Here is a 144,179-nt window from a genome sequence, read left to right as displayed (position 1 = left end):
ATTGGAGCCCAACTGGATTCCTTTAAAGAAACAATGGTCTTCTGTGCCCCTGCAGGACATGTGTTTAGCTGAAAGATGAATAATTATCTGTGGGCTACTGATGCCTCACAAACTTCACAACTCCCACCCAATGTTTTCTAGGAAATTTAGTGACACCATTCTCAATTCACTCTTTAAGTGAATCTGCTCATTGAACAAGCTTGTTAAAGCTCCTTATTTGACCGGCTAGGGACCTCCCATGGGGGGAATCCCTGATGGCAATAAGTATTTTCTTTTGGCTACATTTTATTACCCTGGTGGGGAGGTGGGGCCCATGATTGGATCCTCTGAAATCTGTCCAAAACTTTGATCATTCTGGCCAATGAACAACCTTGTCCCTTTCAAATTCACAAGCCTCTCTGAACGCTTTGGCCAAAGTAGTTTTGGATAACAGAATGGCTTTAGACCATCTGTTAGCAGAGCAAAGGAGAGTTTGTGCTAAGGCTAACAGATCCTGCTTTGTTTATATTAACACCACTTCACAAGAGACTAGTATTGAAAAGATCAGGCAACAAGCAACCTGGCTGCAAAAAAACCCTTGACCACCACACATCCCTTTTGGCTGGGATGAAATTAGGCATATCTGATTGGTTCTCTGACCTCTTTTCCTGGATACCAAGAGGGATTAAGTCTATTTTACTAGGCCTCCTCCACCTCAGTGCCTCTGTGTACTAGCTTTCTGTTTATTTTTTTGTTGTGGCTCCTCCCTTTGCAACTATGCCACCAAAGACAGAAGAAAGAGTGACAACAACAAGTAAAAACCTTCCATTATAAAGACCCCTCTGGTTGCCCATTCTCAGCAGGAAGTACCTTGAAGATGTCCTCACCCACTTTTCTGTAGAACTGGAGGATAGAAATTAACAGTGGGGAAATGTAACAGTGGTCTCTTCATCTTCTGATGGTAGCCCTCATTGCTCTAAGGCTTATTTTTCAAAAGAACATGTTTTTTTGTTGTTGTTGTTGTTCTCTTTTCTCCACTCTCCTCCTCCCTAACAAGATTAAGGAGACAGTGTTTACTTTTTCTTCCCCTAGTTAATTGCCTTTGAACATACCTACTACAGAAAGGAGATGCCTGCCGAGGATCTGGGAAGTGAATTATCTCCCAAATTAACATGAACTGGGACCCCTTATCAGAGCACACCTGGAATGTAACCCTTCAAGAGTTCCTCTAAAAACCCCCTGTCTCTCCGGATGAGGAAAATCACATCCTTTGGGACAGGAGTCCCCTGTTTCTCCTTTGCTAACAAAGCAATAGACCTTCTTTTTCCTTTTTTCTTAAAACCAAGTCCTCATTATTGGATTGGTATTGGGGACAAGGACCGAGCTTTCGTTTACAATTGTAACATATTTTTATTTTCATTCAATCTTGGGATTGAACCCAAGGCCTTGTGCATGTGAGGCAAGCACTCTACCAATCTGCATCATGACATTTGTTAAGGAAGGCAGTATAAATACATATATGTTTTTAAATATTATTATTATTTTGGTACCAGGAACTGAACCCAGGGGTGCTCAACCACTGAGCCACATCCCCAGCCCTCTTTATTTTTATTTTGAGACAGGATTGTTGCTTAGGGCCTTGCTAAATTGCTAGGGCTGGCTTTGAATTCATGATCCTCCTGCTTCGGCCTCCTGAGTCGCTGGGAATATAGGTGTGCACCACTAAGCCAGGTTTCATGAAACCTGTGTGTGTGTGTGTGTATTTTTTTTTTTTTTTGGTGATGCTGGGGATTGAACCCAAGGCCTTGTGCATGTGAGGCAAGCACTCTGCCAACCGAGCTATATCCCCAACCTGGAAACCAGTATATTTTGACATAAAAAAAAATTAAGGTTGGCAAAAGGGAAGATGATTTTACCCAACAAAAGAGTTCTTGGGTGTTCCTTTCAGAGATAATGTTAGTTTGAATGGGATGTGTGTATAGTATTGACACTAATAGTATCTTAAGTTTCTCTAATGTTTTCAGGGTATAAAATATTTTGCATACATTTTGATTACTTTTTCTTCTTCTTAACAACCTGATGGCAAATGTAGGTTAGTTACCATCTTACAGATTAGGAAACCTAAGTGTCCATGTGATCTGTTTAGTCAGAGGTGGAATGGCCTCAGTTCGAGGTCATCTGGCTCTTTTTGCCAATATTTTATTTACTCTATCAATAATTCCTTATGAGGGGGGCATGGTAGCGCACTCCTGTAATCCCAGTGGCTAGGTAGGCTGAAACAGAAGGATTGCAAATTCAAAGCCAGTCTCAGCAAAAGCGAGGCGCTGAGCAACTCAGTGAGACCTTATCTCTAAATAAAATACAAAATAGGGCTGGGGATGTGGCTCAGGGGTCTAGTGCCCGGGTTCAATTCCAAGTACAAAAAAAATTCTTTATGAATATGAATATCACTTCATGCTTTTTTGTTTGTTTCATCTGTACATTCAGAAACACTAATTTATTTCCAGGTGGGCATCACAATTCTGCATAAACTAGGAGAAAGTTTTATTTAGGCTCCTGGTTAAGAAGCAAAGGAAGCTTTTTGAACCTACCTAGTTATCTTTTGTTTTTCATTCTGAAGTTTATTAGTGAAGGTTGGAAACCAGGACACAGGCTTTGTAAACAGACTGCATATTTTCAGTTATGGATCAAGGTAAAAGAACTTAATGGGTCTGGGGATATGAAGCTCAGTGTAGAGAACTTGCCTAGGATGGGGCCCTAGGTTCCATTCCCAGCACTCAAAAAAAGAAAACAGGAAGGAAAGAGGGAAAAGAGAGAGGGGGAGGGAGGGAGGGAAGAAGAGAAAGAAGGAAGCTAGGAAGGTTGGTTAGCTAGTTTTGTGTTTTTTTGTGGTGGCCTGTGGGCATCCCAAGTCTTTGTAAGCCTAAAGTTCACTGGTTCAAGTCCTAATATGACAAATGTGCTTTGGAGCTTGTGTACTTATTTTCCTTTCAAATGACGTTTATTTAAAGCTCATATAAAGTTACAAAAACCTTCCCAGCATTCTCAGAATTGGGTTCAAGAATGAGACCTGTGTGTTCACAAACAAGTGGCAATGTTCACAAACAAGTGGCAACGTGAGCCATCAGGGCTGGCGTGTGGGATAGGACCATCAGAGTCTGTTTGCAAACCAGTAAGGGGATAGTGAGATAAACATGTTATCAGCTTACGCTCAGCCTCCGCAGGAGCCCAGGGGAACACACTTCTACATTTCCTGGTTACCCCATTCCAGCGTCTTACAGGTCTTCTACTTACAGAATTTAATTTGATTCTGGAATCTCAAACTGAGCATTCTGTGTACTTTAAAAAGTCAGTTTTGAGATTGTCTTGGCATATGAGTGGGAGAGGAAGGGATGTCCTGCCCTCAACAACATTTCAAGGTAAGCGCTTCCAGTTGGTTTGAATATTAACTTGGCTATCGCTGGTAGTTTCATGAAATTCTTATTTTGAGAAAAGAATATATATTGTTTTTCTTTTGACCAGAATGCATATCCAGAAGGTGTTTCCAAGCAAAATGTGTTTAAGGAGCTCAATTTTACTACCTCTCCACCCCCACCCCGCGAATGCACAGGGAGGTGGCAGCTCCGCATCTTCCGGTCAGCGTCAGCAGTCCGAGGGCTGTGGGAGCCGGTGTTACAGTTCAGAAAACGACTAACTTTCCCATCTTAGACCTGCCATAATTGAAGGAAGGTCTCCGCAGCGCAGACACCGAATCCAACCCTGCGGAGTAGGGTGGGCGCGTCCTCCTCCGGCTCGGGGTAGACTGGAGTCGAACACCAGGGAACCTCCGCGGGGCGGCGGGGGCGGGGAGCCCCCGGCGCGGCCTTCCCAGAGTGCCCCGCGCAGAGGGGACTCTTAACTTGAAGCGCCCGGTGACTCAGCCGCGTGGCCGCGCCGGCCAGGGCGGGGGGCGCGCGCCGCTGCGGCACTGCCGGTCCCGGCGGCAGCTGGTGGAGGCGCGGCCTGCGCGCGCCTCCCGGGCGGATTCCGGCCCCGAGCGCGGGAGCGCGGCGTGGAGCGACGAGTGAGTGGCTGGCGGGCAGGACGGGTCGGGCGTGGCCCAGGGTTGCCTTTGTGTCGGGGGCCCTCTCCTCTGGACGCTGCGCGGGTCGACTCCAGCGGCGGCCCTGACCCTGGACGGCAAGGCCGCGGACTCGGCCGGCGCCGAGAAGCGTCGAAGATGGGTGACGGGCGCTGTCGCGGTCCGCGGGGTAAAGTCTGAGGGTCGGGCGTCGTCGGGGGTTCGCATTGGGGCCAGGAGGTCCACACCGTCCGGGGACGGCCGAAGTACAACTTGCCTGCCGCAGGCCTCGGTGGGTTATCCCGCCCGAGGAAAGACGGGGACCCCGGAGTGTTCACGGACAGCGCGTATGCAGGCGCGATTAATTTGCCTTGGCAATTAATTGAGCCATTAAAAATAATGTAGTTGGTCAGACTTCCCCCTGCACTCTGCCTGGAGTGGAGTGCATTTTGCTCGGTCCTTTCACCCCTGCTCCGAAGTCTCTTTTCCTGCCACACAAATGACTCGCCGTCTTCCGAGGCTCTTCGGGTTGAAGAACTGGAGAGCGCGTTAACCTGTAATTTTCTTTTAAACGAAATCCCACTTTTTATAGCACACACTGTTTTCGGGTTTACGAGCCCATTTAGGCGTTATCAGAAAACCTCTTCTGTTTTGGAATTTGTGATTCTTTGTGAAAATTCTTGGATTAGATCGATTTTAAAAGAAGGATCCAGTAAACAAACTAACAAGATCATCCTTTGAAGGAAATGTAAAGCTTAGGGAAATACATTTCCAAGTCCTTTAATTTTGTCCTTGTTCGTGTTAAACCATTAGCTGCATCTGGTACCTGGGAAATGGAGTTTTTAACGGTCCCTCAAACAGTGTTGGAATATCAATCAGATATGATGAATTCTGAAGCCGAATTTCACCTTCAGTACCCACCCCCACCCCCCATTACCCCACTCTTAAAATCCAGGCAGTCGTTCTGAAAACAAGGTTGCTCTCTGTTAAGGTTACAGTACCCTAGCACCACTCTCAGAAGTTTGATTTTAGAGTTCTGTTATAGGTGTCTGAGTCTGCATTTGAAGCAGACACTTTCTCTTGGTCTGTTGTTGGTGATCTAGGGACCACACCTTGAAAAACCACCATTGAATTGGGCTGGGCATATTAAAAACATTATTATTTTTATTATTATTATTATATTATTGTACTTAGGATTGAACTTGGGGGCACTTGACCACTGAGCCACATCCCCAGCCCTATTTTGTATTTTATTTTAGAGACAGGGTCTCACTAAGTTGCTCAGTGTCTTGCTTTTGCGGAGGCTGGCTTTGAACACGAAAGTGATCCTCCTGCCTCAGCCTCCCAAGCCGCATGGATTCCAGGCATGTGCCACCAGGTCTAGCAAACTTTATCCTTTTATTGACTTACTCCTCTCCTGACTCTGTGGAAGGCAGTTTGAGAAAAGATAGGGCTTTTTTTGGATCCTGTTGTTAGAGCAGGAAATGACTTTTACATTCTCATTGTTTTGGTGGTGTAAAGATTCCCTGTACCTAGTTAATATGTCCTTTTCCTTCTGGGGACTGCATATGTTATCCTCAGAGTTTAAGCTATACTTGAAGGCCAAATCTCCCTGCTCCCAGCTTGCTCAGTCTTCCTCCCCATAGAACCAGGGCAGCCAATGCCGTGTACTTTCCATAGTCTTGAGTGCTCACCTTCTCTGGTATATAGGAGTACCAGTAGCATTCATAAAGTCTTTCAGTACAGCTGGATATTAATCCAGTCACAGAATATCCAGGTAATGCCAGTTTTGTGCACCGCACTGTAGTAGATCATTTCATCATAATGTTGCATATGTGGCACAGAGTTGCATCCCTCTGTTAAGTCAGAATTTAGGCCTGGATGACCTGTACTCTGCTAAAAGCTTTTTCTGTTTCTTACTGCCCTTTTGAATCTTTGTAAGGAGAAGAGGTTAAAGTTAGGCTATGCGCTTCTGACTTTTTCCCTGTCTTTGGCATCTTTTTGGGTGTTTGATTTCTCTTATCAATCCATCTTTTTTCTGGTGATTCACAAAATGTCATGCTTTTCCTTTGTTAGCCTTAAACATTATGACTCCTTTGGCTAACTGACAGTAAAAGTTTAGGGGAATTATTGGGTTATTGAATGATTCATTCTATTCTATTCTTTTCTTTCCTTAGTACTGGAATTGGACCCAGAGACACTTTACCACTGAGCTAATAAATGTCCCAGCCCTTTATACATTTTTAAAAATTTTTGAGACAGGGTCTTGAACTTGGGATCTTCCTGCCTCAAACTCCTCAGTTGCTGGGATTGTATGCATGTACCACCATGCATGGTAAGATTACTGAATGATTTCTAGATATTTGGAAGACCAGGGAAATATGAGGCTTATGGATAAAAGGGACCCTATTACAAACTTATCTAGTGCAGTCTTCTCATCTTTCAGATGAAGGATCTAAGAGATGAGATGTTAGTGAGGACTCTTGGCTCATCTCAAAAAAAAAAAAACAAAGCTTCAAAAGTGAAAAAGAGCCGGCGTGGTGGTGTATGCCTGTAATCCCAGCAGTTCAGGAGACTCAGGCAGGTTCAAGCCAGCCTCAGCAAAAGTGAGGTTCTAAGCAACTCAGTGAGACCCTGTATCTAAACAAAATACAGAATAGGGCTAGGGATGTGGCTCAGTGGTCAAGTGCCCCATATTCAATCTCCAACACCAAAAAATTAGTGAGAAAGATCCAGAGAAATTAGAAGTAGATGAAAATAGAACTGACTTTCTTATGATTACAAAAGAAGTATTATCTGGAAAATGGAGACTGAAGGAAAATATGATCAAATCAGAAATCAGGAAGAGTGAGAATAATAAAAAAAATCTTTAAAGATTGAAATAAGGGGTAAAATGATAAATAAGCAAGAAGATGACCATCTTGTAAAATCCCAGAGAAGTTATGAACTTAGTTTTTTTAAAAGATTCAATAAAAGTTAAATATTTTGGTGATTTTTTTAGATGTTAGATGCTTAAGCTATGTCCAGAATCTTTTTTTCCCCTAAATATTTTATTTTTTAGTTGTAGTTGGACACAATATCTTTATTTTATTTATTTTTATGTGGTGCTGAGGATCGAACCCAGGGCCTCACACTGCTAGGTGAGCACTCTACTGCTGAGCCACAACCCAGCCCTGGTCCAGAATCTCTTGAAGTCTTAATTATACTATGTCCATTCCAAAGTTATTAGGCATTTCTGTTAATTAAGACTTATAGAACTTTGAATCTGATTTATTGTTTCCTAACTCCTTATGGGAAATGAGATTATTGGAATCATATGTGCACTTCTAGAATAATAAGAAGTAAAGAAATTCAATGAAAGGAGGACATTTTGACATTTTTTGCTTGGAATTCCCAAATTAAACAATGTATTGTTTTTGTATATCTTTCAAAGTAATAGCAATAGTAACAGTGAGGGCTTAACAATTAGTATACCTTAAGTACCAGATACTGTACTAATTAATGGTTTTACATCATTGTTCCACTTAATTATCTCTATTTTTAAATGAGAAATCTGAGAGAGATTAGGCTTGTCTAGATAACACTTAGGAAGTGGCTGAGCCTGTGTTAAATTTAAGCCCATCTGACTTCAAAACTATGAAAACTTATGCTCGCTAGTGTCCTGGTTCACTTTGTGGTGTGGTTAAGATCATGGGCTCTGGAGTCAGTCTTTCCTGGGTTCAAATCCTGGCTTCTCCATTTACTAGCTTGGATAAAGTACTCATCAGTTTCTGTGTCTTAGAAATACAGTTAGTACCTACCTCAAGGTTTGAGGGATTGAATTAATTCATGTAACTTGCCTTAAAACTGTGCCTGACAAATTGTAAGTTCTTAGAAAATAATGGCTGTTTATTTTTTAAAAATTAATTTATTTCAAGGTACTATTTTATTTAGATTAAGCATGTCTTTTCCATTATTTGAAATACTAGTTTTTTTGTAAGTATAGATACAAAGTAAATTTTATTTCTGTTTTTACTGAAATGGGGCACCTTACTAAAATTTTGGAAAGCATTGGGATTTAATGGAAAGCTCCATGACCCAGGCCATGGGATTTGTTTCTTGTTGTCTCTGCCTTTCATAGAAAAGATGAGGGGATCAGATGAACTAGCAAATATGAATGAAATTTGAATTTGATGTACTATACAAATGTAAAATCCAGTTATTAAAATTGTGAGGGCAGGGCATGGTGTGGCGCATGCCTGTAATCCCACTGATTTGGGAGACTGAGGAAGGAAGATTGCAAGTTCAAAGCCAGCCTCAGTAACTTAGTGAAGCCCTAAGCAACTTAGTGAGAGGATGGGGGATGTGGACTGGGGATGTGGCTCAGTGGTAAAGCACCCCTGAGTTCAGTCCCCAGTATGGAAAAAAAAAATCATGGAGGGATGTTACAATGAATAATTGTTAGGTGAAAGTTCAACTTTCTTAGAATAAAAACTGCTAGTGATTTACACCTATATATGAAGATCACACAAATATGTTTATCTCAAATAGGGGTTTTTTTTGGTGGAAGAAAAATTTAATTTTTGCAGTTATATCTTTGTATTAATTTGCTTGGGCTGCCAAAATAAAGGACCACAGATTGTGACTCAAACATTGGAAATTTATTTCCTTGAAGTCCTGGGGAATAGAAGTCCAAGATCAAGGTGTCAGCAGGGTCGTTTTCTTCTGAGGCCTATTCTTGGATTGTAGAAGATCATCTCCTCCCTGTGTTTTCACATGGTTGCTTCTCTGTATCTTTATCCTTATCTCTTCTCTTTTTTGGGGGGGGAGGCACGGGGTGGTAACCAGGGATTGAACTCAGGGGCACTCGACCACTGAGCCACATCTCTAGCCCTGTTTTGTATTTTATTAGAGACAGGGTCTCACTGAGTTGCTTAGTGCCTCCCTAAATTGCTGAGGCTGGCTTTGAACTCTCATCCCTCTGCCTCCACCTCCCAAACCCCTGGGATTACAGGTGTGCACCGTGAACCCGCCTCCTTATCTCTTTTTAAAAGGACACTAATCATAGTGAATTAGGGCTTGCCTTAATACTTCATTTTACTTTAATTACCTCTCCAAATATAGTCACATTCTGAGGTATTGGGGGTGAGGACTTCAACAAATAAATTCTGCAGGGGACATAACCTTCAATTCTGATACTAACTACCTGGACATAGTATCTGGCCCCACAGGTTGAGGGCTCAGTCTCACAGCCCTCCTTAACTGTCTACATGCTGGGTAATCTGAATGCTCCATTCCCTTATGAGGGAGCACCCTCTGCACTGGGCCCTGGGCAGCCAGCATCCTTTTTCATGTGCCTGCCAATTATCCTATCTGTACCTGTTATTTAGAACCTCCTTGCTATTGAGTATCCTAAGAAGCACATCATACCTCTACATAAATCACTGTGTTATACTTAAAGATATCAAAATTATCCTTTTATCCTACTGAATAATCTGCTTTAGAATCAATTTCATATATATAACCTAAATTCCTAATTCATCTCTTAAGCATATTTCTTCTTTAGATTGAAAAAATGTCAGACTTCCTTATGTGATAATGTATTGTTTTCTATTTCAGCTCATAAAATTGTCTCTTAAACTGTTCTATTAAGCATTTTTTAAAAAAAATTCATTATGGTGATTCCACCATTTTCTTGGGGGATTCCCTATTTTTAGAGATACAGTTTCCTTATTTAAAAATAGTAACATTCATTTTAAAAAAATATTTATTTATTTATTTATTTTAGCTTTCGGTGGACACAACATTTTTGTTTGTACTTGGTGCTGAGGATCGAACCAGGGCCGCATGCATGCCAGGCGAGCGCAGGCGAGCGTGCTACCGCTTGAGCCACATCCCTAGCCCAATAACATTCATTTTAAATAAAGTTCCATCAACAATTCAAAAAAAAATTTTTTAATTATATGGGGCTGGGTTTGTGGCTCACTTAGCACACGGGAGGCCCTGGGTTTGATCTTCAGCACCACATAAAAATAAATAAGTAAAATAAAGGTATTGTGTCTAGCGACAACTAAAAATTAAATATAAAAAAATTCTATGGCCCTAAATTAAGGGAGAATAATTAATATTTTCAATCTTTTTTCTATAAATATATTTATAATTTCATCCTGCTTGAAAACCCTAACGTATCAATACCATTTGCATGTTTTGGTTATTATTCTAAAACATACTTTGCATTTTTTTTATTTTTTAATATTTTTTAGTTGTAGATGGACACAGTATCTTTATTTATTTTTATGAGGTGCTGAGAATCCAACCCCGTGCCTCACGTGTGCGAAGCAAGCGCTCTACCACTGAGCCACAACCCCAGCCCCTTTTTATTTTTTTAATTGGTGACTTATATTGATTTTTGAATGCTAAACCAACCTTTGTCATTATGTATTATCCTTTTTTATGTATCAGATTTGATTTTCTAATCCTGTATTTATTTTTTAAGGTGGTACTGGGAATCAAACTCAATGATAGAGTGAGCTCTATCGCTGGGCTATATCCCCAGCCCGCCCTTTAGGATTTTTGTGTTTATGTTTATGAGAGTGGCCTGCCTTGGAATGTCCTTGCTATGGATTGGATCAGGAATGTCCCCAAATGCTCATGTGTTGAAGGCTTGGTCCATAATGCCGCAGTATATTGATGAGAAGGTCATTGTTTTTCATTCTTTTCTAGTATAGTCTTTAAAGCTATAGATTTCCCTTTGCTTGACTCAGCAAGTTCTGATATATTGTATTTTAATTGTTATTCAGTTAAAATGACTTTCTATAAGCCAGACACACTGACACACTCCTGTAATCTCAGTGGCTGGAGAGGCTGAGGCAGGAAGATCACAAGCTCAAAGCCAGCTTCAGCAAAAGTGAGGCACTAAATAACTCAGTGAGACCCTGTCTGTAAATAAAATACAAAATGGGACTGGGGATGTGGCTCGGTGGTCAAGTGCCCTGAGTTCAATCCCCGGTACAAAAAAAACAAAACAAAACAAAAAAAAAAACAACTTTCCATATCGCATTGTCTTTCCCCCATGCCGCAGTCTGGCTGGGCACAATCAGGAGCCACTTGTCAAAAGAAACTAACTTTATTTTTAGAACCACACACGCCAAACAAAACAGCCTCTCAGGAAAAACCCTCAGAGCCTCAACTGCCACCACCGGCTTTCCACAAGCCTCTCTCCCTCACACGCTTCTCCCCACCTCCAACTATCCTCCTGCTCTTGAGGCCGACTGGCTGGGTCACGTGGGCGGAGCCAAAAAAGTCCCCCAATGAGCAGCTCCGTGGTCTGAAAGGGCAGGGAAACAGCCCAATGAGCATCACCGCAGAGGAGCCAATCAGCTAGATGTTGCTGGGGCCGCTGTGAGCCAATCATCAGCCGGCAGCTGGAAGTTTGCTGGCAGCTGGAAGTTTGCTGGGGCCCCTTCGGCTGTGGCTCTCAACACCCCCATGTCCCTCCAGTACTGGGAATTTAAAGTTCCAGCGGTGCTTTACCATATAGCCGCATCCCCAGCCCTTTCTATGTTTTGTTTTGAGACAGGGTCTCACTAAGTTTCGAAGGATGGCCTTGAATTTGGAATATTTATTTTTTAAAAAAATATTTATTTTTTAGTTATAGGTGGACACAATATTTTTATTTTACATTTATATGGTGCTGAGGATTGAACCCAATGCCTCATGCATGCTAGGTGAGCATGCTACCACTGAGCCACAACCCCAGCCCCCCCGAACTTGAAATATTTCTGACTCAGCCCCTGAGTTGCTGGGATTACAGGTGTGCTCCACCACACCTGGTGTGATTTCTTCTTTTCAAAAGTGTGTTCCTCAATTTTCCACCTCTCAGTAATATTCTTAATTTGTTATTGATTTCTAAGTTTATTCCATTGTGTTCAGAGAACAGAACTGTGTAATTTCAGTCTTTTTAAAGGTATTGAAAGTTCATTGCCAGAATATGGTCATTTCTGTCTCATTTTCCAGGTATACTTGGAGAAGAATGCTATCCTACAATTGTTGGGTGCCGATTAGGTCAAATTTATGAATGGTGTTATTCAACTCTATATCAGGAGTTTCCAAATACTACTGACTGCCTGTTTTTATAAAGTTTTATTAGAACCCAGCTACACTTACTCAGTTATGACTAACACTGACTGCTTTTACACTATAATAGTGTTACCCACAATACTGAAATATTTACTGTCAACTTTTTGCCAGAAAAGTTCACCAGTCTTGTTCTAAATTTTTACTGTCAGGCTCCCAACCAAAGATATTTTGTTGGCTCCTCCTGCTTGGTCGTAAGCTTTTTCTGGTTTTTGCCTCCTCAACAGAAGCCCCGCTTACCTCAACTTTAACTGCTGTTTAAGCTGCTCGGCTTTACAGCCTCTTGGTAGCTGCTTCCAAATTGACAAATCTGTGGAAGGGGGAAAGTTTCAGGCTTACCTTAGTTTACTTCCCTTCCCTACCAGTCAGGTTTCTGTCTGGAGACGCAGAACTGTGGATGTGTGTGTGTGTCACATCCATCCATGCACATTGAGATGTTCATTGAGGGCAGTTGGCTTACTCAGTCTCAGAAACTGGCTAGTCTGAAATCTACTGGCTAGTCTGAAATCTATCGGGCAGGTTACCATCACAAGGGGCAGGCTAGAACTCTTGGGCAGGAGCAGAAGCCACAGTCCAGAAGTGGAATTTCTCATTCAGCAGAGAAGTTTTATCTCTGTCCTTCAGACCTTTCCATTGATTGCTTCAGGCCCACTTAGATTATCTACAATAATCCTTACTTAAAGTGATTACAGACTCAATCATATCTACCAAGTACCATAACACCTAGGTACTAATCTAGTACCTAGTTTGAGTAACTGGGAACTGTAGCCTAGCCAAGGTGACATGTAAAACTGCCCAACACACTTCCTCTCTAGGAACTGACCACCTTACTAATTTCTGATGCCTTCAAACATGTTTTTTTTTTCCATTTTGCCTAAATTTTTTTTTAAGTTGGACACAATATTTTGTTTTATTTATTTTTATGTGGTGCTGAGGATCAAACCCAGCGCCTCGCATATACTAGTGATAAACCCAGCCTAATTCCCTCTTAAGATTGGGGGCCATATCGCCACAAAGGCATGACAAGCTAATTTCAGCTTTACTATAAATTACTGCGATTTCAAACTTGCTTGGAATGCCTGCCCGTGCCTTGAACTCACCCATGCCCGGCTTTCCCTGACAAGGTAGCAGCCTTCTCTGAAACTTTAGTGACGCCTCATAAATCTTGGCCTTCCCTGGCCAGATAACGACCCTCTCTGAGGCTCTAATGACCTTCATAAATTCTGATGTCGGGACCAGCAAAAATATGAACCTGCCTTTGTGTTGTGCTTGTCAGAGTTTTGTTATCTGTAAGTTCTCAAACCCCCCTTTGTGTAACTTTCTGGGCTATAAAGCTGCACTGTTCCCACAGGGAGAGGCAGCCTGGCCAGTCGGAATTATAAGCTTGCTTTAATTTGATTTCATCTGGAGTCGGTGGTCTTTTCTTTGCATCGTTGGTCTAATACTAGGCGAACACTCTATTGCTGAGCCACAACCCCAGCCAGTTTGCCTAGATTTTGTGATTGTTCTTAGCAGATAGTCTGATAGAAACTTGTAAGTCATAACAAGAAACACAAGTCCCAGTGTTTTATAAGAATGTTCTAAAACATTTTTAATAGTTGCATAGAAATTCAACAATTGGGCTTTACATAATTTAGTTTTATTCCATTTCCCCATGTAGAGCTACAGAGACAGAAAAAATCCCTAAGTGTTCTTCCTGATTTCTACACACTAAGACACAGTCTACACTTCTGTGACCAAAATGTGTGTGCATTGTCCCCACACACCAACAAGCAGTTCTTCAGTGGAGGACCCCACTAGGTACCCTCTCATTCAGTTCAGTTCTAATGTAGTCTGTCTGGACATAGTATTTGGCCTTTAGGTGGAGGGCTCAGTCTCTAGCACTTTCCCATGGAAGAGGCTAATTACAGCCCACCTGTGGTTCTACCTGTGCTTCTGACCAACTAGCTACCTGTCAGGGTTCCAGCAACCCCCTCCTTGGGTTTGATTAATTTCCTAGAGTGGTTCACAGAATTCTGGCAAACACATTGATTTGTTATAAAGGATATTTCAAAGGATACATTTGATGAGATTCATACAGTGAGGTATGGGGCAGAGTTGAGGAGGGGCCTTGCTTCCCTGGGTGTGCTACCCTCTAAAAACCTCCAGGAGTTCATCTCCCTAGAGCTCATCTGTACTTTTTTTTTTTTTTTTTTTTGTACTTTATGGCAGTTGCATTATATAGACGTGCTGTGGTTCAAATATGGTTGAAATGTGGCCCCCAGAGGTTTGCATGTTGGAAACTTGGTTCTCGGTGTGGAGATGAAAGTGGCATCTTTAAGAGGTGGGGACTGTGGGAGGTCCTTAGGTTGTTGGGGGCATGCCCTCAGAAGGGACTGTGGGCCATAGCCACATTGACTTCCAGTGTGATCTCTCCCTCTTGTGCTTGCTCCTTCCATCTGCCGTAAGTCTTCACCACAGCTGAGCGGATACCAGCATCATCTTTCTTGAACCTTCAGAATTGTGATCTAAATAAATTTCTCAGCTGGTAGCGTATCTTAGTAGTAGAACTCTTGCCTAGCGTACACAAGGCCTTAGGTTCAATCCCCAGCAACCCCCGCCCCGCAAAAAAAAAAAAAAAAAAAAAATTTGGTAGACAATTGAAATACTAAAACAAGAAAACAGAACATTAAAATTATTAATGTAGTTTTATTTTTTTCAAGAGTTATTGTATTGTTTCTGGATGTGGTGGTACGTTGATACACATGTATAATCTCAACATCTCAAGAGGCTGAGGCAGGAGGATTACAAGTTTTAGGCCAGCCTGGTAACTTAACAAGACACTCAGTAACTTAGCGAGACTCTATCTCAAACATAAAAAATAAAAAGAACTGGGGGCCACCTGTATGTGTACCTATAATATGGTACCAGTTTATAAAAAGAACAGATGGGGGAAGGCCAGTGAGGTGGAGCAGGGGAGATGGGGGAGGGGAAAGAAGGAGGAGGTTCTGGAGACTGGAATGGAACAAATTATATTCCATGTATGTGTGATTATGTCAAAATGAACCTCACTGCTGTGCGTGGCTATATGAACTAATAGGAACATTTTAAGAAAAATAATAAAGTACTGGGGGTGTAGCTCAGTGGTAGAGCACCCATGTTCAGTCCCCAGTACTACCAAATAAAACAAAACATATACACATATTTGTTTATTACAGCAAAGAGAACCATGAAGGATAAGGAGAAACGAATAATCCAATGCTGTGATTTGATTGTGGTCTCTCCAAAATTCATGCATTGGAATTGCAACCTTAGGGTGGTGGTGTTAGGAGGTGGGCCTATGGGAGGTGATTAAGCAATAAGGGCTGTACTCTTGGACCTTATAAAATAAAATCAAAGGGAACTAGGTAGCTTTTCTGTTTTTTCCATCGTATGAGAACACATAGATGGCACCATCTTTGAGGGACAGACCGTCATCAGATACCCAATCATGCCTTGATCTTGAACTTCTCAGACTCCAAAACTGAGAAAATAAATTTCTGTTCTCTATAAATTATACAGCGTTAGGTATTTGTTATAGCAATACAAGTATACTAAGATAGCTGGTTATCTTAGGGAATGTGTGGGAACAGATTGGAGGGAAATGGGAAGGAGAGAGGCTCCTGAGCATTCCTTTTTTAATGTGACTTTAATTTTGGTTGTTCTTTTTTGGAGGAGGTGGGGTAGATTGAACCCAGGGGTACTCAACCACCCAGCCACATCCCCAGCCCTTTTTAATATTTTATTTAAGAGACAGAGTCTTGGTGAGTTGCTTAGGGCCTTGCTAAGTTGCTGAGGCTGGCTTTGAATTTGTGATCCTCCTGCCTCAGCCTCCCAAGCTGCTGGGGATTACAGGCATGTACCGCTATGCCCAGCTTGTTCTTTTTGATAACTTTTTTTTATTTCATTAGTTTTCAAAAGCATGTAAATGTTTTATATATTAAAAAATAAATTTTAAAACTAATAAAAATATGCTATAATTGAATATAAAGAGAAACAATGAACCTAACTTATAGAACATACATAGAAAAAAATAAAATAACTGATACACAGCACATTGCCTGTACATCCTTAGCAGGATATACTTTAAGGACAAAAAGACCCAGTGCCCCACACATGCTAGGCAAGCGTTCTGCCATTGAGCTACAGCCCCAGCCCTCTAATATGAATTTATTTAAAAAAAAAATTATTTTATAGTTTTCGGTGGACACAACATCTTTATTTTATTTTTATGAGGTGCTGAGGATTGAACCCAGCACCCCGCGCATGCCAGGCGAGCGCACTACTGCTTGAGCCACATCCCCAGCCCCCTCTAATATGAATTTTAAGAACTTATTTTTGGAGCGGATGCTGGTATGTAGCTCAGTGGCATAGTGCTTGCATGAAATCCTGGGTTCGATTACTGGCACTGCCAGAAAAAAAGGGGGTTTGGGGGGTTTTGTTATTTTTGCAGTACTAGGGATTGAACCCAGATGTTCTACCACTGAGCTACATTTCTAGCCCTTTTTATTTTTTTACTTTGAAACAGGGTCTCACTAAGTTATCCTAGCTGGCCTTGATTTTGCCATCTTCCTGCCTCAGCCTTCAAAGTAGCTGGGATTACAAGTGTGTGCCGCTCTGCTTGGCTAAAACAAATTGCTAAGGCAGTTCTTGTACACAATAATGGATCTGGAAACTATTTTTACACTTAAAAAAAAAAAAGTCTGACTAAAACATCCACCTGCAGGGGGTATACACCCTTGCTGTTATGTTTAAACTGGCCACTCAGGTGTGTATTGAAGTCATTTGTCAATGAATTTACCTCTTAGGTCTCATACGTCAAGGGATTTTTTTGTTCTGTCATTCTGGGATTATAGAGGAGTTAGAGATTATAAGGAATTTTTGGAAGTGCTGGATTAGGTGATTTTTTTTTTTTTTTTTTGTACCAGGGATTGAATGCAGTGGCACTTAACCAGGCTACATCTCCAGTCTTTTCTGTTTTTATTTTGAGACAGGGTCTCACTAAGTTGCTTAAGGCCTCACTAAATTGTGAGGCTGATTTTTGAATTTGTGATCATCTTGCCTCAGCCTCTTCAGCCACTGGAATTACAGGTGTGTGCCACCACACCAGGCAGGTGATTTCTTAAAAGATGTGCAGTTAAACATTAATCCTGATGGGTTTCTTGAAAAAAGGAGTGCTGAGACCATATCCATTTGGGAAAACTTTGCAAACTAGACCTTCTCTTGGAGTTTATGGTATGATCTGATCTTGTTCATTGAATTGTTTGTAGTAGTTAGAAACAATTTAAATGTTCATAGTAAAGTAGAATCGTAGAATATTACATAGCAGTTAAAAAGGTAGGAGCTAGATCTCCATTTTCTAATGTGAGTGTTTCTCAGAATGAGAATGATGCAGAATAGTACTATATGGTTTGTGGTTGGTATTTTTTAATAACTATATCTGTGTAGTAAAATGCATTCTTATGAAGCCTGAAAGGATTCCTACCAAGCAAGTAGTGACATTTACTTAGAGAATTAACTGGATTTGGGGATGATGATCAAAGAGTTATTTTATCTTATTAGTGCTGAATTTTCTTAGAAGGGAATATATTCATGTATTATTTATAATGAAAATTAAATGCAAATGGCTTTTACATGCCTAGAAGTTTACTTTCTTTTCCTTTATTGGATATACTTTCTCTGCTAAATTACAGCTGTTTATTGACTGGCTATATACAGATTAAACTGAGTTCTGAGCCCTGATACTATAAATTAGTAAAGAAATGTTTTCACTATATTCCATTATGACAAAATTCTTTTTTCTACAGCCAGGTGCAGTGGCATATGCCTATAATTCCAATGACTTGGGAGGCTGAGGCAGGAGGATTGCAAGTTTGAGGCCAGCCTCAGCAGCTTAGTGAGGCCTTATCTCAAAATAAAGAATAAAAAGGGCTAGGGATGTAGCTTAGTGGTAAAGTACCCCTGGATTCAATCCAAAAAACACACACAAAACCTATTATTTTCCTTACATTGTAAGATTACGTAAAGTAATTTAATCTTTGAGATGATCTTATTTTCAAATTGTTTGGTTCATTTTTTAAATATTTTATTTAGTTGTTGAAAGGCCTTTATTTTATTTATTTATACGTGGTGCTGAGAATTGAACCCAGTGCCTTATACATGCCAGGCAAGTGCACTACCACTGAGCCACAGCCCAACCCCTCTTGAAGTAATTTATATAGTCTGGTTCATGCAAGTCCTCAATAAATAGGCTTAGCTAAAGCTTATTGGAGTGGTTCAAGAGATCTTTTGGAGAGCAACAAAGAGAAAGTTGAACTTGGTTCTTGAAGAGCTAATGAAGATTGGAGGGGAGCAGCCACAGGTAGAGTGGAACATCACGGTTCAAAGCTGCTTAAGTGTCAAGCAGCAGACCCACTTTGTGTTGGCACTGTTCTTTAAAAGTTCACGAGCCTCCTCTTCCTCCCTTTTTCTTTTGCAGTGCTGGGGATGGAACCCAGGGCCTCACCTATGCTAGAGAAGCGCTTCACCACTGAGCTATCTCTCCAGCCCTGCTTTTTTACATTGTTCTCTAGACCTGATTTTGACATCTTTTAAAGAATAATTCTGAAAAAGCTGTAGCCGCATATTAATGTGTTTTTTTATCAGTGCATTTACTTTATTTCTTCAATTTGCTATATAAGAGCCATTGTCTGAGAATGAAGAATACCTCAAATGAAAATAACTCTTCTTTAAAATGACTTATTTTTCAGGCACATGCATTGATTCATCTATTCAAGGTGGTCATTTATATTTCATCCAAGTTAAAACAGGAACTTAACTGATCAACTTTATGCTCAAATTATTTTAATACAGATTATGAAGGGATTCAAAATTTAATTTAAATTACAGGTGTTTATTGGCACCTACTACATGCTTGGTCTGTCTGGAAATTCAGAGTATTAAAACATGATACTGTCCTTGGTGGGCTTCCTCCTTCCTGAAATATTAAGCATGTGATCCATGTGCATACAAATTGCTGGATATTTTTAAATGATTCTCCCACCAGAAAGTCAAGTGGAAATTAAGTGTCGAATCAGGTGTGAAAGTGCTGAGTAGAATGAACTGCAGGGATATGTTCAGTAGTTGGGCAGCCATGGCGCATGGAAGTGTTGCAGGGCGCAGTTAACCAGCAGAGGCCTGACGCCCAGGTGTGGCTCCTGCGCTCCTTTCTCTGCATGTGACAGTCACTCAATATGTGTTGTTCGTTGGAATTGTGGGCTGCAGGGGGAGAGGTGGTATGGTTAGCTTTATAGCAGTGATTTTGAGATGGCATTTGGGATTGAGCATAATGTATGGAATTTACAAAGAGAAAATGAAAAGGAGAATTTGAGTACTGCAAATCAAAATTCACTTTTTGTTTGTTTGCTTGCTTGTTTAGCTCCGGTGAGTTTTCATTCCAGCTTTTCTACCTCATTATGGTTGTGATTGTTAATTTCCTCGTTATGGTTTGTAATTGTAATTTTCCTTATTACAAGAGTATATATGTCATTTTTTAAAAACAGGTTTTCTTTAAACAATTGGACCCTTCCCTCCACCCTCTGTGTTTATGGTATAAGCAATACCAAATTACTGTTGTACCATTTAATATGCAGAATTGATCATGTATATACCAAAGTCAGTTGATTCGATGTGCATTTATGGATAAAGCTTAAAATTATCCCCTGGTAACAAGTTTATCATTGCTTTTAGTGATTTGGTAAAAAACAGCAAATCATTTAAATCAGTTTGATTCCTCATAACATAAAATCACAAACATGTTTAGATGCCCCTGTCTCCTAAGAACAAGAATTGGAGCTGTCTGTCCTTTAGTTTGGCTTTCATACCTTGGAAGCCTGTTTTGTGAGTTCTAAATCATGCATATTCTTGTCTTCTAGGATTCCTCTCTGATTAAGCAGGCATTTGAGGATACAGGGTCTGAGAATGAATGTTCATCGTGGTAGTGACGGCGACAGGTTGTTGCGTCCAGAGGCCAGCTGCCTAGTGGATGATACCTCAGATGCAGCTCAGGAAAAAGAAACAAATAGCCTGGCTTCACCTGGTCTTCACAATCTTACTTATCCCCTAGGTCCCAGGAATGAAGGTACAGTGATTAGTTCTTGGCTTAATTTGTGGGATGGGGGAGTTTTCTGACCCTTCAGCATCTTATTCTGCCAAGAAGGCCTGAATATCCTTATATAAATGTTATCTACTTAATCAACTTAGCTTGCCTATTATAATTCTATCATGCTGTCACAGAAAATGTCCACTTATGTAATTAGTCTAGCACATCTAACTTGAAGATAATGGTGTAAGTCAAACAGCTGCAAGTTTGGAGTCAGAAGTCAGATTGAAATTCTAGCTCAGCAGTGCATTAGCTATAACCATGGATGAGAGAATTAATCTCTCTGATTCCTGCTTTCTTAATCTAGAACACAGGGATATTAATATGCCTCCTTCCTCATAAGTCTGGTGGATTAATGTTAATGATGTGAAAGCTCTTGATAACCTGTTAGGTTCTTTACTTTTACTTTTATTTTTTTAACACATTTTAAAAATAATCTTAATTTTTTAAAAAAGTAATATGTGCATTATAGGAAGTAGAAGAGCACAAGACTCCAAGCAAAATCATTTACAATCACAAGAGTCCAGTTAGATGTGTCCTCCCAGGTCCTGCATGTGTGTGTGTATGTGTGTGTGTGTGTGTGTGTATGTATGTGTGTATATATAAAACATCTCATTTTATATGATTGAGATCATGGTGTATATTGTGCTTTTTCACATATTGTAAATATTTACCAATTCAAAATCTCAAAGTATATGAGCATTTTGATACCAAGGATATACTACACAAATTTGATTTAGAAAAAAAAAATCTAATCTTGACTTTCTTGGCGACAAAAATTTTATAAAAGACAAAAATGGCAACAGGTTTCTGTGTAAAAGTATTAGCAGAATTATGATTAAAATGCTGCATTCCCTTAATGCTCAGTATAAAATGAGACAAGGCAACAGAGCACCTTAGGTATAATATTTCTAAGATAATTTATTATCAGTTCTCTACTGTTAAAATATTAGCAAGAAGGTTTGTTTTCGTTGAACTACTTAATGTGTTCCTGTAGTACAGAAAAGGACGCTCGTGTGTCAGTGACTATCGTCAGATAGCAGTGGGAACACATCTGCAGATGTCTCTTCCTTTAAGCTTTCTTCCTTCCCTCTGTTGCCATCGTAATGATCAAGTTCTGATATATACTATTCAAAGGTAGTTTAACAATTCCATGCCCAAGATGCATCTTTTTTATCAATTATAACAAAAAGATATTCACACATTGGCTCATTTACTAGCTGTACTTTTTTTTTTTTTTTTTTTAAAGAGAGAGAGAGAGAGAGAGAATTTTTTTTTTAAATATTTATTTTTTAGTTCTCGGCAGACACAACATCTTTGTTGGTATGTGGTGCTGAGGATCGAACCCGGGCCGCATGCACGCGAGGCGAGCGCGCTACCAGTTGAGCCACATCCCCAGCCCAACTAGCTGTACTTTTTAAGCATACTTTTTTAAAAAATACATTTTGGTTGTAGATAGACACAATATTTTTATTTATCTTTATGTGGTGCTGAGTATCAAACCCAGTGCCTTACACATGCTAGGCGAGTGCTCTACCACTGAGCCAAAACCCCAGCACTTAAGCATACTTTTTAAACTTGCAATAAAATTAACAATAATAGCAACTGCCATTTATGGAGCACACACTGTACTAGGAATTGTACATACAGTACATTCTTTAGATCAGGGGTGACAAACTGGTTAAATCTGGCTGCTGCTTGTTTTTGTAAATAAAATTTTGATACACATACTCAAGTCCATTTGTTTACATCACATCTGTGGCAACCTTCCTGCTTCAGTGGCAGAAACTTTGCTCTGCACAGCCCAGAATACTTCTGTACTTTATAGAAAGTTTGCCCACACCTTTTCTAGATTAATCTTTACAATTATTATCCTTGTTTTGCAAATGAGAAAACAGCCTTAGAAAGCTTAGCTAACTTTCCCAGGTTCACACTACTAGGAGGCAGGGAACTGGGATTTGATTCTCTTTCTGACCAGGTTCTGCTACATGTATCAGCTGACAGAACAGTGTGTGACTGCACCCTACAGAAGGCCATTAGGGGAATTTGTGCAATGAGTCTTTTCCTACCCTCCCATTTAAGTAGGGCAGAAGTTGAGGCTTCTTCCTTGGGTTCAGGAATCAACACAATTTAATTGCTTCATTGTTGTGAAATCAAGCGTTCTAAAGAACTGAATTAGCAATTCAGGTATCCATTTCTTTTTTTTTTTTAATTTTTAATATTTTTTAGTTGTTAATGGACCTTTATTTTATTTAGGTATATGCGGCACTGAGAATTGAACCCAGTGTCTCACACACGTTCCCAGTACTGCCAACACACAAACACACACACACACACACACACACAAATCCTACCACTGAGCCACAACCCCATCCCCTCCGTATTTCTTTTTTTTTTTTTTTTAATATTTATTTTTTAGGTGTAGATGGACACAACACAATGCCTTTATTTTTTTTTTATGTGGTGCTGAGGATCGAACCCGGGTCCTGCCCGTGCTAGGCGAGCGCTCTACTGCTGAGCCACAATCCCAGCCCCACTCCGTATTTCATTTTTAAGAACAGCACTTCAAGTGTGAAAATCTGTCTTGGTGACCAAGTGTTCTTCCTATGAGGTAGCCTGTGCATCATGTGGCTCCTTAGCTCTTGGTGTGCAAACATGGGGCCATATTGAAGATTGTTGACGCTGTAGGATGGAACTTTAAATAGGTTTTTGGTCTATGTATTGATTTTTCTTTGTCTTCAAACAAGTAGTTAAAAATATATATGGTTATAAGTGCAAGAAATCAGAGAGGTCATGGGCAGTAAACCAGGTTCATGAATAATTGTACATATGTTTACAATATATGAGAGGGTGGAAGTGAGACGATTCACTTGTATCTGAAACATTTTATTTCTTGTTTTCAAAAAAAAGTTTGTAAAAAGGTAGGAAAATATTAAAAACTAAGCTTGTTAAATATAGGTGATTGGATATATGTGGTTTTTTTTAAGTCTGTGCTTCTGTGTATTTGAAATTTTTCTTTTAAAAATATTTCTTTTAAGTTAGAAAAAAATACACAAGGAGAGTGCCTATTTAAAAAAATTGTCTTGATAATGTGTCTGTATATACTTCTGATTCTCTTCTATATAATCCATATTTCATATATTTATTTTTAAGCCTGTTGTGAATCATGTGGTATTGTATGTTTTTAAGTATTCTCATACTTCCAGTTCATAATCAAATGGAGTGAATATTATTATCCTCATTTTACAGATAGACCAGGTTTAGAAATATTAAATAACTTTTTAAAATGGCTTTTTTATGATACTAGGATGAAAAACAAAGTTCCATGAATGAATTCTAGTGCTATTTGCCCTAGAACTGTTCCATTGAGAGCAAGACCTACTTATTTAATAAATGGTATAGATGATGTTAGGAATCTCCTGTATATAGTGAAATATATTTTTCTATGAATTTCCAGGAAAAGTGATATATTAGAAAAATCATCCTTTCTGGAAAATGATTTTTTTTGGTGGGGGGGGGGGCATACTAGGGATTGAACCCAGGGCTTCATGCATGCTAAAAAGCACTCTACCACTGAGCAATACCCCCTGCCCTTTTTAAATTTTATTTTGAGACATGGTCTTGCCAAGTTGCCATCCCTGGCCTTGAGCTTGTGATCCTCCTGCTTCAGCCCCTTGGGTAGTTGGGATTACAGGTGTGCACCACCATTCCCAACTGGAAAATAAAATTAAAAATAAAAAAAATGAAGAGTGTGAAAATTGTTTTAACACACAGGAGTTAAGGGTTTCCTAAATAAAACATGGGAAGTGTAAGAGTATTATTTTAACATAGACACAGTTCACATTTTTTAAATCATTCTACTTTTCAATGTGAGCGTTTCTGCTTTCATTCCCTGCCAATCCCCACCCCACCTGTATATGGAAAAATAAGTTCAAGGAGATATTCAATATGGTCTCTAGTTTTGTTTTTAACACTCTAGCGAGCTTTTGCCTGTGATCACCTAAGAATTTGGGGTTTTGTTTATTTAACTGTTGTTAGTTTAAAGAAGACAGGCTTTATTTTTCTCCCAAGGCTTTTGTTCTCAAATTATTTGGTTTGTTTGTATGATCTTTTAGACCTTTCACTTGATTATGCCTCTCAGCCAGCAAATCTTCCTTTTCCTCACATAATGCCGCTTCCCGAAGACATTAAAGGCTCTTGCTTCCAAAGTGGGAATAAACGGAACCATGAACCCTTTATTGCTCCAGAAAGATTTGGAAACAGCAGTATGGGCTTTGGCAGTAACCCTCATTCCCAGGCACCAGAGAAAGTGACCCTTCTTGTAGATGGCACACGTTTTGTTGTGAATCCACAAATTTTCACTGCTCATCCGGATACCATGTTGGGAAGGTAACTGATGATCATTTCCTTCCAGATTCACTCTTCTCTACAAATAGAAATACATGGTATTTATCTTGCATCCAGAGACTAAAAAGCATTGCATTCTTAATTTTGTACATTCTTACTTTTGTGAAAAAGGAGGGCAAGCTGGTACAAAGTTTGTGTGTTGGTGATATGAAAGGGGTGATGTAGTTCATTTACAAAGCCAGTTCAGGAAGATTGAGGATGGAGCTCAGTGGAACACTGAGCATGAACAAGGCCCCCTGGGTTCCGTTCCCAATACTGCCAAAACACACACACACACACACACACACACATACACACACACATCCAGCAGCAGGGAAGCTTTACAAAAGGGAGTAAAATCTAATAGGAACCACAGAAAATAACTTGATGAACCTCATTCCCTGTAAACTCATTCCATGTAAACTCAACATAAAATTAAGTTCTCTGAGTTACATAGGTCAAAGATGTTTGTTAAATTGAAACCTAAGCTGTTTTTTCCCCCTAAGAAAAAATACATTGACAAAAGAATAAAGCTATTTTATTGAAAAAATTTGACTTCCCATTTATGGACAGTTTCGTTGTTGTTACATATGCTGTGCTGTTATGTTCTAGGCCTTCATTACTATTCACAGTTTTTTGAAATGGAGTCTTTATACCTAGTCGTTTTGTTCTTCCATGATCGCTGTCTTTAGTCTCCATGTTCTGCTCCCTGTGCTGCTGCATTCAGACTTTGTCAAGTCCTCCTTACACCATCTCCTGCCCTGGCTCTTCAGAGCTGTAGGGAATGAAGGAAGTACTCTTGGAACCTGGCCATGGAGGTGGGAGATCATCTTTTTAGCTAACCGTAGTATATTAAGGAAGAACAAATTTGCATAAGAATGAGACTGTGGAAGTATATGTAGATTTGACTTTGGGTGATTTTTATCTACTCAGAAGTAGATTTTATTTTGTTTAAAGATATAGCCTCATTCAATACTTGGAACGAATTTGAGCTCAACTAGGAATCAGAATGGATTTTACTCATATGCTGAATTCTTATGCCACATGGAATCCAGTTATTCAAATGTGTATATTTGAACATAAAAATTCACAGTGAACTACTATTTTAAACAAGAGCCAAATCTATCTCTGTATTTTGAATTAAGATGAAATTAAAACTTCTCCAACTTGGCAACATGTTAATCAGATTTGACTTCCTGTTCTCAGTTTAGTATCACCACTATTGTTCTCTCCCTCACAAAAGTATTCATCAGTGCAGGCTGACTGTTTTAGATATATTGCCTCTGAAAGTAGTTATCAAAAGAAAGAAGGCAAGCATTTTCTGGGTAATAGATTCTTGGTTCTTTGAATCTGGGGATAGCTTAGTTTCCCCGTGGACAGGAGAGTTTGGCTCTGTACTTAGGTGGTCCATTCAGCTGAGTAGCTAGGGTCAGGAATTCTGTGAGTTACCCAGTTTTGTTCTGTCTTAGGGCTCTCTGTCCTTGGCTGCGCACATACTTATACCTCTCCAGCCAGCCTACAGATGCAAACCCCTTGTCATAGGGAATGAACTGTGAGAATGAGAATGAACTAAAGCAGATCCACACCCCCAGCGTGAGGTGAAAAACACTGCACTTCAGTCCCGCTGAGGACAGAGGCAGGGATCATAGTCGCAGCATGTTGTTCACTATTTTGATTCAAAGTTCTCTCAGCTAGACTTCAGCCAGAATGTGCCAGGCAAATATCAGTGTTCTTTGGAAATGACATTTATCAAGATAGATTTCTTATTCATGGTGCTGTGATTTGGAAAGGGTGTAACATGGAATCATTTTCAGATCTTTGAAAAGCAGCCAATTCAGATTAGAACAGTTGTGAACAGTTAGTTCACCGCAGCTCTTGCCACAGGCTAAGGAAGGAAATGGCAGCAAATCCCCACTGGGAAATCAAATCAGGCTGGCCGAAGCTGGAGCCTGCCTGTCCAGCCCTTTGTGCTGCCTTCCATTCCCCCTTAGAAACAGGCGTGCAGCAGGAGAAGCCAGGGGTCCATGACTGGAGGGACCTGAGAGAAGGCAGGCAGGCTGGGGAAGATGGGTAAAAAAAGCGAGCCTTCTCCCTATACCCCCATAATTTCTGAGATGCCGGGAGCAGGCCTGCCTCTGAAATATGCCAAACTGCTGCTGAGCCTCATACCTGCCCTCCTTTTATACTTCACCTCGGACTTCCATCAGAGAGCAGCTCCTTGGGTTGTAAGGGCGCTTTTTCCAGAGCTCCACTCTTAAGATGTACCAGGAAAGGGAAAGCACTAAGTTAACATAGCTGCACCTGCTAACATGCCTGCTAACAGCAGACTCCATGTTGAAAGCAAAACCTAGAAATATTGAGGAGTGCATGCTGGATAGGTTAAGGCTGATAAAGGAGGGCAAAGGAAGAGGGAAGGTGGGGAGTGGAGAAGCTGTCTTTCTGAGCTTTCAAAACATATAGACAGGTTCTTAGGCACTGGGGAGGATATGAAAGGCAACCATCACACGCTTCAGAGATTTCCTAAGGGCCATGTTTGTGGTTGATATTTTATTGCACTTGTTGCTAAAGAAGCTCACTATAGATGAACCTTGAGGATTTGGTGCTTCATTCTATCTTACACACCCATTTGTGAAGCAATTGCTCTCTTCCTGTCTGAAGGGAGTTTCCTAAGACATGAGTGCTTCTAGGCCTTGGGACCCAGGGCTGTGTTTTTAACTTACACTGTGGGAGAAGCAGTAGTCTTACAAAATGAGAAATAAAGGAGAAGTCTCATCTGAAGAGAAAGAGTCCTGCTGGAGAAGGTAACATTGCCTGGGTGTCTTGCAGGATGTTTGGACCAGGAAGAGAGTACAACTTCACTCGGCCCAATGAGAAGGGAGAGTATGAGATTGCTGAAGGAATCAGTGCAACTGTATTTCGCACAGTACTGGTATGTGGTAACTTTGTTTTTTTTTTTTTTTATAAATATTCTCTTCCCTGGGAAATACATGTGCCCCTAAGAATTCCATTAATTATTCAGGAGGCTGAAACAAGAGGGCACGAGTGTGAGGCCAGCCTGGGCAACCTAGGGAGACTCTGTCTCAAATTTTAAAAAATTGTTAAAAGGGCCAAGGATGTAGCTCAGTGATAAGAGTGCTAGCCCCGCATCTAAAAGGCTCTGGGTTAAATCCTCACTGCTACAGGAAAAGAAAGAGAGTTCCATCAACCATGTTCTTGACTTTACGGTTTGTTTCCCAGTTGTTGCCTTTTCTTTTTTTCTATTCTTGTCCGTCTTAATTATCTGAGCTCAGCTAAACATAGACAGGATAGCCAGGAGCCACTCTATCATTTAATGAATCAACCAGCTTGATGATAATGCCAAGAACCCATTACTTTAGCGAAAGTAATGCATGAGTGAATGAATGAATAGGGTTGCAGAAGGCATCTTCATGTTGTTCTTTGCCACATTTCTTCTTTCTAATGTATTTACAGGATTATTATAAAACTGGCATCATCAATTGTCCTGATGGCATCTCTATTCCAGACCTTAGAGATACATGCGATTATCTCTGTATTAACTTTGATTTCAACACTATTCGATGTCAAGATCTGAGTAAGTACAGGAACACCTGCCAGTTGTATTGAGCAGCTGAACTCTAGGGCAGAGGAGTTTCCATTGTAGGTTGAAATCATCTCTAGAGGCACAGTGTCCTACTAACTTGTTCCCTTCTGCTTTGAAGTATTTTGAGGAAGTAAACAAAAAAAATCAAATCACTCACACAGTGGGTTTAAGTCTAGCTTGACTTCGGAGTCACAAAGCTAATTGCTTCCCTCTTGGGAAGGACCTTGGTGTCAACTCTTTTCTTTGTTTGCTTATTTATCTATTCTGATTAGTTATACATGAAACTTCTTATTCTTCCAGTTGTACATACTGTACAATTTCTTTTTTTAATATATTTTTTAATATCTTTATTTATTTTTATGTGGTGCTGAGGATCGAACCAAGGACCTCACATGTGCTAGGTGAGCGCTCTACCGCTGAGCCACAATCCCAGCCCCAAAATGTACAATTTTATTGGTCATGTAATAATACAGGCACACAGAAAAGTAATATCCAAGTCATTCTATTATCTTTCCTATCCCCATCCCCTGCCTCCCTTCATTCCCCTTTGCTAATCCAATGAACTTCTGTGTGCACCCCCCCCACCCAATGTGAGTTAGCATTCACATATCAGAGAGAACAGTTCGCCTTTGGATTTTGGGGGACTAGCTTATTTCACATAGCATGATCGTCTCCAATAACAAAGAAAATGATTGTCTATTAGGAAAGGCTCACTAATAAGGCCAAACGGCAAAAATTGGCTGCATTCTTCTTAACATTATTTTAGTCATTCTTAACCTACCGTTTGCTTAATGCTTTGTAGATATAGACTTGCAAAATCTTAAAACAGGGCTGGGGCTGTAGCTCAGTGGTACAGCACTTGCCTAGCATGTGTGAGGCACTGGGTTCGATCCTTAGCACCACATAAGAACATAAAATGAAGACATTTAACTACAAAAAAACTTTTTTAAAAAAATCTTAAAACAACTCTAAAAGATGGGTGCTAACTAAATTTTAACAAATGATGAAACTGAAAACTCTGCTTGTTCAAAGTTCTAATCATTAAATCTGTGATTAGAATTCATATTGCTCTTATTACCTAGGCTTCCTGAATTATTTAAAGAATTATTCTTTGAACTTCATAATACATTTCCCTGCCGTTTGCATGAAAGGCTTTAAACTTGTGGTTTCTCTACTGAGTCTAATACACGCATAGAGTAAGTCTTTCAGTGTCACCAAACATCAGATTATCACTCTACTCTGGTACTCCAACTCCATGAAATCAGGGTCCAGAGCATCTTCAGAAGGGGTACTACAAAGAATCATCCCAACAGGATGGGTTCCATTTCTTGTAAAATTAATGTTCCTGGTGACACTGTGAGTCCAGCAAAACCTCAGTTGTTCAGGATGATCAGGGATTATTAAACATGAGCAAATCAAAGCATGGCAGACTCTGAAGCACATCTAACAAAGTCAGCTTAATTATCATCTTGGAGCAGGAAAACAGTCTCTTTGCTTTGAAATGTAAGACTTCTCTGAACCTGATCAGTGATAACAGCTGCAACCGAGTAGTCTTTTTCATTCCAGGTTTAAGTGCATTTAGACAGAAAGCATGTTCAGCTGTGTTTTCTCTCCCCAGGTGCTTTGCTGCATGAACTGTCTAATGATGGTGCTCACAAGCAGTTTGATCACTACCTCGAAGAATTGATTCTGCCCATCATGGTGGGCTGTGCCAAGAAAGGGGAGCGGGAGTGCCACATTGTTGTGCTGACTGATGAAGATTCTGTGGACTGGGATGAGGACCACCCCCCACCCATGGGGGAAGAATATTCCCAAAGTAGGAGCCCCTGCAGGGTGTAAATGATTTCAGCAAGAAAAATACTGTTCAGAGCAGCTCAATCCCAGAGCCAGTGTAGCTGTCATGGTCGAGTCAGTGGTGCACACTCTCACCTGCACAGTGAACCTCTAGTGCTGCAGGTCTGAGCTTGGTGTTGGGAATACAGTGAATGTCATTCCTCTCACTCCTGTTCTTGCTGTCTGGTACTGTGTCAGATCTGAGGCCACAGATTGCATAGTGGTGTCATTGTTCTTTCACTTATTTTTTATCTTTTTGGGTGAGGGGTACCAGGGATTGAACTCAGGGGCACTTGACCACTGAGCCACATCCCCAGCCCTATTTTATTTAGAGACAGGGTCTCACTGAGTTGCTTGGCTCCTCACCATTGCTGATCATGACATTTTTAAGTCCTTTTGAATTGGTAATAATTTAAAACTTAGGTATAAAAAGATCTACCTTTAAAAGTCTTATTCCATTCTGCCTCATCTACCCAGTTTTCTTATTTCTTTTATATCTGTCCAAGTATATTTAGTACACATAAACAATTATATACTTGTTTTCCTCCTTTATTTCTTACCCCCCTTTCTTACACACTGTTTTCTACCATGTCTAACATAAAAAGCTTCACATTCTTTATGGTTGCATAATATGCCATTAAATGAATGTACCGTGATTGACTAGGCTATAAATGATGAATTATGTGCAGTGATTATCCTTCTAAGTAGTCTTTTCATATATTCATGTCACCATAGAATATTTCCAGAAATGGAAATTCAAAAGCTTATGCTTTTATAATCCTAATATTGCCAAATTATCCCTCATAAAATGGGGGATGCCAATTTACAATTACAGAACATATGATAGATTGGTTTCCCACACCCTGACAAAAATGCTACTTTTAAAACTTTTATCTTTGCCACTTTCTTAATAGGTTTTTTTAAAAAAAGGCATCTCGTAATCAGCATGAGTTTTAATTTGCATTTCTTATTTCATGAGTGAGGCTTTTTAATTTTTAAGTCAATTCTAATTTCCTTTTCTGTTTAACAACTTCCAGTCCTTCACTTGTTACATGATTGGATTTATTCTTTCACTTAGTGGTTTGTGAATACTCTATATATGGCAGCTGTGTATTAAGGAAGTTGGTTGTGATATGAATTACAAATATTTTCCCCATTTGGTTATCATTTGAGCTTTGTTAATGGTGATTTTGGCTATGCAGAAATGTTGTATTGTTTCCTTTTATGGCTTCTAGGAGCCACTCAGAAAGACCTTCCCTACCCTGAGAATATAAAAATTTGTCTTATGATTCATGTGTTGTTTAACCTTTGACCTATCTGGTTTCTTTTGGTATCAGTGGTCAAGTACACAGTTCATAGTTTGTTACCTCATCTACTTCCTCTTATAGAGAGCTTCATTTCCATGACTAACCCCAGGGGTTTTGTTGTTTTGTTTCAGTTCTTTATAGCTCCAAGCTCTACAGATTCTTCAAATATATTGAGAATCGAGATGTTGCTAAGACAGTGTTGAAGGAACGGGGCCTGAAAAACATTCGCATTGGGATTGAAGGTAAGAAAAATCCCAGTTAGCATTCGGGTTGTTACTTAGGGAGGAGATTGGATCTGGGGGAGGCACACATGAAAGCGGCATTTGTATTTCAGTATGAAGGTCTCCTGTAGGGGGTTTTGTTTGTCCTTATGTTTCCTTTCCACTTTTTCTCCATTGAAGATGCTTTAAAACAGCTACAGGAATAGGTCTGAAGATCAGTAAGGGCAAAGGACACTGGTGGGGACTACAGCAGGACTGTGGGCTCCCCACGGAGAGGATTGTTCAGCAGTATTTTTTTGCGGGGGTGGGGTACCAGGGATTGAACTGGGGGGGGGGGGCACTTGACCACTGAGCCAAATCCCAGCCCTATTTTGCATTTTATTTAGAGACAGGGTCTCACTGAGTTGCTTAGTGCCTGGCGTTTGCTGAGGCTGGCTTTGAACTCTCAATCCTCCTGCCTCAGCCTCTTGAGCTGCTGGGATTACAGGTGTGTGCCACTGCGCCCTGCTCATTAGTAGTCTTGGTGAAGATGTTTGTGGGAACTGGAAGGGTCCTTCTGAAAAATACAGTTTGGGCATTCAGAATTTATGACTATTCCATACCTCTGAGGAATGTCTGGATATATTGACAGAACTACTTTAAATGATCTGGAGCAGTGGCTCCATCCTTGTCCCTCTTGGAAAGGTCTCAGACACTGCTTCTTGTAGTATGCTGAAGCCATCCTGGTCTCCCTGTCATGGATCTTTGACTTACATGCTTGGCTGCTTTTCCCGCCTCAATTTTGCCCTCAGGACCCATCAAGCCTTCGTTGTATCTGATCTTGGAATTTAAAATTGGAAGAAATTTTGAGATTTATCTATTAAACTCTTTTCCATTGCCTTTTCCATGTCTCTTGGGAGACCCTAGGAAAAGGATAGGAACACCCTGTTTCCCAGAGCAGCCCATCAAAGCATGAGAACATTCTTCCAGGCATCTTAAGAGATGACTGCCTCCCTTTCCTGCCTGCCTGCTAGTTGTGGCCTCTGAAGTTGCTTGGACTTTTTCCATTTCCATGTGAAAGCCTTTTGGGTATTTTAAGCAGCATTCCTGTTTGTCCATTAGGCTAAGCAGTCTGCGTCTCCTTTGCCGGTCCTCATGTATTCTGCACTCTAAGCAACAGAATAAGAGACATAAGTACCCAGGCCCTAGCAGGGTTTTTCTTCTGTGGTATTGTTGCCAGCAGTTAAAGTCTCCTGGAATTAATAAGAGGTTCTCTTCCCCTTTCATTAGAAGAGGTAGAATTCTAGTTACTTCTCTTAAATTAGTCCCTTTCTAGGGACAAGTCCTACTAACCAAAGAGCAAGAAGGGCATGAGGCGCAGGGACTGGTCATTTCCCATGTAGTTTTTCTTGCTGTCTGGATTTGGGAGGAAGGAGGAAATATGGACACAGGCTACACATAATTTGCCAGAATCAATGAGAAGGACTTTTTTTCTATTTCAGGGTACCCTACCTGTAAAGAAAAAATTAAGAGAAGACCTGGTGGTCGGTCTGAAGTTATCTATAATTATGTGCAGCGCCCCTTTATACAGATGTCCTGGGAAAAGGAAGAAGGAAAGAGTCGTCATGTGGATTTCCAGTGTGTTCGAAGCAAATCTCTCACTAATCTGGTAGCTGCTGGGGAGGATGTCTTGGAGGACCAGGAGATATTAATGCACCACCCACCCCAAGTGGATGAACTTGACCGGCTAAATGCCCCACTTTCTCAGATGGCTTCTAATGACTTTCAAGATTAGGGTCTGCTGTGAGCCCACCCCTCACCAGAGCTCTTCTCTGTCTGGAATGCCCTCAGCTAGGCCTCCCTGTCCTCCCCGTCATCTGTCTCATCCTGAATAGGAGACATGCTTCTCCCCCATTATTTCCTTTCCCCCATAATTAACGTGTCCTCTGCAGTAAGTCTGTGCTTCTGGCAAGGAATGAAGAAGCACGCTTTGGTAATTAGGCTACCAGTTTTGCAGCAGCCCTGGTAACTTGAAAAATTTTGGTCTGGTGCTGTTCACTGAGTTTCTGCACAACTGCAAAAGCAGGAAAGGAAGACAAGACCTGTTGCCTCATATTAAGCAAAGAAGTCCTCGTCCTTTGTGCTCTGTGGTTTTTGTTTTGTTTTATATTAGGTAAATTGCTTAGCAGCAAAGGGACCAAACCTAAATGAGACAATCTCTTATCTTGTAAATATGGGCACTAGTGAGATGCTCACTAGAGGTTAATGAAATGCCATTCCTGGGGCCCTCTACACCCAGATTGCAACTAGGAAAGCTAGGCTCACTCAGAATGTCTAAAAGAAATTCTTAAGAGCTAAAGTTAATTTTTGTGTCTTACTAATGCAATGAACAATCCAAAGCCACACAAGACAGGTTCTTTGGCAGAAAGAATAATAATGACAGGGGTATAAGAAACCTTTTTAGCTTCAGCATTTATGAACCTAGATAAATGGATAATTCATTTGGAATGAAACTCAAAAATCAAGTAGAAGCTCCTCTCCAAATCAGGCCAGTCAGATTATCCTGGAGCGGATTCTATGTGAAGTCACAGGTCTTGGTGCCCTAGGGCAGCCCTTTGCTGTGGGTGTGCCAGGGGAACCTGAGCTATGGCTTAAAGTCCTTCATGATGAGGCCAGAAATTTCTCTAAGTGCTCGGTATCTTGTGTGTGTGTGTGTGATACTGGGGACCGAACTCAGAGGCCCTCCACCACTAAGCTGTATCTCTAGTCCTTTCTTTTTAAGTTTTACTTTGAGACAAGGTCTCACTGAATTGCCGAAGCTGGCCATGAATTTGGAGTCCTCCTGCCTCAGCCTCCCAGGTCACTGGGATTATAGGTGTGTGCCTCTTCTCCCGGCAGTGCTCAGTATCATAATAGAAAGATTTATAAGAGCTCCAGAGAGAAGGCATTTGTGATAAAGCGGGTGGGAAAACTCACGTGCAGGATTTTCCAAATTTGTTCTTGTCCCATGGAATTTTGGTGTATCAGTAAAGTTCAGTTTCTGAAATAGCCCGTTAGTTGCTCACACACTGGGTAAGAAAACGATACTAATGTTCCCAGTGGAAGGCAAGTCAGGCCTGGCTGCTTTGTTGGATTTCTCAGCTCTATTAACAGTGGATTGCTCTCCCCAGCCCCCACCTGCCTCTGGCACCCTGTGGCTAGTAACAGCAGGGCTGAATTCAAGAGTCCAGCACCAGCTGGAAGTGTTTGGGAATTATCTTCCATTTTCTGTTAGAAGTTGACTTTCCATTTCCCGCCCTGGGCATTTACCCATCACTTATTTTGCACAGGCAGGTTCCTTCAAGTTGTTTAAGGTAAGAACATGACTCGTTAAATTCCATTCCCATGCAGCTCTATAGAGCAGGCTCCTCGATTCCATTTGACTACCCAAGTCACAGTCCTCCACACACCAAGTCGGGTGTTGAGCTTCCCTGTCTCCAGGATTGAAGAACAAGAATGTTCTGAGGCAACCAGCTTCATGGGGGAATGAGTGCTGTTTCTCATTTGGAAAAAGCAGTAGTGAGGGGTTAAACTGAGCTGTCCCTCACCTGGAGTTCTGATAACCATTGGTGTCTATTTTTGTAAGACGGAATGGTCAGGGATAAGGGAAGGGTTAGGGTTCTTTGTAGCCAGAAATTAGTGTTTCTGTGAAACTAATTGGCTCATATTTGAAGTCACCTTACTGGCACCACATTCACATCCACTAGCAGCTGAGCAGCTCAGGGAAGTGTTGAAGGGTGCTTCCCAGCAGATTTACATGCCATTACAAAGCAGATATGAATTTTCTGACATTTGTGTATTTGTGATGTAACTTCTCCTGTTACAGTTCATGTGTTGTTATCTGAGTGTAAACACGCCCCAGCTAACACCTAATTAGTTCATGCTTAGGTGAAAAAGGTGATCAGAGTACAACATGTACTTGGTACTTTGTTCTGTGTTGTTCATTCCCTCAAGCTTTTGAGAGGCAGATCGCTCCACTCCCAGAATTGCAGGTTAACATGCATTTGGCCCCAACCAGTGGGGTTGAGGAAGTGGAAATCTGCGAGGATTAATCTGTTAATGTCACCAGGTGGTGGTCACTAAGGGAAAAACTGGAACCACAGATCCCTGCTGGTAAAGGGGGAGGTTTTTTCCTGCATCCCTCCCAACCCCAACTTAGACCACAGCATCATTGTCATTTGGTGGCTCCCTTTAGCTGTGCCTGTCCCAGGGTTGGGACATTCCGCAACAGCAGGACTTCTCAGTCCTCTTGGGAACAAAGGCTGGGTTGCCATCATCCCCTTGAGTCAGTTACTGGCCAGTCAGGTAAGAGGTGTTTCTCCCTAATAGAAAAGGTGGAAGTTGGGTTTGGTGTCTTTTCTAAGTGCCTAAATAAGTAAGCCAGGCTGTTTATACAGAAAGATTTTCATAAGCAAAATGGTTTGACCCACAGTTTCAGAGCATCTCAGCAAGCCAAGGTGAACCTGGGTCTGAGTTTAAACTCCTGGGTTCGTGTCTGCATCATACCTTGTGTAGCTGGTGAGAAAGAGCCACTGAGGAGCTGGAGAGGGAGCCAAGAGCTGATGTTAAAATGTGTTAGAGGAGTTCATGGTTTCTCCAAAATAGAAAAGTGTTGAAGGAGTGACAGCAAAAAGGGTAAGGAAGACAAGTAGCTGGATTTATAGCACAGTATCCAGTGGCTAGAATTATTTAAAATTAAATCTCAAGAGGACAGCATGATATCTAATTAATTCAGGTCTATGAAAATACTGTGGAGTAGGCCCAGGGGGAGAGAGATCTATTTTCAAATAGTGTAACAAAGTGTCTGTCATCAAAATAAATATTCAGAGCACCGGCTTTAACTCAAACTGTCATAAAGTGTGATGTGGAGTCCTTGAAAATCAAGTATTTGTAAGTAACGCATTCAATGCCACTTCTTGCCATCACTTTGAAACTTAAAATGGGCAGAGTGAGCTCGAAGCAAATCTGATGCTTTCATGGGAGATGGAGCCACGTTTGTGTTCTGGAAGGGATCACCTCTGGGGAGAATCACACTTTCTCCTAATGGCAAAATGCTTGTAGGTTTTGCCTCTTTACTTTGTATTTACTTCTGAAGTTGCACTTGTTCACCTACCAGTGTTTACGAAATCCTATATTTGGGATGCTTTTTCTATAATAAAATATTATCATTTGTGTGCCTGGTTTTTTTTTGGAAAAAATAAAATCACAAAGCAAGACACCAGCAGGATAGGAAAGGGTGGCACTGGGATGAGCGAGCAGAGCCTGCTTTCCTCCGACCCGGGCCTCCCCTGGACCTCCGTGAGCCCTCTTGATCTGCCTCTCTTTGCTGGTTAATTTGCACTCAAGACCTCTGGGCACTCAAATCCTGACCCTCTATTTCTTTCTGTGATTTGGCCCCACTCTAGTCAAAAGTGCTCACTCAGCCCTACTTGGCCCGGAGCTTATTGGCACTAATAACCTAAAGGTTGAAAAGCAAGCTGTGCACCCCGAAGCAGGCTACTATTTTACCAGATGGCCCAGGAGTTTAAAAATATGCCCTCCTGGGCTCAGTGGTTCACACTTGTAATGCCAGCTCCTCAGGAGGCTGAGGCAGGAGGGTTGCAAGGACAAGGTCAGCCTGAGCAATTTAGAGATCATATCCCAAAATAAAATTTTTTTAAAAAAGCGTTGGGGGTGTAGCTCAGTGGTAGAGTGTCCCTGGGTTCAACCCCCATAGTCACATTAACAAAAGAATGCACCTTGAAGGCAGCCGATTGAATGTTTTGTGCCTGACCGCAGCCATACACCAACTGGACACAGTTTCTCCCTTCAAGGGGCTTTTATTGTCATGTGGAGCAGACCTGCAAATAGTTCAGGTCACTTAAGAAGTCCAAAAGAATGGAGGTGTCAGTTTTTACTTAGAGAAATATAAAAAAGACTTCCGGAAGTCACTTGTGAACCAAATTGTGGAGAACTGCATGAGGGGAGGAAGTATTCTAGGCTAGCTCAGATACATGCTCGGAGGTAAAAGCTTGTCATCAGGGAAAAGGATGGGATGGTACAGAGATGTGGGCAGAGTAAGGAGAGACTCTAGCTCGAAGTTGGACTCCATTAATAGGAGCCCTAAAGGGTTTTTAGGCAGAATGATGAGCCAGACTTGGAATCTAGAATTTCTTTGGCAGCAGGGAGAACACATTAGAGAGGGGAGGACCAGACACAAGGAGGCCTGTGATGAACCACATAAGGAACAAGGAGAGGCACTGGCAGAATGGATGGCCATGCCCTGAACTCAGGCGCTTACTGAAAACAGCCTTATTTGGAGGCTCCAAACTTTCTGGCTTGGACATCTGGGTAGACGAAACTAGAATTTTCTGAGCCTTGCAGGGGCTGTTTCTGGCAGAGTTCTGAGAAGGGACCTAGGTAAGTTGGGTTAGAAGATAAGACCTCAATTAAAAAGTGGTAGCTAAAGCCACAGCAAGGAGAGAGCACACATTTAAGTGGTGGGGAAATGGACTAGAGAAGGAAGGGTGGGGAGGAAAACTGAAAAAAAAATTCAACAGTGTAAGTGCAGCAGGACAGAGGAGAACATGGGGGGGGGCATTGTAAGTGAACACCAAGGACCAGGGGAATTATAAACCTTAATGCTAGGGATGGCTAACGTTTCACACATGGGACAGAAACCAGACTGTGAGCTGGCATGATAACACATGCCTATAATCCCAGCAACCTGGGAAACTGAGGCAGGTAGATAGCAAGTTTGAGACCATCCTAGGCAACTTAGCAAGACCCTGTCTCAGGAGAAAAGAAATCCAACTGAAATGAGCTGAGTGGGAGAGGGAAATGAGGAAGTGAACAGAAGTGCCTCGACCACAGGGAGCCATGCTGCCAGGCCCCAGAATCCTGGACTGTGAACTTCTTTCCCATCAAATCACGACTACTTAGAATAAAACATCTCTGGGAAGCTTCCCTATGCCACTCAACTGAATTGGCTTTATCGGCACTGTCACCTCGACACCAATTTAATAACTTCACTGTTGATGCTACAGCTGGTGAAGCCCTTTAGTGTGGGAATCCTCACCTCCCACAGATCTGCAGTTCAAAAACATGATGAGCTCCCTATTGTGTCCCCAGAGCGCCCTGTACATCATGGACCTTAAACATTGTTTGAGCAAGATGTTTCTCTTCGGAAATAGAAATTTTAAAAAGTATCAAGGAGTCTGGGTTTTTTTTTTTTTTTTTTTGAGACAGGGTCTTTCTAAGTTGTCAGGGGTCTTGTTAGGTTGTTGTCAAACACGATCCGCCTGCTTCAGCTTCTCAAGTCACTGGGATTACAGGTGTGCCCCACCTTGCCCACTAAGAAGCCTGTTTTTCAAGTCAGTGGTTTTGATAGATCATTTTGGGAAATGTATGCTAAGTAGGATATGAAAAGTACCACTCTGAATCCTTTGAGTTCAATTAAAAGTACCATTTGAGGGGCTGGGATTGTGGCTCAGCGGTAGAGCGCTCACCTAGCATATGTGAGGCACTGGGTTCGAGCCTCTGAACGACAAAAAAAAAAAGGTGTGTCCAACTACAATCAACCAACAAATAAATAAATAAATAGATAAAATACCATTTGGGTTACACACCTAGGTCCCAGAGAGAAAAAGAATGAAGTGATCCAGGAAATGTGCCTTCCAAGCAAATGAGTCTTAAGAAAAAGCACCAACAATCAATGGCAGGGGTCTCCTGTTATGAGTTTTGAAATCAGCAATGTGCTGATTAATCCTGAGTGAATTCATCTGAATTTTATTTTTGAAACTAATTCTAAAAAGAAACAGGTATTAAAACTTCTGATGCATTCCTGAATCAAAGACAGACTCAGGACCATCAATATTGTTTCATTTTAGTATGCACTAAAGCTTTACTAGTGTAACAATTTTATTTTACAACTTCCCCAATGAAAGTAAGAAAGAGAATTAACTGTGAACAAGATCAACTGAACCAGCATTTCCTAAGTTGTTTCTTGGGACCCAAAAGCCTTGGAAAAACTACTAATTCTGGCTACTAAGTCTTTGCCCCTTCTTACCTATTTCTGAGGTTCCTTTACCCAGAAAGGGTCTAAGGAGTGAAACAGAACAGCACTGCTACAGCACACAGCCTCTCAGAGGCTGACCCTGCTCTAATGGAAATGGAAGGCTAAGTCCCATCCTGTAATCTTGGGAGGGGAAAACAAAGGGTTGGGTTGTAAACAGCTGTGGAAAGGGCTCACTTGTTTTGTTTTTGTGGCGCTGGGGGTTGAACCCAGGCCTTTGTGCATGGGAGGAGAGCACTCAACCAGCTGAGCTGTATTCCCAGCCCCAAGGCCCCACTTTTGCACAGGTGCAGCACTTTCGCCAGCAGGTGTCTGTGACCTTGTTGCAAGGGGAGGGCCCACTCCCCGTAACCTTGAATGAGGGTAGAAAGAATATGTGCAGGGGCTGACACAAGTCTTTAGAGGGACACCAATTCAGAAGGCTGGCTCCCTGGAAACCAAATCTGGCCCTAGCTTCCCTGAGACAGGACCGCACTTTGCATAGAGGACCACATCGTACTGTTGTGATGTTCAACAACTAAGGGCTTAAAAGAAGCCACCAGTACTGTTCTGAATTATAAGACACTTTTGCTTTAAAACACATCACAGATTTCCACTACTGTTTTCACACAGTTTATTCAGAAGTTTAAATATTAAAACGTGGGTATTTCCCCCTAAAACAAATCACCCCCTGCCACTCCCCAGCACACATATGCTACTGGTACTCCTGCTACTTCTCCTTACCCTGCTTCCCAAACACTCTTGCAAAACACACTGTGGGTCAGGACCCCAACTATTTGGTAATACAAAGAACTACAATGTTACACAAAAGAATCTCATTTTCTTCCTTTCACAAACAGGCTATGAATGAAAGATTAAGGGTGAACACACTACCTCCATCCGGAGTAAAGACTTCTAGCATTCTTTTTTTTCTTCATCTAAGATGTTAAACCCAGGCGGTTTCACTTAAAACTGTAACTCTGATCCTCTACTCTTCTCTTCTCTTCTGAATGTCTAAGCTGGGCACTTCCCTTTCAAAGCTGACCTTCTCAACCTTGAGACTGAAGAAAGCAGTTTCCAGCTGCAGCTTAGCCATGATGCTCCACAACAGGCAAAGTTACCACACAGGTGCAAATGATGCTTTAATAGTTATCAAAACTTAAAACCAGAAATGAGTAATGCATTAATATGGAACCTCCACATTTTTCTGACACAGCAAAAGTCCTCTGAAGGTGGCAGCGCTGTGACAGAGAAGGCACTTGGTGCTAAAATTCAGAGGGTCTCTTGTGAGAGAATGCCACAGCAGAGGCCCAGTCAGCCTGAGCTGCAGGCGACCCTTTAGGGTGTGGGGGGAATATCCCCCAGAAAGGCATCTGCAAAGGAAAAATTTGTAATCATGATTCCAAGGCAAAATGGCTACTTAAAGTTAGGAGAGGAAAAGACCAAGAGAGAAGACAAAACGATTGCACCAGGGATCGAGGAGTGAACCTTACAAGGACTTGTCAGCCAGCTGTGCACTTGTATTGAGCTGGTATCTTCAGCACTTCCAGGAGGTTCTGCAGACTTCACAGGAGCAGAACCTTTTAGCCAAGAGCTAAGCGCCCTCCTTGCTGTGATCCCAGAATACACTGAGTCCCTGCTGGCAGCATTTACAGGTATTGCTGGTTCATAGCAACATCCGTCTTAGGGATTTTCTGATACAGCCTGAAGACAATGTGAGGGTTTCCACTTGATCCAGAACTCCTTGGCAATGCCCAATGGCTTTTGGGGCCTTCTATGAGCAACAATGGATCAAGCTGTTGTTCTCCCATCAACACTCAGAAGAGCAGCATGAATCTTTTAGATGGGTGGGAAAAGGGAGATAAATCAGTGGTCTGAGGGTCTTTATCCTAGTACCATAAAGTGCACCATGAATGGAGGCTATGAAAAGCCACTTGTCCGAGGCTGAAGTATGGAGAGAAACTACCATCGCTGTCCAGTGGAATGGTGGGTCATTTCCCTCAGCCAAAATGTTGGCTGCTGAGACTGTCATTATTGCTTTATTTTCTTAGTACTACAGAACTTTTTACTGTAAAGAAAAAGAAATACTTGGTGGTCTTGGCAGATGGTGTGTCACCATATCACAGCAATTGGCTGATATTTAGGGAGTGTCCATAAGAATCTCAATAATGTTGGATGATGGCTGTTTTTCCCCTTCATTCTGATGAATTCAGGAAAATACAAAATTCTTTTTAAAACTTCTATCAAATTGGCTCATGATGCTTCTCAAGAAGCAAGACAACTGTTTATGGCCAATGTAGTAGAAATGGCTGTCACTGTTCTTTCAGATTTCAGATGCATTATGGAAGAAAATCCACTTACTATCACATTTCAGGAAATTTGACTATGACATATTGTAGGCTTCCATAAACTCTTTGGAAGCTCTTTCAAAAAAGTGTAAGAAGAAAACTCTGATGTTGTACAAAGAACCCTGCTCCACTCAGGATTCCATGACTAGGATCCTATTTTGCTGCTTTCATATAGGAAGGTATCGCCCCCCTTGCAGTCAGGCCTTCGAAGCGCTTGTAGGTGTAATTGATGAAGACCCAGTCTTTGTTCTTGTAGTCAGTCTCAGGGTGATTACTCGTGGCCACTGGGAAAGAAACAGAGGTGAGAGTTGAATCAGTCTTACCCCAATAGACTATTCAGTACTGAAGGTGTGTCATCCTGAACACACTGCAATTTCTACTTGGAAAATGTTGTTTTTCACTCTGCAAATGTTCTACATTTACTTATATGTTCTTTGAACCCCATATTTCTGCAGAAATATTTTTGAAGATTTATTTTCCCATTTCTGTCATATTAATCTACCTAATCTTTAATAAATAACAAAAGAATGGTTTATGACTTGCCCGCCAACTTGAGCAGTCTAGACATGGGAATTTTGTATTCATTTCCTTTTAACAAGGTCTCACCACTACCCAGCATTAGTATTGGAAAAATACTTACAAAGGATCTGAAGCACTGAAGTTCCTGTCCACGTTTTCTACCCTGATTTATAAACATTGTCCCAAAATTGGGGATGGGGAGGATAATGTGATTTTAAGGCTGCAGAGGTAATGCTGGTGGAATTACCTGTTGGCTTAAGAATATCAGATTCTGGAAACTCATCAAAGTTTGAGGTATCATCAATGCTTTTGATTTCAATAGATATCGCAGCCGGTCTCTCCCTGCCAGGAACAGACAAGCCAAAAGTTACTACGGTTAGTGTTCACATGGATATTGATCAAACCTTTCCCCCCAAAGACTCATGGTCTGACAGGGAAGACTATTCACTGTCAGAAAGCATTTATTTTCTCTGAAAAGCTCATGAATGCTGACCAAATGACTGCATTCAAACAAAATCATTATTTTTATTTTTTGGGTTCTGGGGATTGAACCCAGGGGCGCTTAACCACTGAGCCACATCTGCAGCACTTTTTAAATATCTTATTTAGAGACAGGTTCTAAGTTGCTTAGGGCCTCACTAAATTGCAGAGACTGGCTTTGTACTTGTGATCCCCATGCCTGTCATACCAGCCTCATCTCCCGAGCGGCTGGGATGACAGGCATGTGCCACTACAGCCAGCAACAAGGTAACTTTAATAATGGTGCCAACCAGTGAGTGGGTTAAAAGATATGGCAAAAGAAAGGCAAAATGAAAATCACAAGAATGCAACCAGAACACATGTATTAAATAAAATGACAAGTTCCTCACCTTCTGTTTAGCAAGCTGCAAGTGCTGAGTGAGAAGGTCTGTGGCTACTGCAGGCCAGTGTTCTCACGGCCACTGGCAGCACCCTGCCCTCCACAGCCTCCCTCTCCTTCCCACTGGCACACCCCCCCGCTCTGCTTTTGCCTCTATTTCCTTTCTCCATCTCCCAGGATTAGCCACTAGCCTGTGGGCAGGGACAGTCTTGCTGGTGACCCTTAACACCAGAGAGGTTACATAAGAGCAAAGACAACATATTTCAAAATGGCTCCCTTCACCAAGGGACACAAAGTTCACTGGGCTTTATAAATAATTCTGGATTCAATATATTCCACAGCATATGGCTGATGAGGCCCAACTCCCCATCTCCACAATGAATAAAAATCCAGAAAAGACTACGTTTCTAAGCAGCTCTCTTCCTTTACATAGCTTGCCAAAGATGATTCTTCCTAATCAATACTAAGCAAATTATGAACTTTCAAAAATAATCCTGAATATGAGTATACCTGATATGTTCCCAGTCAACACCTTCAAAAAAAGAATTACTTTTGATTTCCTCAACTCCGGGGGCTCCAATTCTATGTTCCCATTCACAGCAGAACCTGGAAAAGATAGAGGACTTTCAGCACACCTCAAGGAGTTTCTTCAGGCAAAGAAAAAAATAAACTCTCCTCTTCCTTTTTTTTTTTGTTTGTTTTCAAGAGAAGAATGGGGAAAAGCAGGGATCAGACCCAAAGATAATGAAAAAAAGCCTGAGGAGGTGGAGGTGGGGGAATGTTCTCTGATACCTCAAAATTAGATCCTTGGCTTTCTCAGAGATGGGAACTTCTGGAGGAAAAGTCAGAGTTTCTTTCCAGTTCATCACCTTCTTGTATGTCTCCTGAGGGGTCTCAGAACAGAAAGGTGGGTAGCCTGTAATAAAAAGGGAACTTTGGAGCTTTTACATCCCAGAACTTGGAATCTGACTGAAATTATCCTCCTTGACACAGTTCCACATATCGTTGAGGACCTGTGACACCTCTGTACGTCCATTCCTCTATAATAGTCAGGGTTTCCACTTATCCCAGAGACCAATTTTTCATCCTCCCCTCCCCCCACAAAAACTTCACTAAGTCTGAAGTGAAGTTATACTTTTGGTACCACTAGGAAGCCAGTAAATAGTTGCTAGGAAAAGAAAAAAGTGGGAATCACCCTGCTGACAGGATGAAATATCACCATTAAAAAATTACCCATTCTAGGAATACACTTGTATGGGTACAGTGCCAAAACAGCTGAATAGGAAAAAAGCATGGGCTTCAAAAGTGACCACCACGCCTCTTTTTTTGAGAAGTGTGGGCAAGAAGATAAACACTCACATACCCTGTGCCCCACTGGCCCTCCTTGATGTACAGGGTACCTTCCCCTGCACAGGCATCCCTCCATGTCCCACAGACAATGCAGCCCGATGACTCCACACCCAGCTATCCACACACTCACTCTCCTATGTTCAATGGCACATGGCCATCCCCACAGATGTGTCCCCTCTATACAGATATATATCCAAAGAAGTAGAGAGGTCAGAGGCCTCCCTGCTCGAAGGCTTTGAGAGAGGAAGGGGACATAGCAAATTCCAAGTGAAGAGTGAGGCAGTGCCCAGTTAGAACTCTGCACACACTAAGTGTTTAATAAATACAGTGCTAGAGATGCTAGACGGAGAGGATGAAAGCACAGAAGAAAAAAATAAATGATCAGCAAAGCAACCACAGGATGACAGGAAGTCTAAGAACATAGTAGAACACATTTGACTAAGAGTTCTCTATCTAGGAAACTTCACTTTGAAAGAAAAACGGGTCGAGGGGGGCACCTAGATCACCCCCAAATAAAACAGAATCTAATATCAAACTAGAAGTGTTTTCTGGATGCACAGAAAATGTTCTCTGGAAGCATGCAACTTACCAATGAGCATCTCATACATGATCACCCCAAGAGACCACCAATCACACAGCTTGTTGTACCCGGTCTGCATGAACACCTCAGGAGCAATGTAGTCAGGAGTGCCTACTGTGGAGAAAGCCTGAAATACGTACCACACATCAGGGAGGCCAAGCCAGGGAAGGGGTTATGCAGAGTTCTGCTCTAGAGACCAAAGGCTACAAAAGCACCAATAGGAGCTGCCCTGAAACTAAATAAGCAGGAGAGTCTAGGAGCTTAAAGCAAGCTTGAGTTGCTAGGGTGCTTCCCATGATGAATAATAAAGCTTTGTTAATGAGGCAAAAGACCCTTCCTAAATATATCCAAAGCCTGTAATTCACTAGGTCACACGTATCTCTTTCATAACAATTAGTACCATAATTTACTATGATTAAATACAAAGCTCTGTACTTAATATGTGTATTCATCTATTTAAATCCTGACAAAACCTCTACAAAGAAGGACCTTATTAATGCAGTGTTGCAGATATGAACATTGAAATTCAAGATAGATTCGCCTAAGGCCTTAAACTTAAAATTAGTTATATGCTAGAGTGCTGTTCAGAAATTACATATCTTGCTCCAATTCCAATTATCCCTCTTTCTATCATACATATTGTTTGATTTGAGAAAACCATAAAGGAAAGCTTTATTATTAAAAGCTAACATTACACACTACAGATCAAAAGTTTATAAATGTCTCCTTACCAAACTTAATCATTTCTAGAAATAATTATTAGAGAAATATTTTCTTTACTTTTTTTTTTTGGGGGGGGGGGAGTACTTGGGATTAAACCTAGGAGCACTTTACCACCAAATTATATCCCTTTTTTATCTTAAGACAGGGTCTCACCAAGTTGTTGATGGTCTCACTAAATTGTTGTGGCTGGCCTCAAATTTGTGATTCTCCTGCCTCAGCCTCCGGAGTCTCTGGGATTGTAGGCATGCACCACCACACCTGGCTAGAGGAATATTTTCTAGAGTCCAGTATTCTGGTCTAATATACCAGGAATGCAAAATACTAGGAGGAAGTACAGTCAAAGTCTTCTGAAGTGCTTAGCATGTGAGTAAGGCTCAAGTCCAGGTGCTTTAAATACTATATAAGCTTTAAAATAAAAAAATAACAGCTGTGTTGTCTTTTTAAAATATTTATTATGATGGGGCTGGGGTTATGGTTCAGTGGTAGAGTGCTCACCTAGCACGTGCAAGGCCCTGGGTTCGATTCTCAGCACCACTTATAAATAAATAAAATAAAGTTATTGTGTCCAACTACAACTACAAAAACTAAATATTTTTAAAAATTTTATTATGAAATATTACAAACATACAGAAAAAAAGCAGACAATGCAACACACATCCCATAGTAGAGGTTAATAATCTACTCTATTTGTTGCAGTCATTTGTCTTTTTTAAATAAATGGAACTACAGAAACAATTAAAGCTCTGCCTTAAAAACCCATCCCTCTCTCCTCAATGAGGCAGAAACTACCCAGAAGTTGCTGTGCTGTTCTTATGTGAATGTGCTCATAAATTACACATGATTTCTTGTATAAACATTCAATAAGTGGTTTCATACTATACTGAGTTATTCTTCAGTATTACAACTTGCCTTTTTTACTCAACATTATGGTTTTGAGACCTATTCATGTAGCTCTAGTTCATTCTTTTCTCTGGGTATTATTTTCTATTACAGAAATAAATCAAAATTGTTTTTATCCATTTTTCTATACATGGACACTTACATTGTTTCTAATGTTTCACTTTGACAACACCTGAGTAAACATTCTCTCAATATCTCCTTGAGCACTGTGCAAGAATTTCTCTCTATCATATACTAGAGATTGTATATTATAGTAGTTTTGCTGGGTCTTGGGTTACAAACATTTCAACTTAAAGAGCTAACTGCCAGCTGTCCTCCAAAGTGGTTATTCCTATTGAAACTTAGGCGAGGGGATAAGTTGGTGCTATGCACCTTACCAACACTTGGCTTGGTCAAATTGTTAAAATGTTACCAATTTAATGAATATGAAATAAGACGTTTTAATTTGTATTTCCCTTATTTCTAGTAAGGCTGAGCACAGATTTATATGATAATTAACTATCTTATAGTCATTTTGTGAATTTCCTTTCATATATTTTGCCCATTAGTTTTTTTAGTAGTTCTTTTTCTTATTGATTCACAGGAATTTTTATGAATTCAGGACACTAATCCTTAATATAATCTCCTACTATGAAGCTTATTGCTTTTATAATGGCTTTATAAATGAAATAATATTTGCTACATATGAAAAATAAACATTGTCACATCCATACATATGGTACATACATGTGTAATTATTGAATTATGAGGCATAACAATGTAATGAACACCCATGAGTTCAACTAATAAACCAATGCCAGTATCATTAAAGCCAAACCTACACGCCACCCCATACCATCCTGTATCACCTCCTACCTACCTCTATTAATGTTTATCCTTCCTCTGCTTTTCAAAAGAAACTGAATTTTGTTACATCTATAAATGAGATCTTCTTTAGTTTTGGTTTTGAGCTTTATAAAAATGGTATCATTGTATATGAAGGCTTCTGCTATTTGATTTCTCCTCTGATGTTGTTTGTTTCTTTCTTTCTCTCTCTGTTTTGATGCTAGGGATTGAACTCAGGGGCACACTACCACTGAGCTACAATCTCAGCCATTTTTACATTTTATTTTAAGACAGGGTCTTGAAAAATTGCCCAAGCTGGTCTTGAACTTGCCATCCTCCTACCTCAGCCTCCTAAGCAGCTGAGATTACAGGTATGTACCACCTGCCTGACTCAATGTTGTTTTTAAAATTGATCCATGCTATCATAGGTAACAGTAGTTCAGTTATTTTCACTGCTATAAAATATTCTGTTCCAGATGTAACCATTTCCCTGGATTATTTTCAGTGTTTTGCTGTTAGAGAAAAGGCAATAAACATTCTTCTGTATGTCTCCTGGTGTACACATGCATTATCTCCAGGGCATGTGACAGTGGTAGAAGTGCAGGACTTCTGTACATCTGGCTTATCTTTTCATTTGTGTCTTTTGATATACAGAGATTTGTTTTCCTTTAAAAATAATAAAACGAATCAAAATTTTCCTATGTGATTTTTACTGCTTATATCGTTTAAAAACTCTTCCCTTGCTCTGGGAACAAAGATTTTATCTTGTATTTTCTTCTAAAGTTTTATTTTCCTTATAGAGTTGTTTTTTGCATATTGTCAAGTAGGGATCTGTTTAGATAATCATACATTATGTTTTAAAGATACAAACACTAAATAAGAAATTTTTTGGTTTTTGTTGTTTTGATTGTCTGGTTTTAGCTTTAAAGTCTGCAACATGGATTGTGTCCTCCCCCAAAATCAAAGTATTTTCATTCTAATTATAAAAGTAAGAAACTATAGATACTCTTTAAATACTAGATTTATTCTAGCAAAGATGAATGTAAGTAAATCATTTTTGATCAAAGATCATAAAACCAGAGGTCTATTGCCACAAGAAAAGAATTCCTTTAAGATACAAAGGTGTTAAAAAAAACTCTTGGAATTATAAAATATAGCTCAAACCTGTGACAGGAAGAGTGATTCTGTCCCTCTGGGAGCAGAGCCCTGCCATGGGGACTCTCTCATTTTCCTATACTTATTTCCTGCACTGTATGCATCAGATGGAGCCTTTCCAATCTGAGGACTACACCCATCCCAAATCTTTGTCTGTTTTCCATGTAGGGGTACCCTCCAACTCCAACCTCTTCAATCTATACCCTTTTTCATTTGTTGTCTGAGTATTTATAATGTCAATGAGAATGGTCATCTAGAACAGCACTATTGCTGCTTAACAGTGCTTTCAATCACACCATGTGTCCTAAACCTTATGACTTTCATTTCAGAGTTTTAGAAGTAACAAGGCAACTTCATTTCCTACTTAATCACTTCTATAAATTTCACACTAAAAATAAACTGACCAGGATTAAATATCTACATATGCATCATCTCTTACCTTGGTGGTTTAATAACTTCAAACTGATTCATACCTGTTACCTAATCAGTTACTGAGGCCTAAGGTTACTCAGGACCATGTCACAATTTAAAACATTACAGTAAGCAGCCAAGGAAGGAAGCTGAAACCTCTACTTACTAACTATCTATCTATCTATCTATCTATCTATCTATCTATCTATCTATTTATTTGGTATTGGGGGTTGAATCCAGGAATGGTTTAACACTAAGCTATATCCCCAAGTCCTTTTAACTTTTTATTTTGAGACAGGAGCTCACCAATTTGCTCAGGGCCTCTCTAAATTGCTAAGGCTGGCCTCCAATTTGTGACCCTCCTGCCTCAGGCTCCTGAGTTGCTGGGATTACAAGCATATGCCCACTATGCCCAGCACAAGCCTCTACTTTATGATTCCCAATGGACTAAAAAGCAATAGTCTTGGGGAAACAATTACACACATTAGGCTCAACCTGGAGGCAGTTTGTTTATTTAGGGAGCAGGGATTGAACCCTGGGGCCCTTAACAATTGAGCTATATCCTCAGCCTTTTTAATGTTACCTAATGTTTACTTAATCAGTTATTTTTTGAGATAAGATCTTGCTAAGTATCTGAGGCTGGCTTTGAACTTGTAATCCTCCTGTCTTACCCTCCTAAACTGCAGGGATTACAGGCGTGCACCACCACACCAGGCAAATTTATATTAAGCATTAGTTAATATCAACCTTCAGCTTGGTAATAGCTGAATAAGATCATTTAGAAATATCATTAATTAACATCTGGAAGACTGGGAGACTGGGAGAAGGCTTTATTTTAAATTATGCAAAGAGGTAATATGAGGATTACCTTAACTTATACTTTCTCATTTCTATTGTGAATAGAGTACAAATTTAAAGTTTATTCAGACTTTCAAAAATCTTTTTTTAAAATTTTTTTTTTGTAGTTGTAAATGAACAGAATGCCTTTATTTTATTTGTTTACTTTTATGTGGTGCTGAGAATCGAACCCAGTGCCTCACACAGGCTAGGCAAGTGCTCTCCCACCGAGCTGCAGTCCCAGCCCCTCAAAACTCTTTTTAAAGTGAAATTTAACTCCAAATATGGAAACTATGAAATCTCTTTCTTATGAATTTTAAGTGGTCACTAGTGAATCTGATATGACCATTTGGTATCTGTCAAGGAGCATAAAGCTTGTCTGGAATATAAGTACAGTTTAAGGCACTTCAACTTAATCACTCCCAATATAAATGTAAGCAGAGTAAACAAAGGTTAAATCCTAACCTGAAAGGACTGGGGGTAAAGCTCAGTGGGTAAAGCAGTTGCCTAACAGGCTTGAAGCCCCACGTTTTAGATATTCAGCAGTAACTAGAAAGAAAAAAAAAAAAATCATGAAGGATTCCTTACTTTTTGTTAGTTTCTAAAATATAAATATCAGTCCCCCAAAAAGGCAAAGCTATCATTTCAGATCATCTTTTCAGTGGTGGATCGCAACATTAACTACACAGCAGAATCACCCAGGGTTATACATCGCAGACCAAATGAGTCAGCATTTCTGTGGGTAGGACAACAAAGACATCAATAGGTTTTGAAGCTTCCCAAGTGACTCCTATGTATAGCCAATGTTAAGAATCACTGTTTTGAAGGTCTGAGTGGCGCACACTATATATAATCCTAGCAATTTAGGAGGTTGAGACAGAAGGATCAAAAGTCCAAGGCCAGCCAGCCTCAGTATCTTAGCAAGACCCTCAGCAACTCAGAGACCCTGTCTCAAAAAATAAAAAGAGCTGGGGGAGCTGGGGATATAGTTCAGTAGGTGGAGTGCTTGCCTCGCATACACAGGCCCTGGGTTCAATCTCCAGCATAGCACCCCCCTGCTCCCCCCCCAAAAAAATGCTGGGGATATAGCTCAGTAGTAAAGAGCCCTTGGTTCAATTCCCAGTACCAGTGGTGTGGGTGGGAGATGGTCACTGCTTTATACAGACATAATGGAAGCATTTGTCTGTATAAAGTATCTATTCCTGATATTCCCTAAACCTGAACAAACTATGGAAACAGGTTTCTACCACAGATAGAATTTAGAAGTTTAGAGTATCACAGTTTCTAAGGAAAGGAGACAGTGTTGCAACTAATTGTACTAAAGTTTCCCCAGGTTAATATTAGATAAAGACATCAAAGATTCATTTCAAGTTGGGTGGTAAAACATGCCTGTAATTCCAGCTCCTCAGGAAGCTGAGGCAGGAGGATCTTTGTTCAAGATCCTCTGTAACTTAGTGAGAGACCCTGTCTCAAAATTTAAAATTTAAAGGGCTAGCAAATGCCTATAATTTCAGCTACTCAACGAGACTAAGGCAGAAGGATTGCAAATTCCAGGCCAGCCTCAGCAAGACCCTATCTCAAACAAAATCATAAAAAAGGGCTAGGGATGTACCTTAGTGGTAAAGTGCCTCATGATTTGATTCCCAGCAAAAAAAAAAAAAAAAGAAGAAAAGAAAGGATTAATTTAAGTTACTCCATCTTCAAAGGAGTAACAAAATCATCATAGTCTAAAGCCCACTGATAAGCTTCAAAAAATCAAAATAAATGCAAGCCCTTCCTCTGATTTCTTTCTTAATCCCCCAGGCTTCCATTTTCACAAGTGACTGACATCTACTTACTAGGTGACGCACTAAGTGAGTTAATAAAGGTATTACAGAGAAATCTAAGTCAGCATTTTACTAAGTCTGGCTGAAACACAAAGTATTTGGCAAACCTGCTAAATTACTATTATATATGCAGACAAGCAGAAGTTCTACCATTTATTAGATAAAATACACATATAATCATTATCCCAAAGTACAACACATATGTTGTACTTCAAACATGAACCAATTAATTAGCTATTGTTAATAATAAATTTTGGGCTGGGGTTGTGGCTCAGTGGTAGAGCACTTGCCTAGCATGCATAAGGCACTGGGTTCAATCCCAGGACCACATAAAAACAAAACTAAATAAACAAAATAAAGGTACTGTGTCCATCTACAACTAAAAATAAATGAAATAAAATAATAATAATAAATTTTGCCTAGATAACATTTCACTGGTGAAATTAAACTATGTAAATAATTTCCAACTATTACTGTAAATGGAATAAGGTTATACCATCAAGGTAAATGCAATAAGGTTACTTATTTTTAAGCTTGTGGGGCATAATTTTACATGTGTATATACTCAAACATAAAATAATAAAAATTTCTCTTCTAGTTCTCTCCAATTTTGATTACCAAGTACTTTTTTTCCAACACAAAGTAAGAAAACATGAGGCCTATAAATTGAGGAGTCTTAACTTGCCTAAGTGAATTGAAATTTTAACAAGTTGAGAACCAATGCCTAAAAATTCAAGGTAGATATATGCACTTAACTTTCACTGTGAAATCTCCAGCTTAAATATAACCCCCTTCCCAGGGAAAAGTGGGATAGGAAGGAAAAGTATTGTCAACAACCTAAAAAGTCAGAATGAGGTGACCCATTGAAAATGTCACAATCGGGCTGGGGATGTGGCTCAAGCGGTAGTGCGCTCGCCTGGCATGTGTGCAGCCCGGGTTCAATCCTCAACACCACATACAAAACAAAGATGTTGTGTCCGCCAATAACTAAAAAATAAATATTAAAATTCTCTCTCTCTCCCTCTCTCACTCTCTCTTTAAAAAAAAAAAGAAAGAAAGAAAATATCACAATCAAAACAACCCAATATTATCTGCTCTCCTTCAAGATTCCTTTTGGTGCTACCAACATAATCATAGCACTCTATTAAGGTAATCATAAAAGCAAGGGATATTCTACAAATATTTATCATGTGAAAATCCATGTATATTTTTTAAACTTATTCACACTTGGTCTGTAGCATTTCAAAAGCCACAGCTATTACTTACTAGCTGACGTCTGTTTCTTTTCCAGGTTTCTGCTTTCCTTTTGGAATTCATGTTCTGGAAAGCTACAAATAGAAAACCAGTTCTAATCAAAGTTTATATAAAAATGGTTACTATTGGAGGGGATACTCTGGTTCAAGTCATATGAGACCTAAGTTTTGTTTTTTTCTATCTTTATATAACAACTTCAGATGACACATTTCCCAGTAGGTCTGTAAGCCCAAATCAGAGGTTCTCAAGCATTACTAACTCAAAGAATCACATAACAAAAGCTCTAAACAGCACTTATAGGTGGATCATCTAGTCAGAGAGAACACACTAGGTCTTACTCTGAATTACAGGGAACTTAGCCTCAGAAACAAAGGTCCTAAAGTAGACTTAAAACATTCACTGTTTCTCAAAATTATCATCAAATTCCCAAGAGGAGCAATTGTTATATATGCAAGAATTTCTATGTTTAGGATACATTATTTGACATAAGCTTTTCTAGGATGAATTATAATTTAACTATGTAATCTTTAATGACTTGATAGCAATCAAATGTTCAAATAGAAGTAATTCTCATTAAGGTAACTTTTTTTTCCCCTGTCATGACAGAAAGAAGACCCTAGAATAAATCCAGTCTGGAGCTATTCCCAGGACCTTTTCCTTTACTACCTTTGCTTGCCTGCTCCAAATTCATCCCCAGAACCTTCCCAGTAGAGCTCAAAGAAAACTCTTTTCAACATCTGTCTTACCGTACCTGTTAGCATCATCTTGCCTCACCAGACAATGCTCTCCTATCTTTCCTGATGAATCTGGTTGCCAGGGAAAACAGCAATTCCACAAGGAACAAAAAAACCAATATCATTGTTAACACTTACTGAAATCGCTGGGGAGGCTATGGTTCAGATTCCTATAAAATTCTGTCCTATGTGCTTTTTTTAGTCCCGTGCAAAGGCCAAAGTCTGAAAGTTTCACATGGCCCTATGGAGAGAAGAAAAAAAGTGATGGGGATGAACAATTCTTAATTATAGAACAGAACATTATCTTCTGTACCTTCCAGTATTTATTACATCTCTATGGCTAAAGTATACTGCTTTTTTTTCCCCTTTTCTATTACAAAGAAAATTCTGTAATAACACTAAAAAGAGCACCTTGAATTCTACTATATAAATTTAAAAAGTCTTTATTTTTTCATATTATCTTTGGTTTTGTCCAAATAAATATAGGTTTTTAAACAGTTGAACCCTCCATAGCATCTGGAAACATTTTTACTACTTCTTTAATGAACACAGTGGCTATTACTAATGTCTAACGTCAATTGGCACAGTGCCTAATTATTACCTAACCATCCTAATACTTAACCATCCCAATTCTTAGCTCTCAGGTAATATGGATTTTAAGTACCCTATGATAGAGAGTTCTGTATCCCCAGCCCTAACCATACATAACACAGAGCACAACCTTAACGAAACAGTTGTTAAATGAGTAAATAAACAAATATTTGTTCATATAGCTTTTTCTCCTCTTGAATTATTTCACTGGGACAAATTCTAAAAAGTAAATTACTTAAAAGATAAAGGGAATAAATATTATTGCACAGTTCTTAATAAATGTTGCCATACCATATTTTTTTAAAGAGAGAGAGAGAATTTTTTAGTATTTACTTATTTAATTTTTTTTTTTAGTTTTCGGTGGACACAACATCTTTATTTTTATGTGGTGCTGAGGATCGAACCCAGCACCCTGCACATGCCAGGCGAGCATGCTACTGCTTGAGCCACATCCCCAGCCCATATTCTTTCTTTAAATAATTTTTTTAATTGTAGATGGACACAATACCTTTCTTTTATTTATTTATTTTTATATGTGGTGCTGAGGTTCGAACCCAGTGCCTCACACATGCTGGGCAAGCACTCTATCACTGAGCCACAACCCCAGCCCAGCCATACCATATTCTAATCAGAAGCGTCTGACTTCTGATAATGCTTATCAAGGAAACTCACACTCCTATGAGTCAAACACCATGATCAGTGCTTTAATTGTGTTGTCTCATTTATAACTCTGACTCAGTCATTACATAGCTTGCTCGTACAACAGCAAAACCAAAACCAAAAATTAACTGGTGCTCTTTCCTGCCAGACCAGGATTACTTTACCTCTCCCAACACCCCTTATCTCATCTGAAAAATGGGATAATGATATCTTTCTGGCAGAAATGAGAAGTGATGTACATAAGGCTCAAAACACAACACCTGGCACACCATTAGCCCTAAGGAAAAAGCAGGTATTCCTGAGGTGGTGAATTTCTCTTCCCCCTTTACTGGGGAGTGAACTCAGAGCCTTATACGTTCTACTCAAGCACTCTACCACTGATGTATATCCCCAGTCCTTTTTATTTTTTATTTTCAAACAGGGTCTCACTAAATTGCCCAGGCTGGCCTTGAACTTGCAATCTTCTTGCCTTAGCCTCCTTTGTAGCTGGGATTACAGATATGCACCATCAGGCAACCTTTTAAAATTTTAAATAAATAAATGGGGAGGTGAAACCAAACACAGGAAAAAAAAATGCTCAGGTCCCTACTCAAGGTCACAAAATCAGAAATGGTATGGCCAAGGTTTGAGCCCCAATGACTTTAATGTCTGTGGTTTTTCCATGATACCACCTTCTTTGAGGACATTCTCAGGCTTTAACATAAAAATTTCTCAGAGGACAAAGCCACAGGAGCCCTGCTCAGATAGATCAGGTTTTATTGTTTTATTTTAAAGGGAATTCCGTGTATGTGTATGTGTGCACGCACGTGTATGTGTGCGTGTGTGTGTATAACAAGATGAACTGCCAAACAAGGACAGCTTTGAGCTTGCTAACTTGGTATTTCTTTTTACAGATCTGCAAATAACTTGTTCTACAAGCCAAGAACACAGTTTAATTTGCAGTTCTCTAAATTACATGTTTTGCCTGGACACCTCTAAGAAAGAAGATGTCTAACAAAAAGATCAGTACATGGAGCAAATGCTATTCAAGCCCATACTTTTAGAAAATGCTATAGCTATTGTGGGCACACAGCAGAAACTCAGGACTTCTGCATTTCACTCCTATAATCAATGTAGCTGAACACATAAATGAACTTGCTTATGAGAACATTTTATGACAAGTCTGAGCTAGCATAATAGGGGGCAAATCAATACCTTCCAGAATCCCCCACTTCAGCTAAATGAAGTCCCCAAGTTTTTGGCCTTCAACATGTTTGCTGGACATGACTGTGGACTAAGCATTAATGTGCCTGCAGTACAGGACCAGGACATGTGAACTCAAAACCACACGAGGTATGCCAGTGCTTTATTAAAAATATATCTTAGGAAGAGAAAAAAAAAAACAAAAAACAAACAAACAAAAAAATATATATATATATCTTGGGGGGCTGGGGCTATGGCTCAGTGTAGAGCGCTTGCCTACCATCTGTGAGGCACTGGGTTCAATTCTCAGTACCACATATAAATAAATGAATAAAATAAAGGTAGATGTTAACGGACCTTTATTTTATTCACATATACATATATGCATGTATGTATCTGGGGTTGGGGTTGTAGCTCAGTGGTAGTATACTTGCCTAGCATGTGGGTTCGATTCTCAGCACCACATATAAATAAATAAAATAAAGGTCCATTGACAACTAAAAAAATATTTTAAATTATATATATATATATATTTGTGTATGGATATCTCAACTTAATGGCATAGGAAAATATCTCCATAGCATTAATATTTTAAAAGCAGAATTCTAAGCTATTTACATGGATGCTAACTTTATATTAAGTTACACAAAGAGAAAGATATCAAAGCTATTAAAACAGTGGTAACCTTTCAGTGGCGAGATTATACATTATTTTTCTTCTTTATATTATTCAAATTTTCATTTATATGATTATTTTCATAATGAAGAAAAAAACTACTAACCAGAAGAAATTATTTGACAAGTCTCTTGATCTCTTAAAACAAAAAAACAAAGGGTTTCAAAGAAAGATAGAAATCTTCAGGACTTTCAAAGGCAAAAAAAATATAAAAAGACAGCAAGGAAGAAAAATAACACTAGGCATAAAATTTACTTTTATACTTAGAAGAAAAATTCAGTTAAGATAAAAATTCTGCATAACATAAAACAACATTCTAAAATTTTAGAGCTAAAGAGACTTTACAGCTTCTCTAGATCACTATGTTCACTATCTAGATGAAAACAGTGAGGTCCAGATAATAAGAGATTTGCTAAGGTTGGGCTGGGGTTGTAGCTCAGTGGTAGAGAATTTGCCTACTATGTGTGAAGCACTGGGTTCGATCCTCAGCACCACATAAAAATAGAATAAAGGTATTGTGTCCACCTACAACTAAAAAAAATTTATATATATATATATATATATATATATATATAGAGAGAGAGAGAGAGAGAGAGAGAGAGGGAGAGAATACATTTTTAAAAAGACAGAGATTTGCTAAGCTTATCCAAAATTCAGTTAGCAGTATAGAGAGTCTCTTCTAATTTACTGTAAGTTTAGAAACTAAGCAACTATGCTTATTTGCATATTTATATTTATCTCAAAATAAATATAAACAGGCCAGTACAATAGAAGCTGATCGGGGATATAATTAAAAACCTGCACTTGTGCCAGGTTTTTTGTTATTCCTTACTTCCTGGTTCTTGGCCTGGTTCCTCATTAACTGATGAAGCTGCCCAACACAGAGGTTTGGATAGGTAGTGTATTATCAGCATAGTTAATTATATGCTAAGAGAAAATTACTATCTTTGACTTTATTGCAAACTAACCCTCTAAATTAATTTTATTCTTGAGCATTTTCAAGGATGTCTTTTAAGAGGAATGTTCAATCAAACTGCAGAATCATGAGCCTTTCAGACAGTAGAAGTAACAGCAAACAGCTATCAAAAAAAAAAAGAGAAGAAAAACATACAAGGTCAATCACATGGCCCCTATGTCACAGGTGGTGCAGGTGTTATGGCAAAGGCCGCTCAGAGCAGCACACACCGCCTGCTGATACCCCAACACATACCTTGCTGTCCAAGAGAAGGTTGTCTGGTTTGATGTCTCTATGGATGAATCCAAGTTGGTGAATAGAGTCTATGGCTAATACTGTTTCTGCTATATAAAACTGAGTTTCCTCTTCAGTCAGAGTGTCTTTTTTCATCAACAAAGTCATCATGTCCCCTGGAGGTGGAAAAATACAAAGCCACCACCACACATCCACACACAGACACAGACACACAGACACACACACACAAGCAACACATAAGTAAGTATTAGTTTTCAAATATGTATTCTCTATCTGCCAACATAAGGCACATAAACAGAACCCTGGTGTGCACCAATATGGCTGTGCAGGGAAGACAAGTAATAGCTGATAATACTTAAAGGGAAATAAATAAATAAATAAATCACAGCCACAGAAAGCAAAACATTTTCATAATTAAGCTATGGGATACTGACCTCTTTGCTGTGATTTGCATTTTGCTTTTGAGAGGAAAGAAAATTTCTCCTAAACTTAACATTAAAAAAGCATATTTGCTTAGGACAATTATTTGGACTAAAGGGAAAACTACTTTGCTTTTATTTTGCACAAATACCTGAAAATCTCTCTGCCTCTAGAAGCAAATGGCACTTCACATAGGTTGTGCTGCTATTGTTAGAGAAACTGAAATGTCAAACAAAAATGTAAATATCTGGGAAGGCTAAAAACAAGCTTTCCATCTTCTATTCACAAAACACTGGAAGATAAACCAATAAAAAGATAGGACTTCTGCAGCCAAGCATCAGTCAACAAAAGCTGAAAATGTTGTAGACTGGAATGCATAATAACTGCCTCACAGAAGTGCACACTGAACACCTCTCGAGATCAGTGTTTTTTTTTTTTTCCTAGTGTCTTGTTATACAGGTACAACAAATGTATACCAATATCCTTTCCATCACTTTTAAAACAATATCAATTTTAGCAACCTCTTTAGTTTTCTGCAAAGTCAATATTTAGTTATTTCTGCTTAATACAAGCAACATAAAATAGCAGAAAAAAGATTCAGATCCTAAAACTCAACAGTTAGACAAAAGCAAAGAAAATATGCATAAGTAGTTTAAAGATAAAAGATTAAGATAGATTCAGTTTAAACCTTATATAAAGCCATGTAATGTTAGAAAACAAGGAAAAGAGAAAGAAGCCTTTGTTTTAATACAGCATCATGCTGCTTTTTAAATTTCATTTCATTCATAATTTTATTCTTTGTATTCTTGGGAGAAAAGTAGACATTTTTCACTCAGGCAAAAATTACATCTTCTTTTTGGTCCAAGACTTGAAAAATGCATTCCTAATTACTCATGGCAACATTCAATCAGGAGGCACACCAAAGACCAGGGAAGTGCATGCAGACCAACATTAAGCGGCCTCCACTTGTGGCACAGGACAGCAGCCAACAGCTTCACACAGCACCTGTGTGAGCCTGTCCAGGTGACCAGAGAGCTCACTCTAGATGATCTAAGGCTTTGTAGGCCAGCTCCACCAAGTGCAAAGGGCAGGGACCAGGAGGCATGAGAAGCTACAGAAGATGGTGCAGATAAGGTCTGAGGAGACACACATCAAGGAGCTGGTAACCAAGCTGGATTGTAGTTCTATTTAAATACTAGCATGTAAATATTAAAAAGTTTCTCCTCATTCTGCCAGACAGACTCTTTTCTAATCTTGATCAATTGTTAATAAAAAGTATTGGTAACCCTGTATCTAAACTAAGGGTTGTCACAAGATCATTATCATGCCACAATTGTTTGCTTTGCCAAGAACCAAAAAGGAAACAGTTATCTTTTATTTTTCCTCCACCAGAGTTTGCTCAGAATTCATCTGCTCACTGAGAAACAGACTGTGTTCCCCAAAACAGATGGTATGTTTTGTTCTGAGTTTACTTTGAGCAGCCTTAGGAGGGGCACATGCAGAGATATGTAAAACTGGAAATCTCCAAAATGAGAAATTAATTCTGGCTACTAATATAGGCAATGAGAAAGTTACTCCTTATTAATAAGTAATAGAAAATGAAATCAAAAAAGTTGAAGCAAAGAATATTATAGCTTCAATTTTTGTCACTTGAATACCTTACACATTATTCCCATTGACAGGAGGAAAGAAAGCAGAGCTGCCTAATTTATTCCTACACATATTTAAAGGAAAAGGGAAAAGAAAGAACTGTCCATCTGAAATCATGAGAATGAATGAAAAGGTTACTAAGATTATAGAAAGGCACCCCAGCACAAGACAGGCTATTGACCTCCTTTATAGACCTAAAAGAAGATACAGAAAGAATTTTGTGAGCACAATTAAAAGTAGAAAGGAGGGTTAATTGTTGATGTGAGAAAGAGAAACCACAGAACAAAAAGGAAAAAATGACCTTTCATCGTTAAGTAATTACCTCCAGGCAGGAACTCCATGATTAGGTAGAGGTTTAGCTTATCCTGAAAACTATAGAACATTTTCACAACCCACAAACTGTCTGCCTCCACTAGAATGTCACGCTCCGCACGAATGTGGCCAACCTGGAGGTATACGCATTTGATTAATGACAAGCCTTGCTCTGCTTTATTAGACTGCATATTTGCTTAAAACAATTTAAATACTGTTTTGAGTATTTAATTGTGATGATGTAAAAGATCTATTTACGCAAACCTACTAACTCAAAATTGACATTTGATTTGAAAATATTTGGTGATGAAAACTTGAGTGATGAAAGTCTTTTAAAAAAAAAAAGGCAAAATGAATGGCTACAATACAAATGGTGACTTTAACATGCTATAAATTAAACCTCTGATTAGTTAAAATTACCACTCTTTTGCACATATTTTTGTTTTCTTTTTAAATTTTTTTTGTTGTAGATGGACACACAATGTCTTTATTTGATTTTATGTGGTGCTGAGGATTCAACCCAGTGCCTCCCACATGTAAGGCAAGTGCTTTACCACTGAGCTACAGCCCCAGCCCCCATATTTTTGTTCTAATAATCCCTTATGATAAAAATAAGTCCCTAAAGTGAGACTCTCCAAACAAGTCCTCCCTCAGGTCTGCAATAATATCTAAAATGACAGTGACAATTCAAGAATACTATGATACCACAGCATTTAGTTTACCGTGGTACAAAGAATATGTGCTCAGTTAATCCTTACTACATTAAAACATGAGAACATCTGCTGGGCATGGTGGCACACACCTGTAATCCCAGCTTCTCTGGAGGCTAAGACAGGAAGAAGGCAAGTTTGAGGTTAGCCTGGGCCACTTAGTGAGACCCTGTCTCAAAATAAAAAAATTAAAAGGGCTGGGTAAAAAATAAAAGCTCAGTGGTAGGGTGCCCCTGCATTTAATTCCCAGTACTGAAAGAAAAAGAGACAGAGAGAGGGACCAACTAAGAAAAGTTATGAATTAAAATTAATGACATTTCCAGTTTTCTTTTACTAAAATATCTAGCTGAGAGCAAAAAGAGAGAATTGGTAGAATTATTTTGCTAAAATAATGTTTTATAATATGAAATTTGTCATATTGACTTTAAATATATAATAGCAAAACATTGCTACCTATTATGAAATCCCATTCTTCCCTTTTTTTTTTTTTTTTTTTGTTGTTGTTGTGCAAGATCTTGCTATGTTGTGGAGGCTGCGGGCCTCAAGCGTGAAATTCTTCTGCCTTAGCCTCCTCTCCTTAAAAAAGTCACAAGATCCAAAGTTGAGTTTTATCAAGTCTAAAAGTTTTATTTGTACACAATCCAAATCTTTAATAGAGATTTGTGTCTTAATCTATGCTATAAGTCTCTCTCTCTCTTTTTTTTTTTTTTTTTGGTAACAGGAATTGAACTCAGGGATGTTTAACCACTGAGCCACATCCTAAGCCCTTTCTATTTTCTATTTTTTGAGACAGGGTCTTGCTAAGTTGCTGAGGCTGGTTCTGAACTTGCCATCCTCCTACCTTGGCTTCCTGAGCTGCTGCGCCTAGCTTGTTACTAGTCTTTTGAGTTTTTATGTTCCAAAGTAAAAGATGCACCAAGATTCATAAACTGACACTTTCGTTGGCAAATCAGCCCAATGATTTTGTTTTGATTAATATAGTGCTTTACACACTTGTTTTACTGAGGTGCCTTCAACAAGACCAGGTACTCTTCCGTTTGAACACAGCCCAGTCTCTGTCCTATCTTAACATTTACATTTAACCTGCTTTATTTTTCCAAGCTAATTCTCAGGGCCCTGGAGGCATTTTATTTACATATTTGAGTTTTCAGTCTCTACTAAAATTGGTCTTTGGGGAACAACAGCTTCAATTTTTACATTTTTACTTCTGTATTTATGGTATGGGGTGAAAAAAATGTACAATAAGGGTGATAAGGAATAATCAAATAAAGCATCTGCATTTATTCAACCTTACTATAAAAATAAAGCTTTTGGGAAACTAATGCTGCTTGCTGACCTGCAGCCCTGCAACCACAGCTATGGCCCCATTCAGACATTAAAAACTATACAAAGTGGCCTTCGTGTGCCTGTTTCCTTTAAGGCCCCTATCTACTGCAGGGAGCAGAGAAAAGAGGGGCACTACCATTACTACACTCACCTCGGAAGTCAAAATGGTGACTTCGGCATTTCCTGTTTGTTAAGGGGAGAGCTAGTCATTGCAAGCACACCTTGCCATTCTCTCCTGAGGCTGAAATGATAGCCAGGAGTCTCGAGATCTAGAAGTAGAATCAGTTGAATAGCGGAGAAGAAGGGAAGCGCCAAAAAGTTCTCTTTCCTCCATTCTGTAAATATTTAATAGGGTGGGGTGCAAACTGCTACCTGGGGCACTAAGAAAGCAGAGATGAAACTAGGCTTTGTCCTGTCGTAACAGTACATTGGAATCACAAGTAAAGGTTTTTCTTTGCTCTAGAAACATCTGACACCAACTAAATACTAATGTCTTATCCTTTAAAATTTTTCCAAGTAGAATAAATTTCCATCTTATAGAGCAAAATAACAAGCTGAACTCTCTTAATTCATCTCAGTTCAATAAAGTCACCAAAAAATAAATAAATAAAATTTCCTCTGGATAGGCACCTGCAAATATAAAAAGTTAGGCTTTGAATCTAAACTTTGTCAGTTCTACTCAAAAATGATAATGGATTTGCACTGGGCAACTAACTTTCACCTGTGCTCCTTCGAGATGTTAGACCTACATAGAGTCTATGGTCATAGACTTTAACTGGACTATACCAAGATCAAATCAAGGTAACTGGTCCATCACTTAAGGTGAGCTAAACAATTAAGTTAATGTTCCATTTAATGCATAAATTAATGCAATGTTTAAAATCCTAATTATAATTAGATATGTCTTTTATTTTCATTGAGAAAAATCTAAGGAATTCATTTTTAAAAAGGTAGGACATTTGACAAAAGGTTTGGATCATTAGATACCATGTTGAGCACATGGCACATGCTATGTGGAATTAATAACTCTGAAAGTCATAAAATTATTACTATACTTTACAATTTTCTGCTGTTAATTATTTGATAAGTTTTAAGCCTTCATTAAAACTATAGAAAGCATGTCTTATAAAAATAAACCTTACTCATGAAATGCAAATAATAATGACTAGTCAATAATAAAAATGTTATATTTTCCTTCTCAAGATTAACTGTCAAAAAAAAAAAAAAAAGATTAACTGACATACTTTCAATACCTATGCACTCAAAACATACACTAATTTCTAGATAATACACAAACAGGGTTATACTGCATTATTTATTTATTTATTTATTTATTTTCAGTATTAGGGGTTGATCCCAGGAGCATTCTCTATTCTACTATTAAGCTCTACTCTAACCCTTTTTATTTTTTTGAGATAGAGTCTGGCTAAGTTGGCAAGGTCAGTCTGAAACTTGTGATCCTCCCATCTCAACCTGGGATTACAGGCATGTGCCACTGTGCCTGGCTTACACTGCCTTTTGCATAAGATTCACATTAGCTTAAAATACAGCATCTGAAGATTTATTGCCTGAGAATCTGAAACTCCAAAATTCCTAGGAGTCTAAAGCTTCTGGGTAACACATGAAAATTAAACAGAAAATAAAACTTCCAAATTTTGGAGGTGGCACTTGAATGAAGGCAGAGAAGACTCCATCATTATGCTACCTCTCAAGAGGTAGACAGGACTGGATGTAGGGCCCACCTCCATCCTGAACCTTGGACTCTACAGAGAAGCTCTCCCTGCCATTGGATCCTATAACACTGGACCTTTTACAGGACAGTTGAGGAATCACTCACAACAATCCATTCTTAAGAAAGCAGCTAACTAAACTAGATTTACAAAAAGTCTGTCTCACTTTTTTAAAATATACCTTTCAATATTTGTACCTCACTTATGTTGCATACAGAATTTATGTATCTCAAAGAACTATTTGCAAAGTGGATTCAGGTTTTAGAAAGCACTGAGGTTTTTGGGGGGCTGACGTGCTAGGGCCTCAGTCATGTTAAGTAAACACTCTACCACTGAGCTACATCCCCAGTCCTTAGGAAGTGTTCTCAATCATTAAAGGAAAAATTGCATTGCTCTTCCATTTGCATTATATTTTTAAAAATTTATTCAGATATTGGAAGATCAGTCTCTCTCAGGTAATGATGAGCTACCTAAAAGACCTAACTTTGGTTTAAGTGGGAATGAATGAACTTACAGAATGAAGCACATTGAGATACACCTTACAATGTCAATTCTAAACTCTCCTAGTCCTCAGTTCCAAGGTGTAAAAACACTTCCTATTTCTCAGCATTTGATAAGCATATCGCACTAAGTATGACCTCAAAAAGAGGTTCTCATGACAAGACTATCTCCTAATCAAGTGGGAGACTCATACAACAGCTGCTTCTGTAACAGGTTTTCAACATTAAAATGACTACCCATAGGCATGATTTGCAATTTTAAATATGTAACCACTTCTTTGTAAGGGTAAAAAAGTAGTTATCCTATGTATAGTTGTACGTAACAGAGCTAAAGAAAACTATAATAAAATATACATTGCAACTAAGAAAATAGTTTTAGAGACAAAAAATTCAGAGGATAACCAAAAGTACTGTTCCAACTATGCTTTACCTGCTCTTTTTCAAGCATATCTGCTTTACGGAGGATTTTCATTGCATATACATGCCCTGTATCTTTCTTCTGAACAAGCCGCACCTTAAAAAGTCAAAAGAAATGCCAAGTCAAAAGTCCATGCTACCAAGTTCATGCTTTCATGTGTTATGACAAAGACAAGGATGTTTTGTTTGTTTGGGGTTTTAGTAGGGCCCAAAAAGTTAAATTGAAACAGTATCATAATTTGAAATAAGCAAGTAGTAGTTAAAGAAGCAGAAGAAAATGCTTTCAGCATCTCAAAACTTAGTAGTACTGTCACTGTTGGTAACATTCTCAAACATCTCTATATTTGAACAGCTTTGGCTCCCCAGTTGAGCAAACCAATCTAATTTAAAACCTTCTCAATTCCAAACTTAAGGATGAGTTAAATCCCCGGCATGTTATCTCATCACATCTGAAAACTTAAGCAAATGATTATAACAACATTTACAAATAAAAGTAAAAACTCACACAGGAAAAATGTCTGGAAGTAAAATGTTAAAGTTTCATGCAGTTTTTTTTTTTCTCTTTTATATTTTCCAAGGTTTTAAAAGAGAACAGATAATTTTATGATGAAAAGAAAATTAATAGTCTACAAACCAAAAGAAAAACTTCTTGGCACATTACTGCATATCCTCCCCTTCTCTCCCAAAACAAAGTTCTCTGTCCCTTGCTTCAAGTTTTTCCTGAGTCCCATGTCCCTTTCTCCCTGAGCAGAAAACCATTCTAAGATTTTTTTTCCCTCTCTCAAGGGGTCTCAAAAGTGATTCTGAATACTAAGGGATCAATTTTATGTTTCACTCGTGCCTTTGAAATATTACATGTCCCCTGAGTACTGGTTTTTAATAATATGCTACTCCTTCTATACAAAGCTAATTTAACTATTATATGAGCAAGTCACCCACTTAGGGTGTTTCCCATTAATAAGAATGTTCTTTCAAGGGCTCAAACTCCTGCAACAGCTTGATCTAGTGATCAAACAGAATTCATTTATAAGCATAGCTGGGGAAAGGGGTTAGGAATGAATGTAGCTCAATGGTAAAGCACTTGCCTAACATGTGTGAGGCCCTGAGTCTAATCTCCAGCACCATCACACACACACACAAAAAAAAAAAAAAAAGAAAGAAAGAAAGAAAGAAAAAAGGAGTATCTGGGCCAGGGTCTGCGGACATAACTCAATGCTTGAGTACCTGCCTAGCATGAAGCCCTGAGTTCAATCCCCAGGACTATTATGTAAAATTATTAAAAAAAAAAAAAAAAAAGGAGGTGGTCCAAAGTTGCAAATGCTTCTAGTTCTCTACCACTACCTATGTAACTCCTTTCTGTAAATTCTCTATCTTAAGGCTATCTTTTAAGAGATATATGAATAAAGGGTGGAGATATATTACTAGTCTGCTCCTGGAGAAGTAGTGTGGTACTGGGAAAAACAAAAGCCGTAAGATCAGACTTAGGCCCAATTTCTGGTCCTGGTGTTCAACTGCTGTGACATTGAGTCTTTACATACCTCCTCAGGGTATTTAAAAAAAAAAAAAAAAAAAAACAAGCACTCTACTGACTAAGCTATATTCTCTGCCCTGATCTGTAATCTTTTTTTTTTTAGTATTTTATTTACATTTTAGTTTTCGGCAGACAGGACATCCTTGTTTGTATGTGGTGCTGAGGATGGAACCGGGGCCGCACCCATGCCAGGCGAGCTCTCTACTGCTTGAGCCACATCCCCAGGCCCTCCTCAGGGTATTAATTTTAAACTATAAAATGGGTTTTTGTCATGATTATAGGAGAAAAACACTGAGTAAATAACAAATTGATTTCCTTCTACCTTTCAAATCTCCCTCTTGATCAATATTTAAAATAGCAACATTATCTCTGGCAAAAAAGAAAAGAATAGAGATCGGGGTCAGTGAAGAAGGGATGAATGAGAGAAAGAGGCTAGACAGAGCAGGTAGGACATGGGCGTGCATGCCTGACCCACCAACCCCCACATATTTCATTTCAATAATGATATGTTAGAAACTTTGGAAATACTTTGGGGTTTTTGGTACTTTACAAGCAGCTATAGTTTTTACCTCACCAAATGCTCCTCTGCCTATGACTTTTAAGGACTCAAAATCTTCCAATCCAAGTCTTGTTCTCTTCAAACGAAGAAACTCTGTCTCCTTCCGAGCATGTGCTGATCTCCTGAGTCTTTTCTAGTGTTCAAGAAAGAAGAAGAAAAATAAGGAGTTGAAATTATGAAACTCTACAACTAAGTCATATGTGTGTCTTGCTCTGCTTGAGAACAGGGCCACACCAGACTAGACAATCTCACATGACAGTACAATAAAAGGATCGTTAAGAGATCATTTGTCCTTTCCCTGGCCTTCAGACACAAGAAGCAAGCCACATTGAATAGATGGCTGCCTCCTCTGAAAGCTCTAATCTACTTCAGCAATGACTATTCTAACATTTCTAATGGAGGAGAATAAACAATGCTTTCTTTTAACCTTTTTTATATATAATAAAAGTTATGTTTTTCTATTTTTCTCTGGATTTTTGTTGCTATTGTTTATTTTGTTTTGTCATAGTTGTTGTTTTGCAGTTCTGAGGATGGAACCCGGGGAGCACTTTACCCAAGTACCTCCCCTGCCCTTTTTAGTTTTAAGACAGGGTCTCACAACTAAGTCACACTGAGGCTGGCCTTCAACTTTCAATCCCGCCTCAGCCTCCTGAGTTGCTCAGATTATAAGCATGAGCCACTGTGCCCAGCTCCTCTGGGTTTGCATAAATGCTACATATGGTTTATTGTGTGCTTGAATTTTCTATTATTCTTACAAATATTGCATATTTTTCACAACCATCTTGGGTTCTGTGATTTATTTCTATTTTTGAAGGCATTCCCACTGCCATTGAGTTATTCTGCATAGTCCTTTAATAACTGTATTTTCTCCTACCGAATTTGTAGGCAGTGGGCAGAGGGCTAATTTGAGATAGGTAATTTGCCTCATTTCCATGGAGTCTTTTCACTAAACTCATAAGAATGCTGTATCTTGCTATATTTTAATTTGATCTCATTGACTTCATCCTTTTTCTTGGAATTCTAATCTAGGCACAAGGGTGCCTAAAGAAGTCTTCCTTTCCAGGGTATCTAATAATTAACTTCTCCCTCTTCATGAATACCCAAATCCAGAAGCATGCCAATCCTCAAGTTCCTTTGTAACTCAGCCCAAACCCTTCCTCCCCGGGCACCAAGGCTAACTTGAGCGACATGAAACAACTTTCCATGCTGGATTTCAAGGAAGATTTTTCCAGTATTAATTACCTCTTCATCTTTTAGGCCTTCCTCTTCCATCACTTTTTCTAACTTCTTTTGTCTAAAACAAACAATAATAACAACAAAAGATACATGAAACAATATTTGAATGATTTTCTGGAAATTCTATACAAAATAAGAAATAAAAAGGGTCACACTCAGAAGCGCATGCCTGTAATTCCAGTGACTTGGGAGACTAAGGCATAAAGATTCAAAATTCAAGGACAGCCTCAACAACTTAACAAGACCCCATCTCAAAAATAAAAATAAAAAGGGCTAAGTATGCACATCAATGTTTATAGCAGCACAATTCACAATAGCTAAACTGTGGAGCCAACCTAGATGTCCTTCAGTGGATGAATGGATAAAAAAATGTGGCATTTATACACAATGGAATATTACTCAGCAATAAAAAATAAGATCATGGCATTTGCAGGGAAATGGATGGCATTAAAGAAGATTATGCTCTGTGAAGTTAGCCAATCCCAAAAAAACAAATGCCGAATGTCTTCTCTGATATAAGGGGGGTGAATCAAAATGGGGTTGGGAGGGAGAGCAAGGGAGGAAGATTACCTCTAGATAGGGAATAGGGGTGGGAGGAAAAGGGAGGGAGAAGGGGAATAGCATGGATGGTGGAAGGAGACCCTCATCATTATACAAAATACATGTATGAACATGTGAATTTGGTGTCAACATACCTTATATACAATCAGAGACATGATAAATTGTGGTATAAAGATGTATTAAAAATTGTAATGCAAAGAAATAATAATAAAAAAGGAATAAATATATAGCTTGTGAGTAAAGCACTCCTGGGTTCAATCCCTAGTACCAATAAACAAATAAATAAAGGAAATATAGTTCAATAGTAAAATGCCCCTGGGTTGATTTAAAAAAAAAAAAAAAACTGTATAATGTGTTAATGCAATAGAGAATCTTGTTTTGAAACCAAATGTTCTTTTTTTTCTTTCTGTTATTTCCTCCTTACCAAACCACAAAACAGGTGGTATTTGATAACTTCTTGTATCAGAGTGCTTCTTTCTCTCTCTGTGACTGAAATCTACTTCCTTTATTTCACACCTTCTTCCCCCTTCCTGCCATGAGTGAAGAGTAATAAATAACAAAGGTAGGGCTGGAGTTGTAACTCAGTGGTAGAGCACTTGCCTAGCATGTGTGAGGCACTGGGTTTGATTCTTGGCCCTACATATAAATAAATAAAATAAAGGTCCATCAACAACTAGAAAAAAAATATTTTAAAAAAATAATAATAGGGCTGGGGATATAGCTCAGTTGATAGAGGGCTTGCCTCGCATGCATAAGGCCCTGGGTTCAATCCTCAGCACCACAAAAAATAAATAAATAAATAAATAGATAAATAACAAACAAAGTTAAAGGCAGAATTTAAAGATGAGGAGGGAGGGCTAATCCAAAAAGGTGATTGACACCACTATCAAAACTTTAGATTCCAAATTTTTGGAGTACTAAATAATGGGGGTGGGGAGGTAGTGCAAGAGATTGAACTCAGGGCCTCCTTCACACCCCTAGCCTCATGGGAGAATTTTGTTTTTCTTTGTGGTACTAAGGATTGAACCCAGGGCTTTGTGCACACTATATAAGCAGTTTACCACTAAGCTATATTCTGAGCCCTCAAGAATATTTTTGATCTATAGTTTCACAGTGATTTGATAAAACGCAAGAAACACATGCAAAACTTCCTTACAACCAATTCTATAGATCCAATCTTCATTTATTCAACATAATTTTTTTTAAAAAGTACAAGGGCTGGAATCTCTCCTCACCACTTATCAGCATTTCAGATAAAAAGGCAATATGAGGTGGGGACGAATAAAAGTGTAGAGTAGGTGAAGCAAAGCATGTAGCCAAGTGTGGCTGACGCACACAGCACTTCCAATGCCACGTCAGTGTTGGCTCTTACTCTGAAGACAACTAAGAGCTAACAGGTTGTATGTAAAATGTGATAAGATTTCTATCTTAGAATACTAACTGGCAGTAATGAAGATCTGATGGACTGGCAGGCAGGAACTGCAAGTGACTGAGAAAGACCTAAGGCTAACTAATTCAAATACACATTGAAGTTCTGGTACTAGGGCTGGAAAACTAGAATGAAGTGAAAGAATCTATTATAAAGATCAACTGCAGGGGCTGGGGATGTGGCTCAAGCGGTAGAGCGCTCGCCTGGCATGCGTGCGGCCCGGATTCGATCCTCAGCACCACATACAAACAAAGATGTTGTGTCCGCCGAGAACTAAAAAATAAATATTAAAAAATTCTAAAAAAAAAAAAAAGATCAACTGCAGTAGGAATCACAGAAAAAGTCTTAAAAATTTCTTGTCTGGGAGATAATGATGTCCCTGACCAAAATAGGAAACAGAGAGAAGAATATAGAAAGAAAATGATTCTAATTTTGGCCAAAGACAACTTATTATTAATAATTCTATTTAGTTAAAATGAATATTTTGTTAAAATTCATTTTACAAATCTACAAGACCAAACAATGAGTAAGAATTTTTCACCAAACTCTCAAGAAGTGTAAAGATCTACTCTGATTCTGATGGAAAAAAAGATCCCAGTACATGGCTCCCCCCTCAGTCTCACCACTCTCTTCACACAGTTCCCAGAATATTTTGGGATATGAATCTCTGTGTGCATGTGTATTTGAGGGAAAAGGCTATACTTCTAATAATTTCAGGAGTATAAATTAATTCCATTTCTGTGGTTAGATAGTTAAAATAAGGAAAAGTAAGACACAAAGCTTTGAGGCTGGGCTTGGGGCTCAGTAGTAGAGTGCTCGCCTAGCACATTCGAGGCACTGAGTTGGATCCTCAGCACCACATAAAAAACAATAAAATAAAGTTAAAAAAAAAAAGACACAAAGCTTAAATAGTAACTCAATATGGTCAGTTCTTTTTGTGCCTGGAGTACCAAACACCATCATACCTCATGACTATATTTTTGTTGAAAGACCAACCATACCAGACTGATCCATAAGTCTGGTGCATTATCCACTATGTCACAGAACAGATTCCTTCTGACTATATTTAAAATCTAAATACAAACTTGGAGGTTTTCCACAATCTTACCTCCCTCAAGTGTAATTAAGTTGATTTCAATAGAATGCCTGCCTGGGAATAAAATATCAGAATTCACTCCTTGAACACAATGAGATTATCCCATTAGAGAAAGTATCCAGGAAAAAAAAAAAAAGTATCATGGCAATGATTTATTGGTTCCTGAACCACAAAGACCCTGACAACATAAAAAATAGCAAGCATAATCTAAAAGAAGGCTTAAAAATGGCATCTTCTGGCTGGGATACAGCTCAGTTGGTAGAGTACTTGCCTCGCATGTATAAGGCCCTCAATGTAATCCCCAGCACCACAAAAAAAAAAAGGCATTTTCTGTGGGATGATACTAAGGAACTATTATTAACTTGGTTAGATTCATGATTACGCAAGACAATGACCATATTTTTTGAAGATATACATTGGAAAGAAATGATATTTAGAATTTACTTTAAAACACAATTAGAAAGCTGGGCATGGTGGCACACACCTGTAATCTCAGTGGCTCTGGAGGCTGAAGCAGGAGGATCTCGAGTTCAAAGCCAGCCTCAGCAAAAGCAAGGTGATAAGCAATTCAGTGAGACCCTGTCTCTAAATAATATATAAAATAGAGCTGGGGATGGGGCTCAGTGATTGGGTGCCACTGAGTTCAATCCCCAGTACCCAAAAAACAAAACAAAACAAAACCAACAAACAAAAACAATTAGAAAGAACCAGGCGCAGTGGCACATGCCTCCCAGTGACTTGGGAGACTGAGGCAGGAGAATCATAAATTCAAAGCTAGCCTCAGCAATTTACAAGGCCTTAAGCAACTTAGAAAGACCCCATCTCAAAATAAAAAATAAAAAGGGCTGGGGATGAGGGCTGGGGTTGTGGCTCAGTGGTAGAGTGCCTGCCTAGCACAGGTGAGGTCCTGGGTTCGATCCACAGCACCACATAAAAATAAATAAATAATTAAAGATATTGTGTCCAACTACAATTAAAAAATAAATATTAAAAAGGGGGGGGGGGGTGGGGGACTGGGGATGAGGCTCTGTGGTTAAGTGCCCCTGGGTTCAATCCCTGGTACCAAAACAAAAGATAAACAAGCGAAAAAGCACAATTAGCAAGAAAAACTGAGATAATGGACATAAATATAGCAACGTATTAATAATTATTGAACCTGAGGGATGAATATATTGCGAAGAGGCTAAGTGTATTATTCTGTGTTTGTTTTAAATTGTTCATAAAGAAAAATAAAAGTAGGACCCTCTAAAGTAGGTCCTCCTACGGGATTGCTCACTCACGGTGGCAGCACTGGCTAGCTACCACTCCGGCCTTTGGTGGAGACACTCTGCTACTCATCTCCAACATTCCAAATCAGAATCTTGGAAGAGACCCCAGGTCACTTTCACAGGGAGAGTCACATCCAACCTCACCCTAGCAATGCCTTTTATGTGCCCCATTTATTTGCATGTGTGCTCATTTCCCATATGAGATAGTTAGGTTATTTGGAGGGCAGGACCACATTTGAATCCCTGATTTCCACATGAATAGTGCTTTGTACACATCTACTTTTTTAACCATATATTTCTAATTTTTATTTTGTCACTGATTTACTGGGAGTTGAACACAGGAGGACTCTTTTTATTTTAAGATGGGGTCTCACTAAATTGCCCAGGCTGGCCTCAAATTTGTCATCCTTCCTGCCTCATCTTCTCAAGTTGCTGGAATTATAGAAATGCACCACTGCAACCAAGGTTTTGTCTTTAAATAAAGATCGGAATGTGTCAAAATGTGTGGACACATTCCTGACTACTACTTATAATGAGCTCCCTTTTCTAAACCTAATTTATTCTAATTTCTATTTATAAACACTCAAAACTAATCATACAGATTTTTAATTTTTTAGTTGTAGATGGACAGCTTGCCTTTATTTTATATGTTTAACTTTACGTGGTGCTAAGGATCGAACCCAGTGCCTCACACATGCTAGGCATGCGCTCTGACACAGAGCCAAAAGCCCAGCCCAATCATACATTTTTTTTAATATTTATTTTTTAGTTATAGGTGGACACAATATCTTTATCTTTTTTTAATGTGGTGCTGAGGATTGAACTCAGTGCCTCTCCCATGCTAGGCAAGCACTCTACCTAAGCTACAACCCCAGTTCCCAATCTATATAGATTTTTAAAATCTCAACAAGTTACAGAACTTCAACTCTATACTCTGGTACTACTGATATCTCGTCTGAATGATATTTGATTAATGAAAACCACTAGAAGGTCTGGATTTGAGATCGGGGATGCAGCCCAGTGAAAGGGTACTTGCCTAACATATATGAGGCCCTGTTACAATCCCCAGCATCACAAATCATCATCATCATCATCATCATCATCATCATCATCATCTGGATTTACCCATCTTTGGGGCTTAAATAAAACTGACACTGGGCCACTAATATTAATCACATTTCTATTCAGTATCAGATCATCCCAAACACAGGCATAGTTAAGAAATTTTGAATGAGAATATCTTTTTTCCTTACTTTTTCAGAGCTAAGGACTAAACACAGAGCCTGGTGTATGCTAGGCAGGCACTCTATCACTGAGCTACATCCCCAACCCCTGAGCAAGAATATCTAAGAGAAGTTATAGACTATGCAGGTTCTCAGAGAGTAAACTGCACAAAAGTCTTTATTTGATTGAGGGGTAGGGGAGGCATACCATTATTCTCTGTTAAGTTAGGTTTATGTTTCTGTGATTTTTAAATTAATCCACCAAAATAGTCTTCATGAAGAAAAGAAACAATCCAGGATATTTTGTCAGAAGAAATGCCTATTTCCTCAGTTTCACAGACTGCTATGCTATGTATTATATCTGTCATTATTTTTCATGAAAAACTTGGCAATTATCAATATCTATTTGGCACACAGGATCACATACCAACAAGAATAGAAGAGTTGCTGTTCCCCGAGAAGATGACAACAGAGGCTGCTGTAAAAGGCAGAATACAAGCTGAGGAAGCAGAGCTGATCTTGCACTACTGAATGCTTACAGTGTACCTGGCACTACCAGGCCATAGAGCAGCCTTCCTCAGTACTGCATGAAGGACACTACATTCAGGGAGTTAAATTTGCCATAGTGTTTCTGTAAAACTGCTCTAAGTTCTCATATTTTACTTGTATACAGGAAATGATTCCCAAATGAATTTTATTCTTTCTTCTATCTTTAGACTTTGCACATCTCCCCCATGCAAAAGTTCTTTATTTAAAATATAACCTAGTGCTCTCCTAATATGGAACAGTGCAAAAGTTACATATATGTCAAATATTACAGAGTTCTAAAAAGTACCCAGATAAGGCACAAGAAAATTTGTATTACAGCCTCATCTTAAAATATACCACCCCAATTGTGTAAGTTATGTTCAAAAGTGTGAATTTCTGAAAACAGGATTGTTAAATGTGTAAAGGTCAGGTTAGTTGAAATATTTCAATAAAATACGCTTTCTTTGGGGGGATAATTTATTTGACAGAGGAAATTCTAACTCTCAAAAATGTGTCCAGATTACTACATGATGAAATGTTTAAACAGTGCCTTTTTAGGACATCAATTATAATTGTTTTAAAATAGTATCAGAGGTCTCTTAAAAAAAGTTATGGGCATTATTATTTTTAAGTTAAATCTGAGAACTTAAATTATCAAAAGTATAATTATTAATTTGCCCATGTAACATTTTGTGCACATATTTAAAAATCTAAGCAGAATTCTTTATAAAACTGTGGATAATGGCTGGTGGTGTAGCTCAGTGCTAAGGTGCTTCTGAGGCCCTGTGTTCCCCAGCACAACCAAAAATGAAACAAGTGTTTGGATGATGGATAATACCCATTGTTGCTAAAGGGACTTTCTTCAGTAAGTTTTGTCTTTGCTTACAGCCATGTATATTAAAAAGGTGAACTACAGTTAATATAAGTGCTTGCCTCATATGCACAAGGCCCTGGGTTCAATACCCAGCACCACAAAAAAAAAAACAAAAAACAAAGATGAACTAGTCTGACTTAGACATGCATACTCTTTGATGGAAAACATTAAAATATTCAATGTATTCTTAAAAAAGGAGATGGGTAAGTGGGTTTGTCTTAGTGTTCTCAGATTATAAAGATGGCACTTTGAGTACATATAAACGTATTTGCAAACCTTTTTTAATACAGACTATGAGTTCCACTTTATTTAAATATTCATAGTATCATGTAAATTTTATGTCCACCTGAACAAATAGTGAATACTTACCATATTCAAGACTTCCTTTTCACTAGGAATGAAATCACACAGTGTGTCTTTTGTTTAGTATGTCAACTTCTTATAATATAAATCTTATTCTATTGTAATTTATCATTGAATACTGTAACCCAGTTAATTTTGCATTCAATTTTTAAAAAATGAATATATAATTTGAGTCCCATTTTTTGGAAATAAAATTCTGCCAAAACTATTTAAATATTTTTTAGAAGTGCCTAAACCAATACTAATTTCAAACCCTCATTATATATTAGCCGCATATTCTTAATAAAACGTTCTTTTATCACAACTGTTTGACATCACTACAATGATGTCTAACAAGGTTCTGTATTTCCCTATAACATCAAAAAGCTTGAAAACTCATTTCTGACAATATAACTTTGGTTTACTTACTACTGAGATAACTTTTGCTAATAGCTATTGTTGCTATTTTTTAATATTCTATCAATAAACCCAAAATTTATTAAACTGTATAAATTAACACAAATCCAACTCATGTACAAAATGAAAAGATCTACAAGGAGCATTAATTTTTTAAAGACTCAAAATATTGGTGACTGGGGATATATCTCAGTGGAAAACCTTACCTAGCACGTACCGGTCCCTGAGTTCAATCCCCAGCAACGTCAAGAAAGAAAGGAAGGCAGGAAGGAAGGAAGCAAGCAAGCATCTACTGCTTGTTAAATAAAAAATGCTTTTTCTAAATGAAAAAATGTGATTTAATAATTACAAATTATCACATTTTCTAATTCATTTAAATGTCTAACATTCTTTTCTTATCATCTCCCTCTTTCTCTCTCTCTCTCCTTTTTTTTTTTAACTAGGAATTAAATTTCCTAGTACTAAGAATTAAACTCAGGGGTGCTCTACCACTGAGCTACATCCCCAACTTTTGTTATTTTGAATTTTGAGACAAGGTCTTGCTAATTTGCCCAAGCTGGCCTCAAACTTGGAATCCTCATGCCACAGCCACCCAAACAGCTGGGAGTACACCAAGTTCAGCACCATCCTTTTGATTAATTTTGTCTTTAAAAAAAAAAAGGCAAAACCACCAAAGCTTTTGACCAGTCTTTTCATCTTAGGACTCCCCAAAAGAAAACAAATCACTGACAACTGCCCATTTTGGGGTATATTCTTAGGATAAATTACAATATAACATTTATTAATAATGTAAAAAAATAAAATATCACCTTGTTCCCAGGGAATGAGATGTATATCAAGATAAACCATAGTTAAAGTAGAGCCAATAGGATTAAAAACCAGCTGATTAAAATAAAACAGTAACTAAATCAGATTTCATAAGCATTTGCGTTATAATTATGATCCCTGAAACTCTGGTTTCAAGAGTGTTATATTCGACAGTAACTATCTCCAACAATTTTCACATACCTGAAGATATACTGTGGCAATTTATCTTTCAATAAATGTCTACGTAATTCTCCATATTAATAGAATAAAGGTTCTGGGTACAGTGGTGCATGCCTGTAATCCCAGCAACTCAAGAGGCCATTTGAGGCCAGCCTTACAATTTAGTGAGACCCTGTGGCAAAAGAAAAAAAATTAAATCTTTTATAGTAATGTTCAAAAGAATCCTAATAATATATAATTAAAAAGAACAAATAAAGGCTAGGGTTGTGGCACAGTGGTAAGTGCTTGCCTGACATGTGTGAGGCACTGAGCTCGACCCTCAGCACCACATAAAAACAAATAAATGAAATAAAGGTAAAAAAAAAAATAAAAAATTTTAAATATCCTATTTAAAATGTTGAAGGGGGAAAAAAAAAAAGAAAGAAAGAAAGGCTAGGCATGGTGGTGCACACCTGTGCACCAGCAACTTGGGAGGCTGAGGCAGGAGGATCACAAGTTCAAAGGCAGCCTCAGCAACTTACTGAGGCCTCAAGCAATTTAGCAAGACCCTATCTCAAAGTAAAAAAGGGGTATATTCTTAGGATAAATTACCATATAACATTGTTATAGACCTAAAAAAATGGAAATATATACCATGTCCATGTTCAATATTGTTAACATGTCAATCCTCCCCAAATTGATCTACAGATTCTATATTATTTTTACCACTGGGATGTGACCCAGTGGTAAAAAGCCCCTGGGTTCAATCGCTGGTACCAAAAAAATGGGGGGGAATTTTTTTTTAAACAGCTAGAGATGCAGATCAGTGATAAAGTACCCCTGAACTCCTGAGTTCAATCCACAGTACCATAATAATACTAATAATAATACAAAATAAAATTAAAATTAAATTTAAAAAGGAGAAAAACAGTATGATCATTTCAAAGATACAGAAACGACATTTGACAAAATATAACACTCACTCATGATAAAAACTCACAGCCAAATAAAAACAAGGAAACTTCCTCAACTTGTAAAGAACATCTCTGAAAAACCTACAATTAACATAACTAACAGTAAAATAGTGTGTTACCTCTTAAACTAGTAGTAGAACAAAGGTGTTCACTCCCACCATTTCTATTAAAAAATGGTTGCACTAGAAGTGCCAGTCAGTACCATAAAGCAAGAAAAAGTAAATACAGTGGGGAAAAAAAAACAATAAAACTTCTACATTTGAATATGACATGATTGTTTACACAGAAAATCCTAAGGAATCTTTAAAAAACAAAAATAAAACTAGAATAAGTAAATTAGCAACTTGCAGGATACAAGGTCAATATAAAAAACATTATATTTCTATGTACTAGCAAATTTTCTGGACAAAGAAAATTTCAAATATTTATGTACAATAGAATAAAAAGTACTAGGAGGGCTGGGGTTGTAGCTCAGTGGTAGAGTGCTTGCTTGGCACACGAGGCACTGGGTTCTATTCTCAACACTACATAAAAATAAATAAAGATGGGGCTGGGGATGTGGCTCAAGCGGTAGCGCGCTTGCCTGGCATGCGTGCAGCCCAGGTTCGATCCTCAGCACCACATACAAAAAAAAAGATATTGTGTCCATCCGTAACTAAAAATATTTTTTAAAAAAAGAAATGCTAGGGGCTGGGATTGTGGATCAGTGGTAGAGCACTCGCCTAGCATGTGTGAGGTTCAATCCTCAGCACCACAAAAAAAATAAATAAATAAAATAAAAATTAAAAAAAAAATGCTAGCAATAGGTGAATATGATCTACACATGAAAATTATAAAACACTGCTGAGAAAAATTAAGGGAGACCTGAAAAATGGAAATATATACCATGTCCATGTTCAATATTGTTAATATGTCAATCCTCCCCAAATTGATCTACAGATTCTATATTACTCCAATCACAATTCCATTAGGCTTTTCTGTAGAAACTGACAAACTGATTCTAAAATTAACATGGAAATGTGAAGAGCCTACAATGTCCAAAATCTCAGAAAAAAAGAAAAACATAAAAAGTAGGAGGACTACCTTACTTCAAAACTTACTACAAAGCTACAGTAATCAAAATGGTGTGATACTGGTATAGAGAGCCCAAGAAAGAGATTCACCCTTATATACGGTCATTTGATTTTCAAGAAAAGTGCCAAAGCAGTTTAAGAGGAAAAAATTTTTTCAACAAACATGCTAAAATAACAGGATACCCATTAGGAAAAAAAGTTAAATCTCAACTCTACACACAATTATTTAAGATGGATCATAGAACTAAATGAAAAAGCTAAATCTAAAAATGTTCAGAAGAAAACAGAACATTTTTATTACTTGGGCATAGGCAAAGGTTTTTTAAGGGATCACAGGAAACAATTACCATAAAAGAAAAAAATGCCAAATTTTATTTCATCAAAATTTTAAATGACAGGGCTGGGGTTGTGGCTCAGCGGAAGAGCGTTTGCCTAACACGTGCGAGGCCCTGGGTTCGATCCTCAGCACCACATAAAAATAAATTAATTAATTAAAGATACTGTGTCCAACTACAATTAAAAAATTAATTAATTTTAAAAAATGTTTTAAATGACAGTCAGGCATGATGGTACATGCCTATAATCCCAGCAACTCAGAAGGCTGAGGCGGGTTAACCTCACTAAATTGCTAAGGCTGGCATTGAACTTCAATCTTCTGCCTCAGCCACATGAGTTTTGACGGGATTACAGGCGTGTGCCACCACACCTGGCAATTTTTTTAAGTGGTAAAAAAAATAAAAATAAAAATCAACAGGGGCTGGGATGTGGCTCAAGCGGTAGCGCGCTCGCCTGGCATGCATGCGGCCCGGGTTCGATCCTCAGCACCACATACAAAAACAAAGATGTTGTGTCCGCCGATAACTAAAAGATAAATATTAAAATTCTCTTTCTCTCTCTCTCTCAAAAATAAATAAATAAATAAAAATAAAAATCAACAAACACTTCACTTCACATAGGAAGATATCCAAATGATCAAAAACAAAAAAAAAAAAACATAAAATTTTTTAACATCATTAATCATCAGAGAAATGCAAATTAAAATCACAGTGAAAGCCAGAGTGGTGGCTCATGCCTGTAAATCCCAGCAACTATGGAGGTTGAGGCAGAAGGATCACAAATTCAAGGCCAGTCTCAGCAACTTAGTGAGATCTGGTCTCAAAGTGAAAAATAAAAAGAGATGGAGATAAGGCTGGGGTTGTGGCTCAGTGGTACAGCATTTGCCTGGTATGTGTGAGGCACTGGATTCAATTCTCAGAACTGCATATAAATAAATAAATAAAATAAAGGTCCATCAACAACTTAAAAAAAATATTTAAAAAAAAAAAAAAAAGAGGTGGGATGAAGCTCAGTAGTAGAGCGCCCTTGGGTTCCATCCCCAGTTACACATACACACAAAAAAAAAATTATGCTGAATGAAAGATGTCTCACTTAGATGAGTACTTTGTATATGAGTTCATTTACATATTCCATTTGTATAATCACAACAGTGGCTGCCCAAGGAGCAAAAGGCATGAAATAACTTTCTAGGAGGATGGTAATGTTCTGTATCTTGGTAAGGATTTTAAGTTTCACAGGTGTATGCATTTGTAAAAACTTATCACATGGTACCCTTCGACTTATGCCTTTCCCTGCATTCACCCCCAAATATATACATATAAATATTAAACTCTAGTTAATGTTATACAAGCAGAAATATTCAGAACTAAAAAATATTGATGTTTGCAACATACTTTGAAGTACGGATAATGAATAGAGAGAGGGATGAAAAGACAGATATGTGATAAAGCAAATATAATAAATGATAATCATGGACTCTAGATGATTGATACAAATACATGTATTCATCATACAATTCTTTCAACCTTTCTGTACTTCTGAATACTTTATAATAAAACATTGCAGGAAAAAAAAAATTTATATTTATTTTTTAGTTGTAGTTGGACACAATACCTTTATTATGTTGCTGAGGATTGAACCCAGGGCCTTGCACATGCTAGGCGAGTGCTCTACTGCTGAGCCACAACCCCAGCCCCCAGAAAATATTTTTAATTATGAGTTACCACATGGATAGCATACACAGATTAGTCAATAATAACTGAAACTATTACCACTAACTAGGTGATTACTATGATGGGTATTCAAAACAACCCCACAGCAATCCTACAAGACAGGCAGTATTATTCCCATTTCTTGATGGGGAAACTGACATATAGAAAGACTAAGGAACTAGTTTCAACAGCAGATAGCTACTAAATGATATAGATTCAGGACTCTTAACTGGGGTTTGACTCCAAGAGGCTGTTCTATCCATCACATCACACTACCATAACAATGAACTCCAATGATCTGGCCTAATTATTTTTTCTTTATAATGCAACAGAATATTATGTAATTGAAATGTAGAAATAAGTGGGTTAATGGCAAATTTGGAAATCCTTTACACCATCATTCCATTATAGTGAGAGAGGCTATAAAACGGCTGTGCTAATCTGGTCTCCTTTCAACAATATCAAGTGTGTTTTATGATATTAGACATGAATGCAACAACCATGATACAATTTTTTCAAACGGAATTCTTTACCTCATTTCTCGTTCTTCATGTTGAGCGATAAGGTTGCTATAAAAATTCTCCAATGTCACTTTGGTCATTGTCACCCTTTCCTTTGTATGATTACTCATGGAAGAGCAAGGTGTTGAGCCTGTCATTGCCATGGCTTCTAGAAACAAAGAAGAGGTTTTACTTTTAGAGTTAGAATCCACTCTCCTACCTCACTGGTAAAAATGTAAATTGGTATAAGTTTTCCAGAGAACAAGCAGATAACATGTAACAAGTCAAACAAACAGAATTTTTTAAAATATTTTTTTAGTTGTAGATGGACACAATATCTTTATTTATTTATTTATTTATTTTAATGTGATGCTGAGAATCGAACCCAGGGCCTCACGCAATGCCAGGTAAGCGCGCTCTACCACTGAGCTACAATCCCAGCCCCAAACAGAATATTTGATGAAAATAAATACATATTAAGGTTCTGTGACTGAAAAACTCCATACTTAGGGTATAAGGACTAGAGAAATGACCACACAGGCTCTTGAGGGGACATACACAGGATGTGCTTTACAGAAAGGATGTTCATTATGCCATCATTTGTGTTAAGAGAGGTTGGAAGCAATTCAGTAAGGAAATAAGTAAATAAAATGCAGTGAATGCATACTAAGAAATACCATGCAACACAGAAGCAACTCTACTTGTACTTACAAGCCACATGAACATACCTTTACAACACAGTATTACATTTTCAGAAAGAAAAAGAAGATACCAATACGACATACATAAATTAAGTACATACAGTAAACCAGGTGTGGTGGTGCACTCCTGTAATGCCAGTGATTCTCTCAGGAGGCTGAGGCAGGAGGGTGGAAAGGTCAAGGCTAACCTGGGAAACCTAGTGAGACTCTGTCCCAAAATAAAATAAAAAGGGCTGGGGGGTATTGCTAAGTGGTAACAGGCCTGAGTTTAATCCCCAGGACCACAAAAGAAAAAAGACGTAAAATATATTTGTAATACCCTTTGTAATATTGTTTCATTTATAGATCTTTAACTTATAAATTCAAATAATTAACAAATATTTATCAAATACCTTAAGGCTATGTCAGAGCACATATATATGTACAAATAATCATTTTAGTCACAGATTTTGTTTTACTGTAGAAATTGGAAATCTTGAAGAAATTAAAATAGATCCATAAAGATTCACAAGTAATGGGTTTCAATGCAACATTACAATGACAAAGAAAAACCAGAAATAATGTGAATATATAACAGAACTGGAAGTATGAAAAAGCCTAAAATGAAATAATAAGACAATTAAAATATATTCTTGGGCTGAGATTCTGGCTCAGCGGTAGAAAGCTTGCCTAGCATAAGCAGGACCCAGGTTCGATTCTCAGCAACACATAAAAATAAAGGCATTGTGTTGTGTCCATCTACACCTAAAAAATAAATATAAAAAAAAAGAGTTAAAAAAAAAAAAAAATATATATATATATATATATATATATATATATATATATATATATATATATATTCTATTTTGTGGTACAAGGGATTAAATTCTAAGTTAAATCCCCAGCCTTTTTTTTTTCCCCTTAAATCTTATTTGAGACAGGGTTTCTCTAAGTTTCGAAGGTTGGCCTTGAATCTCCATCCTCCTGCCTCAGTCTCTCCTGTAGCTGGGATTAGAAGCATGAGCCACTGAGGACTCAAGGTTTTGCCTCTTAATACTTAGCGGATTTTTAAATTGTTTCATGGATTAAATTAAAGCATATAAGGATTGTGCAAACACTTGCTATTACTAAGAAAAAAGGCTTAACATTAGCAGTATTTAAACAAGATACTAAGGTGAAAATCATGTTTTAAAAAATCCCACCAGTCACAGTGACACATGCCTGCCAAGCAGCTTGGAAGACTGATACAAGATGATCACAAGTTCAAGGTCAGCCTGAGTTAACTTAACAAGACCCTCTCTCAAAAAAAAGTAAAAAATAAATAAAAGGGGCTGGGGGTTGTGGCTCATGGTAGAGTGCTCACCTAGCATGCACAAGGCCCTGGGTTCGATCCTCAGCACCATATAAATGTAAAGATACTGTGTCCACCTAAAACTTAAGAATAAATATTTTTAAAATAAATAAATAAATAAAAGTGGGGATGGGCTGGGAATGTAGCTCCTTTTTACTGAGATTGAACCCAGGGGTGCTTTACCACTGAACTATATCTCCAGCTGTTTTATTTTTATCTTGAGATAGGGTCTTGCTAAATTGCTGTGGCTGGCCTTGCACTTGTGATCCTCCTGCCACAACCTCAGGAGTCACTGGGATTATGGGTGTACACCACCACACCTGGCAGTGTCAAACATTTTGATTCATGAGGTGCAAAAATGATCAGTAAGCCAGGCATGGTGACATGGCCCTGTAATTCCAGCAACTTGGGAAGCTGCATCAGGAAGATAGTCTCAGCAACTTTTTGAAACCCTCAGCAACTTAGCAAGACCTTGTCTCAAAATAAAAAATAAAAAGGACTAGGAGTACAGTGTAGAGTGCCCTGGGTTCAATTCCCAATACTTTAAAAAAAAAAAAAAAACAGTAATAACAAATTCAAGGCATTGCAGGGAGAGAGAGAATAAAGAAGAGAATAGAGATTGGATATGATCAAAGGAAGTTATTTGCATGTAAGAATATGCCACAATGAAACTCATTATTCTAAATAATTAAAATGCACTAATATTTTTAAAAGATATTATGTTCAGAGCTACTTTACTGTATTTTTAAAATGGGAAAGTTTCTACTAATACCAGAGCAAATTCAAATGCTTTTTGAGTATCAGTAGAGGAATTTTATAAAACCTCTGGTTTATGAAGCTTGGGTGTGGTTCCTTATTTGTCAGTCTGTGAACCCTCCACCCACAATGAAAACCACATGCACTCTACAGTGCGTTTGGAAAGAAAGTTAAAACCAGATCTAAAAACGAAGTCAAAAGCAAGAGAGAGCTGAGGACTATTCCTTGTTCAAAAATTTCTGGAGACGCTTTACATAAATGTAGTTACATTTTAACAAAGGAAATTATTTCAACAGGAAAATATGACAACCTGGGAGTATTTAAGTCTAAGACAAACAATGCAATTAATAAATGTGAAATGAGCATGTAAATGATTTTTTGTTGTCAACAAAGCTAAAAGAACAAAGTATATTTACACTAATAAGTACATAAAAAAATGGAAAAAAAAGTTTTTGTTTTGTTTTAATAGATTCTTTTACTTTATTTATTTGTTTATTTATTTATATGTGGTGCTTAGGATCAAACCCAGGACCTCACACATGCCAGACAAGTGCTCTACCCCTGAGCCACTACTCCAGCCCCAAAAAGTTTTGACTCATTTAAGTCACTGTTAGTATCCTAAACTTAAAAAGATCAACAGGAGTCAGGCTTGGTGACACAAGCTTGCAATCCCAGCAACTCTGGAGGCTGAAGCAGGATGATTGCAAATTTGAGGCCAGCCTCAGCAATTTAGGAAGGCTCTGTCTCAAAAAAACAAAAACAGCTGGGGATATAACTCAGTAGTAAAGCATCTCTGGGTTCACCTCCTAGGACCACACACGTTAAAAAAAAAAAAATGGGTCAACAGGATATTAAGTGTACTCAAAGATACTCATACATCAGGCCAACAAATTCTTTAGCATACAGCCTCACATACAGTCACATTTCAATCTTCACATACAGTCTCTAATGTAAAGGTGAAAGTTGTTTCTTTTGATCTGCCTTCAAATCTTCCTCTTCCTTCTCTTCTTCCACACATATAAGATTTAGCCTAATTCCAATAACTTGTAATCAAAAATTCAATTAATATTGCCCAATAGCGATTTATAGGTTGACTAGGCCAACCAAGCACTTTTTATATGAAGGAGCTTTACCTCGTGCTTTCCATAAGTCACATCTTCCTGCCCTAACCCACAAGCCACTGGACTCCTTGTCCTATGTATTCCATTTTCCTTCAACCCTGAAGAATTAGGGAGTAATAGGAAGGTGAGAAATCCTTCAGAGTTTTTAAAAATCTGTGAAAGCATGTGATCCTCATAAAAATCAGAAGCACTCAAAAGATGGTCAAATAAAAACCACAGTTTTATTCAAACTAGACATTAGTTTGGCTGGCTGATTTTATAATGCTACTGTTACTTCCATAAATAACCTTTCTTTCACCAATACTTTACTTCTTTGTGACTAACAATTCATTATCTCTCATTTGTATAATTCAACCTTGGGGCTAAGACTTCCTTAAGAGTCACATCTATGTCTGATCTATCCTGAACCTTAAGCCATTGGAAAGCAAACACTGTGTCCTATACTCTTTTTTTTTTCTTACTTTTTTTGTTGTTGTTCTTGTTGTAGATGGACAGCATGCCTTTATTTTATTTTTTTTTTATTTTTATATGGTGTTAAGGATCGAACCCAGTGCCTCACACACGCTAGGCAAGTGCTTTGCCACTGAGTTACAGCCCCAGCCCGCCTATACTTGTTTTAATATTCTTGCCCCATCTCATACATAGTGCTGTGCACTTAATAAGCACCTTTAAAAAACATTAACTAGGAAAAATATTCATTTTTGATGTCCATTCCTAGGAGATGAGAGTATGTATGTATGATGGGGGAGGGTTGGGATAGAGCTGACTTTGTATGCAGAGTTGGAGGATGGAGCTGTCCTCATAGAAGGGGGATCTGCTACCTATGTTTGGGGTGCAGAGGGAAATCTGTTCTTGTGGTGGTGGTGGTTTTGTGTTTGGGGAACCATATGTACCAGTCAGCTAATTCACAGCCAAGTGAGCTGAAAGGAAGAGGCAGCACTAGGTCTACTTCACTCCGACCTTCCTTTGTATGTTTTACAGAAAGATAAGTTCCCTGTCATGTCTTTTAGGTATCTCAGAGTGCAAAGGGAAATCTGGTCTATTAGCCATTATGCACATTTTCCAACACAGAATTTCCTCTAACTTCTTATTGACTTTTTTCCTTTCTTTCGGCTCCGTTCCTTTTCCACCTCTTCCTTAAATGCCTTCCCTACATTTTCGGTGATTTTAAAACTATCAGAAACCCAGTATCCTAAAACTAACCAAACCACTCCAAAGTGGGCTTTCGACTTCTCTACCTGGAACAACGGTTCCCGGGTTCTTAAACCCCAGATAAAGGAAAAGGAGGTGAAAAATCGTGATGACCGAGATCCCAGGGGGAACTGATAGTTGGCAGCGAGCAGACAAAGCTGGCAACATGAAAAGGAGAGCCTGGCTCCCCGCCCCGACTGCACACAGAGAAAGAGAAAGGCCAGCCAGGGTGGGGAGCCTGAGACTGGGAAATGTGGAGAGGACCACAAGGAGTCTCGGGAGACTGACAGGAGGCTGAGGAGGGGGCCGAGGGGCTCAAAGGACAGGGCTAGAAAGAGGGCGCCAGAGGGAGGGGAGAGCCCAGAAGGAGTCGAGAAGAGGGCGAGATGAAGGGAAAGCCCGGGATGGCGCGGAGACGGCGTCAGCCAGACACTCACCAGAGCCCGGGGAGGCAGGGCTGGCGGCTGACAGCCGCAGGCGCCCGCCCGGCCAGCGGTCTCGACGCGAGAACCGGAGAAGCCTCAGTGGCAGCAGCCGGCCGGCCAGAAGAAGGGATGGGACTCTCGAGCGGCTCTGAGGTAGGCGCGGTGCAGCGGTTGCGGGAGAAGGACAACAGGAAGCGCCCCAACTGCCGGAAAAGACGGCGGCACAGAGGGGCCAAGGCAACCCGTCCCCGGCCGCTGAAAGGGGCTGCCGCGGCGGCCCGGGACCGAAACTGCGCGTGCGCGAGTCGCGGCCGCGAGGCGGGGTTGCCGAACTGCGCGTGTGCGGTTCCGCCCCACCCACCTTCACCCCTCAGCCCTCGCCAGGTTTCTCTCGCTTGCGAGGTTCTGGTGTGCGGTTTGGGGCGGTCTCGGGGTGGGCTGGGCTGGGCTGCGTTGGGCTGGACTGGGGAAGTTCCCCTTGTTTTGTTTTGGATTTTTACTTTTTGTTTTGAAATAATTGTAGGCGCACAAGAAGTTACAAAATTAATACAGAGAAGTTCCGTATACCCAACACCCACCCAGCCTCTCTCAACATCTTACATAAGGTACAGCATTATCAAATCCAGGAAATTGACATTGGCAAAATACAATTAACTGTATGACAAACATTACTCGGATTTAGCCAGTTTGGTATGTATTTCTGTGAGGGTGTGTGTGTATGTGTGTAATTCTATGAAATATAATCATCGTATAGTTTTCTCCACCCTCCTTGATTTCCTATCATTGTAGCAAGCAGTAAGTTGGCTGGAACTCTTCACCCCACCTACTCTTCCTTAAAGTAAAAGTTAATGTGCTCTACCTGGGATCAGGTGAGCTTCATAGGTTTAGGCTATGGCTGCTGGGAGAGTGTCCCACTGTGCACACACACACACACACACAAAAACTGCTTTTCAATGCTACCCGACTACTTGGACCAAGGTAGGTCCAAAGTTCACTAGCATTTAAACACTGATTCAATCCCTGTGAATTGAGCACAGTGTCAGACTTCTGGAAACAAAGATGAGTTAGACCTTGTCCCTGCAATTTAGGAAGTGACAAAGTATGTGCTCTCAGTCATTCTCCCACATTTTGTGGTATTATGGTTCCCCATTCTCCTACAACTGTGATGAGACCCTGGGACTTGGTTTTCTCCTTCGTGGATGTACAGGTCCCAGGGTTCCTCTTAATGGTGTGAAAAAGGCCTTGAGTTGACTGCTGTCTTTGTCAAAGCCCAGTTTCCTTTTCGCTAGCCTCAGAGAAAATCACTCTACCTTTCATTCTCTGCCCAGATGTATCTCTTCCTCAAAGCCACCTTTCAAAATCTTATCCATCCTTAATTAGCCACTGAATAACAGTCAAACATTTATTTAATACTTTACAGTTTAGGAATAGCTTGTACTCATTCAGTCTCAGTTGATCATCACAATTCTTAAGCAGGTCACATAGGGTGAGTTTTTACAGATAAACTATAAATAGAGAAGCTAAGTGATCTGCTTGAATTCTCATAGCTACTAAGACCAGTAGTAGCCAAGCAGGGAACCCTATTTCCTGACTGCAGATCCAATGCTCTTCTTCCCCTGTTTTTCCTTCTTCTGAAATCCAGCTCAAACCTTACCTTCTCCTTGAAGCCTTCCCAGTTTCAGAGAATTTCATTCTCTGTTCTCAGTTATCTTATATCAATTTGTCTGTACCCCAACTCTAATAAACATTAAAGTTTTCCCCAAAATAGCAAGAATATTCTTGCTGATCTCCTTTCATGAACCCAAGAGATGAAATTTTATCAAGGCTCCAAAAATTATAGTAGGTGGTGTCATTGTTGTTTTCAGTACTGGGAATTGAATCCAGGGTTACTCAGCCACTGAACTACATCCCCAGCCTTTTTTTGAAACAGAGTCTCAGCTAAACTGCAGAAGCTAAACCTGAACTTGCAATCCTCCAGCCTCAGCCTCTCGAGTTGGTGGGAATCATTTTTGTTCTTTTTGCCACCCAAGCAACTGAACTCCTTTCTTATTACCAAGGAGTTGGGATGTAGCCCAATGGTAGAATAACCCTCTTCTCATCATCAAAACTGAAAATTTGATATATCCTGTCTTCTAGTCTCCCTGGCAGATAGAGGACACGGAACCTAGATGCTACTAATTGCTTACATCCACCCCAGACAATGAGTTGGAAACTAAGATGATCTAACCTGCGCTTGCCTCTCTCTCATCCTAGTATTGTGAGATCTTGCCTTTATTTTTATTTAATACTTTTTTTAGTTGTAAGATGGACATAAAACCTTTAATTATTTTTTATATGGTGCTGAGGATTGAACCCAGTACTTTACCCTGAGCCATAACCCCAGCCCTTGCCTTTATTTTTAATTTTGATATTTTGTTCATCATAAAGTGTTTTTCATTTTTATTTTTTTAATATGGCATTGAAATATTACTTATCTTGATTACACTGAGCTTTCCAACCCCCCATCTCTTAAATCTTGTACCCAAGGAACAATGTTTTGCTTACCTGTTCATCTCATCCCTGCCCGGGTTCTGGAAAGATCACTCAGTTCATTCTGGTGAGGGTGGTGGATACTTCATATAGATTTCGAAGTTGATGTGTACCTGGCAACCAACATATCAACCGTCAGTGGTATCGGCCATATCACCTTCAAGATCTGGGCCGAGGAGAGGGGACAGCAGTTTCTTCATTAGACTAAATCGTCAGTGTGATTTTAGGCCTATTCTTTTTTTTTTTTTAATATCTTTATTTTATTTATTTATTTTTATGTGGTGCTGAGGATACCTGGCAACCAACACATCAACCCCAGCACCTTTAGGCCTGTTCTTGCATGCTTTAACAGTAGGCCTGACTCTCTGGTTGTCCCTGGAATTCTGCACACAACTCAGTACCTTTTATTTTTCCTTTTCAATGTCTTCCTTTATATATATATATATATATATATATATATATATATATAAAATCAGTACTAGAGATTGAACCGAGGGGTACTCCACCATTGAGCTATATCCCTCCCCTTTTTAATTTTATTTTTGAGATGGTCTCTGTAAGTTGCCTAGCCTGCCCACTAACTTCTTGTCCTGCCTCAGCCTCCTGAGTAGCTGGGATTATAGGGAAGGGCCACCATGCCTGGCTTCAATATCTTTGTTTAAAAGTCCTTTTTTGTATCAATTGGCCAGAGTTAGTTTGTTTAATTTGCACTTAATAACTCTAACCAATGCAATAGCCTCTTGTTATCCTTGTCCAAGGGCTTCTGAAAATAAAAATGTGTAACATTGCTGTAATTTTATTCATCGTACAGATTGTGTGGCAAAGTCACCTGCACTTCGTGACATCATTTGAAGTACCAGGGGTTAAAGCCATAGACCCAAAAGACTATAGATAGACTCTCACCATTTTAAATTTGCTGCAAAAGCCAGGTACTGTAGCCAAGCCTATAACTCAAGAGGCTGAAGCAGGAGGATAGCAAGTATGAGGCCAGTCTGGGTGACATAATGAAACCCTGTCTCAAAATAAGAAAATAAAAAGGATGGGGATGTAGCTCATTGGTAACCCCTGGGTTCAATCCCTAGTAGCACAATTAACTAATCAATATAATTGCCACAAAAGAGCTGAAGATGTAGCTCAGTGGTAGAGCACTGGATAGCATGTACAAGGCCCTGAGTAGAATCCCCAGTATGACAATACAAAAGTCTGATGCAATCACACATGCCTGGGGCCCCAGTGACTCAGGAGGCTGAGGGAGGAGGATCACAAGTTTAAGGCCAACTTGGATAACTTGGTGAGACCCTGTCTCAAAATAAATAAATAAAAAGATTAGGTATGTAGCTCAGTGGTAGACCACCCCCTGGGTTTAATCCCTAGTATCGCGAAAAAAAAAAAAAAAGATTGCCACAAAATATCAGAGAAAACCTTGGTATTATTTGAATAAATAATACCAGCACCACAAAAAAAAATAAAATAAATAAAAATAAAGTATTGTGTCCAATTACAACTAAATATATGTATATATAAAGATACACAACTTATGTATTTACAACTGGACCTTTCACTTTAATCAAGAGAATAATAACTTTCATAAAAAGTGCTTTTTTATTCTGCAATGGAGTTAGGCAAGAAGACAGAGGTTGGGAATAAAAGTTCGGTTATCCAGCTAATAATGTCTACTATGATAGTATATATTATCTTGCTCTTCTCTTTTCATATAACTAATCTATTTGAAGAATTGGCATACAGCAGAACCACCCTTATGGTTTTCTGGTTAATGAGAACGCTGACCAGAGACAGTACCTATATATTCCTATTCTATATTGTCTCTGCCTTCAATATCATTCACTTGATCAAGGCTTCTCAGGTTTTTTTTGTTTTTGTTTTTGTTTTTTTGGCACTGCTGGGGATTGAACCCAGGACCTTGTGCATACAAGACAAGCACTCTACCAATTGAGCTATATCCCCAGCCCCAGGCTTTTCTCAGTTTTATAACAGGTTTCTCAAAAACTATTGGGGGAAAAAAATACAATGTTCTAGCGTACGAAATCATTCTTCCACATGGGACTTCAGTTATTTGGTGAGAATTTTTTATCTTGCTGTTTTCCTCAGTTTCTGACCCAGTAGCCTTTCCTTTCTCTTTAAACTTTGTCCCAAATCGTTCTTTGTCCTAAGGGAATCACTTATGTGACCAGCGGTATCTCAGCCTCTTGGGAAGAACCACAGCTCTCAGATTGACAGGTTGTTTTAGCCCATTGCAGTGTGTGCCCCACCCACTGGGGGAAATGGCAGCAGTTGAATATGCATGTTCCTTCCATAGGAGGACAGGAATTGGTCTGGCTACACACTAGAAGTGCACACAAATCCCCTGAAATTTGGTGAAAATGCAGATTCTAAGACTAGGGATGTAGCTTAGCCCAGAATGCATGAGATCTTGGATTTGATCCCCAATACCACCACCACCACAACACCAAATGCAGATTCCAGTTCAAATGGTCTGGGGCAGAGCCAAGATTCTGCATTCCGAACAAGCCCTTGAGTGATGCTAATGCCACTGGTGCAAGTTCCATGCTTGGCGTAGCAAGGAACTTGAACATGTATTTTGGTGAAAAATAAGGGGAATGTGCCCATGATCCTGTAGGGTGATGCTGTGAGACTTTAGGGCACATTTAAGGAAACACTCTTCGAGGCCACCCCTGCACTCATATACAACCCTGAGAATGAGGGCATCCTTATTGTTAGGTCAGTGGTGGCGACTTAGAACAAAGCAGCCTGCAGGGGAAAGAAACATGAATCAGGTGCCTGCGGAAATGCCTGTCAATCAGCAGGACCCCCTGGCCAATCCTGGAGTTCAGCCAGATCCCCTGACCAACTCCAATGGGACAAGGGACTCTAAAAACACCTTTTCCTGTCCCAAGCCCTTCCCTTCCTGCTGTAAGCCCCATAAAAGTCCAGTCCAGTCCAGTCCAGCGCGGTTTCTTCTCAGACCCTTCTCCTGTCCACACTTGTCTGTCCACCCAGGAGTGATATCTCAATAAAGCCTCATTGGGTGGCCTTTTTAAATCTGCCTCCTCTGGTCACTGCCCACCTCGCCTGATCTGACATTTATGTTGGACATCCAAGGACCCTTGTTCGCCTACCCACTGGTAACATACCCATCAAGGAGTAACATTTTGGTGGGTATCTCTTTTCACCTGTGCTCATCCTGGGGATTGAACCCACAGCCTCATGCTTGCCAAGCACATGCTCAACCACTGAACTACATTACTAGTCTGCACCTCCAGACCACTTTCTTTGTTTTCATTTTTATGTTTGTTTTGTTTGGGTACTGGGTACTGAACCCAGGGGCACTTTACCACTGAGCTACATCCCCAGCCCTGTTTTTGTTTTTAATTGTGCTGGGGATCCAACCCAGGGCCTTGTGCATGCTAGGCAAGTACTCTACCACTGAGCCACATCCCCGCCCAGCCCTTTTTATTTTGAGACAGGGACTTACTAAATTGCTGATGCTGGTCTTGAGTTTGTAGGCCTCCTGCTTCAGCCTCCAAAGTAACTGGGATTAGAGGTGTGTGGCACCATGCATGGGTCCAGACTACTTTCTAATACAAATATCACATATGGGATTATTCTGTATATGGTTACGGTATCATACTGTTCTCACTTATTCACATACATCTAATTGTGCTGTTTTAAATCCTCAAAGTTTGACCATTTAATGTCACAAACTAATAATTCTGTTCCTCAAAAAAAATGCACACTTTCTCTGAGTATAGAGATTATGAAAAGTTATTTTCTTTCTTATACTTTTCAGATTTTCCACATGGATTCCACATGACCTTTTGATTCCATTTTTATTATTATCAGAGTAATACTTGTACAGACTTGAAGAGATCGGGTGATCTTCAAAACGTATGGTGAACAGCAATTTCCTACCCTGCTGGCTCCCACTAGATTTACTTAGCAGAAGCTTTCAGTACTTGTGGTTGTTTCTGCTACTGTTCACCTTCTTGTTTCTAATTAATACTAGAGAGCTATTTCTTAAATTTTTATTTTAGATCTTTTTAAATTTCCTTGTTGGATGTGAAGATTTAACTCATACCATAATTTCCATACAACTTCTTCTACCACTGCCACCCCTTTTAAACCAATATTCAGTTTTTACAATGGAGCCAACTTACTTTCTTGTACCATTTTTTGTTTTCCCTGGAATTAATAATTGCCTTATTTTTTTTCCTTTCCTAGTTTTTTTTTTGGGGGGGGTGGGGGTGTTTTTGTGGTAGGTACTGGGGATTGAATCCAGGGGTGCTTTACCACTAAGCTACATCCCTAGTCCTTTTTTAAGAATTTTTTTATTTTGAGACAGGGTCAAACTAAGTTGTTTAGGGCCTCACTAAATTGCTGAGGCTAGCCTTGAATTTGTAATCCTCCTGCCTCAGCCTCCCAGATCTCTGGTATTATAGGATAATGCCACCATGCCTGGCCCTAGTTTTGTTTCTAAATGGCTATCACTGATTTATCTGCAAGCTCTCTGCCAAAACTTACATTTCTAAGATTATGGTCAAACTCACAATCTGTTAGCTCCGTTTTTCTCTCTAGTGTCATCCTTCCTGGAACTCCCTGTATTCATAAGGATTCTCCAGAGAACCCCAGTAGATGCCCCAAACCATCTTTTTGGAATGCTTTACTCAATATTTTTTCCTACACATATATACCTATGACAAAAAGTTTAATTTATAAATTAGGAGCAATAAGAGATTAACAACAAGCCAGGCATGGTGGTGCACACCTGTAATGCCAGTTACTGAAGAGGCTGAGGCAGGAGGATGGAGAGTTTGAAGCCAGTTTGGGCAATTTAGTAACACTTGGTCTCAAAATTAAATTTCAAAAAGGGGCTGGGGGGGATTGGGGTTATGGCTCAGTGGTATAGCGCTTGCCTAGCATATATGAGGACCTGGGTTCGATCCTCAGCACCACATAAAGATAAATAAATAGGGCTTGAGTCGTAGCTCAGTAGTAGAGCACTTGCCTAGCACATACAAAACCCTGGGTTTGATCCTCAGCACTATATAAAAATAAATAAATAAAATGAAAGATATTGTGTCCATCTACAACTAAAAAAAAATTAAAAATAAATAAATAAATAAAGGCATTGTATCCATATACAACTAAAAAAAAATATATTTAACAAAAAGCGGGGCTGGGGCTGTTTCTCAGAGATAGAGTGCTTGTCTAGCATGCATAAGGCCCTTGGTTTATACATACGCACACACACACACAAATACAAACAGATTAACAACAATAATAAAATAGAATAACTATAATAATGTGTTAAAATTCTGTCAACATGCTGGGTGTGGTAGTGCATGCCTGTAATCCCAGCGACTCGGGAGGCTGAGGCAGGAAGATCTTGAGTTCAAAACTAGTATCAGCAATTTAACAAGGGGCCCTGAGCAACTCAGCAAGACCCTATCTCTAATAAAATAAAATAAAATTTTAAAAAGGCTAGGGATGTGGCTTGGTAGTTAAGCACCCCTGGGCTCAATCTTGGCACCAAAAAAAAAAAAAAAGTATGAATATGCTCTTTTTTCCTCAGAATATGAATTTTCAATTTAATATTTGCAGACTGTGGTTGACTGTGGAAAAGTGAAATGGAGGATAAAGGGGGACTTCTATATAAAGATGATATAAAGTGTATATAAAAATATAGAGGGTAGACAGAAAAAGCAGGCCAGAGTTTGAAGTTTGAAGTCTGAAATCCACAGGGTAGGCCAGCCAGCTGGACACTCAGTCAGGATTTCTGTTGCCCTCTTTTTTTTCATTTTTCTGGTATTGGGGATTGAACCCAGGGATGCTTTGCTTTGCCACTGAGCTACATCCCCAGTCCTTTCTATTTTTTATCTTGACACAGGGTCTTGCTAGTCTGTCCTCAAACTTGTGATCCTCCTGCTTCAGCCTCCTGAGTCACTGGAATCACAGGTACGCACCACTACCACTGGCCTATGTTGCCCTCTTGAGGTAGAATTCCTTCTTCTCAGATGCAGGTGGCCAACAAATATATGAAAAAAATGTTCAGTGTCTCTCGCAATCAGGGAAATGCAAATCAAAACTACACTAAGATTTCATCTCACTCCAGTCAGAACGGCAGTTATCAAGAGTACATCGAATAATAGTAAATGCTGGCGAGGGTGTGGGGGAAAAAGTTCACTGAACATTGGGGGGACTGTAGATTAGTATAGCCACTCTGGAAAGCAATGTGGAGATTCCTCCAAAAACTAAGAATGGAACCACCATGTGGCCCAGCTATTCCACTCCTTGGTATTTATCCAGAAGAACTAAAGTCACCATGACTGTAGCGATATAGCCACTTCAATGTTTATAGCAGCACAATACACAATAGCCAAATTGTGGAATCAACTTGGATGCCCATCGATAGATGAATGAGGGGCTGGGGCTGGGGCTCAGTGGAAGAGTGTTTGCCTGGCATGCGTGAGGCACTGGGTTCCATCCTCACACCACATAAATATAAATAAACAAAATAAATGTATTGTGTACATCTCCAAGTAAAAACATTTTAAAAAATATTTTTAGTTATAAGTGAACATAATACTTTTATTTTATCTTTTATGTGGTGCTGAGGATCGAACCCAGTGCCTCACACGTGCTAGGCAAGCACTCTACCACTGAGCCCCAGCCCCAGTCCCTCAACTAAAAACATATTTAAAAAATAGATGAATGAGCCCTGAAAAGTAATTTCAAAGTACTGAGTGAAACTAGGTATATTTTAATCCATAGTTTTTCCAATTGTGGAACATGATCTATTAATGTATTGTAAAATCAATTTAGTGATTTGTGATTAACATTTGAAAAATAAAGTTGAATTAAATGGAAAAAAAAAATAGATGAATGGGGGCTGGGGTTGTGGCTCAGCAGTAGAGCGCTTGCCTAGGACATGTGAGGCCCTGGGTTCGATCCTCAGCAACACATAAAAATAAATAAATATGGGGCTGGGGATGTGGCTCAAGCGGTAGCGCACTTGCCTGGCATGTGTGTGGCCCGGGTTCGATCCTCAGCACCACATACTGTAAGGGTAAAAGAAATTGAAGTTAAAGTATAAAAGACCGGGCATTGTAAAGTTTCTAAGCTGCAAGGCCTGAGTTAAAATGTAAAGGACCAGGTATTGTTAAGTTCCTATGCTACATGCAAAATCTGAAATTCCTGTAGCTGTTAAGACAATGCTTGGAACCACCCAGTAAATATTTCCCCTGACCGCCTGGTTGTTTAATAACTTAAGGGCCCTGTGCGATCTTGCACGTAGGCATAGCAGGGCCTAAACCAATCAGTTTGAATGTAACCCCCTCCTTAGGAATGACCTATCACTCCAGCCTGACCTGTTCCCGCCAATGAATGAACTAATCATGTTTGGGAGTTGTTGTTTGACTTTCCCGAGGTGTATGATGATTTGTTAAAGGAGACTGTGATGTATGTAAAGTCCCGCCCTCCCCAAAAAGTGTACTTAAGCATTGCACAACCCCTGCTCTGGGCTCTGGGCTGCCCTCTCTTCTTGAGTGGGCACGGAGCCCCAGCATGCTGGATCAATAAATCCCCTTCTGCCAATTGCATGAGTGGTCTCTTGGTGGTCTCTTTCTCCGACGCTTCGCCAGACCCTTACAATACAAACAAAGATGTTGTGTCCGCCAAATAAATAAATAATTAAATATTTAATAAATAAAGAAAGAAAGATATTGTGTCCAACTAAAAAATAAATATTAAAAAAAATAGATGAATGGATCAGGAAACTGTGGTATATTTACACAGGGGAATTTTACTCAGCCAAAAATAAGAATGAGGGGCTGGGATTGTGGCTCAGCGGTAGAGTGCTTGCCTAGCACGTGTGAGGCCCTGGGTTCAATGCTCAGCACCACATAAAAATAAATAAACAAAATAAAGGTATTGTGTACAACTAAAAAATAAATAAATAAATATTTAAAAAAAATAAGAGTGAAATAATGGCATTTGCCAAGAAGTGGATGAAAATGGAGAACATTATGCTAAGTGAAATAAGTCATAGAGCTGGGGTTGTGGCTCAGTGGTAGAGCGCTTGCCTGGCAAGTGTGAGACACTAAGTTAGATCCTCAGTACCACATATTAATAAGTAAACACAATAAAGGTATTGTATCCTTCTACAATATTTCTACAACTGAAAAAAAATATTTAAGAAGAAGAAAAAGAGGAGGAGGAGGAGGAGGAGGGAGGAGGAGAAGAAGGGGGAGGAGAAAGAAAGAAGCCAGAAAGGGTCAAATGTTTTCTTTCTCTCTCTCTCTCTTTTTTTTTTTTTTTGGTACCAGTGCACTTAACCACCGAACCATATCCCCAGCCCTTTTTGTTTGTTGTTTGCTTGTTTGTTTAGAGACAGGTTCTCCCTAGATTGCTTACAGTTGCTGAGGCTGGCTTCAAACCTGTGATCCTCTTGCCTCAGCCTCCCAAGCTGCTGGGATTGCAAGCATGTGCCACAGTGCCTAACTCAAATGTGGAAACTAGACCAAAATAAGGGAAATAAGGCAGTGGGAGGGATTAGATATCATAAATATATAGGAGAAGATCAGTAGAGTTGAAGGAGAGGAAGGGAGGAAGGACGGGAAAAGGGAAGAAATATGATTTAATTTAATAAAATCATATTATATGCATATATAAAGATATCAAAAAGGGCTGAGGCTGTAGCTCAGTGGCAGAGCGCTTGCCTAGCATGTGTGAGGCACAGGATTTGATCCTTAGCACCATATACAAATAAAGTCAAGGTATTCTGTCCATCTACAACTACAAAAAAAATTTTAAAAATAAAGATATCAAAGGGAGTTTCACATTTATGTATATGTAGAAAGTACCAATCAAAAATAGAGGAGTGAAAGTCGGATACAGTGATGCACACCTGTAATCTCATTGGCTCAGGAGGCTGAGACAGGAGGATCACAAGTTCAAAGCCAATCTGAGCAACTGTGAGGCACTAAGCAACTCAGTGAGACCCTGTCTCTAAATAAAATACAAAATAGGACTGCGGATGTGGCTCAGGAGTCGAGTGCCCCCGAATTCAATCCCTGGTACCCCCACCCACTTCAAAACATAGGGGAGTGAAAGGAAGACCAGTAGAGCAGAGGAAGGAGAACAGGGGAAGCAAGGAGGGGAGGTCAAGGAGGGCAGGAGGAATGGGGATTAAATAAAATTCCTTGCATGTATGATTTTGCCAAAATGAACCCAACTCCTATGGATAGCTTCAGTGTTCTAATGAAGAAGAAGAACAACAAGAGGAATTAATTCTTTTCCAGGGGAAATCTCAGCTTTGAAGATCTTAGACAAGGCCCACCCACATTATGGAGGGTAACCTGCTTAATTTTTAGTTGAATGATTGTAAATTTTTTTTTAATATTTATTTTTTAGTTTTCGGTGGACACAACATCTTTGTATGTGGTGCTGAGGATCGAACCCGGGCTGCATGCATGCCAGGCAAGCGCGCTACCGCTTGAGCCACATCCCCAGTCCCAAATGATTGTAAATGTTAATCACGTTTTAAAATCTACCTCTGAGTCAAGCATGGTGGTGCACATCTGTAATTGCAGCAACTCAGGAGGCTGAGGCAGGAGGATCCAAGTTAAAGACCACTTAGTGAGACCCTGTCTCAAGATAAAAAATGAAAAGGCTGTGGATGTAGCCGAGTGGAAGAGCACTCCTGGACTCAATACCCAGTTCTGCAAGTAAATAAAGAAATGAAAACCTACCTTGGGGTTGGGATTGTGGCTCAGTAGTAGAGCACTTGCCTAGATGTGTGAGGCACTGGGTTTGATCCTCAGCACCACATAAAAATAAATAAAATAAAGGTATTTAAAAAAAAACAACTTTTTTTAAAAATCTACCTTCGTAACAACATCAGGATTAATGTTTGTCTAGGCACTGTGCCCTAGTCAAGTTGAACACATAATGTTAACCATCACAGGCTTCATCTGCCTAAATAATCCCTTCTCCACTGTACTTGATTTTTTTTTCCTCCTTAGTATCCCCCTCCTACTAATCTGTGGTCTTCCCGTTAAATATCAACCACAAGGCTGGAGCTGGGGCTCAGTGGCAGAGCACTTGCCTAGCATGTGTGAGGCACTGGGTCCATCCTTGGCACCACATAAAAAGTAATAAAGGTATTGTGCCGCAGTCTGGCTGGGCACAAATAACCGAGCCGCCACAAAGCTTTGTAGGTTCAAACAGCAACTCTTTATTCCCCAACTCTCACCGGCACTGCACACACACTGCTCGGAAACACACACCCTCCACCTGGCTCCACGCACCCAATCTCTCCGAACCCTCCCCCCCAGAACTCCAAAGTAGTGAGCGACTGAAGCAGATTCCTGGAGCCGCCCTATTCCCGGAGCAGGGTCCATATACAACTCAATCAATCCAGCATCACAGCAATTATATACAGCTTAACTCAAATCATCATCTCAATGGTTCACTAGCGTCACCTTTCAACCATTCCCTCTGGCAATATGCCAGGCGTCATTCTGACTTGGCTGTGGCTCTCAACAGTATTGTGTCCATCTACAACTAAAAATATTAATATACATCAACTATAACTTTCAGTAAATATTTTCCCAATGAATTAAGATAATCAATCATGAATTGTGCTAGGATAGACAAAATGTAAAAATAAAACCTACAGGGTGGATGAGAGAGTCAATGGGCACCTCCTGTAGCCCCACGCAGTGACCTTCTAGTCTCGTTTCTTTCCCATGGCCCTAGGAGAGGAGGAGACACCATGGACTGCATGGTAACTGCCAGTAACCAAGCCCCGCAGGGAGGCAGAACTTATCTGCAGTACAGTCTTTCCCAGAAGCATGAGCAGAATTAGCTAGGCCTTCAACAGCTGTCTGACTTGTCATTTTTATTCTACTGTTGAGACTACAAACCTGAAAACTTCAAAGTGATTTCTTTAAAGTACTAAATGCAAGGGAAAAAAAATAGCGTTTCATGTTGTTTCTTGGTTTCAGACTTACAGACATGGCAACAAAGTGCATGATCGTGAAAAACCAGCCTCTATCTCAGAGCAAAGCTGTCCAAGGAAGGGACATGGCCTTTGTCCTTGGAAAAACCCACAGAGCACTCCTAGGCACATTCCCACCCTGCTAAGTTGTTTACCTACAGGAGAGATCTGCTGTGCCAGGTGTCCCTGACTCAGTCAGGCTAGGTGGGGATCCATAGCAGCCCCCTAGCAGCCACCAATCAGCATGAGACAGGGAAATACCTGGGATGCCAGATAACCTTCCCAGTAGTTTATGGTAGTTGATAACCTGTTGGGAAACCATGTAGTTCAGCACGTACACCCCTCTTGGCTTAAACCAATCAGTTCAAAGGAATATCCCTTTTGTATTGACCAATCACCCCTACCTAACTTGTTCCCGCCAGTGAATGTGCTAATCATGTTTTAGAGTTGTTGTTTGACTTTCCCGCAGCGTGAGGTGATTTGTTATGCTGTATGTGAAGTCCCTGCCCTTTTCAAAGAATGTATATAAGCTCTGCTCAAGCTGTTCTGGGGCTCTTTGCTCTTCACCTCTTCAGGTAGGCTTGGAGCCCCAGCATGCTGGACCCCCAATAAACCCTTTGCTGTTGCATGAGACAGTCTCTTGGTGGTCTTTTCCTCCGACGTTCGCCCGACCTTTTCAATCGTGTATTTCATGTAAGCTTTGATCATATATTTCTCCCAGCTTAGAACTTTTTTGTAGGGTGGGGGCAGGGACCAGGGATCTGAACTCAGGGGTATTTGACCACTGAGCCACACCCCCAGCCCTATTTTGTATTTTATTTATGGACGGGGTCTCACTGAGTTGAGACCTCACAGAGGATCAAATCCAGTGCCTCATACATGCTAGGCAAGTGCTCTATCACTAAGCCACTACCCCATCCCTAGAAATTTTAAAATTTTCTTTAAACTACATGCTTAGTGATAAGGCCAAAATAATAGAGACATCTTAAGAAATTTTAGGGGCTGGGGCTGTAGCTCAGCAAAGCACTCACCTAGCACGTGCGAGGCCCTGGGTTCGATCCTCAGCACCACATAAAAATAAATAATAAAGATATTTTGTACAATTACAACTAAAAACTAAATTAAAAAAAAAGAAAGAAAGAAAGGCTGGGGTTTTAGCTCAGGATTGAGCACTTGCCTGGCATTCGTGAGGCACTGGGTTCGATCCTCAGCACCATATAAAAAATAAAATAAAGATATTGTGTTCATCTACAACTAAAAAAAAAAGGGGGGAATACAGATTTTAAATTACTGTTTTCCAAATGGCTATATGTTCATGTTTCTTGGGAATTAAGGCTGAAAAATCTTGAATTAATTAATCAATCTTTGGAATTAAGGGTGAAAAATCTTGAAAACTAATGACAGATGTGGAGTAAGACCTGCCACAGTCCAAATGACTTGTCGACTTCCCCACCCACCTATTCAGGTGGCAGGGAAATGGGTTAGTCTATGTAGGCTAAGGCCTTAGGGAGGCGGAAGAGAAAGAGAACTCTAATTTCTGAGCAAATACAGTAATTAAACAAGTTCCCAGCCAGGTGCAATGGCACGCACACACCTCTAATCCCCACACTGGAGAGGCTGAAGCAAGAGGATCAAAAGTTGGAGACCATCCTGGCAACTTAGCAAGAGACCCTATCCCAAAATAAACAATAAAAAGTGGCCCTGGGTTCAATCCTCAATACCAAAATCAAAAAGAAAAAAGCCTGTAATCCCACTGGCCCAGGAGTCTGAGGCAGGAGGATCACAAGTTCAAAAGCCAGCCTCAGCAAGGAGAAGAAAGGAAAGGAAAAGAAGACAAGTTCCCAAAAGGAAAAACTAAATTTGAGAGCCAGAAATGAATGGGGTAAGATGTCCTGACTTCATTTTGCTCACATGGGAACCTCCCTGTAAAACAAGGGAGTTTGTAGGCACTCTCTATTTAAAAGTTTTCTTCCAGATGAAGGAGTGGAAAACTAAGTGAATCACAAGACTCTCCAGCTCCCTCAGGAATGGGCTAAATCTTCCCATATTTGCAGAGGCCCTAGAACTATCTTAACTGCCAACTGATAAATGATCTCATAAATTCCCTGAAAATGGAAGTGTTTGGGCTCCATTTGTTTCCAAGAGAGGTAACATAACACACACACACATACCTTAAAGTGAGTTTCATTAAACTGTGGGTTAATTTATATAAGAGTTTTTTTTTTTTGTTTGTTTTTTTTTGAGAGAGAGAGACAGAGACAGAATTTTAATATTTATTTTTTAGTTTTCGGTGGACACAACATCTTTGTTTGTATGTGGTGCTGAGGATCGAACCCGGGCCGCACGCATGCCAGGCGAGCGCACTACTGCTTGAGCCACATCCCCAGCCCCTATAAGAGTTTCTTTATTGCAGGACTTCTCAGGACCTTTAATAGCGTTGTGACTCTCCATCAAGAATAATTTATTATACAGGATTTTTAGAATTAATTTCAGAGGTTTTTGTGGAGCACTGATTAACATTTCCCTAAATGTTGCTCTGGAACACAGATCTAGATGGTCATCCTCGGGCTTAGACGAATGGGGCCCAAAGTATCACCTGTTAGTTCTTGTGTTGTATCAGGTCAAAGAAGCAAACGGGAGGCCATTACCATCTCTTGTATCTAAAAAATGATATCTTAAGTTTCTTTTCTTTTTTCTTTTTTTTTGTGTGTGTGGCAGTACTAGGGATTAAACCCAGGTCCTTGCACATGCTAGGCAAGTGCTCTACCACTGAGCCACATCCCCAGACCTTTTCATTTTTTGAGACAGGGTCTTAGTTGCTCAGGCTGGCCTTCAATTTGTGATTGTTGGGTGCAGAGCAGGCTGAACTGTGTTGTCTGCAGGGCAGGCTGAACAGATGTTGGCTGCAAGATAGTCCACGCACTCAAACCCCCCTCTATCTGGTCCTTTATCACCTGTTTGCCTCAAGTCTGAACATTCAACCCTGCTCAAGGCTGAACACTTAACCCCCTCCCCTTGGGCCAACAAGGCAGCTTGCAGACCCAGAGGCCCCATTAGATTTGGGCTATAAAAACTCCCTCCTGCCAGGCCCCCCTCTCTCTTGCTCTCTCTCTTGCTCTCTTTGTCTTTCTTGCGCGTGCTCTCTGTCTCTCTCTTGCTCTTGCTCTCTCCCTCTTCATCTCCCCTCTTCTCTTTTCTCTCTCTCTCTCTCTCTCCTTCTTTCCTTCTTTCTTTTCTCTTTGTTGCACTGCTGCAATAAAGATCTTTTGGTTGCTCCGAGTATTGTGGTCACTTTTCTTTCAGTGATCCTCCTGCTTGAGCCTCCCAAGTTACTAGGATTAAGTCAGGGGCTGTTTGTGCAGGGCTTCTCTTTTATTCTACTTTGTTGTTGTGTTTTAATTTTCCTCCTTTCGTTCTAAATTGCTAATAACTACTTGAGAATCTAATAATATTAGCTAAGAGGAAACCTCAGAAAACACTTTATCTACTCCTTTCATTTCACAGATGCAAAAGCCTAAAGAGAGGAGTTAAGTGGCCCAAAGTCACCAAGATAACTAAATTGCAGGACTCAGTTAGAATTAGGTTTCCTCACTTCCTATCCACTGATTTTTCTCCTGTGCTGTCTTATCTCCCCAGATGACTGAACCCACGGACTGGCAAAGTGCTGTTTCTGCACAATTTTGACACATCTGCTTATAATAAAAAAATGAGACCTCAGCTCAGCCGATGGCCCACTTTATCTCAAACAAATCTCAATATGATAAAATAATTCAGTCACTGGCATTTGGAGCAACAAGATTTGATCTGTGATTTCAGCCCTGGATTCTTAACGTGTTCATGCACACACAACCTCGTGATGTCTTCCTAGGCAACTGAATTGTAGGTCATGTAAATCACATGGTCCATCTATCTTTTTTAAATTTTTGTATTGTTTATAGATCAAGGATTATAAAAGATTCAAAGTGAAAATCTTCCTCTGTTGCAGTTAGCTTTCCTCTCCATATAATTATTGTGTTATTGTTTTGTGTAACATTTGGAGTTCCTCATGCAAATGGAAGCAAATATGGATACAAAGACTTATTTTTCTCCCTTTTAAACACAAAGTAGCATGATCTCTTTATTAGGCATGGTTCCCTTTTGGCTGTAGTCTCCGATTTATAAAGAAAGAAGATTACACCAACCACTTACACCTCCATAATCCTTTCCCTGTGACCTTCTCAGATGCTGAGAATCCTCCAGCCCCCTGCTGCTTGCTCTGCCTCTTGTTTGATCTTGTTTTTTCTTTTTCTGTTTTTGGAAAGTCACACTTGCTTGGCTGGTTTTGTCAGTGACTTCAAATTTAAGCACTCAGGGTGTGGTCACGCTGGTATTTCATGCTTTAAGAAAATCTAGTACACAAATGTCAACGTTTCCAAAGCAAATTAAGGAGTGGCTGTTTGCATTACAAATGAACCTTGCAAAAGGTTTCAGTTAAAGCTTTTTTAAAAAAACATTTATTTTTTAGTTAAAATATCTTTATTATTTTATTTTTACGTGGTGCTGAGGACGGAACCCAGTGCCTCACGCATGCTAGGCAAGTGCTCTACCTCTGAGCCACAACCCAGCCCCCACTTAAATCTTTTTAAATATATCTGCATATATTTATTTATTAACTAGTACTTATATGTGGTACAAAACTCAGAGGAATAGTCAGTGAAAACCTCGACCTTATTCTCCAGCCATGGAGCTCGCTCCTATGAGCCACTTCTGTTGCCAATTTCTTTCTTCCTCTTCCCCCTCCCCCATCTCCTCCCCCTACCCACATTTCTCCTCCCTAAAAATTGAACTCAGGGATGCTTTACCATTGAGCTACATGCCCAGTTCTTTTGTTTTTAAATTTTGATGCAGTCTGGCTAAGTTACCCAGATTGGCCTCCATCTTATGCTCCTCCTGCCTCAGCCTCCCAAATTGCTGGGGTTACTGTGCTCAGTTTTGCCAGTTTCTTGTATACCCTTCCATATTCTTTTGCATATGGGGACAACATTCTATAACCTTTTTTGAAAATAACACCCTACACATACTATTTTCTACCTTCTTTCTTAGATAAGCCTTCCATATCAGAACAAGTAGAATTGCCTCACTCCTTTTTTTTTTTTAAGGGCTGCATAATTTTCCATTGATGGTTACATTAAAATGAATTTAACCTAAAAGGGTTTTTTTGTAGTGAACTCATTATTCCTTTGACAATCTGATTCTACCCTGCAGTCCTCTTTTCAGTTGTTCTTTATTGTAAGAAACATGATTCTCCGAGAGTGCTTCCCTTTGTGCAGTACTTAATGAGAGCAGCCACCAGAACCTACAAACAAACATGCACCAAAGTGAAACTCACAGGTGTTTTCAATTCCTAAATTTCAGGATTGAACTTCAGGCTGCTTCAAAATCCTCAGCATAATCCTAATTTTCAGAGTAACCTTTTCTTTATTCTTAGAATAAACTCCTCTCTCTTCCTCCTCATTACCAAAACTCAACATTTTAATGTCTGTTTTCTTGTTTGTCTTTATTTTATTTTTTGGCAGCGGGGTGGGGGTATGGGGGAGAGGGGTACCAGAGATTGAATCCAGGGGTACTCAACCACTGAGCCACATCCAAGCCTTTTATTTTTATTAGTTTTTAAATTTGAGATAGGGTCTCACTAGGTTGCTTACAGTCTCCCTAAATTGCTGAGGCTGGCTTTGAACTGGCAATCCTCCTTCCTCAGCCTCCAGAGCCACTGGGATTACAGTTTCTGACTCCTCTGACTCTTCTCCTCTACAAGGCCTTTAAAGCTGGGGTTTTGCAAGTTTGGCTCTTCAGCGTCTTTTGTTCTAGAGTGAAGTCAGTTCCCAGGACTCCAGTCTCTGATGTTTTTAGCCTAGCTTTGAGCTTCAGACCCTTGCCTTCCTGTAATTTTCTCATGAATAGATTGGGATGAACTGTCTGCCACCTACAGGAATGGGAATGTAAAATAGAAATATGGTACAGATTCAGTTTTTCGGGCACATCTGGAATTTATACCTACTCTATTTTAAATCTTTTCCACTTTTTCTTCAGTTATTTGATTTTGCCAACCCTTCCCAGCCATCCATGGGGCTCTGTGCCATACTCAATTAGCTGATCTTGTCACCTCCCACTTCAGAGAAAACAGAGCCACAGAGAGCCCCCTCACCTGCCACCAGATCCACAGACATCTGCTCCTGGCATTCCTTTCTCCTTCCATTTAGGCCAATTTCCTGCCCAGGCTTTGTCTCAAGTCACTTCCTGGCTTTTGGGAGAGCGCCATCTTTTCTCTTTCACCTGCTCCTTCTCCTCCCTGCTTCCAGCCGATAATTACACACATCAGGGGCTCCCCATCTTAAAAGTCTCCTCCTTTGATCTGTGTCCAGCTCCTGCTGCTGCCCTTTCCCATTCTCTTCACAGCCAAAGTTCTGGATCCATTTTGTCTGTATTTCTACACCTCCTAATGTCTCCACCTGCTCCACTCTGCTTTCTGCCCATAACCTGCCTGCCTGTTCTTAAAAAGGTCCTCCATATTATTTAATCAAACGAGCTCTTGTTTTGCTTGGCCTCTCTGCAGCATTTCCCTCATTGGCCAGACCCTTCTCTTCGAGGTACTCTGTTCCCTTGCCACCTTGCTCAAGACAATATTTTGTAGATGGTTCTGGCTGGTTCACTGGGTAATTGCCAGCCCAGGGACAAGATTTTCCCTTCTACCTTCACAAACACCTAGTTATCGCTAACTCACCCTTCAGGACTGAGCTCAGGGAGTCATTCCCTGTCCCTCAAGACCAGTCTGCATGGCTTCCTATGTGTTACCCAAGTAGCAATTATCACAAATTGCAATTAGAAGTACTAGGGTCATTCCACACCCCCAGATTTTCTTGTGGTTTGTACTTAACTGCTAGGGACTTCCATGGTGGTAATATACAGGGAGGGTAGCTTTCTGCTCCTCAATATCATCTGTTCTGCTTAGAGGATGAAATGTACTAAGAACTCAATTATCCACTTCATGCTAGCTTAAAGTGATCGGGATCAGAATGCTCTCCTCCACAGGGAATTGTCATTTTTCCTATGTCTTTCCAGATATTGCCCAAAGTGATCTTGAAAATTATTGAAGAAGCAACTCAGTGTAGCTCAGTGGTAGAGTGTTTACATAGGATAAAGTCGGCCCTGGATTTAAACCCCAGCACCCCCAAAGCAAAACAAAACAATAATCCCTGAGAGTAGCCCACAATAGAGGCCACATTATTTGTATGAAATTTCACCTAACAACCACTGAAGACACTAAACAGTTATCAGAGAATACCTTTGTCCCTGTCCCTAACTTCCACTTTAGAAGGCTTGGTTCAGTCAAGGGGGGCACAGCACAAGCTGGGCGAGGTAGTGCACACCTATTATTCCAGTGACCCAGGAAGCTGAGGCAGGAGGATCCTGAATTCAAAGCCAGCCTCAGCAACTTAACAACTCAGTGAGGACCTTAGCAACTCAGTGAGACTCTGTCTCTGAATAAAATACAAAAAAGAGCTGGGGATATGGCTCAGTGGTTAGGTGCCCCTGGGTTCAATCCCTGGTACAAAAAACAAAAACAAAAACAAAAACAAAAAAACAAGGGGGCAAAGCACAGAACCTGGAAAACACAACCTTCTGAATTCTCAAATCACTTCCACTTCAATTGGGGGACCCTGGTCTCATCTGGACATTAAAGGAGATCTGTGGAGCCTTGTGTGATGTCTTTATACCAGTCCTTTCTGCTTCCCATGGTGTCATGGCTCAAAACCCAGAAAGAGCTGGGCACAGTGCCTATAATCCCAGCAATTTAGCTACTCCGACAACTGAGGCAGGAGGATGGCTAGTTTGAGGACAGCCCCAGCAACTTAGTGATACCCTGTCTCAAAATTGATTGACATCTTGGGAAGCCACACCCATCTCGGGTGCTGTGTAGGGTCACAGACAGAGTGAAAGGAAAGGCACACATGCGTTCCACAGCCCCAGAAGCGCGTAAGGCCAGACCAGTCCTCTCATACACTCAAATGCGCATAGCTCACACACAGCCCTGGATGGCTCGCGACAATGAGTCATTTATAAATATTAACAAGAAGAAGGCATATGTTTGTGCCTAACTGTAGCTAGCAATGAACTTAATACCCACCCCCATATCTCCCCTTAACTGCCTAATTAGTCTAATTACCTCCTACCATATTTTGACCTTTCTATCCCTATTTGCTATTTATTATCTAAATGAAACAGCACAGTCACCCTACACAGAAGCCCACAGACAACCCAGGGAAGCTGCGCATCTGACAAAGACTCGTGTCATGTTTTCTTGTAAATCTATATTAAGAGCCTTCCTGTTTTAGAACCTCAAACCCTGGTGTGGGGGAAAGGTAAGATGCCAGCAGAAGGTAAAGTGACCTTCTGCAGCCACTGCTGGTTCTCCAGGGGCAGAAAACCCACTCCAGGGCCTCTTACTTTTAGACAGTACGAGGGACATGGCAGAATGACAAGCGCAAAGTGTATCTGCAGGTCCTGAAGAACTTGACGTTGCCTGGACAGCATCTGTCCCACTGCCAAGATTTGCCTTTAAATCTGCCTTCTTTGGCTGGTTGAGAAAGACTGAAAAGACTTTAAATAAGCTAAACTAGCTTCTCTTCTTACTGTCATCCCCTGGTGGAAATCTGGCCTTTGGAGGTCCCTGCAGATGACTCTCTTCCATGATACTCTATCTATCTTTGGTTTTGGACGCTCTGCTTTCTTATTCTCACTCAGGTTTCTCTCAGGAGAGTTGGCTTTGGAAAAAACAAAATAATTGGACTCCAGAGAGGGCTGACTTGCAGCTGAGGCTTAAATGAACTGACGAATTTTTCTCTGTATCATGTTATTATTCCAAAACCCGACTTAACTGGCTTTATGCCAGGTGCGATTATTATATCTATAATCCTAGCAGCTCAGGAGGCTAAGGCAGGAGGATACAAGTTCAAAGCCAGCCTCAGCAATTTAGTGAGCCCCTGAGCAACTTAGACTCTGTCTCAAAAATAAAAAGGGCTGGGGATGTGGCTCAGTGATGAAGCACTCCTGGGTTTGATCCCTGGTACAAAAACAAACAAACAAACAAAATGGGCTTGTAAATTGAAGAATTTTATTGATTTTTTTTTTTGTACTGGGAATTGAATCCAGGGGCACTTTACCACTGAGCCACATCCCCAGCCTTTTTTTATTGTTGTTGTTTGTTTGTTTTTTAGTTAGAGTTGGACACAATACTTTTACTTTATTTATTTTTAATATTTATTTATTAGTTTTCGGCGGACACAACATCTTTGTTTGTATGTGGTGCTGAAAATCAAACCCGGGCTGCACACATGCCAGGCAAGCGCGCTACCACTTGAACCACATCCCCAGCCCTACTTTATTTATTTTTATGTGGTGCTGAGGATCAAACCCAGCACCTCTCACTGCTAGATGAGTGCTTTACTGCTGAGCTACAACCCAGCAACCCCAGCCATTTTTACTTTAAGATAGGATCTTGCTATGTTGCTTAGGGCCTCACTAAATTGCTGGGGCTGGCCTTGAACTTGCAATACTCCTGCCTCAACCTCCCAAATCGCTGGGATTACTTACACTGTGCCTGGCACTTCAGTTAGGTTCTTTCCACTGATCTTCTAACAACCACAAAAAAAGGAATTGTTACCCTTGTTTAGGAAATTAGGGATTTAGGGATTAGGAAACTTAGTGTTGGGGGCTGGAGATGCAGATCAATGCTGACGCACTTGCCCATGATGCTTCAAGCTCTGGGTTCAACACTCAGCACTGGGAGGGGGAAAAAAAAAAAAGAGCATTAAAAATGAAAGGTTAATGAAGGACTGACAGAGGCCCATGAAACGGGAGCTGATGAAGCTCAGCCCTTGTGCCTTCTCCTGCATGAGTCCCTTTCAAGGCCCTCCCTGCATCTAATTCCAAAATTTTTATTCTTCCTTTTATAAGAAGGCTTCAAATTTGTGTAAACTTTAGGACAAAATTTGGATCTGTTGATGGTGTGGAGTCAGTAGTTGAGCCAAAATTATTTGACTTAGAAGTTAATGCTTTCTTACAAGGTACTATTGTTCATCATAAAATACAAGTCAGAAAATACTACTTTGGGGGCTGGGGGTGTAGCTCAGTTGGTGGAGTGCTTGTCTCACAAACACATGGCCCTGGGTTCAATCCCCAGCACGAAAGAAAAAAAAAAAAGAAGATACTACTTTTGATCCTAAATCTGCTGAACATACTCCAATAACCAATAATTGACAAAGCTCTCTGTCAATATACTACTTGCATCACCCCTTTGGAGGGTCAAGTATATGTCAGAAAAATTTGGGGTGGGGCAGGTTACTGGGGAATTGAACCCAGGAGTGCTCTACAACTGAGCTACAGCCCCAACCCTTTTTATTTTAAGACAGGTCCTTGCTAAATTGCTGAGGCTGACCTTGAAGTTGTGATCCTCCTGTCTCAGCCTCTAGAGTTATGGGAATTAGAGGCAAGTGCCACCAAGGCTAGCTAGGGAAAATGGTTTAAAGGATGGCCTTTGTTGTGGGCTACATGGGTTGGAATTCTGTTCTACTTCTTCCTTGGTTATGTATGCTTAGCCAAGTTATTTAACCTCTCTTCTATCCAAGAATTTCCTCTTCTGATAAAATGGGTGTAATAATAGTTCCTAACTCATAGGAATTTGTTTGTGTCTGTATTAAAGAAGTTAAAAGGTTTTTTAAACTGCATATCAGGACTCATTGGTGAATCATGAAATCAATTTAATGGATTAACCAGCATTAAAAAAATAGAATAGAGGCCAGGTATTGTGGTGCATGCCTGTAATCCCAATGACTTGGGAGGTTGAGGCAGGAGGATTGTAAGTTTGAGGCCAGCCTCAGTAAATCAGCAAGATCCTTAGCAACTTAGTGAGACCCTGTCTCAAGATAAAAAATAAAAAAGACTGGAGATGTAACTCAGTGGTAAAGCACCCCTGGGTTCAATCCCCAGTTCCAAAAAACTAAAAAATGAGAATCAGATGGAATATAATCAAAACACAAATGTAGGTAATTATTTTCTGAAAACTTTTATTTTCATTGAGCATAGTATAAAAGCAAGTTTGTATGCACAAATGTGCTGCACTGATCAGTAAAATATAATTCTTACTTTTGAGTCCCCAGCAAAAAGATTTGACCAGCCATGCATGGTGACACACACCTGTAATCCCAGTGACCCTGGAGAGTGGGGCAGAGGATAGCAAATTCAAGGGCAACCTCAGCAATTTATGAAGGTCTTAAGCAATTTAGGGAGAACTTGATTAAAAAAAACAAAAAACCAAAAAACACTGAGGGCTGTAGCTCAGTAGGTAAGCACCCTGGGTTCCAACAAACAAAAAAAAAGAAAAAGCCTGCTTTGTGAGCTCTTGGGAAATGGTCCTTGTTGTTATTGTTCTAGACCCTGTGGAGAAACCACAAGTGTGCTTAATATAGTCCTAATGCCTTGTTTTATCTATTATTTCATGTGATCCTCCTGTAATTTTTTAAAAATAATATTGTTATAACATCATGCATACCCAAGGTAAAATGTTAGAAAACACAGGCAGGCAAAAATAAGACATTTATCAGGTTGGAGGGGGAAGCTCATTTGTAGAGCTCTTGGCTGGCATGCACAAGGCTGTGGGTTTTGCCTCCAACAACAACAAATCCTTAACTTAAAAAAAAAAAAAAATGTCTATCTGATTTCCAGAGATTTCCACTGTTAACATATCATTCTGGATTTTTTTCTATACACAATTTTTTTTTTTTTGTACTGGGGATTGACCCAAGGGTACTTAACCACTGAGCCACATCTCCAGCCTTTTTTTAAATTTAGAGACAGGGTCTCACTAAGTTCCTGAGGCTGGCTTTGAAACAAAGTCCTCCTGCCTCAGTCTCGTGAGCCGCTGGGGCATGCATCACTGGGTCTGGCTATATACATATTTTTTAACCCAAATAAAATCATGGTTCATGCTATTTTATAACCTTTTTTATTTTATTTTATTTTATTTTATTTTAAAGAGAGAGGAGGAGAGAGAGAGAGAGATAACTTTTTTTTTAAAGAAAGAGAGAGGTAGAGAGAGGTAGAGAGAGAGAATTTTAATATTTATTTTTTAGTTCTCGGCGGACACAACATCTTTGTTTGTATGTGGTGCTGAGGATCGAACCAGGGCCGCACGCATGCCAGGCGAGCGTGCTACCACTTGAGCCACATCCCCAGCCCCATGACATTGACTTTCTTAAAAAAAAAAAAAATACAGACGCAAACAAACTTATGAGTTAGGACTATTATTGTTCCTATTTTTTTAGAAATGGAAATTCTTGGACAGAGAGGTTAAATAACTTGGCTAAGCACACACAGCTAAGGACCAAGTAAGAGAGCTAGGATTCCAACCCATGGAGCCAGCTCCAAAGGCAGGTGTTCGGAATAGAACCCAGAGTCTCATTGTGCTAGGCAAGTGCTCTAACATTGAGCAGGTAGACTGCTGTACCCCAGTCATTTTGATTTTATTTTAAGACAGGGTCTCAAAAAATTGCTGAGGCCAGTCTGGAATTTGTGATCTTCCTGCCTCAGACTCCAGAATAGCTGGGATTATGGGTGTGCTCCACCATGCCAGGCACAACATTGACTTTTAAAGAGACCTGATCAACTACCCTGCAGTTGTTTTTTCCACTTCTTCTTTTTCTTCTTCTTCTTTTTTTTTTTTAAATACAATGGCTTTATTTTTATGTGGTGCTAAGGATCCAACCCTGGTCCCACAGGTGCTAGGTGAGTGCTCTACCGCTGAGCCACAATACCAGCCCCTGTTTTTCTGCTTCTTTGTGTCAACAGTTCTCTAGCACTTTGCATTTACTATAAATTAAAATTTATGCTAGGAGCCAGGCACTGTGGCACACATTCTAGTGACTTGGGAGGCTGAGGCAGGAGGATCCTAAGTTTGAGGTCAGCTGGGAAACTTATCAAGACTAAGTTGGGGTATGTAGCTCAGTAGTAAAATGCCCCTGGGTTCAATCCCCAGCATAAAAAAATTATGCCAGGCATGGTGATGGCACATACCTTTTATCCCAGTGTCTAGGGAGGCTGAGGCAGGAGGAGTAAAACATGGAGACCAATTTAGGGAGACCCCATATCATAAAAAATAAAAAGGGCTGGGGATATCGTTTTGTGATAGAGTACTTGCCTACCATGCAGGAGACCCTGGGTTCTATCCCTTAGTACTGGGGACGGGGTGTAGGCTATCACAGGTACAATTAAAAAAAAATTTTTTTTAATTGTAGCTGGACACAATACCTTTATTTTATTTATTTTTACGTACTGCTGAGAATCAAACCCAGTATCTCGAACATGCTAGGAGAGTGCTCTACCGCTGAGCCACAGTCCTAGCCCCTCACAGGTACAATTTGATTCTTTGTGTATGAAATACTAGAAATTGAACCCATGGGCCTTCTACCATGAGCTACATCCCCAGCCCTTTTATTTATTTTCATTTATTTATTTATATCCTGGGGATTTTAGGGTACTTTAACACTCAGCTACATCCCCAGCTTTATTTTTTTGGGGGAGGTAATGGGGATTGAACTCAGGGGTACTTGCCCACATCCCCATCCCTATTTTGTATTTTAAATAAAATACAGAGTCTCACTGAGTTGCTTAGTGCCTCACTTTTGCTGAGGCTGGCTTTGAACTTGCAATCCTCCTGCCTCAGCCTCCTGAGCTGCTGGGATTACAGGTGTGTGCCACCACGCCCGGCTCCCAGCCCTTTTTATTCTTTGTTTTGAGACAGGATTTCACTAAATTGCGGAGGCTAGCCTCAAGTTTTTGATCTTCCTGCCTCAGCCTCCCAAATCACTGGGATTATAGATTACAGGCGTGTGCCTCTGTGCCCTGTTTTTTTTTTTTTTGAGACAGAGTCTCACTAAATTGCCACGGCTGTGACTGGCCTTGAACTCTTGATCCTCCTATCTCAACCTCCATAGTAGTGGAGGTTTGAGTATGTGTGTGTGGGTGGGGTGATTCCATCAAATCCCTTAATAATCCCATTGCTGCTGCCCTGTCCCCACTCCACATTACCAAGCAATCACTGTTCTGCTTCCTGTTACCACTATAGATTATATATATATATATATATATATATATATATGTAAATATAAATATATAATTATGTACTTTTTTGTCTGATTTCTTTAACTTATCATAATTATTTTGAGAGTCATCCTTGTTGTTGCATATATCTGTAGTTCATTCATTTTTTTTATTTCTAAATAATATTTCATTGTCTAAATATACCAAATTACCTATTTATCTATTGAATGAATCAACTGGGTTGGTTCCTGTTTTGAGCTCTCATAAAGATAGTTAATATGAACATTCAAGTACAAGTCTTTGTGTAGTGATATGCTTTTATTTCTCTTGGCTATGTACCAAGGAGCATAATGACTAAGTTAAATAGGTGTACGTTTAACTTTTTAAGAAACTGCCCATCTATTTTCCAAAGAGGCTGCATTCCCACAAGCCATGTATGAGGGTTCCAATTCCCCCATATCCTCATCAATATTCAGTATGGTACAGCTACCAGCGATTGAACTCAGGGGCACTTGACCACTGAGCCATATCCCCAGCCCTATTTTGTATTTAATTTAGAGTCAGGGTCTCACTGAGTTACTTAGGGCCTCACTAAATCCCTGAGGCTGGCAATCCTCCTGTCTCAGCCTGGAGCCAATTGGATTACAGGCATGCCACCACGCCCAGCAAATTTTAGCCTTTTTTTTTTTTTTTTTAGTTGTAGATGGACACATACCTTTATTTTGTTTACTTAGTTTTATGTGGTGTGGGGATTGAACCCAGGGCCTCATAAATGCTACACAAGTGCTCTACCACTGAGCTACAGCCCCAGCCCCAAATTTTAGTCATTCTAATAGAGGGGTCACCTAATGATTTTAATGCCAGTTGACCATCCTTGCTTGAATTAATTTCATTATAGCTTGCAAAATGCTGGTTTTATATTTCTAATGTTGTTTCTATATTGATTATCTGCCATTCTTCAACAAAATAGTTTTCTTCTATCAATGGAGATTAGTTACACTGAATATAGTTTCCACTGGGAAGATAGGTTAATTATTTCTCTTTAATTGCCAATTTTCAAAACAGAGTTCTTTTAATCCTTATACACCTTTTTGATTCAGGTAGGTCACTCCTGTTTGCCCATTTTGCAATATGAAACATATGACAAGGAGACTCAAGAGTTTAAGGAAGTTGCTCAAGGTCTCAATCTCAGCCAACAACCAAGAAAGAATCCTGATAAGGGCTGACTTCTAAATTAAATGTCCTCCATTGCCAAGGTACTTTGAAGATTTGTCCCAGAATGCCTATTACTGGGTGTCTCTTATAACAAGGTCAGAGTCTAGTGAGAGGCATCCCTTCTCCCCCTACTCACTGCCTCAATCTCAAGAAGGTCATGACTATCCTGCATCTCTCAGGCTCTTGTGCTACACTCTCCCAGCACCTGCTGGTGCCAAGCGGAAGTTGAGCACTGTGGCCCAACAGGCCTTTACCACAAATCCGCCTTTCATTGACTTCTGACTGCTTCTCTTTCAGAAATTAGAATTCAGGGTGACTTCCTGGGCTCTTTTCCAAGTGAGAACAGGAGAAGAAAGTAGCATGTGGCAGAAAACCCAGGAATCTGAAAGTAGTTCTAGGTGGTGGAGTAAGAACTCAGAAACTCAGACATGCACAGGGCTGGGGTTCTGCTGAAAGGCTCTGGGACAGAGGTGACAGTGGCTAAAATACAGGCAGGCAGAGCGGAGCACACCAGTAATCCCAGAGACTCAGGAGGGTGAGGCAGGAGGATCACAAGTACCAAGCCAGTCTTGGCAATTTAACCTGACCGTCTTAAAATAAAATAAAAAGGACTGCTGGGCACGTGGTGCAGGCCTGTAATCCCAGCAGCTCAGGAGGCTGAGGCAGAAGGATAACAGGTTCAAAACCAGCCTCAGCAACTTAGTGAGGCCCTAAGGAATTTAAAATAAAAAATAAAAAGAGCTGGGGATGTGGCTCAGAGGTAAAACATCCCTGGGTTCAATCCTCAGTACCAAAATATTAAAAATAAATAAATAAAGACTGGGGGTATAGCTCATTAGTATTGACCCTCTGTTATAATCCCCAGTATTGAGGGAAAAAGTATTTGTTGGTAGAGAGCTATTCTGTCAGATCCCTCCCACACCCCACTCCAGTGCCTATATTCCACCCTCCTCCCCTTCTGTGGCATCCAGTCTTTTTCTCCCTGCCCTCCCATGCCTGTTTTGATTAGTTAGGGTTCAGGCTAAACTATGGTTAATATTTTGCAAAACTCCCTTGGGTGTGAACACAAACTGGATTACAGTCTGATAAGCATGACTTGGTAACCGTATTCTAACTTGAATACAGCGGAATCAAGCACCGTCTGAGACCCTGGAGACAGCCTAGACTCTGCTCACCCTTATGTAGTATACTCTTAGATTCTGGGTTGTGATGTCACATATTTCTTATTGGGATCAACAGTTTAAAAACTCAGGCTCTGGCATTTTAGGCAGAGTGGACAGAATGTACACAATTTGTTTCTGGAAAGGACAAAGTAGCTAGAGGTAGGCAGGGGCCAGATATGAAAGCCTTGAGGCTCTTGGCCTTCAAGAGTGGCCCCAGCTGGGGCTCAGTAGTAGAGTGCTTGCCTACCATGTGTGAGGCACTGGGTTTAATCCTCATCACCACATTAAAAATAAATAATAAAATAAAGGTATTGTGTCCATCTACAACTAAAAAAAAAAAAAAAAAGGTGATGATTTGGGTTCTGAATTTGGGTGCATGGTCTAGGCATGGAGGAAAGCACACCACCAGGGGCTGAGGTTGTGGCTCAGCAGTAGAGCGCTCACCTAGCACGTGCGAGGCCCTGGGTTCGATCCTCAGCACCACATAAAAATAAATAAATGAATGAATAAAGGTATTGTGTCCAAATACAACTAAAATAGATAAATTAATTAAAAAAGAAAAAAGAAAGAAAGAAAGCACACCACCAAAGATAAAGCAAGTACTGAGGTCCTAAAAGCAGAGGCCTCCAAGGATCTGGAAAGAGGCCCAGGAGGCAAGCCTGAGCCTCCCTGTGTAGCAGGCAGTGAAAGCACCGAAGAGGACAGCAGGCGAGATGGTACCTTGGAAAACTGGGAGGCAGAGGCAGACGTGCAAGAGGAAGGGGATCCACAGGCTGAGATGCTACAGGCTGAGAGGGCTCCGAGGCAGTGTGGTCCTATGGTTAGGCATCTGTCTGCAGGGGTCAAACCTGGCTCTGGTAATTCCGAGTTCTGTGCTGCAGATTTTTCATCCATGAAGTGGAAATTAGAACATCTACCTCAGAGAGTTTCAAGCATTAAGTAACTGGAGGGGGCCGCATGGGGGGCGGGGGGTGGAGACAGAGAGAGACAGAGACAGAGAGACAGAGACAGAGAGACAGAGACATATGACTAAAAGAGGCTCTGAACCAGTTTTGTTTTCAAGAAAGGGTCTCACTATATTGCCCAGGCTGGTCTTGAACTCTGGCCTCAAGTGATCTTGATTTTCCTGTCTCTTTAGTAGCAGGGACTACAGTGCCTGCAGTATACCTGATTTAAACCAGGTCTTAAATGTTGTATACGCTACATATGAGCATATGTAAATTATGACAGCTATCACCATCTGAGTTTCCTTGGCTATAAACTAGAGATTGATGTATAAACTCAAGATGCTCACAATAGAAGGACAGCCATACTGAAGCTGAATAAACACACATATCTTAACACAGAATCAAGCATACACTGAAAATTGTGCCATCTCCACTCTGCCCTCGGTATTTGTTTCTTGTAGTTGCTTTTGAGGCAAAACGTACCCTTGTTTGTGATTCCCAGAGCATGGGGGGGGCGGGGTGGTCACTGAAGCCAAAGTTTCCTCATCCTGCAGCTGCAGAAGCAATCCTTTTATTCTTGGATCCTTTTCCAGACCGCTTTGTAGATCTGAGAACCAAATAAGGTAACACACCAGGCTGGCAGTGAAGATCAGGCACCACCCAGCGGGGATGGAAGGTGGAGTTGAAATCAAAAGGGAAAAAAAATTCTTGGGAGGCTCCGGAACTGAGCAGCCTCAGAATGCCCGGAGCAAGGAAGGGCGTCTGTCCACGTGACTTGTTCCTTCAGGTTCCTTGGAGGAATGGAGCCAGGGGAAGGGAGTGGGGGCTGGAAGGGATGTTGAACACAGACTCAGCAGGAGCCCAAAGGCAGGCAATTTCTAAACACTGCTGCTGTCTACCTTCCTACTCCTCAAGGGATCACCTGACTTGGGACTTTTTTTTTTTTCTGTGCTGAGGATCAAACCCACAAGGTAGGCAAACACTCTACCACTGAGTTATACCCTTAGCCCCAGGTGGGTTTGGAATCTCATACTCATCCTTTATGAGCTGTATGATCTTGGGCATGTTACTTAACTTTTTTGAATCCTAGTTTCCATTTGTTTCAAATGCAACAACTGCGTTTTATAAATCAGGAAAATTTGGGGAGGGGGCAGAGGATGAAAATTAGTGTGTGAGGGTAGGGGACTATCACATGTGGGACAATGTATCAAATAAGCTTAAAACACTCACAAACTTCAGTGATTGTGAGACTAGGAGAAATCGGACCCAAAGATGACTAAGGCTAACTGGGGACCAATTTAAAGTTAAATCTTATTTTGGGCATTTTGACTCTCTACTTGAGTAGAAAGAGCTCATTAACTTTTATTAAAATATAATGATATCAGGCTGGGGTTGTGGCTCGGTGGGTGAGCACTTGCCTAGCATGTATGAGGTACTGGGTTCGATTCCCAGCACTGCATATAAATAAATGAACAAAATAAAGGTTCATCATCATCTAAAAAAATATTTTAAAAAATATAATATATAATGATAGAGCTGGATGCATGGCGCACACCTGTAGTCTCAGTAACTTAGCAGGGAGGAGGACTGCAAGTTCCAGGTCACCTTTAGTTTAGGGAGGCCCTAAGCAACTTAGTGAGACCCTGTCTGTAAACAAAAAAATAAAGGGCTAGGAATGCAGCTTAATGGTAAAATGTCCCTGGTTCAATCCTCAGTATACCCCACCACCACCAAATATATGTATCCACATATATAAATTTGATGATATATAAAAATACTTACGTGTAATGATAGAGGGGCTGGGGTGTGACCCAGTGGTAAAGAAATTGCTTAGCATGCATGAGACTCTGGGTTTGAGCCCCAGAACCAAACAAAACCAAACCACAATTATAGAAATACAGAAATGTTGAATGATAGAAAATTAGACCAGAGAAACAAATAGCTGAAACAATTTAAAACAAATCCTCAATTGTCTTCCATCTAGAAGTAAATGTTATCATGTTAAAATATAACCTTTCCTACTTTTTTCTCTGTATCTATATGTACATACATACCCATATATGTATAATGATACTTACTCATTTTCCATACTAGATATGGAAAATGACAAACCCTAAAATAGCGAGGCTTGGGGAAAGGGAGTAAGAAAGAAAGCTATACATTGAGAGCACTGATCCCTTCCCAATGCATTCTTTCCCGGTGAGAAAACAAACCCTGGGGAGGAGGTGTCCATCAAACCTAGAAAGGCAGTCTCTGGAAGAGGCCAAAACATGGATCCTTCCCTAAACAAATCCTTTCCAGATACCAAGCCTTCCATCTGGTCCAGTAAGATAAATCCCAGAGACTGACCACTGACCCCAGACTCTCTCCCATTTTGCCCTGTAAAACAGACCTCAAATTCTTGGGTGCCCAAGAAGACACACATTAATTAAGTCACCTCTCAGTATAACTTATATAATCCCAGTCCCCTCCTTTGTTCAGTGGCTTGATTTCCACCAAGAAGGTGGGTCCATCAGAGGCATGACTCTGTTCCTGAATAAAGGCTTTTTGGCTGATCCATGAAGTTGGTGCCCAGCCTGGTCCTATTGTACTAACACTTAACATTTGAAAAATGGACCATGCCCACATTGTTCTGCAATCTTGCAGGAATGATGGTAAGAATAGCCATGAGCCGGATGTAGCGGCTCACGTTTATAATCCCAGAGGCTTGGAAGGCTGAAGTAGGAAGATCACCTGGTCAAAGCCAGCCTCAGCAAAAGCTAGGTGGTGGGGCTGGGGATGTGGCTCAAGCGGTAGCATGCTCGCCTGGCATGCGTGCGGCCCGGGTTCGATCCTCAGCACCACATACAAACAAAGATGTTGTGTCTGCCGAGAACTGAAAAATAAATATTAAAATTCTCTCTCCTCCAAAAAAAAAAAAAAGCGAGGTGCTAAGCAACTCAAAAAGTGTCATGTTGGGGGGGGAAAAATAAGAAAAAAAAAAAAAGTGTCACGTAATCAAAAGGTCTGGGACACATTGAGTCAGCAAAGAGGATTTCTGCATGTGAGGAACTGGATTCACAGCTATTTCTTTTTGTGTGTGTGTGTGTGGGGGTATTGGGATTGAACTCAGGGCCAGTTGGCTATGGAGCCACATCCCCAGCTCTATTATGTATTTATTTAGGGACAGGGTTTCACTGAATTGCTGAGGACCTCACTTTTGCTGAGGCTGGCTTTGAACTCACAATCCTCTTGCCTCAGCCTCCCAAACTGCTGGGATTATAAGCATTACTTTTCTTTTTGTACTAGTGATTAAAACCAAAGGCACTTTACCACTGAGACACATCCCTAACCCTATTTATTTATTTATTTTGAGACAGGGCCTGGCTTAATTGCTGAGGTTGGCCTGGAACTTGCAATCCTCCTGTCTTAGCCTCCTGAGTCCCTGGGAGTACAGGTGTGTACCACTGCACCTGACTCATTTTTAAAATTTGTTTCAGTTAATTATACATGACAGTAGAATGCATTTATGCACTTTGATACTTACTCATTTTTGATGAACATTTGTTGAATGTCCTCTATGTTCCAGGCTGGCTGGGGTCTCAAGACAGGCTGGTATCTCATGGCTGGCAGGGAAGGAATTTGGGAGGAAGCTGGGAGCCTCTTGAGCCTCCCTCTTCTGAATTACTGAATGTAAATGTTCAACAATCTATCAAATGCTAAACTGACTTCAGCATCAGCAGTAGCATATTATTCTTTTCCTCATCTCTTTCTGCTGTCCTCTCTTGGCTTCTCTCTCTTCTTTTTTTTTTTTTTTGGTAGTTTTGTAGATGGACAGAATGCCTTTATTTTATTTAATTTTTATGTGGTGTGAGGCTCAAACCCAGTGCCTCACACATGCTAGGCAAGCACTTTACCAGTGAGCTACACAGCCCCAGTCCTTTTTTGTGTTTTTTAACTTTTTAATTTTTGAAAATTTCAAATACATACAAAAGTAGACTGGAGAGTATAATGAACCTTATATACTCACCAAGAATCTTCTTTCAAGAATCTTCTTTCAAGAATCTTTGTACTGGGGGTTGAACTTGGGGCATGTTACCACTGAGCTACACTCCTAGTCATTTTTGTTTTTGGTACTGAGGATGAACTCAGGGGTACTTTACCACTGAGCCAGATTTCCAACCCCTTTTTATTTTTCATTTGAGACAGGGTCTCATTAAGTTGCTAAGGCTGGCCTCGAACTTGAGATGTTCCTGCCTCAGCTTCCTCAATTCCTCTGATTGGAGGCATGTGTGCTCATGCCCAGCTTTCCAGCATCAACAATTTTTTTTTTTAAAGAGAGAGTGAGAGAGATAGAGGTAGAGAGAGAGAATTTTTTTAATATTTATTTTTTAGTATTTGGCGGACACAACATCTTTGTTTGTATGTGGTGCTGAGGATCGAACCCGGGCCGCACGCACGCCAGGCGAGCGCGCTACCACTTGAGCCACATCCCCAGCCCAGCATCAACAATTATTAGGTCAATCAATTGTGTTTTATCTGTACCTTCAATCCCCTTACCCAACACCATATTATTTTGAAGCAAATCCAGACTATCATATTACTGTAAGTATGTCAGAGTATATCTTGAAAAACATAGTGATTTAACCCCCCCCACACATGCACATATATATATGTATGTGTATGTATATATATACACACACACATACTAAAAAAGTCATAAGCATACAGCACTTGGGCTGTACAGCCAGAGGGTTTGGTCATTCAGTACACTAGTCCCCCTTTCACTTTCTGCAGTTTCCATTGACCACGGTGAGCTGCAGTCCATAAACACTACAACGCATACCACACCTACCTATTAGTCACTTAGTAGCCATTATGGTTATCAGATTGACTGTCAAGATTATTGCAGTGCTTATACTCAAGTAACCCTTGTTTTACTTAGTAATGTCCCCAACACATGTAACAGTCATGACGCTGGCAATCTGTGTATGCCAAAGAAAAGTGGCAAAGTGTTTCAAGCAAAAATGTGAAAGTTCTCAATTTAATAAGAAAGAAATTTAATAAGAAAAAAAAAGTATGCTGAGGTTGCTACAAGACCTACAGTAAAAGTGAATCTTATATGCACAAGGCCCTGGGTTCAATCCCCAGCATCATAAAATATAAAATAATGAATATTATATATATAAAATTATGAAGAAGAAATTCATGATAGTTTCACTGTTGCACCTCAAACCGCAAGTTATGACCACAGTGAAGGATAAGTGCTTAGGTAAGACAGAAAAAGCATTAAATTATAGGGTTCAGTACTATCCACAGTTTCAGGCACCACTGGGGTTCTTAGAATGTATCTTCTACAAATAAGGGGGACTACTACATATGATTTATAAACATTTCTCCCATTGTGTAGATTGTTATTCTCTTCCTACTACAATTGCTGCAATACCAACTGGTGTACTGAATTTAGTTCTGACACCCTGTCAGACTCTACAAGTTGTTTTCTTTTTCTTTTTCTGTATCAGGGATTGAACCCAGGAGCGTTTTACCACTGAGCCACAACCCTAGCCCTTTTAATTTTTATTTTTTTTTTTATAATTGTAGATGGAAAGGTTGCCTTTATTTTATTTATTTTTATGTGGTGCTAAGGATTGAACACAGTTCCTCACACATGTGAGGCAAGTGCTCTGCCACTGAGCTACAACCCCAGCCCTACTTTTCACTAAGTTGCCTAGGGCCCCACTATGTTGCTGAGGCTGGCCTTGAACTTTCGATCCTCCTGTCTTAGCCTTGAGCTGCTGGGATTGCTGGTGTGTGTCGCCTCTCCTAGAAAGACTCCACAAGTTTAAGGGCACAGTTCTCAACAAGACTGCTTCTATTTCTGACATTAGCCTCATCTTCTAAGGTTCCTTAGATATCCCAAACTTCTGACCAAAAGATTACACATTCAGGGGTTCCCATAATCCCCTTAAGTTTGATAATTCACTAGAAAAATAACAGAACTCAAGCAAGCACTAATAGTTCCAGTTTTATTACAAAAGACAGATCAGGAACCCAAATAAAGAAGTGCATGGGTGCTGGGAGTGGTGCATACCTATAGTCCCAGCTACTGGGGAGGCCGAGGCTGGAAGATCATAACTCCAAGTTTGAGGACAGCCTGGACAATTTAGCAAGACCCTGTCTTAAATGAATGAATGAACAAATGATTAAGGCTGGGGAAGTAGCTCAGTGGTAGAGTACAGCTCTTGCCCAGCATGTTCAAGGCACCCTGGGTTTAATACCCAGCACCACAAAAAGGAAGGAAGGAAGAGAGGGAGGGAGGGAGGAAGACAGATGGAAGAAAAGCCCATAGAAACAGAGTAAGAGACTAGAACAGTATCAACCAAATGCAATGCGTAAATTTTATTTAGATCAGAATTTAAATCAACCAACTCTAAAAATATTTGTGACGCAATGAAGGAAATTTGAACACTGAATATTTGATAATAAGGAATTATTTTTCATTTTATGTACAATAAAGAGATCATTGTTAGCTGGCTCATGCCTGTGATTCCAGCATCTTGGGAGGCTGAGGTAGGAGGATCACAAATTCAAGGCCAGCAACTTTTTTTTTTTTTTTAGTTGTAGTTAGACACCATACCTTTATTTTATTTTTTATTTATTTTTATGTGGTGCTGAGGATTGAATCCAGAGCCTCGCACATGCTAAGTGAGTGCTTTACAGCTAAGCTAAAACCCCAGTCCAAGGCCAGCAACTTAATGAAACTCTGTCTCAAAAGGGGCTGAGGATGGGGCTGGGGTTGTGGCTTAGTGGTAGAGCACTTGCGTAGAATGTGGGAGGCACTGGGTTTGATTCTCAGCACCACATGTAAATAAATGAATAAAATAAAGATCAACATCCAAAAGTTACATTTAAAAAAAGGGGGAGGGTGCTGAACATGTTGCTCAGTAGTAAAAGTGCCCCTGGGTTCAACCCCAGTTTAAAAAAAAAAATCACGATTAAAAAATATACAGAGGGCTGGAGGTGTGGCTCAGTGGTAGAACACTTGCCTAGCACATGCTGGGTTTGATCCTCAGCACCACATAAAAATAAAGAAAGATATTATGTCCAACTATGACTAAAATACACACACACACACACCAGACACACACACACACACACACGCCTAGGAATGTTGTCACAAGCCACATGTCTGTAGTTCCAGGATTCTTGGTACTCAAGAGGCTAAGGTGGAAGGATCACTTGAACCCAGGAGTTTGAGGTAACACAACCAGACTCTGCCTCAAGAACAAAGAACCAAAATACACAAAACACAGAAAGATACTCTCCAAGAATCAAGGTAATTAGATTAACTAGTCTTGGTGATGACTCATAGTCCCCTGGACTGTTTGAGGCCTACTTAGCCAATTTAGCAAGACCCTCAGCAATTTAGTCACACCCTCTTCCAAAATAAAAAATAAAAAGGTGTGGTGGTACATGCTTTTAATCCCAGCAGCTTGGGAGACTGAGGCAGGAGGATCACAAGTACAAAACCAGCCTCAACAAAAGCAAGGTGCTAAGCAACTCAGTGAGAGCCTGTCTCTAAATAAAATGCAAAACAGGGCTGGGGATGTGGCTTAGTGGTTGAGTGCCCCTGAGTTCAATCCCTGCCTGGTACCCCCTCCCCAGAAAAAATAAATAAATAAAATAAAAAGGCCTGAGGATGTGGCTCAGTGGTAAAGCCCCCTTGGGCTCAATCCCCCCAAAGTACAGCCCCCCAAAGATCAAAGGAAGTAGGTTTTAAAAAAGTTTAAAGCTGTGTGATTTGTAGAAACATTATTTCCACATAGTTCTCTAGGATATGGAAAATGAATTTTGTTATTGTTTTTGTTATTGGTACTGGGAATTGAACATTGGGGTGCTTAACCACTGCGCCACATCCCCAGTCCTTTTTTTTCATTTTTTAGTTGTAGATGGATACAATGCCTTTATTTCATTTATTTATTTTCATGTAGTGCTAAGGATTAAACCCAGTGCCTCACATGTGGTAAGCAAGCGCTCTACCACTGAGCCACAACCCCAGCCCCTTATTATTTTTTTTTTAATTTTGAGACAGGAAATCTCATCAAGTTGCTCAGGGTCTCACTAAACTGTTGACGCTGGCCTTGAACTTGCAATTCTCTTGCCTTAGCCAGTCACTGGGATTACAGGCATGTGACACCATGCCTGTTAGAAAATAAGTTTTTATTTTTTAATTTAATTTAATTTTTTAATTTTTAATATTTTTTAGTTTTTAGTTTTCAGTGGACACAACATATTTGTTTGTATGTGGTGCTGAGGATCAAACCTGGGCCGCACGCATGCCAGGCGAGCGCACTACCACTTGAGCCACATCCCCAGCCCCGAAAATAAGTCTTTAAATGATTTTTTTTTAATCATGTGGGGTTAGTTTCTATTTGTTTGTCAATACTTTCTAATATTTAATAAAATATAATGTGAGGGCTGGGGTTGTAACTCAGTGATGGAGCACTTGCCTAGCACTTGTAAGGCACTGGGTCAATTCTCAGCACCACATAAAAATAAATAAATGAAATAAAGTTTATCTACAACTAAAAAAAATTTAAAATATGTTAGCTACATAATTTTTTTTGCAGTGCTAGGGATCTTTATATATATATATATATATATATATATATATATATATATATAAATTTTTAGTTACAATTGGACACAATATCTTCATTTTATTTATAATTAGTTGGTGCTGAGGATTGAACCCAGGGCCTCACACATGCTAGGTGAGTGCTCTACCACTGAGCTACAACCCCATCCCCAAACTTGGGATCTTATGCATGCAAGGCAAGTGCTCTACCACTGAGCTACACCCTCAATCCCCACATATATAATTTTAAGATTTTCAGTCACCACAGTTAAAAGTATAAACAGATTAATTTTATAATATAGTTTAACCCAAGACATGAACTCAATATAAAAATTATTCAGATATTTACATTCCTGCTGGGTGTGGTAGAGCACGTAATAGTGTAGCCCTAGATCAGTTCTCCCACCTTTTCTGTCCTGCTCTGGGAGATTGACCTCTAGGCTTACACTACCAGCTCTCCTGGCCAAGATTCTAGTTGATTTGGAGCAAAAAATTTTAAGTCCTATTGAAAGATGGTACTAACGGGGCTGGGAGTTTAGCTCAGTGGTGGAACATTTAGGAGGCCTTGGGTTCTATCTCCAGCACCACAGAAAAAGATGAGGAGTATGGGAAGAGCGGGTAATCCACTTACTATACCCCTACACCCCCCAAATGGGGCTGCCACAATTCTTGTAGCCTCTCTTCCATAGCTACAGCACCTGGTTTATTCTGGTAACCCTGCTCTCCATCTTTCCCCTGTGAGGACTAAGAGTTGCCTCTGGGATTCTCCCTCCCTCTGTCTACACCTTTGTAAATAATTCCCTCTGTGGTTAATCCTTATAGTGTGCCTTGTTTTTCCTGCCAGGACCCTGACTGGATTAAGTAGTTCAGGAACTATTGTTATAGTTCATGCTCTTATTAGATTTTTCCTTTATAGAAACTTGGAATTCAATCACAATATTTAAAATATTAAATCTTATCCATAACTATTAGTGCCTGGCCTTCAGTAACATTTTTTTTTCTTAAATTTAAATATATATATATATATATATATATATATATATATATATATATATATATATATATATATAGGCTCAGTGAGTTAGGAGCAGTAGGTTTCTGAATTGGAAGATAACTTAGTACCATGGTTCTTAACTTGACGAGTGACGAGTCTACGTGAATAATTTCTGCTGGAGGTGGTGGTACACTCCAATGAAGTTTCAAAAATTACAAAGGGCTGGAGTGCTGGGGATCCAGCTCAGTGGTAGAATGCCCCTGGGTTCAACTTCTTGTGGGGGTGGGGAGAGATAATTTCTGTATTCAGATTTTTTTTTTAAATTTCTTATGCGTTTAGTTTTCATCTTTCATATCCAGAAATTTTTCTTTCTTTCCTTTTTTTTTTTTTGTCAGGAAATCGAACCCAGGGGTGCTCTATCACTGAGTAGTCACATCCCCAACAATTTTTTATTTTGAAACAAGGTCTGGCTGAATTTCTCAGGCTGGCTTCGAACTTGTGATCTTCCTGCTTCAGCCTATGGACTTGATGGGATTACAGGTGGATGCCATGGCATCTGGCCCCCAATATTATTCCTGGGATTGCCTCAGTCTTCCTAGGGGAAGAGGCCCACGTAAATTCAGCAGCCTTTACCAGGCAGGTCAAGGACTGTTTGCAGAGAGGCTAAGATGCTCTTCCTGGCATTTGGTTGGGGGCCCAGAATTTAAACTAAATCTTCCTTTTAAAAATGTCCCTTTCCGGTTACTTGATAACGGTGATCACTTCCAGATTTGCCTTTTGTGCCAAGCCCTGAGGTGGGGGCGAGAAGTGGGAAACCTGCTAGAGTCGGTCAAACTTTTCAGAGCCAGGCTTTTCCTTAAATAGCGACCCGAACAGTCATAGTCTGGGCCCTCGGTTCACAAACAGGTCCGTAACCTAGGGAGCAACTTTCCATAGCGTCTGGAAACGCGAGGCTCTCAGCCCAACCGCTCACAAGGGTAATTAATGATGCATCCAATGCTCTAAGCTTGTTTGGAGCCAAAGACTCTATAATCAATGCTGGAGAGTTAACGCCGATGGTGTTGTTTATCAAACCGCGCCCTACATGAAGGAAGCGAGGGGGTGGGGTCTGTGGATAAGGTGGTGATCGACAAAGGGGGAGCGCCAGGCTTGCGGCCACCCACGCGCGCCACCACACGTCTCCACCCACCTGACGGAACCGCCTGAGCGCGCTCCCAGCAACCGCGACTCTCGCTGCGTTTGTGCCGCCACGTCACGGCCTCCGGCGCTTCTCATTGGGCGAGCTCATCCAATCACGTGACCCCAGGATGGTGTATAAATACGGCGAGGAGACGGCGGTGGTCCGCCATTTCGTGGACGCCGGGTGAGCGAGCGCATCTGTGGACGCTGAGCCGGAATAGGAGCGGGAAGATCCATCGGATCGTGTGGATTTGAGCCTCCGCATTTCTAACCCACGATCTCGGTGAGAGACTTGCGGGGGAAGAAGGGAAGTGGAATATAACAACCTAGGTGGGGCCGCTCAATGGCGGCGCCAGATTGAGACAAAGAGGCGCCGCCGCCATTTTGTGACGTTCAGCACCGGGCGGCGGCGGGGGCTCCCGGTCCGTCGAAGGATGTTTCCTGGCCTTGGGAGGAGGTCTTCATACCCCATGGGGGCGTCAGGGATGATCCGGGGCTCTAGGAGAAGAGGGGGGAGCCGTAACCGAATTGCGCTCCAGGTCATGGCCTTTCGATTTTATGGCGCCTTTTTCCCCCCCTTTGGCTCCTTGTTTTCCTGGAACAGCTCAAGGTTTTTTTCAAGTCAATATTAGAGATTGGATCTTTTTATCCCATACGAAATGGCCTCGTAGCCACCTGTTGTTTGATGGTTTTTTTTAATTCGACTTCTTTACCGCCCGGATCTTAACCGTTCCCCCCACTCCCCCTTAAACGAGGTTGAGTTGCAGTGTTCTTAAGGTTACTTCCCATTCATAGGCCTGAAACCGGTCGCGGAAGAGTGTTTTAAAAATCGATTTTCACAGGGTGGGGTCAAGGCAGAGGGGATGTGTCTGGACTTGGTCTTTTGATTAGATAAACTTAAGAGAAAAACGTGGTGTGCACGAAAAGACCGTCAGCTGAATTGAGAAGGTTGCTTTTACGTACGTGATCAAACAATTTATTGTTGGAGTGACTTTCAGTATTAAAGATTTATCAAGGAAGGACCCAAATGCAGTGAATTTTTGCATAAGAAATACCCTTTTTAGTAACCTTTTTTTTTCCGGGGGCGGGGGGAACCTGGGTGCTCTACCACTGAATTATATATCCCCAGGTTTTTTATTTTGAGACAGTGTCTTGCTAAGTTGCCAAGGCCGTCCAGGAACTTGAGCAATGCTCCTTCCTCAGCCTCTGAAATTGCTGGGGTTGTGGCTGTAACAATTTTCTTGAGGTGAAAGTTACATAAGATTTATTTTGAAGCGGAACGATTCAGTAGTACTACTTGATACAATCAACAGTGTTTTGCAGCCATCTAGTTCCCAACCACTTCCATGATGTCCCCAAGGAGACCTGTAGCCATTAAACAGTCGGACTCCCAGCTCCTCCCAATCGCTGACAACCACTAATCTGTCTCTGGATTTACCTGTTTTAGGTATTCCATATGCCCGGAACCATATAGAAAGTGCACTTTTATTTCTGCTTTAACGTGTTTTCGAGGTTTTTCCATATCGTAGCATTTGTTAGCCCTTCGTTTCTTATTACTGAACGACTTGTACCACATTTTGTATATTTGTTGAGCATTTGGATCGACATCTTTATGTTATTGTCAGCAGTATTCCTTGAGGTTACTTTTTTCTTTTTATGGTGTGAGGATAGAACACTTGGTTTTGTTGCTTAAGGAATTTGCACCACATACTACTTGGATGTAATGACGTGTATTAGCATTGTTCCTGTACAAAAGGAAGTTAATGTGGAATCAAGGAAGTTTTGTTAAATTTTTTTAACGGTGATAGAGATCAAAGAGATGCTTTTTTAAAAAAAAAAAAACTTTATTTACTTGTATATTTATATGTGGTGCTGAGGGTGGAACCCAGTGCCTCACATGTGCTACGAAAGAGCTCTGCCAGTGAATCACAACACCAGCCCCAAAGGGATGCTTTCTTAAGTGAAAGAAAAATTTGAATATTAAAGCTGGTTAGGTTTTGGCTTACAAACACACTTAGGTCTAAATGTGGTGGCTTTGTTGGAACTTAATAGCTGTGGATGAATGATGGGGAGTTTTTTTAATCTTTTTTGTTTTCTTTAGTTAAAAACAATGCATTTATACATTTTGATACATCAAACATAAATGGGGTATTTTTAGCTGTGATTTTGTACATGCCAACTGTTGTGTGAGGATTGAGGGGTGTGAGGTGTACATGTTTGGTGCTGGGGATGGAATCGCAGTTCCTTGTGCAGGCTAAGCGAGGTGTCTTTAACATTCAGTGATAGCCTTAGCTGGAGTTGGTAATATAAAATGGCCAAAATGGTGTCAGCCTTATGTCTTAACTCTGTTTAAGCCTGGGAAAGGATGAAAGAGAGTGGCAAATCTTATTATTTGTTAAATTTAGTTTGAAATTAAACTAGGGAATCAAGCTTAACCATTTTATATATTAGGAAAATGAAGCTAGGCAGTGGTGCATTTGTAATTCCAGAGGCAGGAGGATGGCAAATTCAAAGCCAGCCTCAGCAACTTAGTGAGGCCCTAATAAAATATAAAAAAGGGCTGAGGATTTGGCTCAGTGGTTAAGCACCATTGGGTTCAATTTCCTATATTAAAAAAAAGAAAAATTATCGAACTAAATACTGGCTTTCATGTTTATTAACTTGGTTTTTGACTCCCTGAAAGTTTGTTTTTGAGCAGGTTTTACTAACTTTCCTAAAGGCTCTTTATTTTAAAAAAATTTTTTTTAAAGTTGTAGATGGACAATATCTTTATTTTTAATGTGGTGCTGAGGATTGAACCCAGGGCCTCACACCTGCAAGGCAAGTGCTCTACCACTGAGCCCCAGCCATCTAAAGGCTCTTTTAAGGGTTAAATGAATTAGGTGAAATTCAACTTTCATGGTCCAGATATGATTATTCCAAGGAGGCTTTTTTGGTTTTGTTTTTTAATTTGCTAGTTTCCTGGAGGTGTTGGTAAAAATAAGGGGGAAATTGATTTATGGGGGGCCGTGCTGGTGATCACACACAGGGTCTCAGCTTGCAAGCCCTCTGCCACTGAACTATATTCCTAGCCCAAGAAAGGGGATTTCAAGAGTTTTTATCATTTTGTAATTTTTTCTTATGATCTCTGTTTTTAACTGTAAATCATTTGTATACTTTTTTTTTTGTTACAGAAATGCATCGTGATTCTTGTCCATTGGACTGTAAGGTTTATGTAGGTAATCTTGGAAACAATGGCAACAAGACTGAATTGGAACGGGCTTTTGGCTACTATGGACCACTCCGAAGTGTGTGGGTTGCTAGAAACCCTCCCGGCTTTGCTTTTGTTGAATTTGAAGATCCCCGAGATGCCGCTGATGCTGTCCGAGAGCTAGATGGAAGGTAATTTAAAGATTAATGTATACTAATGGTAAATTTGTTGCCTGTTTTTGTTTTGTTTTAAAGATTTTTGTGGCTTTTAGGTGACTTGAGATTCTATATTCTTTATTTAAAATTATGATTATGCAGAGGCTTATTGTACTATTTTAAGTGTTTGAGATATTTTTATTTAGGAAGTATGAACTATTTACCTTTGTTTATAGTGTCCTACTAGTTGATTGATAATAATACTTGTCAGAGTAACAGGTGTGTTGATCTTCTCTCACTTCCTGGCATTTGAAAATCAGTTCATAAAACCAAGGAAAACCATTGATCCAAAAATTCTGTTTCAAATTTTCTTGAAGCAAGTCATATTGCCTTAGATGAGATCCTTTTCTCCTTAACTGTAATCAAAAAAGAGGATCCAAGAGTTAGCTCTATAGTCATATATGAAAGGTCATTACAGGTTACATAACAGTTTTCCAGGACACATCTCTTCCCACTTACTGTTCAGATATAGTGGCTTGTTGAAACTTAATGGCTGTGGACAAATAAAATGGGAGACCTTTGTGATTGAGGGGAGAAAAATGTCCAAAATGGTTTTGTCTTGGCTTAGAGCCCTATTTACAGAGAAGGTTGGAGGAGAGTGACTAAGTTGAATAATAAATAAATGCTGGGACCTACCTCCAGGGAAGAAATCACATAGGGATATAGAACTAGTTCTTTTTCCCTTTTTTTCCTTTTGGTACTGGGGATTGAACTCAGGGGCACCAACCACTGAGCCACATCCCCAGCCCTATTTTGTATTTAGAGACAAGGTCTCATTGAGTTCTTAGTGCCTCTCCGTTGCTGAGGATGGCTTTGAACAGGCAATCCTCCTGCCTTAGCCTCCCAAGCCACTGGGATTTCAGGCGTGTGCCACATTAGACTGGGAGTCAAGCGCAGCCATTTTATAGTTTAGAAAAGTGAAACTAAGCTGGTCCTAGTAGTTATGCCTGCTTATTTCAGCAACCTCTGGGGAGTCTCAGGCAGGAGGATCGAAAGTTCAAGGCCAGTCTCAACAATTTAGACCTTGTCTCAAAGAATGAAAAGGACTTGGGATTTAGCTCAGTAGCAGTAAAGGGCTCCTGGATTCAGTCTGCAGTGGTTAAAAAATAAGGAAAAGGAAACTAAAACTTGTTTTTGGTATTAAAAGGTCATAGACCTGCAGATAGGTTCCTTGCAAGAAGTAACTAACTGAATGTTTACTTTTCCCTGTAATAGACATCATAAAGTTAATGTCTCTGCTTTTCCATAGAACACTTTGTGGCTGCCGTGTAAGAGTGGAACTCTCGAATGGTGAAAAAAGAAGTCGAAATCGTGGCCCACCTCCGTCTTGGGGTCGTCGTCCTCGAGATGATTATCGTAGGAGGAGTCCTCCACCTCGCCGCAGGTACTTGAGAGAGAGCGTGTTTTAGAGATATCGGTGTAATGGAGTAGCTAGTAGGAGCAGGTATTTCTCCTAAAGTTTGTTGGTGGGTTGTAAACTTACTGTGAAGATTCGGAGGTTTCTACGAAACATTTGCTGGGTGTAGTTTGGGGTATGTGAGTTGTGCTGAGTGTTGGCTTTTTTGTCTGTAGGTCATTGTTCATGTTGGTAGTCAGTAACTTCTATCTTGGATCTATCTTCTAGTTCATCTTCTAGTTGCATCTTTCCAAGTCTTCCCTTATACTTCAGTTTAGGCCTTTTTCCATTTCTTGACTCCATAATGACGAACATTACATTCAACTCTAGCTCTTCACAAAAATGTGTTTTCTACTAGCACAATTGTAATATTTATCAAACAGGCAGCTGTTTTAATGTTACAACTGGTAAAGTAGAAATCATTCTGAAACTAACTTAAGTCACTGACCAATAAAGGGGGCTAAAAACGAAGTAATCCCAGTCATCTGTTCTTCAATCCCAAATAGGAGAGAATTCAGTTTTTTTATAATTGAAAATGGCATCATTCTTGGACCAGGCAGTATTGTCTGGATGCTAACTCCACATCTCCTCAAACCTCCAAAATAGTTTCTATAGGACTAAATTTACCTCTTACAGGTGAGTGAAGTCCTAGGAGATAGGAGTTCAAAATCTTGCCCCTTTTGCTATTTTGAAAAACAACACACTGTTGCCCATCATAATAAAGAGTATTTGTTAGCTAATAGATGGTTGTACTGATGGCTTGTTTTTCATTTTTTTTGTGCTTTTTGGTCCATCTATTAATAAAAATGAACCCCGTTACAGAGTCACCATCATGTCTCTTCTCACCACCCTCTGAATCTGCATTAGCCAGTCAACTAGCCCTTTCAGCGTCATGTGACCAGCGCGCCCCATTCAGCTTGGCTGGTGTCGTTTCACATGACCCAGGCTGGCCAGTCGTCAGGTTGCACCGCCCTTTGGTTCCCGAGCATGCTGTTTTCTCTCAGCCTTCTCTCCAACCTTAACCAAATCGGCAGCAGCCACCTCGACCGCCCACACATTCCTGGCCAATCAGCTCAGCTGTTTATTTACCAAATGTCTTCACAACAACTACAGCAGCAGCCTTCGGCTAACAAAAAAGCAGGAAAAATCCACAACACCCCCTTCGCCAACCAACTAAATCCAACGCAACATCTGGCAAAACCTTTTCAGCAAATTCTTCCTGGCCGTCAGTCCGGCAGCCTCACCTCACCATTTCTAGCTTGTTGAAACCCAAAACTAGTAAGTTTTTCCTGCTTATACAGTTTACTGCTGGTTAAAATAAGGAGTAAGCGGCTTAAAGTAATTCTTTTTCTGGATCAAAGGCTGGCTGTGCATAATTGAATGGTAACGTACATATATATTGCTTGAAAAAAAACTTTTAAGGGTGATAGGGAACTCATAATGTAACTAGACCTTCAAGTGGAACTTATTTGCATGTGTGAGATGCCAAACTAAAAATTTTAATATCTCTAACAGATTTTAGCTTTTCTTCCTAGCAAAAATTTGTTGAATCCTATCACCTTTAAATGGTTTTACTAACAGTTTTCAAAATTTTAAAAATTTGGGGGTGAAGTGTGGGCCAAGCTAAGGTAATTTGATAAGCCTAAACACACTCTTAAATGTGACGATCACAAATGCAGTTCTAATGTAGCACTAAGTGGCATCAATATTTACACCTATCGCGTTTTCACAAAATTACACTATCCACCTGGTACCTAAGTCTCCTTACGGACTTATAGGTTTGCATGGGTTCCAAATACTGGTTTATGGTACTGTTTTTGGAACTACTTGTGGGACTACATTTTGGTGTGGTGTTTGGGTAGTGAAGTTAGTTTGACATGAAGTTTTGCATTGGACAGATCTGCTGTGAAGCATTCTTTGTTAAAATGAATCCATGGTTGGAATACCTGCTTTTCACTTGAGCTTTTTGTTCCTTAATCCTTCTGTGCCTTTTTTTTCTTTTCTTTTTTTATTTTTGGACGATGGGTGCCAGTTCTTCGGCACATTCACTGGGCCCAACAGTGAGATTGAAAAGTTGGGAAATGCCTCACGCCATTAATAGTAACTGACAATTAGGCTAATTTTCTTGTTTCTGCTTTTAGATCTCCAAGAAGGAGAAGCTTCTCTCGCAGCCGGAGCAGGTAAATAATTTTGTCTTTAAGCCACGTTTTCAGGAATGGTAGTGTTTCTCATTCCTTTGCTGTCTTCAGAATGACTTAATGTGATAAACCTTGACTTTAGTGAATCAAACAGCATATAAAGCCACTGTTAAGTTGTAGTATGAGTCATCTTTGAGTTTTCAGACTTAGAAAATTGTTTCTGCTGGGTATAATTATCATAAATAAATTGCTCTAACATTCTATTCTTCTTTGGTTAGGTCCCTTTCTAGAGATAGGAGAAGAGAGAGATCACTGTCTCGGGAGAGAAATCACAAGCCGTCCCGATCCTTCTCTAGGTCTCGTAGGTAAGCTGTCTAAAGACTTAAGCTGCTTAAGAACGTGCATAGTCTCTTTTAAGCCATAAGATTTTTAAGTTTTTTAAATGATGATGCTTTTGTCACTGAGAGTAACCAAATTGCAAATATCAAATTTTGTTTTTTGTTCTTGTTTTTAGCCGATCTAGGTCAAATGAAAGGAAATAGAAGACCAGTCTGCAAGAGAAGTGGTGTACAGGAAATAACTTCATTTGACAGGAGTATGTACAGAAAATTCAAGTTTTGTTTGAGACTTCATAAGCTTGGTGCATTTTTAAGATGTTTTAGCTGTTCAAATTTATTTGTCTCTTGGAACAGTGACACATATGATGTAATTCTCTATGGTTTGAAATGGATCATATGAGGCATGTAATACCAATAATTGTTACTTTACAATGTTCCCTTAAGCAAAATTGAATTTGCTTTGAACTTTAGTCTTGCATAGACTGAAAATAAACCTCTAAATCCTGCCCAGCTAAAGTGTGATGTTCTAATGTTATAGGAATAAAACTGGCAAAAAAAATCAGTTAAATTTCCTTTTTTCATAGCTGAAGTATAATACACAGGTGTAGATGAATAAGCAGTCTTTAAAAGCAGCGGTGAACACAGGCAAGCAGGTAAAGATGATAAAATCGGCACTATTAAACTAGAGGTTTTGTAAAATTCAACTAGTCTTCACCCCTGGGCAGAGGTTGCCTAGCTGGTATAGAATCTGATAAGTTTCAAGAAAATTTACCTTTGCTTAGGTCATAAGTTCTTATGTGATTGCTATATGTGAATGCATAGCTATTTGTAACATTCATTATTTGTAAATTTGAGATTTTAAAATACCCATGTCCTGCCAGTTTAAGGGTACATTGTAGAGCTGAACTTTTTTGAGTTACTGTGCAAGATTTTTTTTCCATGCTGTCATTTGTAATATGTTTTGTGAGAATCCTTGGGATTAAAGTTTTGGTTACAAATTGTTGTTTAACTTGAAAGCCTGTTTTTCCTTGCAAACTCAAATCTGAGCTTGGTACCAAGTCCAGGTATAACATTCCTATTGGAAGCCATACTTATATTTTCTTGTAAAGTGCTTTTGAATTAATAAAATATTAGCATAATTGTATAATAGTCAGTTGAACCCACTGTTACCATTGTTCTTTTCCCATAGAAAGCAGTTGATTGCACAGCTCTTATTTTATAAGAAACACAATGGAGAGGCACTATGGAATAGTCTTTTGAAGTGAAGGGAATTTTTGGTTGTCACCTTATTGTTAGTAGTTAAGCATATTTTGGGAGTTGAAGCCAGCCAGTTCAGGGTCCATGATATTTGGTGACTAACATTTTAAAATAAGCAGCAACCTGGCATATGGTATCTGAAGTTAAGTTACCCATAAAAATGGCTTTTATCTTTAGCATGAAAAGCTTCCACAAAGTTTTAAAATTTGCTTCCATTTTATAATTTGAAGTGTTGCATGGAAATTCCAAACTGATCCATCATGATGTAAAATTCACAATATGGTTCAAATGTAACAGTGCAGAATTGAATATGGAGGCATGCATAACCTTCCTCTTAGAAATCTGGAGGAGTTGTAATTTCAAATTTTTTGTGCAATTAGATTAAATCATAATGCAACAGTCTTTTGTGGCTTAGTTTCCTTAAATTTGGTCTTTGAAGATAGTTTGGATCACATTGTACTGACTTTGTCTCTAAAGACATTGGATTGAGTTCAGTCTAAAAGGGGACGCTAAGATTTAGGTTCTTGGAACACAGTGGGTAGAGCGCTTGCTTGCCTAGCACATGTGAGACCCAGGTTTCAATCACCAGCACCAAACACCAAAAAATAAAAGACAAATTATTTCTAGTGGTCCTACGAACCTTTCACACAAAGAGGAGAGAATTGGTGTCAGGCTCAATAAGGAGATGAGCTTTTACACAGTTACACATGATCAAGAAAGACACTGACCTACTGGGAGCTCCAGGTTTGGACCTTTTGTCTTTTGGCATTTCTGCATGTTAAGACCTGTTCCTGTTCGGAACAAACCAGTGTATGTTGATTTTTTTTTTTTTTTTTTTTCTTTTTGGTTTGTGGGTTTTGTTTTGGGGTTTATTTGTGTTTTTTTTTTTTTTTAAGTTTTTTTGGGGGGGGCAGTATTCAACACATAGGGTCTTACATTGAAAAGGTTTCTGTAAAACTTTGACAGACTGTGGATAGATGTGGCTAACAGAAATGATTCAGAACCTGGAATTTAACCTCCCCAAGGAGTTGTCAATTTTGTAATTATTTTTAACTAGAAACCCTAGCCAATCTTTTGACTTATATGGAATATGAGCCAGGGACAGTGGCACATGCCTTTAATCCTAGCAGCTTGGGAGGCTAAAGCAGGAGAATTGCAAATTCAAAGTCAAGCAACTCAGCGAAGACCCTGTTTGTAAATAAAATATAAAAAGGGGGCTGGGGATGTGGTTCAGTGGTTAAGCACCCCAGGGTTCATTCCCTGGTACCAAAAAGAAAATATACAGGATATGAAATTGATTTGACATTATAAATTTTGGTTATTTGGAAATTTTACTGTCCTATAATTGCTAAAATTATAGGTCACATTAGCAAATCATCCATTTTCTCAGTTGACTGTAGTGAAAGAAATCAATTTTGACTTGTGATCGCTACTGATGTTCACTAGAGGTCACTGTTAGTACTTCTTAATGATTTAAGAAAGCAACAGTTGCAGATGCTTGATCTGTGGTTCTCATTTCGTTGTGGGTTACTTCTGACCTCCATCTTTCAAAAAGTTCAAAACAATTTATAAATTAGCCAGATGAACTTTAGTTTTGTGACATTTAGATACATGTCAGCTACCATTTATATACTTGAATATGTTACAGATCTTTAAAGATCATGTGATCTGTAAATGGTATATGCACCCTATTAGTTTGCAGTTAGTAGTAGTTCACATGAAGCATATATCTTTCTGGATGGGAGATCCTAGCTACCTTTTTATTATATCAGAGCTCTGGTTCATTTTGGTACAGTGCTGCTTAATCGGGTATGATATCAATTGTAAAGATCTTTCAAAGCATACATAGCCAGATTATAGGCCTATTGACATTTTTCCAGAGTGATTTAGCCATATGTAATTTAGAAGAATTCTAGATGATAAAACATGCCTGGTTATGTAAGACCACTGGTTTAGTACTTTGTCTAAATGTGCTTTTGTTTTCATAATCTTAAATTGGATTTACTTGTCCAATTTAGTTGGTAATCTCTTCCAGTTGTATATTTTTGTACTGCCAGACTGTTGCCTTCTGGTTTTCCATTTTTTTGAGAACATGAAAGATTTTTGTAATTAAAAGTCACTGAAGAAAAACTGGGTTGGAGTTATATTTTTATCCATAAAACAGTCCGGTAATGTTGAATTTGACTTTGAACATCCATGGTAATTCCCATTCCGCTTTAAGGATTCATTGCATTTTCTGAAGACTATACCTCTACCCTTCATTCAGGCTCTGAGAAGAGATCATTACAACTTGTTAAACCTAAAGTAACTGCTTAGTCTTGTCTGTGCAGCATTTCCTTTGTTTTATTATAGAAATTCCTAATACAGTATTTAGATTCATCATTTAGTAGCCTGGGATTTTCTCAATTATCTGGAACACATAACAGTAGTCAAAGGTGATTCTTAACATGAAATGCATGTGTAAAAGTGTTATTTTTTTATCCTTAATTTTCCATTCAGTTCTAAGAAAACATTGTAAAATTATCTAAGCACAAAAGTCTTTAGAATGGGCATTTTTGTACCTTAACTATAAGTTAGATTTGTCTTCAGAAAATGAAAATCTCAAAATATAGATACTGTGCTTACCAGCCATCATTTGGAGAGGCCTGAGGTGATGTGATGACTTCAGATGTTCACTAGAGGTCAAAATTATTATGGTTGATTTCTAGAGCAAACTTAATCCTCAAAAAAAAATAACAGAAAAATAGTTACGGTTGAAACCCTGCCCCGCCTCTCCCCACCCCACAAGCCTTGTTGAAGTACATGACCTCATTCAGATTTCATTTTCGGGGTGGACGGGTTCTTAGGTGACAGAGCCATAGATGTTAAGATCCACACCAAGATGAACATTGTTGGGATTAAGTTGCTTAGTATTACAATGCTGGCTTTGGTGAGGGCCCTGTGAGGGTGGTTACTATTGTTTTGATCATTTGAAAAAGAAAGTGGAAATTATGGTGAGTATAACAAGAATACTGTGGAGCTCAAGTTTCTTTGAAAGAATTAACTCCCCCAGGAAATAACTTCTCAAACTCTGGCAAGTTTTTTGAAACAAACATTCCTTTGAGAACTTTGCCACTAGAATTTCATTGTAATGAGAAAATTTAGTTTAGATAAAACCACCTATGGTAAGTTTTTAATGAGAGTATTTTACAAATAGAAATGGAAATGTGGGGTTGTCACTTAATTGTTACACCTTCACAAGGCTAAACCCATGACACGGGCATTTGTTGGAATGTGGTATAGTAAGTCACACCACCAGCTCATTATCTAGAAAGAAAACAAATTTGTATTTGACCCAATCAAATGAGCAGTTTATCTTCACCTTAGTTTTAGATTGAGGTAATTAAGAAGTGATAGTTGTGGGCTGGGGATGTAGCTCAGTTGGTAGAGTGTTTGCTTTGCATGCACAAGGCCTTGAGTTTAATCCCCAGCATAAATAGATAGGTAGATAGTAAAGCTTTCAATGCTCTGCAGAGGACTTTTGGACCTGGAGTTGTTAGAAGTGGATCTCCAGTTGAAGGACTTTTGAAAAGCCTTTTAGTGCAACAGCAGGTTGAAATTGGTAAATTTAGTCTAATGGAAAGATACTAAAGGAAACTTAAAGGCAGAGCTTCCAATGGAATAACAAGGAGAGGCTAAGGTTATATGAAGAAATGAGTGCCTTATGGAGGGTTAAGGGAGGAAACAACTGCATGTTCTAATTAATGTTTAGGGGTAAAAGATCCGGTCTAGTTGGGGTTTATTTGTTTGTGGTTCCTTGTATGTATTAGGCAAGTGCTCTATCACAGCTGCATATCTAGTCCCAATCAATTTTTTTTTAACAGCCACAGAATTATGTGTTCAGTTTTAGTATCCCCAAGAAAGCCATGAAGTTGAGTACTATAATAGTACACTAGTGAAAACCGCTGGCTCATGAATGTCTTAGGTTTCATGGGGACAACAAATTAACTAGAAGTCCTGTTTGAACTTCAGAGGGTGAGGCTGGGGTTATTGCCTGCCCAGTTTGTATATTGGACTATTAGGAGGGCTTAACTGAACCTTAATAAAGGTATCTACCTTTTATGATTCTGGAAGCTTCAGTGAAGATGGTTGTGGTGACCTGAAAGGAAGTGATATTTTAGAGTACTTCTATTAAACATATGTATCATTGAGAAACTTGAGAGGTGACTCAAGACCAGGAAAAGGTGTAACGCATCCTATTAGTGTATTCAGGACATAGTCCACTCATCCCCAAAGCCCTATTTCTACTTTTTTCTTGGTCAATCTAAATTGTAAGGGCGATCATGTCAGGAGTTGTTAAGACATCTTTTCAATTGTAGAAGTGTTTATGGGGAAAATGCCAATAGTACATTACATTGTAATACCTCCATTCAAAATTTTTTGTTTTAGGAAGTTTTGCTTATGTGATCAAAGTATAAAGGTAGAAATGCTAACCATTGTGTGCCTATCAGCCTTTTCATTTTGTATGAATCTGAAATGTACTTGTGAGGTCATATACTGCAGACAGCTGCAATATATGCCATTGTATGAGGAAATTTTTGAAAACAATTATGATTAAGGTTTTTTTTTTTTTTTTTTGGAGATGGTCTTCTGGGGTTGAATTTGATCCTCTTGCCTCAGCCTCTTTTGAGTCCCAAGGATTATAGGCATGCACTATTGCACTTGGCTGGTTAAGCCACTTCTAGACATGCCTACTTACCTTTGTCCTTAGGGATGCTAAGTGATACATGACTTCATATCACTAAAGTGTTTCCATGTCAAGGAGATTGAAGTTGTTATGTGGATGGGTTGGCATTATTTTAGTCTGTGTTCACTATTTTTCTCATAAGCATAATTTGAAACTGACTTTTATGGCTGTTCTTATCTAGTCTTCCCACTCATTTTTTAAAAAAATATTTATTTTTTAAGTTTTCGGCGGACACAATATCTTTGTATGTGGTGCTGAGGATCGAACCCGGGCCCCACGCATGCCAGGCGAGCGTGCTACCGCTTGAGCCACATCCCCAGCCCTTCCCACTCATTTTAATTCTTAGAAATGTGGCCATATCATTGGTAAATCTTATTTTAGATGAGGACTGGTAAATATCAAATTTGGGGGATATTTATTGATACCAGGAATTGAGCCCAGGAGGGTAGCCAGCCCTTTTTATTTTTAATTTTGAAAATAGGTCTCACCAAGTTGCTTATGGCTTTGCTAAGTTGCTGAGGCTACCTTTGAACTTTCTATCCTCCTGCCTCAGCCTCCTGGGCTGCTGGGATTACAGGTGTACCACACCTGGCAAATTTGGGGAACATATTTTTAAGATTTTTTTTTAAGACGGACACAATATATTTATTTTTGTGTGGTGCTGAGGACTGAACCCAGTGCCTCACATGTGCATGGCAAAACAGGATAACCCAAGATAGCATATAGTACAGCATTTAGTGAGTTGATGGGGGAACCAGCTAACAGCACGCACATTTAACCAGTTGGCAACTTGGTGATTAAAACCATTTAGTCCACCAGCCGCTGCATTCTGTTGACCTGGAAAAAAGCACATTCCCTTTCTCAAAATGATTTTGATTTCTGTTAGAGATGAAGAGAGGGCTTTTGAGTATCACCCAAAACTGGTAATTGAGCCAGAGCCAACTTTTTGGATATCAACAGTAGTTGATAGGAAGAACATGGTTGAAAAAGGTAAGATAGTAAAGAGAATGTGATTACCTCACATTGTTGAGGAAGAGATTGATGTTAGAAGGGTTGTCCAAGTTTGCAGTCCAGTGGATTGATCTGAAGTGCAGACTCCAGGTTGCAGGACCAGTTGTGGATAAACTAGAGGAGGCCCGCAGACTCTGTCAAGAGGTGTGAAGGAGGTTTTGGCTAAGGTGTCAGAGTCGGTGGCAGAGTACTGAGACCCCAACAACTGATCTAGTGCTTGTTGCAAAGACCAGTGTGATGTTAAAGCCTGGCAGGCTTGGAAGCCAGCAGCCCAGTTTAAATCTTGGCTTCTTCGTGGCTGTATGACTTTGAACCAGTTAAATAATCTCCAGAATTTTATTTTTTTCATCAAAAAATGGTGAAAAGAGGAAGGACATTCTAAACTGCTTAAATTTTGTGTACACAAACGATGACAGGGATGGGCATAGAGCACACTAAACAGCTTCTGGGTAGGCTCACACTGACATTGGTAGTATGCACTCAAGTAATGGCTTAAAAAGATAGCTCCTTTTGAGCTGGGTGGGGTTTTGTGTACCCATAGTCCCCACTAC

At 39.7% G+C, this 144,179-nt stretch overlaps 3 protein-coding genes across 13 annotated transcripts; 2 read left to right on the top strand and 1 right to left on the bottom strand.

The window, feature by feature from the left end:
* The first annotated feature begins 3,171 nt into the window (after positions 1-3,171).
* Kctd20 (potassium channel tetramerization domain containing 20) lies at positions 3,172-36,850 on the top strand. 7 transcript variants are annotated; one of them, XM_046450722.2, is made up of 8 exons: positions 3,172-3,398; positions 20,086-20,291; positions 24,428-24,701; positions 27,525-27,627; positions 28,170-28,290; positions 29,918-30,115; positions 31,571-31,681; positions 33,142-36,850. In XM_046450722.2, exons 2-8 carry the CDS (start codon positions 20,132-20,134, stop codon positions 33,432-33,434), a joined length of 1,260 nt encoding a protein of 419 aa, XP_046306678.1. In that variant the 5' UTR covers positions 3,172-3,398; positions 20,086-20,131; the 3' UTR covers positions 33,435-36,850. The 7 variants fall into 7 exon arrangements, with proteins under 7 accessions (XP_046306678.1, XP_046306681.1, XP_046306676.1 ...); XM_046450725.2 differs by lacking the exon at positions 3,172-3,398 and adding an exon at positions 3,912-4,042 and having other exon boundaries at positions 24,497-24,701; XM_046450720.2 differs by lacking the exon at positions 3,172-3,398 and adding an exon at positions 3,912-4,042.
* A 3,477-nt stretch (positions 36,851-40,327) lies between these two features.
* Stk38 (serine/threonine kinase 38) lies at positions 40,328-119,165 on the bottom strand. 5 transcript variants are annotated; one of them, XM_046450717.2, is made up of 15 exons: positions 119,051-119,165; positions 90,108-90,205; positions 82,073-82,208; positions 68,747-68,798; positions 67,515-67,637; positions 65,428-65,511; positions 60,742-60,865; positions 58,350-58,504; positions 54,170-54,272; positions 53,310-53,371; positions 45,376-45,493; positions 44,229-44,352; positions 43,947-44,042; positions 42,825-42,919; positions 40,328-42,342 (listed from the first exon to the last, which is right to left on the bottom strand). In XM_046450717.2, the coding sequence occupies exons 3-15, from the start codon at positions 82,201-82,203 to the stop codon at positions 42,212-42,214; spliced, it is 1,398 nt and encodes a 465-aa protein (XP_046306673.1). In that variant the 5' UTR covers positions 82,204-82,208; positions 90,108-90,205; positions 119,051-119,165; the 3' UTR covers positions 40,328-42,211. The 5 variants fall into 5 exon arrangements, with proteins under 5 accessions (XP_046306673.1, XP_058437413.1, XP_046306671.1 ...); XM_058581430.1 differs by lacking the exons at positions 90,108-90,205; positions 119,051-119,165 and adding exons at positions 84,083-84,153; positions 87,576-87,708; XM_046450715.2 differs by lacking the exons at positions 90,108-90,205; positions 119,051-119,165 and adding an exon at positions 87,576-87,709.
* Positions 119,166-129,486: 10,321 nt separating this feature from the next.
* Positions 129,487-138,293, top strand: Srsf3 (serine and arginine rich splicing factor 3). The gene is made up of 6 exons (XM_046450642.2): positions 129,487-129,640; positions 132,531-132,738; positions 134,012-134,146; positions 136,300-136,338; positions 136,575-136,661; positions 136,811-138,293. Exons 2-6 carry the CDS (start codon positions 132,533-132,535, stop codon positions 136,836-136,838), a joined length of 495 nt encoding a protein of 164 aa, XP_046306598.1. The 5' UTR covers positions 129,487-129,640; positions 132,531-132,532; the 3' UTR covers positions 136,839-138,293.
* Positions 138,294-144,179: the final 5,886 nt, after the last annotated feature.

Source organism: Marmota monax, unplaced genomic scaffold, assembly GCF_021218885.2.
Source record: "Marmota monax isolate L192 unplaced genomic scaffold, Marmota_monax_Labrador192_F-V1.1 WCK01_AAM20220418_F8-fsc00127, whole genome shotgun sequence".
In the NCBI taxonomy this organism is placed as follows: domain Eukaryota; kingdom Metazoa; phylum Chordata; class Mammalia; order Rodentia; family Sciuridae; genus Marmota; species Marmota monax.
The sequence above is the reverse complement of the archived record's forward strand: the minus strand, read 5'-3'. Positions and strand labels throughout refer to the sequence as shown.

Excerpts from the sequence above, each read along its gene's own strand:
- Kctd20 (XM_046450722.2), top strand. The coding sequence starts at position 20,132 with ATGAATGTTCATCGTGGTAGTGACGGCGACAGGTTGTTGCGTCCAGAG. Across the intron at positions 20,292-24,427 it reads CCTAGGTCCCAGGAATGAAG|ACCTTTCACTTGATTATGCC; the intron begins GTACAGTGATTA and ends ATGATCTTTTAG. Across the intron at positions 27,628-28,169 it reads CTGTATTTCGCACAGTACTG|GATTATTATAAAACTGGCAT; the intron begins GTATGTGGTAAC and ends ATGTATTTACAG.
- Stk38 (XM_058581430.1), bottom strand. The coding sequence starts at position 84,122 with ATGGTGCTGAGGATCGAACCCAGGGCCTTGTGCATGCTAG. Across the intron at positions 68,799-82,072 it reads CATGAAGAACGAGAAATGAG|ACAAAAGAAGTTAGAAAAAG; the intron begins GTAAAGAATTCC and ends TGTTTGTTTTAG. Across the intron at positions 44,043-44,228 it reads GCCAAGGATCTAATTTTGAG|GTTCTGCTGTGAATGGGAAC; the intron begins GTATCAGAGAAC and ends TATCTTTTCCAG.
- Srsf3 (XM_046450642.2), top strand. The coding sequence starts at position 132,533 with ATGCATCGTGATTCTTGTCCATTGGACTGTAAGGTTTATGTAGGTAAT. Across the intron at positions 132,739-134,011 it reads GTCCGAGAGCTAGATGGAAG|AACACTTTGTGGCTGCCGTG; the intron begins GTAATTTAAAGA and ends GCTTTTCCATAG. Across the intron at positions 136,339-136,574 it reads TTCTCTCGCAGCCGGAGCAG|GTCCCTTTCTAGAGATAGGA; the intron begins GTAAATAATTTT and ends TTCTTTGGTTAG.